The 144,179-nt window shown below is 41.7% G+C and overlaps 2 protein-coding genes across 9 annotated transcripts; one reads left to right on the top strand and one right to left on the bottom strand.

The window, feature by feature from the left end:
* The first annotated feature begins 6,058 nt into the window (after positions 1 to 6,058).
* MSH6 (mutS homolog 6) lies at positions 6,059 to 25,725 on the top strand. Of its 4 annotated transcripts, none has more exons than XM_064164373.1 (11): positions 6,059 to 6,345; positions 7,530 to 7,732; positions 9,558 to 9,721; positions 10,669 to 13,285; positions 17,201 to 17,466; positions 18,076 to 18,193; positions 20,196 to 20,285; positions 21,462 to 21,616; positions 21,777 to 21,976; positions 22,486 to 22,615; positions 23,267 to 25,725. In XM_064164373.1, exons 1-10 carry the CDS (start codon positions 6,083 to 6,085, stop codon positions 22,568 to 22,570), a joined length of 4,161 nt encoding a protein of 1,386 aa, XP_064020443.1. In that variant the 5' UTR covers positions 6,059 to 6,082; the 3' UTR covers positions 22,571 to 22,615; positions 23,267 to 25,725. The 4 variants fall into 4 exon arrangements, with proteins under 4 accessions (XP_064020443.1, XP_064020444.1, XP_064020442.1 ...); XM_064164374.1 differs by having other exon boundaries at positions 23,877 to 25,725; XM_064164372.1 differs by lacking the exon at positions 23,267 to 25,725 and having other exon boundaries at positions 6,060 to 6,345; positions 22,486 to 22,665.
* On the bottom strand, positions 22,631 to 103,004 carry FBXO11 (F-box protein 11). Of its 5 annotated transcripts, none has more exons than XM_064164377.1 (23): positions 102,551 to 102,988; positions 62,766 to 62,893; positions 62,566 to 62,647; positions 55,942 to 56,083; positions 54,541 to 54,670; positions 53,403 to 53,486; positions 53,189 to 53,321; positions 46,443 to 46,549; positions 46,237 to 46,348; positions 42,154 to 42,260; positions 41,884 to 42,021; positions 30,749 to 30,966; positions 30,370 to 30,455; positions 30,187 to 30,281; positions 28,676 to 28,798; positions 28,482 to 28,567; positions 28,065 to 28,141; positions 27,807 to 27,950; positions 26,843 to 26,953; positions 25,650 to 25,757; positions 25,187 to 25,295; positions 24,234 to 24,332; positions 22,631 to 24,152 (listed from the first exon to the last, which is right to left on the bottom strand). In XM_064164377.1, exons 1-23 carry the CDS (start codon positions 102,657 to 102,659, stop codon positions 24,023 to 24,025), a joined length of 2,658 nt encoding a protein of 885 aa, XP_064020447.1. In that variant the 5' UTR covers positions 102,660 to 102,988; the 3' UTR covers positions 22,631 to 24,022. The 5 variants fall into 5 exon arrangements, with proteins under 5 accessions (XP_064020447.1, XP_064020446.1, XP_064020448.1 ...); XM_064164376.1 differs by having other exon boundaries at positions 55,942 to 56,086; XM_064164378.1 differs by lacking the exon at positions 102,551 to 102,988 and adding an exon at positions 95,351 to 95,514 and having other exon boundaries at positions 55,942 to 56,086.
* Positions 103,005 to 144,179: the final 41,175 nt, after the last annotated feature.

Below are 144,179 nucleotides of genomic sequence, written 5' to 3' on the forward strand. Positions count from 1 at the left end.
CACATTCCTGCCTACTACCAGGTACTTTATTATTCTCAGTGGACACTTCATGAAAATGGACTACTCTTCGTATGCTACTGTTGAGAATCACGGAATCATAGAATCATGAAATTCCATGGGGTTGGAAGGGACATCTGCAGATCATAGGCTGGATGTTAGGAGGAAGTTCTTCACAGAGTGATTTGCCATTGGAATGGGCTGCCCAGGGAGGTGGTGGAGTCGCTGTCCCTGGAGGTGTTCAAGGAAAGACTGGGTGAGGCACTTAGTGCCATGGTCTAGTTGATTGGATAGGGCTGGGTGATAGGTTGGACTGGATGAGCTTGGAGGTTGTGGAGTTTCCTTCTTTGGAGACTTTTGAGCCCTGCCTGGATGTGTCCCTCTGTGATCTGTGTTAGATAGTATTGTCCTGCTCTGGCAGGGAGGTTGTACTCGATGATCTCCTTGGATCCCTTCCAACCCCTAACATCCTGTGATCCTGTGATATCTTTTGTGAAACCCCAGTTTCCAAATCCCCAGAATTACATGAGACTTTTTCATTTGAAAGGAAGTAATGTTCTTAGCTGTTATAATTTCAGAAAACTATTTGGAAATTAGACCACTTTCAGCTAGAAAAAACAGAAGCAAATTTAAAAGTTCATTATGTTTTAGAAACTCAGGGGTTTTTAATGCCTGAAGCTGGCAATACAGCATAAGTCGTATCCTGCTGTCAGCTCACAGATTTTACTTAAATTACATACTAAAGGAGTTCAGCAGTCCTCATAAAAAAAAACAAAAAAAACCCCACAAACAACTAGGGCCATCTGTTTCCAAGAGTTTCTTCTAAAATTATGAGTTCCTGTTCCGTTCCAAGTGCTGCCCAGCTGTAACTAGCAGAGAGGTAAGCCACTGCCTGAGGGGAGAGAAAAAGGCAGTGAACAGAAAGTTCACCTAGAAAAATAACAAACTAAACTTCATTTAGCTAGTATTTTTTTTTTCAGTAGGAAAGTGTTTTAAATCAATTACCTGCATTTTGCATTTGCAGAGAAATAAATCACAGAATCACAGAATGTTAGGGGTTGGAAGTGACCTTGAAAGATCATCCAGTCCTACCCCCCTGCTGCCAGAGCAGGATCTCCTAGAGTAGGTCTTGGAGTAATGAGTCCAGGTGGATTTCAAATGTCTCCAGAGAAGGAAGGAGACTCCACAACATCTCTGGACAGTCTGCTCCAGTGTAGTGTGACCTTCAGAGTGAAAAAGTGTTGTTAAAGTGCAACAATTGGACGAGCTTGTTTAAGAAAGATGTTGAGATGCTTGAAGGTGCCCAGAGAAGGACATTGAGGCTGGTGAGGGGGCTGGAGCACAGCCCTACAAGCAGAGCCTGAGGGAGCTGGGGATGTTCAGCCTGGAGAAGAGGAGGCTCAGGGGAGACCTTATTGCTCTCTACAACTACCTGAAAAGAGGTTGTAGCCAGGTGGGAGTTGGTTTCTTCTCCCAGGCAACCAGTGACAGAACAAGAGGACACAGTCTCAATTTGTGCCAGGGCAGGTTTAAGCTGGATATTAGGAAGAAGTTCTTCACAAAAAGAGTGACTGGCATTGGAATGGGCTGCCCGGGGAGGTAGTGGAGTCACCATCCCTGGAGGTGTTTAAAGGGAGACTTGATGAGGCACTTAGTGCCCTGGTTTTGTTAATTAGAAGTTGTTAGGTGCTAGGTTGGACTCGATGATCTCAAAGGTCTTTTCCAACCTGGTTAATTCTGTGATTCTGTGTGACTCTGAAGCAGAGTTTGCTTTAAGAGATCCTGTGTTAAGTATTATGGAAGAATGTGGGAGGAGAGAGCGGATGCTCCACGACAAGTGAAAAATATTTAGATGTGCTTCTGTTAGTACAAAAACTGCGCCGTATTATTACTATGGGCACAGGATATTCAAGATGCACAGTAACAGACAACGATGTGGGAGTCTTCCTGATGAAATTACCTTCCTGAAACTATGAAGAAAAGAGAATGTGTCAAACAGAAGCCCATGAAATGTGAAAGAAGAAAATAGTGATGAAAAGGTAGCATGTCAAATGAGACTGGCTCCTGGTAACCCCGTGGAAAAGTTTAGTGATGGAGATTATACCTTAAACTATGCGTGATTGAATGTCACAATCAGAAGCATTGACTTCTGAAGTTCAGGCAGCACTGAGGGCAGACTTGCTGTGCAAGTAGTCTAACCTCTCAACTGCTAGGTGTCAAATCTGTGAAACTGCCAGTGCCTGCAGAAGGAGCAGTAGAGATGTTTTCTGTCTGGCAAGGGCACAGCAACTCACATTTCTGATGAAAATTGCAATTCGCAGGTGATAGAGCCACATAAGCAAGATGCATATCATTCATGGCTACAGAGTTCTGTTCAGAGATAGATAATTATACTATGTAGCAGTTTAAGAGCTAACACTCTATTTTGTTTCTAAATTATAAAGAAGAGAGACGAACTTTCTGGACGTTCTTTTGAATATAGAGTGGATGAGCAGGGCAGTGGTTGTAAAAAGAATAATAATTATAAAGTCTGTACCATCCATTGGTTTGCTAAGAGGGATAAAATGGCAATGTATAAACAATGTCACAGAATCACAGAATTAACCAGGTTGGAAAAGACCTTTGAGATCCTAAGTTCAACCTATCACCTAATGCCTTCTAATTAACTAAACCATGGCACCAAGTGCCTCATCAAGTCTCCTTTTAAACACCTCCAGGGACAGCAACTCCACCACCTCCCCGGGCATCCCATTCCAATGCCAGTCCCTCTTTCTGTGAAGAATTTCTTCCTAACATCCAGCTTAAAGCTGCCCTGGCACAGCTTGAGACTGTGTCCTCTTGTTCTGTCACTGGTTGCTTGGGAGAAGAGACCAATCCCATCCTGGCAACTACCTCTTTTCAGGTAGTTGTAGAGAGCAATAAGGTCTCCCCTGAGCCTCCTCTTTTCCAGGGTAAACAACACCAATTCCCTCAGCCTCCTCTCATGGGGCTGTGCTCCAGACTCCTCACCAGCCTTGTTGCACTTTGTTCCCTTTGCCTTCTGCCTTTCACCTCCTCCACTGCTCCTCTGTACATGGCTGAGTCCTAACCTTGACTGAGCAGATAACACAAGAACTCTTGCTGGTTTTCTGTCTGAGGGGAGAAAAGAAGGTGGTGTTGTCCCCTTCTGGGCTTTCTTTGTCCAGGGGTGGAGAGGACTGGATTTCTGTTGTTATTTCTAAATTATAAGTAATTGTATATAATTATAAATACATGTAAATATACTTTGTATATAGGCTTTAAATTGAGCTTGCTGTAAAATATAGTTTTATCTTACTTCCAAGCTGTTTGAGCTGATCTGGTAACCCACTACACCCCACTAGAATGAGCATGTGAGGGCTGGCTGCACATCCTTTCCATGTCTCCATGAAGCAGGCTATTATTGTTCTGTGCATCCTTCTCGAGTTACATTGTTCTATTTTTCCAGAAAGACCTCAAAACTATCTAGTTAGCATTTTTCTTATCCCAGCATCTAGCAAGATAGAAACGATTTGTTCCAAACTCTAGAGGAAATGCCAGGTATAGCAGAGAGTTACTGAAGTGCAAGCTACCCCTTCAATCCTGCTCCAACATTAGGGTCACCCTCTTCTTATCAGCTGTAGAAAAGGTGCTGTAAGGCACAGTATAGCCAAAGTCTCAGTTTCAAAACCTTTGAGCTACCACCTTGAAAACAAAACAAAAAAAAAAAAAAAAAATCTTGCCATTTCCAATGTTCATAGAATGGAAATTGTCCAGAACCACTTAGGGAGCTAAAAAGCACAGTTGAAGGCTGTGTGGGAGTATTTGCATGTGCATTGGCAGGGACAGAGGGAGGAAGAAAATTAAGAAAAATACAGCACTTTTCAGTGTTCAGCTGGGCTCGTCTGCAATACAGCAACTTAACAGTTCCCTGAGGTTTTCTCTTCAAAAGAGGATATAAAAGAAAAGGGGGAAGAAGAGAGTTGTTTAGAATGTTTGCAGTAATGTCACCTTTTATGGCCTTCTATTAAACATCTCCACAGAATTTAGTGTTTTAATAATTCTACATCCTACCTTGCTGAGACTGGCAGAAAAACAAGTAGTATTCTATATTTCAATAGACAGAGATTGAAGATTGTGTCACAAAACCCTTTCTGTGTGAGTTTGTGTGAATGGCTCTATGGGAGTGTGTGTGGATGGAGAAATAGCCACCAGGAAACAGCAGGCTGAAGAGATGAAAAGTGCAGGCCAAACAGTAGCGTGCAGAAGTCTGCCAAGAACTGATAAGCTCCAGAGACTAGCAGTCATGCTGGATCCATGAAATCTGATAAAGTCTGAACACTGAGACCCTTCTGAATCTCTCCAGATCCACTAGCATCAGCCATGGGTTGGACAGCCCATATTATGTTCAATACATCCAAGAAGGCTGCTCTGTGTAAAGTCTCTCTCTCTCCATCTATCCATCCATCCATCCATCCATCCATCCATCCATCCATCCATCCATCCATCTATTTATCTTATCTGTCTTCTCTTTCTATCTACCTAAATACATAAAATGCACACACACACATATACATATACATACACATGTATCTGGATGGCTTTTCAATATACTCGGGGATGGTGATTCAACTGCTTCCCTGGGCAGCCTGTTCCAGTCTTTGAGAACCCTTTCAGAAGGGAAGTTTTTCTTAATGTCCAACCTAAACCTCCTCTGGTGTAACTTGTTGCCATTCTTTCTTGTCCTATCAGTTGTGACTTAGAACAGACCAGCACACACCTTTCCATACCCTTCTTTCAGGTAGTTGTAGAAGGCGAGGTCTCTCACCAGCCTCCTCCTCTCCAGACTAAACAGCCTCAGTTTCCTCAGCCACTCCTCACCAAACTTGCTCTTCAGACCCTTCAGCAGCTTTGTTGCTCTTCTCTGGACACTTTCCAGCACCTTAATGTCTGTGTTACACTGTGGCTCCCAAAACTGAACCCAGTACTCAACACATGGCCTCGTCAGTGCCAAGTACAGAACAATCACATCTCTAGTTCTAGCTGGACATGCTATTCCTGATGCAGGCCAGGATGATGGTGGCCTTCTTGGCCACTTGGGCTGATGGTGGCTCATGTTTAGCCAGCTGTCAATTAACACCTCCGGGTCCTTTTCTGCTGAGCAGCTGCTGATCTGCTCATCTATTCAGCCACTCAGCCCCTAGCCTGTAGCATTGCATAGATTTCTTGCTGTCCAGGCGCAGGACTCAGCACTTGGCCGTGTTAAAACCTGTAAGATTGGCCTCAGCCCATCTATACAGCCTGCCTAGGGCCCTCTGAATTGCTGATTTCCTGCAAAAAACTGAAAAAATCCTGTTACCCAAGCACTTGTGCAGCTCCCAGTTCTGCCGAGTGGTTTCCATAGGATCAGCAATACACACCAAGGGAGTTAGCCTGCAGTGTGTTCCGCTTCCAAGCGCTTCTCAGTCCTCGTGCTTTGGAATCCCCTGGACTATTGTCAGGAAACAAAATGCAGTTGCTTTTCTAATTCAGTTCGAGGTGTGTGTAGCTGGGGATTGCTTATGGAAGCAATGGATGATGAGTTAAGTGAAACAGTAACCTCTGAAATCAAACTGAAATAATTCTTTTGAAAAGAACAGGCTTTTAAAATCCTTCAGTATCGTTTGGCTTTGCAGACCTCTTGTGGGCAAATCCCTGCCTTGCAGTTTCCACTTAACAGTAGGAGCAAGCCTGGGACATTTTTGTCTACAATTGTACTGAAGGGTAGGAGAGTTTCTGGCTGGCAATGTGAAAGGGTAATTTAAGCAAAAGAAAAAGCTGCCCTAGCAGATATATAGGGGCAGTGTAGAATTCTTCTCCGAATTTACGCTGATAAAAATGAGCAGCCCGCTCCAGTAGCAGCGGTGGCTGCGGGGCGCAGGCTCCCTTCCCGCCCCAGCCGGCCCGGGACTCCACGGGATCCAATCCCGCCAGCTCTTCCCGCGGGGAGGCGGAGGCGGGGCCGGGGCCGGGCCCGCCCGCCGCGGCGCGCGCTGGCGGGCTTAGCGCGCGCTGTCAGGTGCCGCGGGCTGCGCTTCCCGCCGCGGCCATGTCTCGTCAGAGCACTCTGCTCCACTTCTTCCACAAGGCCTCCGCGGCCAAGCCCGCGGCGGATGCGTCCCCGCCGACTCCGCCACCGGACGGGGCGGTGAAGCGCCGCCGCACTTCGCCGGAGCAGAATGGCCGCGGTGCCGTCACCAGCCCTGCCGGCACGGCGGGCAACGGTGCAGAGCTACGGGGCACAACCGCCGCTCTGCGTAAGGAGGCGAAGGAGAAGACCGGAGGGGACGGCGTCGTCGATAAGGACCCCAGGTAAATGGGTGGGAAGGGGAAGAGGAAGGCTCAGAAATGCGGCCTGCCTCAGGAGAGGGCGGCAGCTGTGCGGGGCCGAGGCGGGTGCGGCATGTCGTCCCCGCTGCCGTGCGCCCAGCAAATACTTGCGTAGCTGCTTGGGCTCGCCGAGGCCCTTCTGCCGCGCAGGGAGGGTTAGCAGCCAGCTCCGCGGCTTTAGGCCGTCAGGCTGGCGGGAGCTGTGCCGCGGGGGGCGGTGCGTGGTTGTGTTTAACCCCGCGCTGGGGACGGGGGGGTGGAGGCGCTTCTAAAGGCAGCGTGAGGCAGTGCAGGCCAGCGGCCTGCTCGCCCAGCCGGGCTTTTGGGGAAGGCGGGAGAGGGCCGGCGGCGGAGTAACGCCGGCGTCTGCAGAGCGACGAGGTTATTTTCAGTTTGTCCTGCTTTCAGTATGTTTTTTTTCATTCCTGAGCTTCTTTTTCGTTCCCTATCGTGATGGTAAGTGTCTGAAGCACCAGCAGGCTCAGTGCTCAACTCTGTGCTGGAGCATTCTATCCAGTTCTGAGCAACTCAGTTCAAGAGAGGCCAGAAACTGCCGGAGAGATTCCAACAGAGGGCCACAAGGCTATGGGGGGATTGGAGCATCTCGCTTACAAAGAGAGGCTGAGAGACCTGGGGCTTTCTAGCCTGGGGAAGGAGAAATTTTATCAAAATATATAAGTATCAAAATGATGGAAGTTAAGAGGATGGGGTTGTGCACTTTTCAGTGGTGTCTAGTGATAGGGTAAGGGGCAGTGGGCACAAACTAGAACACAAGAGGTTTCACCTAAACATAAGGAAAAAACAACTTTCTCTGAGGGTGCAGAGCACTGGAGTAAGCTGCCAGAGTCTCTGGAGACTTTGGAGACCCGTCTGGACACATCCCTAGTAGAGGGGTTGAACAAGATGACTTTCAGAGGGCTTTTCTGACCTCAGCCATTCTTCTGTCGCTATGAAGCTTTGTATGTGTGGATCCAGTAGAGTTTGAGGAGCAAGTAAGAGACGTGTTGGTGATGGTATAGGACTGTATAATCCATGTTACGTTGTCTAGGAGCCTTCTAAGACCTTCAGAAGGCAAGTTGCTCAGAAACAGTGTGCAGTTAATGTCTATGAAGAGACCCATTTTAAACATTTATGTTCTTTAAATGACACATCTGTTGCCTTTGCAGTGAGTCCTGTCAATATTCCCCTGGTGACTTGGCCTGGGGCAAGATGGAAGGCTATCCTTGGTGGCCGTGTCTCATATACAACCATCCAACTGAAAGAACAGTAGTGAGAGGGAAAGGGAAATCTACTCGTATCCATGTACAGTTTTTCGATGACAGCCCTACAAGAGGCTGGGTCAGTATCAAGTACCTGAGACCATATAAAGGTAAGAGATATAAGTAAAACTTATTGAAATGGAAATATGCTACTTGTTTTGGAAAAATAGGCATAAAGTGTGGAGCATGGTGTTGCTCATAAAGAGCAACAAAACTGATGTTAGTGTTGAGTGGGAAGGCATGTTTTGGACTTTGTATGTTAGAGAAAGCAAGTTTTCAGGGTATTTGTGGTTACAGGCTTTGTGGTTTGTGTGTTTCAAGGTGTTACAGGTGTGTTTGTGGTTACACAGTTCCTTAAATATAAAACACTAAGGCCTTTTGTTTATGAGAACACATGCTTAAAGCTTATTCATGTTTTAAGGTATTTTTTCCTTTATTTCTCTCATCAGTATGAGAAAGATCTTTTAATATCTGCTATTTCAATTTTTAGTCTTGAAATCATTAAAATATCAGTAGCATCCAACACAGTTTTTAAGCAGCTATTTGGGAACTGCTGTTATTTCAGAATCAAGACTAGGCAGAGGATGGGAGAATTAGAATCATTTCCCCTGTGGTGTTATTTCGTCTAAGCAGTGCAGTACAGATTTGCTAATAGATCAGATAACTTGAGAATTCAGAGTGTGTGTTAAGGTAGTGCTTGAGGTTAACAGAGGAGAGTCAGTGTTTGTCATCTTAAAGAAATCACTTGACTGACCAATGAAAATCAAATGCAATCAAGAATTAACCCAAAAATTTGTTTGATAAATCTTACCTTGTTGATAATCGTCATCTGCTCTTCCTCTTGCTTTTATACTGTGACTGAAAAATGAATTACTGGCTGTAAACTGTTTTGTGTAAATTATGTATAAATTTGTTTTAGTTGGACAAAGGCTTTGGATTTAGTACAGTATTTTGGAAAAGATGCAGGATTTATTTATGTCAGTGAAACTACTGAATTTTACAGTTTCTTGCTTTGTACAAGTCAAGAGTTCCTTTTCATGCAATCATGTAGTCATTCCTTTTTGGCTTGTTTATGCTTTAATATACTTAAGCCATAGTTTCAAATTAAAATGCATTAGTAGAATTCCGTGCAGGTGAATTGGTCCATGGTTTATGGCAAATACAGGTAAGGAGAATCAAACTGCTTACCAAAAGAAAATTGCAGAAAAATACAAAGTGTTCAGAATGTTTAAGCAGAGGAGTGTTGCTCTATCTGCAAGAGATGTGGTTAATGCAGAGCAAAATACATCTTTTGCTTTTAAATTCGGACTAAAAGCATCATCATGTACAAAATAAGACTCTCAAAGTCTCTGGGTAAGAAAATGATGTTTCTTCCATTGTGGTATTTCTGACTGTGTAAATACAGCACAGGGACTTGTAAGAGTTGGGCATGCAAGTTGGTTAAATAAATGTGCAAGCATTGCACACTTGAATATGCAGCTAAGGTGATGAGATTTTTAGATTTCTGAGTGTACTTGCGAAACTGAAGTTGAGATCTGGTTTGTTAATGTGCTGCATTTGTGGTGTAGAAGCAGCTACATGTAACTCCATCATTAACTGCTGTCCAAACTAAGAGTTACTACTGAAAGCAACAATATTTAGTGTCAGGGTGGTTAGAGCTTGACTTAGGAGTGTTCATATCTAGTACTGAGTTACAGTACTAGAAGCAATTCTTAAGTGTCCAAGACTGGCATTTAATTTGTGAGTGTTTAGATTTTCTCTAGGGGTATTTTATCAGGCTGAGTGATGTCTAAGACGTGATGGGGATGACTGGTAACAGCACAAAATGTGAGGTAATTGTACTGTCTGTCTGCAGTGAAGTATCAATACTAACTAAAGGATTGGTGAAATGCTAGACTGACTTCAATTTCTAAACAAGTATTTGTGGTTTTGCAGGTTCATCAGATGAGAAGACACTGAAAGGAGGTATGTTTTATAGTACAAAGCCTGAAATTAAAAGAGCAATGGTGCTAGCAGATGATGCAGTGAGTAAAGATAAAACTAAGCGACTTGAACTGGCAGTATGCAATGAACCTTCAGACACAGAGGAGGAAACAGAGGTAAACTTTCTTGTGCGCTGCAGAAATATTGCTAGAACTTAGAATCTTTCTGTTGGAACTGAGCATCTGTTCTGTAGAATTTTCTGACTTTTGAAATATTAATCTTAAGGCATTGAATTGGATTTTTGGAGTCTGCCTTCATCTTGTACAGTAGCACTAAAAATAGAAATTCTTATACTGATAACACAAATCTGTTGGTGAGTTAACTAAAAAGAGATCTTTTGTTCTGTTGTATTCACATTTTGTTGTGAATGATTCAAACATTATCTCAGTGTGTGAGAAGACTGGCAGTGGGGTAGCAGGCTCCTTATCTTCTCTATCAGTGTAGCCCATCTGCTCTTTCTTCAGTGTGACAATGCCACAAAGGATGCATGTCACGTCTACGCACTGTGTTGTTCAGTCCCCCCACTGCTGTTCTTCACCAGCGCTGGCCCTGAAATGCTTGTGGTTCAGACTGAAAAAGCAAATAATGGAGTTTCGTTTCTTTCTACTAGATTTGTGTGATCTTACTATAGAGTAGTATGTTTGTAGATGGAAATGGGTCAAAAAACCCACCCCAAAGCATGGACAAAACTCATATATGCTGGTGCTGAAAGGCTGCAAAGTCCAATGACGTTTCTGACATAAGTCAGTAGGATAAAATTGCAGCAGATATAGCGTTACGGAGGCTTTTCTCCTTTGTGCTGAGTTTCACCTACCCTATGCCTTTGCCCATTTTATATGTTTTATTCATTGGCACCAGTGATGCAAGTGAGGCTGTAAAAAATACAAAAAGGTGTAATTATGCCAATATTGGCTGATAGCCCATTTGTTATCCATAAAAAGTTCTAAATTCTCTTGCTTGAGGTCCTGCATTGTTACATATTTTTGCACCTCTCTTTTTCCCAGCAGTAATATTTTACTTTGTAGCCAGAATTTTCTTTAGCTAAAATAATTTGTTTTTCCAGCAGATGAGTGAAAGTCCATCAGGCGACAGTGATGACGGCAGTAGTGAGGAGGATGTTAAGAGTAACAAGCGAGTGAGGAACAGGGAAAATGCCGTAAAAAACAAAAGAAGAAGAGTGTTGGATTCTGACAGCGATCATGATGGCTCTGATGCAGAATTCAAGCCTGATGTGAAGGAAGCAGCAAGCAGCGAGGAAGCCAGTAGTGGTGTAGAAGAAAATGAATCTACTGACACAGAGACAGACGCAGAGAGTGTAGCAGAAAGTCCCATAAAAGTTCCTTCTAAACGAAAGAGGAAAGAGAGAAGCAAGCCTGCTAAAAGGAGTAGCTTAGAAAACAAACAGTCTGAACCACCCAAAAGAGTGGCAGCAGAAAATGAGCAGTCTGAACCACCCAAAAGAGTGGCAGCAGAAAATGAACAGTCTGAACCACCCAAAAGAGTGGCAGCAGTTTCTTTTGAAGCTAAATCCAAGCTGACATCATTTGCAGCACCTGAAAGTTTTGAATCCCAAACAAATGCATGCAGTGGAGGCAGCAGTGGCTTTGGAGCATGGGAACATGAAAAGCTTGACTGGCTTCAGGAAAGGAAGAAGAAAGATGCACAAAGGAGACGGCAGAGTGACCCTGATTATGATCCCCGTACACTGTATGTACCTGAGGACTACCTCAACAAGTGCACGCCAGGAATGAGGAGGTGGTGGCAGCTGAAGAGTCAAAACTTTGATGCTGTGATTTTCTACAAAGTTGGGAAATTCTACGAGTTGTACCATATGGATGCAGTCACTGGCGTCAATGAATTGGGACTGATCTTTATGAAGGGTTCTTGGGCCCATTCAGGTTTTCCAGAAACTGCTTTTGGCAGATTCTCTGATGTCCTAGTGCAGAAGGGCTACAAGGTAGCTCGTGTTGAGCAAACAGAAACTCCTGAGATGATGGAAGCACGCTACAAGGCGATGGCCCACCCGACGAAGTTTGACAGAGTTGTACGCCGAGAAATCTGCAGGATCATCACCAAAGGAACTCAGACTTACAGCATTATGGACTGTGATCCCTCTGAGAACCATAATAAATACCTTCTGTGTGTTAAGGAAAAGGAAGACTCCTCTGGACAACGTGTGTATGGGGTGTGCTTTGTTGACACATCAGTAGGGAAGTTTCATGTGGGCCAGTTCTCAGATGACCGGCACTGCTCAAGGTTTAGGACTTTAGTAGCACATTACACTCCTGTGCAGGTGCTGTATGAGAAGGGGAACCTGTCTACGGACACACAGAAGATACTGAAGGGCTCACTTGTTTCATGCATTCAGGAAGGTTTGATCTCTGGTTCCCAGTTCTGGAGTGCATCTAAGACACTGAAAGTCCTTCTTGAAGAAGGATATTTCAAGGAGAAAGAGACCTCTGATAATGTATGTTCTCTGCCCACTGTACTCAAATCTCTGACTTCAGAGAGTGACTCACTGGGATTAACTCCTGGTGAGAACAGTGAATTAGCTTTGTCAGCACTTGGAGCATGTGTTTTCTATCTCCAGAAATGTCTGATTGACCAGGAGCTGTTATCACTGGCCAACTTCGAGGAGTACGTCCCTGTGGATATTAATACTGCAAAAGCTGCAAGTAGCTGCTTTGCCAAAACCAACCAGCGGATGGTGCTGGATGGAGTCACCCTGATGAACTTGGAAGTTCTGCAGAACGGAACCAATGGAACCACAGAAGGTACTTTGTTGGAAAGGATTGATACTTGTTGTACTCCATTTGGGAAGCGGCTCCTGAAGCAGTGGCTGTGTGCTCCGCTATGTAATCCAAAGTCCATCAATGATCGTTTAGATGCTGTTGAGGACCTTCTATCAGTGCCAGATAAAATTTCTGAAGTCAGTGAACACCTGAAGAAACTTCCTGATCTTGAAAGGCTGCTCAGCAAAATTCACAGTATTGGATCACCACTGAAAAGTCAGACCCATCCTGACAGCAGGGCCATCTTCTATGAAGAGATCAAATACAGCAAGAAAAAAATTGCTGATTTTTTGTCTGCACTGGAGGGGTTTAAAGTAATGAATGAAATTGTTGATGCCATGGAAGAAGTTGCCAGTGACTTCAAATCTAAAGTCCTGAAGCAGCTGGTCACCCGCAAAGCCAAAAATCCACATGGCTGCTTCCCGGATTTGAGTGCAGAGCTTAAAAGATGGGATACTGCTTTTGATCATAACCAGGCTCGAAAGACAGGAGTGATTACTCCAAAGGCAGGTTTTGACCCCGATTATGATAAAGCACTACAGGACATTGAATCTGTTGAGGAGGATCTTAAGAAGTACCAGGAGAAACAGCGCAAACTGCTTGGATGCAAATCTGTGATGTACTGGGGGGCAGGCAAGAATCGATACCAAATGGAAATACCGGAAAACGTGGCGGCGCGGCGCTTGCCTGAGGAATACGAGTTGAAGTCATCCAGGAAGGGATATAAACGTTACTGGACCAAGGAGATCGAGAAGATGCTGGCTGCAATGGTCAATGCTGAGGAGCGCAGAGATGCGGCTCTGAAGGACTGCATGAGACGTTTGTTCTACAACTTTGACCAAAACAGCAAAGCCTGGCAGACAGCTGTGGAGTGCATTGCTGCATTAGGTGAGAGGCTTTCTTTGTTTTCACACACACTCAAGATACTCTTGTAGAGTCACTCTCGTAGGGTGGCTTGAGTCGCAAGAGATTTTAAAGGTCATCTAGTTCCCACTCTCCTGTCATGGGTAGGGACACCTCCCACTAGGCCAGGTTGCTCGAAGCCTCATCCAGTCTGCTTATAAACACTTTCAGGGATGAGGTGTTCACAAGTTCTCCGGGCAACCCAGAGCATCTCACTGCCCTCACTGTAATGAACTTCTTCCTAGTGTCCTATCTAAATCTACCCTGTTCTAGTTTAAAACCATTGTCTCTTGTTCTGTCATCTTAGGCTCTTTTGAAAAGTCCCTCTTTGGCTTTCTTGTAGGCCCCTTTCAGGTAGTGAAAGGCCACTATAAGGTCTCCCTGGAGCTTCCTCTTCTCCAGGCTGAACATGAATAGAATCATAGAATGGTTTGGGTTGGAATGGACCTTCTAAGATCATCTCATCTAACCCCCTTGCAGTGAGTAAGGATATCCTCCACTAGATCAGGTTGCCCAGAGCCCTGTCAAGCCTGACTTTGAATATCTCCAAGGGTGGGGCCTCTGTGTCTCTGGGTAACTTGCTCCAGTCTTTACCCTCATGGTAAAGAACATCCTCCTGTTGTCCAACCTAAATCTACTCTTATTTCAAACCGTTGTCCCTCATTCTATCACTACATTCCTTTGTAAACAGTCCCTCACCAGCCTTCTTGCTGGCCCACTGCAGCTGCAGGAAGACTATGAGGTCTCCCTGGAGCCTTCTCTTTTCCAGGCTGAACATCCCAGCTCCCTCAGCCTGTCTGTAGCAGGGGTGCTCCAACTCCCTGATCATTTTCATGGCCGTCTTCTGGACCTGATCCATAAGATCCCTCTTGTGTTGAGGGCACCAGGCCTGGATGCAGTGCTTCAGGTGAGATTCTTGGCAGAATCACCTCTCTAGATCTGCTGGCCCAGCACAGGTCCCAGTACAGACCCCTGAGGGATGCCACTTGTTGCTGCTCTCCATCTGGACTTCAAGTCATTGAGCACTACCCTCTGGATGTGACCATTCAGCCAATTCGTGACATCATCTGCCTGGACCTGAGTAAGGTAGGTGGAGCACTGCTGGATAAGGAATTGGCTGGATGGTCGCATGCGGGGAGTGGTGATCAAGGGCACAATGTCCACCTGAAGACCAATGCCAAGTGGCGTCTCTCAGGGGTCAGTGCTACTTAACATCTTTATCATTGATATGGACAGAGGAATCAAGTGCACCCTCAGCAAGTTTGCAGATGATGCCAAGTTGTGTGGCACAGTTGACTTGCTAGAGGGCAGGGATGCCATCCAGAGAGACCTGTACAGGCTGCAGAGGTGTGCCCAGGCCAGCCTCATGAAATTCAACAAGGCCAAGTGTAAGGTCCTGCGCCTGGGTCAGTGCAATCCCAACCACAGATCCAGGCTGGGTGTGGAATGGCTGAGAGCAGCCCTGAGGAAAAGGACCTGGGGGTCTGGGTTGTTGAAAAGCTCAGCATGAGCCAGAAGTGTGCATGCAGCCCGGACAGCAACCATGTGCTGGGCTGCAGCAAGAGCAGCATGGCCAGCAGGGCAAGGGAGGGGATTCTGCCCCTTTGCTCTGCTTTCTTGAGACCCCACTTGGAGTAGTGTGTGTAGTTCTGGAGCCCCCAACACAAGAAGGACATGGAACTGTTGGAACCAGTCCAGAGGAGGGCCACAAAGAAGATCAGAGGGTTGAAGCAGCTCTGCTATGAGGACAGGCTATGAGAATTGGGGCTCTTCAGCCTGGAGAGGGCTTCGAGGAGACCTTATAGTTGCCTTCCAGTGTCTGAAGGGAGCCTGCAAGAAGGCTGAGGAGGGACTATGTACAAGGTCTGGTGTCAGTCGTCCTTGCCTTGTCCACTGTTGCTGTGACTTCATCATAAAAAGCCACTAAATTTGTCAGATGATTTGCCTTTGGTGAAGCCATTGCTGGTTTGCCCTTTTCCAGTCAGCAGGAACTTCAGCACTCTGCCATGACCTTTCAAATATGATGGGCAGTGGTTTAGCAACTTCATCTGCCAGTTCCCTCAGGACCTGTGAATGGGTCTTGTCAGGCCCCATAGACTTGTGCACATTCAGATTCCTTAGGTGCTCGCAAACGTGGCCTTCAATTATAGTGGGCAGCTCTTCCTTCTCCCAGAGCTTACTTTTGCCCTCTGGGACTTGGACATTGTGATTGGAGCCCTTCTTGTTTAAGACTGAGGCAAAGAAGTCATTGAACACCTCAGCCGTATCCATATCAGTTCTACATTTCTGTTGTGGAAGGGCCCCACATTCTCCCTAGTCCTCCTTTTCTCACTAATATACCTGAAGAAATTCTTCTTGTTCCCCTTAATGTCCCTAGCCAGATTCAATTCCAACTGTGCTTTAGCTTTCCTAACCTGAGCTCTGGTTGCACAATTTCTTTGCTAATTAGCCCTGCAGTCTCCTCCATAAAGACCCTCTTCCTCCTTTGAGAGAGGTGACTCCTTTTTGGTGTCAACAACCCTGGTGCTGTATAGTTCATGCCACCGTCAAAGAAAGCAAATTTATGGTGGTGACACTGTCCATGGAGCCATGTAGTATAAGACTGTGTTTGGCTTCTTAATCCCATGTCTCTGCCATCAGCTGGATTTGTGGTCCAGAATCTTGTACCACTCATTCCAAGGCCCTGAAGTCTTTTTAGAGTGTTCTAGGACTACCAGTCATTATTTCTTCTCCTCCTACATGGAGGATCAATAATGGATAGTAGTCTGTAGAGCACACCAGGCTAGAATCATGCAATCCAACCGTTACCTTACTCTACAAAGTTGAGTGCAACACCATGTCCCTCAGGACCACATTTCTGCTGCTTTCAAACACCTTCAGGAATGAAGGTTCAACCCTCTCTGTGTGCAGCCTGTTCCAGTGTTTGAGAAATCTTTCAGGGCAGGATTTTCTTCTAACATCCATCCTAAACCTCCCCTGGTGCATTGTCACTGCCTTGAATATAGTCTAGTAGGAAGACTTTCTCACATCCCCTCTTTAAGTTTCTAGGGTATAGGAGAGTTTCTTGAATTCCCTTCTGAGGACTGGCATACTCTTATACTGTGATTCTTCTGCTGGCATGAGCCTCTCTGGGGTGTTTTTGATCCAGGGAAATAAGAAAAGTGATCTCTGAATGCCACTGGGGCAGAAAAGGAAGGACAGGCAGGCAGCCTAGGAAGGGATTCTTCAGGTGTGCTGAGAATTGGGAAGCAGTCACATCAGCCGCTCCACAGTTCGGGCAAGTACTGAAGGGTTTTTCAGTAGGGAAGGAGATGGCTTTCAGGCTCAGTTTTACATGCACATGGAGTCTCTAAAATGTGGTCTCATTTTGTAGCTAATCAACTTTTAGTATCTTAGAGGTGGGTTCATTGAGAGGGGTTTGGCTGCTGCTTTCTCCTAGGCCAACAAAAAATTCTGATGTTGTTATAAATTCAATTCTGGCACCTTAGAAGCAGTATTATGAGTCTTAACAAAGGAGTCCATCGTCACAGAAACTGATTTCCTCTTGTCTTGTTCCACGCTAAAAAACAATGCAAGAAAATAGTATTTTATACGAGTACATAATAATTTAAGGAGAGCTTTTGAAGTGTAATGGCACTAATTGGAAAAGCTTCTAGAGGGCAGGATGTTTAATTTGTTGGTAGAAATCTGGAACGAATGGGGAAAAGATGTTTTCAGTATCTCACTTTACTTGTTTTTAGTTTTCTGCAGTACTTCTGGGGTGTTTTCCTTAGCAGAAAAATTGAAGGGAAAAGGAAAAATGTGGTTGCAAAAATGCTCTTCAGTGAGTAACTTGCATTCCAGTGGATGAATAAAGCAAGATGAAAGTGTCACTTACTGGAATTTCTCTTAATCTTACAGATGTCTTGATGTCTCTTGCTAACTACAGTCAAGATGGTGATGGGCCACTGTGCCGTCCTGTAATTGTGCTGCCTGTGGATAGTGCTCCTCCCTTCCTGGAACTGAAAAATTCCCGTCATCCCTGCATTACAAAAACTTTCTTTGGGGATGATTTTATTCCTAACGACATTGTGATAGGCTGCAGAGATGAAGATGGCAGCAATGAAGCTTCCTGTGTGTTAGTGACTGGCCCGAATATGGGTGGCAAGTCTACGCTCATGAGACAGGTGAGTGACTCTCTGCAAGGGTTCTGCAGGGCTTGCAGAGGACCTCTGCCTTATGCATAAAGGAATGATATGACTTGACTGTCACTGAATGTCAAAGGAAGTCCCAGCAGTGGTCCTCAGGGTGTGCAGCACAATACAGCTATTGCAGTGCAATGCCAAAACATAATCTGCTAGAAAATGTCTATGGTGAGACAGTAGCTTTTCTGCTTTCACTTACCTTAGCGAGGAGTAAGTTTTATTTCTCTTAGGAGAGATGGTTGGGAAAATGCAGTAGAGAATCTTTTCTTTCTCAAATGGCCTTACCCAGGTCTTTGCATTGTCTTGCAGTAGATGCTTCTGCTGAAAATGCAGCAGCAAGTGGGAAAGCAGCAGGGAGTTTGCTTTATAAGCAGAGCTTCTTGTGATAACTTGCTGTATTCTGAAGGCTTTTGGAGCAGTTCAGCCCTACTTGGGGTTATGGTGCTGCAGCCCGGAGCTGTTTAAACTGGGAAGCTTTATGTACTCTAGGCTTTTTGTTTTAGGGGAAATGCAGTTTCAGTCCCTTGTGCTTTGTGTGGAACTGAAGCTCCAAGCAGACAGTAAAGATTTCAATGTTTTAATGTTCTGCAGGCTGGTCTCCTGGTTATAATGGCTCAACTGGGATGCTACGTACCTGCTGAAGCCTGCAGGCTTACACCCATCGACAGAGTGTTTACAAGGCTCGGTGCCTCAGACAGGATAATGTCAGGTGAGTTTCTGGCATCCAGCTTCCCAAAGTTCTTTGGCCACCTGGTGAGTTTTCTTGCTCCAAGGGGCAAGTTGGAAAGTGATAGTCTCAATTTTGCAGGGGCAGGTGGTCAGCTGACTTCTTGTCTCGTGTTCACAGTTCAACAGGACAGTAGTTATGCCTGATTTGTTTGGCATGTTTGTCTTCCACTATTTCTGACAGACACACAGATCGCTTTTAAATTAATTTCGATGTTACAGACCTGCTTTCCAGCTGGGTGCAAGGCTGAGGAATGTCTTTTTGGACGTTCTACGGTTGGTTGTGTTCTACCTACGCAGATACCTTTTTCTAGGTGTTCTGTAATAAGACAGAAATGATTGTAGCTGGTGTAGGGGAGCTGGGTTTGTACCTTCATGTTCTACAGTTGGTTGTGTTCTACCTTTTTCTAAGTGTTCTGGAATAAGGCAGGAATGTTTGTAGCTGGTGTAGATGAGCTAGGTTTGTACCTTCTCACAGGGACTAGAGATCCTTTTTTCGGTTAGAATGCTCACCATGTCTGGAACCCACTTCCTTCAGATGAAGAAGAGACAGGCAGGCTTCCTTTTTGGAAGCTGTAGTTGAAAATTCTGGGAGTGTTTTGTTTCTTCTTGGAGAGGAAGACAGAAAGAGGATGACACAGCAACTGGGATGGGAAAAGTGTACCTGTGGGCATGGGGCAAGAAAAACAAAGTGGTTTGTGTGCTGAGAAATAGGACAACTCATTTAAGGAGGGCACATTTTTCTGTGATCTTTCAGTTGAAGAACATGGGTCAGTGAATATGAAGGGAGTTAAACCTCCTGAACTTGTTGCACATAAGGAATTTGAAAAAAGAATCATTCTGAGTTCTTAATTAAAAAACAAATCTATATATTTACACTTATCCAAAGCAAGGCTTTTCTTTACAGCTAGAGAATTCTAGTAAGTCTTTTTGGAGAATTTTATTAAGGCTTTTTTTAATCCAGCTCTTTTACAAGTACAAAAGACTTGGATTGAAGGTCCGGAAGAAGTTCCTTAGTATGAGGGTAGTGAGACCCTGAAATGGGTTGCCCAGAGAAGTTGTGGATGTCTCATCCCTGGAAGTGTTTAAGAGCAGGCTGAGTGAGACTTTGAGCAACCTGCCCTAGAGGGAGGTGTCCCTGCCAATGGCAAGGAGTGGGAACTAGATAATGTTTAAGGTCCCTTCCAAGCAAAGCCATTCTCTAGATGTGAAATATTTGCCTGCTTTTTAGCTTGGAGGAGACTGAGGAGTGACCTCATTCATGTTTATAAAGATGTGAAGGGACAGTGTCAGGAAGACAGGGCCAGGCTCTGATCAGCACTGTCTAGGGATAGGACAAGGGGCAGTGGGTGCAAGCTGGAGCAGAGGAGGTTCCACATAAACACAAAGAAGAATTTCTTCACTGTGAAGGTGGTAGAGCACTGGAACAGGCTGCCCAGATTGGTTGTGGAGTCTCCTTCTCTTGAGATATTAAAAACCCACCTGGATGCATTCCTGTGGTACCTGCCCTAGATGCTCCTGCTGTGGCAGGGGATTGGACTGGATGGCCTTTTCAGGTCTTTTCCAGCCCCTAAAATTCTGTGATTCTGTGTATTATCTAAGTTGCTGGAACTCCTACTATGACTTCCAGCCTCCATCAGCAGAGTATTTCTTTGGTCTGAATTCACTGTGGAGTACATGAGCTATTCAGAGCATTAAGGCTATTCTCTTCTTAGCTTTAGGCTGTGAACAACCAAACCAGGGAATCTGGTGTCTTACACAATTAAGCAGAAAATCTTAAGTAAGACTTTGTGCCTCTATCTGTACCAAAACCGCCTTTTTCTGACAAATAGAGACACATCACTTTGGTGCTGGGGGAAAAAAAAGGCTTTATGTTTTGGTTCATGTTATCTTGACTGAGGTTCTAGTGTTGATGAAGAACCTGGGGGTTTAGTTAGTTTTCAAACCTTGGACTACTTAATAGTGTGTTTTTAATTTTTTCAAAGGTGAAAGTACCTTCTTTGTTGAATTGAGTGAGACTTCCAGCATTCTCCAGCATGCAACAGAGCACTCCCTGGTTCTTGTGGATGAATTGGGTAAGTTGTTTGTAGCAAATAGGAAATTAGAGCTAAGAAAATACAGACTCACTTTATTACAAGGAACCATATGGAAAAGATGAGGGAGAGGGTAATGGGTACATGTCACTCCTGGGGCAGTTCCAGTTAGACACGAGAGGAAAACTTTGTGATAAGAATCAGCCACCGGAATGATCTCCCAGGGCAGTGGAGGAATTGCCTTCACTGGATGCTTTCAAGATTCAACTGGACAGGGTGCTTGGGCAGCTTGTCTGTATTATGACAGGTTAGACCTGATGGTCCTCAAGGGCCCTTCAGCCTGGCATTGTGTGAACCCAAGATTAAAGACTAGCTGTAAGGTGGTTGGGGTGTCTAAAAGAGAACCATGTGCCCAGGGGCAGTTGCATTATAACATTCCCAGTGTATAACTGGTCAGCACCTCTCTCAGGGTACCGTGGTAACTAAGAGAATGCCTCCCACCCCCACAGTGGAGAGTAGCCTATTCATAGTCAAGTTTTTCTGTGCTTCTTTCCCAAGTACCTGCAGAAAACTTGGAACAAGCTAGTAGCAAATCTTGAGGGCAGACATGGTGTCTTGTGCAGTGGAGTGTCTGACCATTATGGGGCAAATACTGAGTACTGGGGAAAAGACTGAGAGGGGATCTGATCAGTGTTTACAAATACCTGAAGGGTGACTGTCAAGAAGAGGCCAGTCTCTTCTCACTAATACCTTGTGATAGGATGAGGGGCAGTGGACACAAACTGGAACCCTGGAAGTTCCATCTCAACATGAGGGAAACCTTTTCTCTAAGGCTCCTGGAGTAGGCTGCCCAGAGAAGTTGTGGCATCTCCTTTCTTGGAGACTCTCAAAACCCACCTGTGTGACCTGCCCTAGGTGCTCCTGCTTTGGCAGGGGGGGTTGGACTCCATCATGTGGCTCTGGTGTGATCATGTGGCTCTGGTGCCTTTTACAACTCTGAGCTGTTAGCCACTCTTCCACAGAGTGATGAGGGAGAGAAACAAACAGGACCAAACTGATACACAGCCAGCATGGCATTGCCTTTGTCTTTATGCATCTTTGCTCCTATGTGTTAGTTTACATAGCTTAACAATTAAGAGGGAGAAAACTTCCCTTCGGTAGCAAGTGAAATACAAACTGTATTTACTTGACTACTTTTTGCTCCATTTTCTGTTCCAGGCAGAGGCACAGCTACTTTTGATGGAACAGCAATAGCCAGCGCCGTGGTGAAAGAACTGGCAGAGCAAATCAAGTGTCGGACTCTGTTCTCCACACACTACCACTCGCTGGTGGAGGACTATTCGCACAACAGGGCTGTGCGGCTTGGGCACATGGTGGGTGTGAGCGCACTAACAGACAGCATCTTCCCTTCTGGTTGTGCATGCACTCTTCCACCCAGAGTCACAGAGGGATCCTGAGAAGAGGTGATGTCTCATGCATTTATTAGTCTGCAGGTAAATGTTTACACTGACTTTTGTAACTTACTCTTTCTAGGCATGTATGGTTGAAAATGAGAGTGAAGATCCAAGCCAGGAAACAATTACATTCCTGTACAAGTTCATTGAAGGAGCGTGTCCAAAGAGCTATGGCTTCAATGCAGCAAGACTTGCTAATCTTCCAGAGGAAGTCATTCAGAAGGGGCACAGAAAAGCAAGAGAGTTTGAAAAAATGACAATTTCACTGAGAATATTCAGGTAAGGCCTCGGGTTTCCATTTTGGAGTTGCACAGTGCTTAGCAGGCATCCATCTTAGAAGGTGGGCAGCCACCAGAGGGGAGGGGCCGTTAAAACTCTTTATGACTATCGAATGTACTTCAGGAGCAGCGAGGGAGGGCACTGCTGAAGCCTGACTCCAGGAGAGCAGATTCAAGGAGCAGTGCAGTATTTTCAGCTCTGGGTGTCTGTGCCAGTCTCTAAGGCTGAGAGCTTAATTTGCACAGAGGTGCTGGGCTGGCTGTGAGCCCAGGCGAAGGGGAGGAATGCCTGAGCAAAGACTTGTGCTGAAGGCGGGCACAGGCAGGGGGATGACACATGTACAGTAGTCCTGGAGCCCCCCACGGTGGCTGCTTCTGCTGCTTGCAGCCCTTTACAGCAGACACAAAATGGCATCTGTATCTTCTGAGGCTCTGCCACAGTGACAGGAAGCTTATTAGACTCTGGCCCACGGCGTCCATGCTGAGTATAGCTGACTTCATTTCCCTTAGGTCTCTGTGCCTGCTGGCGGATGGTGCAACAACCACGGATGCAGAGGCTGTCCGGAAACTCACCGCTATGATCAATCAGCTTTAAGGACAGCACCAGGGGCTCCGCAGTGGCCGGTTCTCAATCAAAAAGGTGGGATCAGACAACTTTATGATCTAATAAACTTTATTTTTTAAAAATGACCATTTTTTTTCCATTGTCTTTCCTAGGAAATTAAACCCTTTAATTCTTAACCTACCCTCTACATAATGGTTATTGAGTACTCCACAATATATTAAGTCTAGATGTTATGGTACATGCATACACTTTCAGGCTGTTGATTACCCACTGTCACCAATACACATTAAATGGAAAAAAGCTATGAAACTGTATAGGGCTGTAGATATACTTGTCTCAGCTTCATTAGAGCAGGAAATTGCTGTCATTTCCAGCAGGTTACCTTAAGTAATGTCCAGACTGTTCAAAAAAAACTATGAACAGAGTAAAGTTACAAGACTGTTTTGAGGAGACTTTCTACTGCTTACTTTAAAACATAGTAAAATTTCTTTCACAAAACTTTAGTTACAGGGGGGCTTTGTTTTATAGTGCATTATAGGCTAGGAAGTCTCATTAAAACACTTCTGTTTTTGTTGGGAGTGGGGTTTGCTGTTGTTAGGGTGGTTTAAGTACAGACTATTGCTGGGGAGGAGGTGGAGGGGCAAGGGAAGGAGATTATTCTAACTTCAGAGGACACCAGAAAAATTGCTGGATATAATTTAAGATTAGTGTTTTTCTCTTTCATAGAAAGAACGTACATACTGGGACATGAGTACAGTTACAGCAAGTCTAGGTGTGCTAACAAAACAGGACACATTCAAGTACAATAAAGATTTTTTTTTTGTTTGTTTTTGTTGGTTTTTTTTTTTTGCTGGAAATTAGAAACAAACTACATGAGATTAAAGCATTAAAATCATATTTCTCAATCTGAATAAATGTTAAAAAAAATCAAAAGAAATGCAGAAGTGCTAGCTCACATTTTTGTTTTTTGTGGTTTTTTTTTCTTTTTCTTTCTTTCTTTCTGTCTTTTTTTTTAACCATGTTACAAAAGCAATTGGTACCCATGTCCATAAAGGCAGCAACAAAGAATGCTGCTTGTCTACAGAGTAAGTACTACTGCAACTCGGGACTGCTCTTCCATGCTACTTGTAAAAACACCAGCCTTCAGAAGTTGGTATCTGTACAAAATTGCAGCTTAGTTTTTATTCATTTTCTTTTATGTGTTTTGTTTGTTTGTTTTCTTCACTTCTGTCCCTTCCAAAGTCTTTTTATTTTTGTTTTTTGTTTACACAGTAATGCTAAAACGCCCAGTTCTGTTATCCTGAGTCAACATATTGCCACTTTCTTTTTTTGGTAGGTTGAGCTCCATAGTGTCAACACCTCACACATCGGCTTTAATACAGTCTCTTTTCTGCAGAATGGGCAAGTACAACTTCCTCCAAAAAAAAAACGTTGAACAGTTATGATATTAGAATGGCAGGAGACTTTCTTTCTGAAAGGAATTCAGTTGTGCTGCAATGTATTAGATTCTATAGGAGGAGCAGAGTCATATAGTGTATCTGTATCGTGTGTAGGCTCTCCAGCAAGTGTACACGGATTAGACAGTGTTCCAGCACCACAGTCACAGAAAAACCTACAAAGAAACACAGCTCCTTTAAGTTTCTGCTTTTACTGCTGCTGGCAAAACAACGCCTCCCGCGCTTTGGGCACCTACCTATCGTGTCTAATGAACTCTACGTCATGTCCTTGATGGCACTTCTTAATGCAGTTCACACAGATGGCGTTGCGGTCTGTGGTGTTACAGGTGTGACATCTGAAAGGAAAGGTGCTGCATTAGGCATGACTAGAGAACAAGGTGCTGGAGGGGGCTCCAGAGGTAGAACAGGGCTGGAAAGATGTGCAGGGGCTCCAGTGTTTGCCATGGATTTGAGGGCATGGTTGGGTGTCTTTTTTAAAGAGCAGACAGGAAGCAAAATCAAACCGCTCTGGCTGAACTGGAGAGGGACACAGGAAAAATACAATACAGATGACATGAATCCTTACCATTTCATACAGATGCAGGATTCATAAGGGTTCTCCCCAAACCTTTCCCCCAGCCAAGCAAAACCACACAACCTCAGTGCTCTGTTTTCTGTCCCCTCCTGCCCTTGTCTCCTGATAGGGCCAAGCAGGCCTGACTGTGCAGCAAGAAATTCACTGTGGCCTTGAAGACCACAGGCACGTTACTCCCGCCCTGGGTTTACCAGGTAAGGCCTGCCAGGGAGCCAAAAGGGAGATTAAAAAAAGGAGATGTGGCTTTGCTGCCCACTTATAAAGTGTTAGCACAACTATGGGATGGAGTAACAAAAATTACCATTTCTGGAGTCCACCTCCTGAACCTCTGTCGTCCTCCTGGAGAGCTCTATGGCTTTCCTAAGGGGACCTGGGCCAAACCACCCCATGGGTTGCTCCTCTGGGAAAAGCAGTCTGCTGCACGATCTCAGGTTCACACTGCCTATGCGTTGTTCTGAAGCCCACAGGAAATTCCAGACAATGAGGACTTGTTTAATCCTCTCCTGTTTGCAGCCTGTGTCTTAGCAGGCTTTAGGGCTCTTGGCTGGGAAAGAAACTGGGTTGACTTGAAAACCTTACTGTAGGTGACAGTTAAAAACCCCCAAAATGTGTTACCTGTAGAAATCATGCATCGGGTAGCTGGTGTAGCTTGATATCTTATATAAACACTGGCCTCTGCTGACAGCCTTTTCTATGGCATCTTGATTGTTCATGATTTTGTTGTCTGTTGGGGAAAAAAACAAACAACAAACAAAAGAGCCAAGATGTAATCACAACTGGATCAAGGACATAACAATCAAACCACTGCTCCATCCTGTCTTATGCTCGCTCCTCTATTCTACATGAGAAATTTATGTCTGTAAACTGTTGCTGTTTCCTGAAGGGAGTGATTTAAGGGTTGTGGATATTCTTGCTTTCCCACCCTGGAGGCCAGGCAAGGCACCTTTCTTTACTGGACACTTGTTCCCATGATACTAACTTGAAATTGGAAACTGTGACAGGTCAAACTCCAATGATTCTATGACAAACCCAAACTCCAGCAGCAAACAGAAAACACAAGAGAGGGCCTCAGGCTCACCTTTCATCGTGACGTTGACACCAGATGCTAGAAATAAACCTCCAAAGCGGTTGTTGAAAATCTGATTGCCTTCTAATGTTGCTGTCGCATGATTTGTTATTTCAATACCTTCATTGGGTCAGAAGAACAAAGAGAAAACCAAGTGGGAAAAAGTTAGAAATCCTTAGGGACCTCTCTCATGGTCTCCACCTCGTTGGTTTAGGTTTTCCTTTGTTTTTTAACCTAGCATAAGCTCAGGGGAAAAAGGAAAATGACACAGCCAGAAATCTGCTATAAAAATGAGCTGCATGTTTTTTTGCTGAATCCTTTCAAAGAGCTACAGCTGGCAGGTGTGGATTCTGCCAGCAAACACACACTACTGGTAATAAAATAGTACTATCATCATGTATTTTTAGGGGAGTTATGAGATTTGGCTGCTTAAAGCTGTGGTCATCAAGCACATTTCAATGCTCTTGTGCCACCTACCTTACCCCGTCATAAAATATCTCTTTAAATGAGGTTCTCAAGCTGGGCACCTAATTTCTTTAACTCTTAGCTTTGTACCTGCGTCTTCCAAGTCATTTGCTCTTAACAGCAACCTATCCTTTCCCCCCACCACCTTTAGAGGCTCTTCTCAGAAAGCTGCTTCTTCTGAAAGCAAGCTGGGAGAAAACTCCAGAATGCAATTTTAGTTGAGCTGGAATGGAATGCAAGACATGTGGAACCATGGTCATTAAACAGCAAATTGCACAAAACCCACCATTAAACATTCTTCAGCTCTTCTGGAGGGAGAAATGCTTGTTTTAATACATTTTCAAGTTTTGGAGTGAAAAGTTGAACTTGAGATGCAATTCAAACATCTTTAAGCTGCAGATTTGCTGGTTCCCAGGTATTAAAGCAGAGGTAAAACACTGCAAGCAGCATCCAGCAGATCAGCTCTAACTATATCCATTATGTATAAAATAGTGAGAAATATTTCCCAGCCAAAGGAGAAGGCAGCTTAGGTGCTGTTTCTCAACATGCCAGTGGTTCCAGAGACTGCTCTGAAGAGATGGTGGCTACAGTTCTGAACAGCCAGATGATTTCCAGACTATGCTGAAGGATAACTCAGTTAAACTGTCTATGGCCTGTGGGGTAAAGGAACTCAAGAGTTAACTTGGGAGGAGTTTACTCAAAGCCCTTACACTTCAACATGGGATTCAGACAACACAAACCTGCAGCGAATCCATCGAATATCCGATTTTTCCTTAGCACAGGGTGGCTGTTGGTGCTGATAAGAACACCAGCTTGAGCATTCCTGAAGATATCATTCTCTTCCAGAAGACCTATGACAGACCAACAGGTATCACATTCTTAGAGCTTCTTAAATTCACTTCCTTCATTACAACTGCTCTGTCAAGTCAGGATACAATTCTAAGTATTCTCTGTGCACAATTGTAGCAAAGGCATTTTTTCACTGTACACAACAGAATTTGAGGTTCTTTGCACCACTCCAGATAACTCCTGTGAATTTATCTTCAGCTGGAGGGAGCACTAAAGGATTTTTACTTTCCCAATAGTTCCTCCTTTTCTTTCTAACATCTTTCTGTTCTTGCCTGCCAAAGCAAAGCTTAACTTGCATTTTTGTAACTGCAGGGCCAGGATTATAGTAAACTGCTTAACCTAAAATTAAAGCTCATTTGCAGCAAGTGATTATCTACAAAACATCAGAAGCTGCTATCAGGACACACAACAGTCAGGGCACTTCAGAGGACAGCCACTTTTAAATTTACAAGTATACAAGAAAATTCCTTAAAGATCTGGTTTGGGTTTTTTGCCCCTAAATCTTTTGACGCTAGCAGAACCTGGACTGTTCAGGATGCAGGATTTTGGCTACATGACTCCAATCCCAAGATGTCTTTCAGTCAAACAGCAACGCTTACAAATGCGGATGGAATGAAAGGACTGTCCTAAGCAGCAATCTAACGGTCATCTTGGAGGAGATTAACAACCTCTCTGCCTCCCAGAGATTTTAGTATTGCTGATGTAATTAAGGCTAAAAAGCATCAGTGTATGTTTGTTACGACTTCATTACTTCAGAAGACAGGAGCTAGGTTTCTAAAAGAGCACTTTCAAAAGGACACTGCTGAATCTGAAATCAAACTTTTAGCCAGAATACTCAGTAAGGGAAAAAACTACCTCTTCCCCCATTAAATATACAGATGCCTCCATCTCTTCCATCATGGATTTTATTTCTTCTTAGTGTAGGATTACTGTCTGTTTTAATCCATACACCAGCCATTGCATTATCAAAAATTTCATTGTCTTCTATAAATCCAAGCCCTAAAATTGAAGGAAGGGTGGAAAAAAATAAAATCAAAAAGGATAATAAATGGGAAGGGATAATACTGCAGAACATAAAAACAACTCTGAATAAAGATGAGAGAAGAAACCTACCAGAATTATAGACAAGAATACCACCGTTCTGACCACCCCAGATCTTGTTGCGTCTAATTTTGGGGTTGCTTCCAGTTCTAGAGAGAAATGTGAGCAGAGAAGTCATTTAAAACAGCCAAACATTTCAAGCATCCCTACAGAAACGCCTCACAGACCTCACTGCCGCAAAAAGCTTGCTAAGAATACAGATATGTCCAAACACACTAACACATTTTTAGCTTTACACATTCTGAGTCACTATCCAGGCTGCCTTAGTAACAACGTTCTCGTTGGGTTGAAGCAGAAGATCATTCACACAGACTGCATTTCAGAAAGTTCTATTGTTAGAAACAGAATGGCAAGAACAGTCAAGACAGGACAACAAAACCCCAAACAAACCCGAAGAGCAAACAAGCTACAACTGTTGTGGCAGTTTACCTTATCTGAACCCCTGAGTACATGTGATTATAGATGTCATTGTCTTCTAACACACCATGTCCGTTGTCATAAAAATAAACTCCAACCTAACACAGGGAGAATTAAATGATTAGTCCCAACGTAACAAAGCTCAAACCCACACAAGAGCTTTCTCCTCTACAGCCTGCTCATAACCACAGAGCAAAACAACTCACTTGTTTCCCACTGTGTATTCTGTTTCTCCTCAAGACTGGAGTGCTCCCTGTTGTCACCCAGACGCCAGCCAAAGTATTGCTGTAAACTTCGTTTTCCTCAATCACGCCTTGGCCTTTTTCATGCTAAAGAAATGCAAAGACAATGGAAGAGCTGAGAAAACCTGCAAACATCAAAGAGTGGTTTTCTGGCTCTAGCCACCCACCCTAAAGAGGGTTACTTCACTGTGGGAAAGGAATTCCCTTTGAGTATCTATTGGCACTCTTTTTGAGTGCACACACTGTATGCAAATTGTTACAGTCATAGAATCAGAGAATGGTTTCAGTTGGAAGGGACCTTAGAGACCACCTAGTCCCAACTCCACCGCCATAGGCAGTGACACCTCCCACTACATCAGGTTGCTCAAAGCTTCATCCAGCCTGCTCTTGAAGACTTCCAATGATGAGATGTCCACAACTTCCCTGGGCAACAACTTCCAGTGTCTCACCACCCTCACAGTAAAGAACTTCTTTCTAGTATCCAACCTAAATCTACCTTGCTCTGGTTTAAAACATTCCCCCTCTTATCCTTTCACCACAGGCTCTTATATAAAAGTTCCTCTCCCCGTTCCTGTGGTCCCCCTTTTTCCAAATGCTCTGCAGTGTTACTTGCAAACCTCTGCTGGCTGTGGAAGAGATACCTCCATAGTACCATGCAACCAGATGAATGCTGTGGCACTACACCCAGAATACATCTGGCTGCAAGAGACCAGGTTGCAAAGATCATCCAGTTAAACCCTCAGCCCAGCACTGAAGGGTCAACACTAAACCATGGCCCTAAGCACCAGGTTCACACACTGCACAAACACCTCCAGGGATGGTGACTGCACCACTGCCCTGGGCAGATCATTCCAATGTTTGGGAACCCTTTCAGTAAAGAAATATTTCCTAGCATCCAGCCTGAACCTCCCCTGGCACAGCTTGAAACCATTTCCTCTGGTCCTGTCACTTGACACCAAGGACAGGAGGCTGCTCCCTCTCCTTGCTCCAACCTCCCTTCAGGGAGCTGTAGAGAGCAATGAGGTCTCTCCTCAACCTCCTCTTCTCCAGACTGAACAACCCCAGCCACATCAGCTGTTCCCTGTAGGCCATGTGCTCCAAGCCCTTTGCCAGCTTTGCTGTCCTTCTCTGGACATGCTCCAGCACCTTGATGTCCTTCCTGTAGTGAGTGGCCCAGAAGTGAACACAGTACTCAAGGTGTGGCCTCACCAGTGCTAAGGACAGGGAGATGATCACCTCCATGTGCCTGCTGCCCACCCTGTTCCTAATCCCAGCCAGGGTGCCACTGGCTTTTGTAAGAGCCTTCACCTTTCAAATGTAACAGCACCAACTTCAGTCTGTTACAACTAAGCTAATTTATAACACAAGATATTCACTCGTGAAGTACAATCCAACTTTTTGCATAGAGCACCCTTTTTCACCACTTTTAAGAAGAGAAAGCAGTTATGTTAGGCCTGTTTGTAGGCAATACTTACTACATAAATTCCACCATGTTGACCATCATGGATCTTGTTGTGTCTAACTATGGGACAGCTGTTTGTTCGAATCTGTATTCCTGCTAATGCGTTACCTGTTAACAAAAAACATTCATTAACCCAACTTAGTTACTCCTCTTTTTTTCTCCCAGAATTCAAGATGCAAGAGGCAAATCAGCTTACCATAAATGTCATTTCCTTCAATAAGGCCTCTTCCATCACCAAAGATATAAACACCACCTTGATTCCCATTAAAAATTGCATTGCCCCTAAAGAAAGGAAAGCAGGCACGTTATGGAATCATTGTAACACACTGTACAACTCTAGACTTGTCTGTGTGTGTCCAGCTCTGCACAATGCTCAGATTCAAAACAGAAAATTTAGTTCCTTATCAATACATACTTCCAAGTACATATGCAAATCAAAAAAGCAATTCACCCAAACACAGACAGCAACTTCATCTTTAATATATGTAGCAGTTTGTTACAAATAAATCAAATCGCCCTTTTCCCATCCCTGTCATACCTCAGCAGTAGGAAAATGTCAAGGAGGAAAACTATACCGTATTGTTGGGTCACTGTTTGAGGTAATCCAAACACCTGCAAAGTTGTTTGCATAGATTTTGTTCTCTATGAATTGTCCTCTTCCTTTTTCATGAACATAGATTCCTCCGGTCTGGCCATGATGGATTTCACACCGAACTACTGTAGGATTGGCATAAGCTTTCACTTCAAAACCTGCTATCCTGTTTCTGTGGATGTTGCAGCTTTCAAAATAACCCTTAAGACACAAAATATGCAGTCTTCTGTAAGAGTCCTTTTAAAAATTAAGCCTGGTTTCCCTCTCCTCCCTCCCCTCCTAAATGCATTCCTCATTTAAAAGGAAACAGGCCCCAAAATGGCAAGATCTAAGTACTTACAGTGCTAATTAAAACTGCTGCTGACACTTATTCCCCACACACCACACCCTCCCCCCAAAATAAAAACTTTTTCAAAGATACTGTGCATTTGCATTGCTATTTATTACTACCCATGGAATACCAAGAAAAAATCCAATTCTGGATATAACACCTCAAGCTGGATGAATTATCAAGGTTTTATAAGGAGGACAGTGTTAGGAAGAACACTGCCTATTTATTTTCAGACTCAAACCATTAATATATCTGGCAAGACCACGATTTATTTAGGAAGAAATGTCTTTGCAGTAACTGGTCAGAATAAACACATATGGGCACAGGAGAGGAGTCATTTTTCCAAAGCTAAATTGATTTGGCAGGCCTACTGGTAAACAGTTTTTCCCTCCTCTTCACTTTTTTCCTTTTGTCTTGTATAAGTGGTGGGCATTTCCATTTAGACACTATAAAAGTCATAGTGGGAATACAACAATGCTGTTATTTCCACAAATGCTTTATAAACAGTACAGCTAAAGGGAGGCTGGGGGAAAAAAGCCCCAACAGGCATTGTACCAAGCCATCCCAGGCATGCTCCTTTTGCTGTGCCAACAAGCACTCGTCTGGTAGCAGGATGAACCAGTCCATCTGAAAAAAAATCCCTCTGCCAAAAATGGTTATTTTCTGCCTGATCATTTCTTTGCCTCTAGTTCATTCCAGGGCCATGCCAAGTAACTATCAGCCCTTCCAGTGCATTTTCCTAACACGGTTTCAGAACTTTTTCATACACAACCTTGCACAAGACATTCAAAGCAGTACTCTGCTGCTGCTGAAACCACAACAGCACTGTCTCTTGCACCCTAGGTTGAAAGATGTGAAGGAGTTTTGTGACTCTCTGTCCTACCTGTTTGCCTCATTGTGCTCTGCAAAGCCACCTCTGGTATAAACACTCTATGATTCTAGCTAAAGTTATCGTCATGCAAAAGATGACCTGTTTCAAATGAACTGGTAACTTATATACAGCTAAAACATCTGACTCCAAAGGAAAAGGGCTCAACTTTCACCAATCCTGGTCACCCTAATAGCTGCTTCATCTCAATTCTAGTTCTCCTTTGGCCACTGAAGTCAGTTACTTAGTCTTGCTAATGATGAGACTTGCTTTACCTTTCAACTATGAAAAAAGCATAAATGGATCCCAGTGTTTCTACTCACAGAGTCTACCAGAATGAGCACCTCAGTCTTGGGGCTTCTACCACCTTTCACACAAAAATTACTCTGTTGAGAAGGGCAATAAACCTGGCAAAGGGTATAAAGAACAAGCCTTATAAGGAGTGGCTGAAGGAACTGGGATTGTTCAGTCTGGAGAAGTGGAGCCTGAGGGGAAATCTCATTTGCTCAACTCCCTCAGAGGAGGTTGGAGTGAGGTAAGGATCAGTCCCTTAGGTGACAGAACTAGAGGAAACAGCCTAAAATTGTGCCAGGGGAGGTTCAGGATGGAGATTAGAAAAAAACACCTTTCTTGCAAGAGTGGTCAGGCATTGGAACAGGCTGCCCAGGGAAGTGGTAGAGTCACCATCCCCAGAGGTGTTGAAGAAATGTTTGGACATGGCACTCTGGAACATGGTTTAATGGTCATGGTGGTCTTAGGCTGACAGCCGGACTCAACCTTAGAAGTCTTTTCCAAGCAAAATAACTCTGATTCTCTAAGTTCCTGCCAGCCTAGGTAGAAAGCAGTCTGCTGCACTGTTGCTAAGGGACTGATCAAACACACTGTGCCCAGCAAAAGAAGCAGAAATACATACAGCCCAAAGTGGAAATCAAGGCAGTGTGCATTTCTTCCTGCTTTAAAGGCTGCAGCCAGGAAAGGCACAGCACTGATTAAATGTTCTCCAGAAAATTACTATCAGTGTAAACACCCCAGGCCCCTCTGGGTGACAGATGAAAAAGCTAAATGGAAAAAGTCTACTTCCTGTAAATATTCAGAATGGGAGGGGGTGTGTGTGTGTGTGTGTCTTCAAGGATTTGGGATTAGAGTTCTTCATAGGAAGTCAAAATGTTTTCAGAGATGCCAGACAATAAATCTGAAGGGGAACCTGAAGGAGATTTCAGAGACACACAGTCAATAGGCAGTCTTTGGGATTTCTTATCCCAAAGAAACAGCTTTTTTTTCCCCTCCTCATTTTCACCCAAAATGAACCTCTCAGAGAAACTTAAGTGAGATGACAATTTGCTCTAATGCAAAGCTTAAACCTCTTAATGGAATACTTGATTTCAATTAAAATATTACTATAAGTGGCCTGGTTATCTTTTTAATTACCTTCTCTTTGGAGGCTATGCAGAAGTTGCAGACCAGCAGAGCCTTTGTCATATGGCTGGCAATACCTTTGCAACCTTCAACGAGTGCTGTTATTTAATAGGAAGGAAATTTTGGTACAAACACTTTTAACTTCTGAACGTGATACCCTAGACTGTGTAACTTTTAAATTTGCTTGGAAGTGAAGTGAAATAGAAGGCTCCAGCTCCTTCACTTCTGCGTGTGTCCCACTGTATCAACATAACGTGCAGCTTCAGAGAGGAACAGAAAAGGTTCCTGCAGATTAATTGTATTTTGCCTCCTATGCCCTAAAACACCAGAATATCATCTGACAGCAGACTGCAGGTGACATTTCCTCAGAAAGCAGAAAATGAAGTTATCAAAATGATTGCTTCTTCTACCTTCTCAAAGGAAATAGGACCACTGACTCAGAAGAAACTAACAATCTGCTATAAGCCTCTGTGAGGGAAGATTCCTTTGTATGACTGACTGCTGGATCAGAAGGTCAAGGCTTTCTGCTGGTAAGATCTCCTAACATTCAATATTCATAAGGAGAAGCTGCATTAAGAAGTCCAGTCAACCTCAGGCAGAGTCAGCTTAAGCTGAACTTTGGCTGACTTTGAGCTGATGCAATTAAATTCAGTGTATTTGTGCACTTAAAACCATGTCTGAACCCCACCTACATGCATAACTCTCACACTGAATTTAGTCAAACCAACAAAACTGCTGTTTTCCACATCCCTGAGCAACCAATTCCTTCCCAGACTGCCTATGCTGTTCTTGGTGGAAACCAACACTTTCTCTGGCCCAAATTCAGCCCTTAGGGAGAAAAGGTAAATTTATCTCAGTCTTTAAGATGCCCCCAGGCAATTCCTGGTATCTTTTCCAGCTATCACAACCATTCCTCCTTTCAAGAAGAGTTTTTTTTATGATTCAGATATCATTTTCTTCTTGGACAGTTAGCAAGTATTTTCTCAACAAGGAAATAACAAGGAACTTCTAAGCACAGAGTTAAATGATTCACTATCCATTTGGCCCACTAATGCTGTTTGCAAATCCAAAGCTTACTACCAGCTCCAGATATAACAAGTAAGGCCATTAGAAACAGCCTGCTCCTTTCTTGCCACTAACATCTAACAGCACACAAAGGCTGCCCAACCCACAGCTCTTAAGCTCTGCCCAGATGTCAGCCAGCTCAAGCCCAGATCCTTGATGGACACACTGCCAGGCAGCTGTTACAGTCAGGAAGGGTCAACACTCCTCTACAAAGAGAGACTGCAAGTCTCATGTTGCCTCCACCACCTTCTAAGAACGATTTCTAGGTGTGCTGAGCATTTTACTTGTGGTCTCTGTGGTAATTTCTAGTTGTAACTCATCAACTAGCAGTAGAAGAACCTGGAAGATGCAGCACCTGACAGTGCCAGGTTTGATCAGTGGTTGATAAAAGAATAAAGTGATACACTTGAAAAAAAGGATTAACAATGCTATATGGAAAATAAACAAGTGTAAGGAGACTCTGGATACCGCAGCGGCAGCTTCCTGCTTGAAAAAATCCTAAATATTAAAACGCAGCTCTGTGCACCAAATTACTTAAATACCAGTCAGGCAAAGCACAAGATGACAGCTACAGTGACAGAAAGTGGGGGCAAGCACACACTGGCACAGCCTGTTAAAGTATGAGCAGAGAAAGTAATCACAGACAGACAAACACCACAGGAATGGTAATGCTGACTGCTTCCACACAACAGTGAGCACACAGGAAAAACTGACATTGTGATCAAGAAGGGATCCCGCACAGCTGGACAAGCTCAGAAGACTTTTAACATCAAGACTACCTCGGTAATTGAACTTGGCTTTTTAATTTTTTTTTTTGCTTTCTGCATTTTATCTCACCTAACAAATCCTGCTTTGAAATGCAGTAGGGGTTAAAACTTCCAACTGATGGGATTTTGTTCCCTGCTTTTCTTCTCAGAGGAATTTTCCCCCATGCATTTCTAAATAGGCTGTTTTTCTCTGTCTCAAAGATCACATTACAGAAACACAGAGGTATTTCAGGTTATTATCTGAGAAACAAACAGGTATTTAAAGAAAAAAAGAGAGAGGAGGGGGAAGAAAAAAAAGAGAGAGGAGGGGAAAGAAAAAAAAGAGAGAGGAGGGGAAAGAAAAAAAAGAGAGAGGAGGGGAAAGAAAAAAAAGAGGAGGGGGAAGAAAAAAAAGAGAGAGGAGGGGGAAGAAAAAAAAGAGAGAGGAGGGGGAAGAAAAAAAAGAGAGAGGAGGGGGAAGAAAAAAAAGAGAGAGGAGGGGGAAGAAAAAAAAGAGAGAGGAGGGGGAAGAAAAAAAAGAGAGAGGAGGGGGGGAAAGGAGGGAAAAAAAAGAAAGGGGGGGGGAAAGGAGGGAAAGGGCAGGGGTGGAGAAAAGGGGGGGGGAAAGGAACGCAAGAGAAAAAAATAAAATAGAGAGGTAACTGTGAAAGTGTTAACACTTGCTAAGTATCTACTTGTCATCTCAACAGGGCAAGAAAAAACCCCGGAGACCAAGACAGACAGACAGGCACTGCTAAAGAGTATTTGACTCCATATCAACTTAATTAATGAGCAATAAAATTGTGACTGGTACCATAGAAGAAAAAAGAAAAGTTGTATAACATTCTGCCTCCCAACGCCTTTCTTTGAGAGCTGGTGGGTTTTCTAAAAACCCAAATGCAGCACAAAGCAAACCACACTCATGACACAAAAGAAACCCTTTATTTTTAGTGCACTGGAGAAATTTGCTACTGCAGCATAAGGCCAGCAGAGTCCTTACGTAGTCTGTACAGAAACTGGCAGAAGACTCATTGGTATTACTTGGACTTCCTATACACTTCTTTCAAACCGTTTGATTTGCAGTATTTAAAAGACTGAGCTGTGAACTAGTCAGAATCATTTAACTCAGACACATGCTACTACATTTTTCTTTCATCAAGAAAAAACCCAATCCTGCTACGTTTCCCCTTTGGGAGCAGCAAAAATGAGGAGTGCTGTGCCTACATTTCAGCTTTGAACTATAAAGTTATGCTTGTTCTTACAGTAAATCAGGACTTCTCTGTTGCTTGCATGCAACTACTAAATAAAATTTCTAACAAAGGTCTAGTAGCTCATCTCAGGCAACGGCAAGAGGTCAGAGTAAAGCACCAAAGGCTCTGCCAGCACCATGCTGCATTTTTAATGCCTGCTTGTTAAATATTTGGCACAAGCACTAAGGCAAATGTCAGAATATTGCCAGTTCAAAAAGAGGAGGTTAAGTTTCTACAAGTATCAAAACACAAAGAACAGTCTGACAGCATAAAACTGAAAAATAAAAGAAAAACCCAAACCAAAGCACTCCTGAACCTTTCCGAGCCAGCACTCTGGCACAGAAGCTCACGGCAAAGAATGTGCAGGGTAGGAATTCAGCACTGGAATGTACTTAACCCACTTCAGTCACAAGCAATAAAAATAACCAAACAAAAATCAACCCAAAACCAACCAAAAACCAAAACCACAACACAAAAAAACCCTAACCCCCAAAAAAACTAAATACCAAAAACAACCAACCAAATATACTAGGGAGGGGAAGGGGACAACCCTCCCCTCAAAACAAAACCAACCAAATGAAAAACACCACTGAAAAACACAATCACAAACAAACAAAAATATACAGAAGAGAATGAAGAGAAGTGAACATAGAAAGTCCTTTAATTTGTTTAGGGGTGTCAGGTTTGTGCCTGAAAGATCAAAAGTAGACTGTGGTGGAAGCAGAGGGGAAGAAAATTGTGTCAGTGTTGCCTTAAAACAAGAAATTGATTTCTATTTCATTTTGCTTGTGATGTAATGCTGATCACAGTGCTGGAACAGGCATTCCATGGGTAAGGAAACAGATCAAATACACTCCTATTGAATATCAACCAGAGCCACAAAAGTACTGAAAGGAGTGGAACATCTCCCCGACGAGAAAAGGCTGAGGGAGCTGGGTCTCTTTAGCTTGGAGAACAGGAGACTAAGACGTGACCTCACTCAGGTCACTAAAGATGTGAAAGGGTTAAGTGTCAGTAGGACAGAGCCAGGCTCTGCTCAGTGATGTCCAATGACAGCACAAGGGGCAATGGGTGCAAGCTGGAGCAGAGGAGGTTCCACGTGAGCAGAAGGAAAAACTTTTTCACTGTCAGGGTGACAGAGCCCTGGAGCAGGCTGCCCAGAGAGGTTGTGGAGATTCCTTCTCCAGATGCATTCCTGTGTGACCTATTCTAAGTGATCCTGCTCTGGCACTGGGGTCAGACTGGATGATCTTTCAAGATCCCTTCCAATCCCTATTTTCCTGTGATTCTGTGTGAATTCAGTCTGGCTTTTAGATTTTTTTTTTTTTAAGTATTTTGTATTTAATATTTAAACTAGAAGCAACTTCCAGCCAGACCTTCCAATTAACCCCCTGTTCTACATACAGACATCTCCCCTCGAGGAGTTACTGAAGCACTCTCGTCTACTACCTTTTACAGCCGAAATCATTACATATTTCTGAGCCTCTTTAAGTCTTGGAGTGATGTATGCACAGAGAGATGTATCCACTGAAGTGGATAAGAAGTGCTTATACAGTATGTTAATAAGCTTAAATGAGGCAGCAGCCAAACAATGAGATAATCTAAACCAAAGATGGAACATCTTCAATTTGCCACTACACTCTGCAAAACAGCCAAACCCTAGAGAATACAAAATTATGTAAAGGAACCTGTCAGAAGACTCCTAGAAGGCCATTCTTCTGCACTGGTACAGTCTTGCCCAACACAGAACAAAGACATTCCTCAGGATGTTACTAGGAGTGGGGAAGAGGCACCTAACAGAGCAGAATCCCATCACATCTGACCTCCCACTTGCAAGATTTTAGGTCAGCAGCAAAAAATAACACTCCACAACACTCCATGACCTGTTTACCTCCTCCGAGTCCAGGAAACTGCAAATCAAACAGCTCTAACTGCTACTGCATTGCTGCTTCACCTCCCCAGCAATTTTAATGCAAAGTTGAAAGACCTCAGTAGTTCCTATCCACAGTAGACTGCCTGTTAGTACTATTTCCAGGTTCCCACCACTTCTCAAGCACCTGACCAGGTTTGAAGTGAGAAGGAAGATAGCCAAACAAAGGAAAAAAAAGATGCATGATGTAGTGAGCCTTAAGTATACCCAAGTCAAGGATCAAAACATCAGTCTTCAAAAAAACAGTTGTTTCTCCTCATCTTACCTATGATAAAACTACATGGCTGTTTTTTGGTTAGTTGGTGTGGGGATTTTTTTGTTGTTTGGGTTTATTTTGGGGGGTTTTTAATGCTTGGGTTTTTTGTTGTTTTGGTTCTGTTTGTTTGATTGTTTTTGTGGTTTTGCTGTTGGTTGGTTTGTTGTTTGATGGTGGTGGTTGTTTTGCTGAAAGCTTTCAATGTATGTATTAGCTCTAATGGCATTAATAATTTATAAAAATTATGGAAATGTATTTCCCCCTATAAATGTCTCCTCAAGAGAGATTACTGTGTTATTCAGTAGCCATCTAAGACCTAGGCAACAGCAGCACACAGTGCACAAAACCCTCCTGCAGAAGAGCAAAGCTAAAGCAATTTAGTACCTGAATTAATAAACATTTTCTTTAGGAGGAAGACTACTTCAAGATCATAGAAGCAATCAGATTGGAAGAGACCTCCAAGATCATCCAGTCCAACCTAGCACCCAGCCCTAGCCAGTCAACTAGACCGTGGCACTAAGTGCCTCAGCCAGGTTTTGCTTGAACACAGTCAGGGACAGTGACTCCACCACCTCCCTGGGCAGTCCATTCCAATGCCAATCACTCTCTCTGCAAAGAATCTCCTCCTAACATCCAGCCCAGACCTCCCCCGGCACAACTTGAGACTGTGTCCCCTTGTTCTGTTGCTGGTTGCCTGGCAGAAGAGACCAACCCCCACCTGGCTACAGCCTCTCTTCAGGTAGTTGTAGTCAGCAACATCTTCACTGGAACAAGTGAACAAGCACAGATCTCTGAACATACTAAGTAAGGGGTAGAGGTGGTGGAGATAGCAAGATTAAATACATGGAGAATATGGAAGGAATACTGCATCCACAGCTTAGAAGATTAAGTGAGGAAACAAAGAAAACAGAGGTCCAGCCTATACCTAAGCTGTGCCTTGCCAAAGTGCCCTGGTCTCACCTCTCTGAGCTAGTCAAAGCCATTACTGTCTGCAGCAATTTTACAGGCATTTTTACAAGTATTTACTTTTCTCAGGAACCAAACAAGAGCTACCAGCAAAACTCTGATGACAAAAGACATTTACTTACAAATCACATCTGTGGATCTAATGTTATTGTCTTCTTGCCAAAGAACAGGCCTAGCATATCTAGCCATAGTTAGGCAAGGAGTGTGTCAGGTCCTATAGCTAGGAACAAAACGCTATGCGATAGGGAATACACATGAGAAGGGACATCTTCAACAAGACCAGGTTTCTCAGAGCCCCAGAAAAACTGGCCTTGAATGGGGCATCTACCACCTCTTTGGACAACTTGTCCCAGTGCCTTACCAGCTCCCGTGTAAAAATTTCTTCTTTATGTCCAGTCTAAATCTCCTCCTCTTTCAGTTTAAAACTGTTGGCCCTCATCCTGTCAAAACAGGCCTTGCTAGAAAGATTATCCCCATCTTACTTACAGGCCTCCTTTAAGAACAAAAGGCTACATTATGGTCTCACCAGAGCCTTCTCTTCTGAGGATGAACAGCCCCAATTGTCTCAGACTGTCCCCACAGCAGAGGTGCTCCAGACCTCTTTGTTGTGGCCATCTATGGACCCACTCCAACAGGTCTGTATCTTTCTTGTGCTGAGGATTCCGGGTGAGGTCTCATGACAGCAGAGTGGAAAAGTTCTTTTGATGGAGCTTAGGATACAGTAGGCCCTCTGGGCTGCAAATGCCTATTGATGGTTCAGATTCATCTTTTCATCCACCACTACCCCCAAAGTCCAGAGGTGTTCTTAATCACTTCGTCCTCCAACCTGCATTTTTGCTTGGCATTGCCCTGACTCAGGTGCAAAATCTTCTACATGGCCTTGGTGAGCCTCATAAGGTTCACGTGGGCCCCCTTCTCCAGCTTGTCCAGGACCCTCTGGATGACACCCCGTTCCTTTGGCATATTACACAGTAATGGTCCCAGTACAGACCTCTGAGGAACATCACTCATCACTGATCTCCACCCACTGCATCCTTCTTAAAATGGATGCAACGTTTCCCTTTTTCAATTCACCAGGGAGCACCTCATCTGACTGCCACAACTTTTCAGGTATCATAGAGAGCTGACTACACCAGCCAGTTCCCTCAGGACTCTGGGATGCATCTCATCAAGTCTCACAGACTTTGCTACCTTGGTCCCAGTCTTGCAGTTCATTGACTCAGGACATGTGGGAAGAGAAGCTGCCAGTGCAGACTGACGCAAAGTTAAGTACCTCAGCCTTCTCCTTGTCACTTTGTCAGTCTTGCTAATCAAGGGTGGGGTTTGCTTGCTTTGACCTTCCTTTTCTGGTTGACATATCTGTAGAAGTCCCTATTATTATGTGCAACCCTTACTAAGTCCAACTCCATCCATGTCCTGGCCTTCCTGACCCAATCCCAACACAACCAGACAGCCTCCCTGTGGTCCTCCCAAGACAGCTGCCCCTGCTTCCACTGGCTGCGAACTTCCTAAAAACCTGCCATTTTAAGAGTGACCAGAAGAAAACTGCTCATTTTGCCAGCTGGGTGGGAGGAATTAGGACTTGGTCATTTAAGCAGGGAAAAAAAAACAACTTGGCACTGTTTGGAAGACAGGCAGAATATTTTGCTAAAACAAATCAGAAGATAATATTTTATTTTAGTGGCAAAAAAATCACTGTTTGTTTCAACAAACAAGCTATGGAAATTTGTTACTTGCTACTTTACATGCAAATGGAAATGATCACCTTTATCCCACAGAAACAAGTATTTTTTATGAAGCAAGGCCTGAATTAACTAAATTCTGCTAAAATTTCACAACTAACTCTGTGCTTTGAATGTCCTTTTCTGAGAGAAGCTGGACAAATCCTTTCTTTCAGAGACTTCACATTAAAATAAGACTGATCAAGTCTTCACAAAGACTTCAAATACTCCAGCATATTCTTTTTTATTGTTTCAAAATAAAAAAGAATGAAGCAATAATGTAAATGTAAACCTACCATTTACATCCCATTTCATGAGCTGTTTTGTCACTGCAACATAATTCAATGTAACATGCTGCCAATCAACTGCAAAAAGCTTGCTTCAACCCCTTTCAGATGGAATTGTCTTTAAAATGGAGATGCCCACTGACGGACAGGGTAAGAACAGGAAGCATATTTTTAACTATCTGTTCACATATAAAAGCATTTCTTCAAAGACAGGCAAAATACAAAGATTTTAGCTGGGCAAGTTTGTTTTTTTCTTTCTTTAAAAGGAAACATGTACGTTACCATGCCATGGTCGAAAGTGAAGACGCCAACATCACGTCCATGATGAATGTGGTTCCGTCTGATAATAGGATTTCCATGGTTTTTAACCCAAATCCCTGCTAATGCATTATTGGAGATCTCATTGTCCTCATATATTCCCTGGGAAATAAAAAAGTAAATTAAAGGTGGAAATCAAGAACAGTAAACCATTTTATCGAACAAAACAATGCCCCCCCAAAAAAAACCCAAAGAAAGAAACCCAGGACAACAACCCAAAACCTTGAAAAATACCTGTGCATGGTCTGTAATATAAAGTCCAACATTTTCACAGTCGCTGATGTTACAGTGTTTAATAGTAGGACAAGCTCCCTGGCCACTAACACATACTGCAGAGCCAACTGGAAGAAAACAGCACAGTTACCATAGCTTCAAAGCATAGTGTACTTATAAATAGTCAGGAAGTGCTTTTGCAAGAAAAGTTAGCGTGAACTGATCTTTAAAAAAGATCTGGCGTGCTCAGTGCCAAAGCACTGCAAGCCACAGGCAGAAAAACATTAATGTCATCATTTTGCAGATGCAAGAAGTTGCTTTTTAATCACTCTGACAAGGTTAGGTAGCTGCATACAATTGCCAGACTAGACAATGGCTTACTAGTAACTCATGCTCAGGAAAGTTCTCACTCATTTCCCTGTCAGGCCCACTGTATACTGACTATTCACAACAGCCCAAGGACAACAGAAACAGAATCAAAATCTATGCTAATTACTACCTTATTTCACTTCCCTCTACATTTCATAAGCTGATACTTCAAAGAGCCCAAAAAATAATTCTGCAGCATACAAAGACACACTGCCTAACTAAAGATGAGCAGGAGCCAAACAGCACCATCTTGAGCACAGAGCTACACATCAGAGATCAACAGATCTCTTCCTAGCTGAATTACAAGGCTCCTTGGATGCCTTCAGCCACCATACCATTACCCAGAAAACAAAATCTTTTCAGGCAACTAAGACTCAAAACAGCTCAGGATCTCATTGGATCAGTTCAATTCCCAGAACTCCATGAAGTTTGAGAACACAAGATTTTGCAGCCACTAAAAGTAAATGGCAGCCTCACAGTGATTTCAGAAAGGTAAGACCTCATCTCTGCTTATCTGGCCTTCCCTGCAATTAAACATCACTAAATAAGCAAGCCAGTAATGCCCTATGACTAAGTTGTCACATTACCTTCTATCACAGTACCACAAAGATGATACTTTAATAATTCAGAGACTCATTTAAAGAGGGTTTTTTAATCCAAAAGAAATTATTTTGATTGTCTAGTATGACCTTATGAATAATACAGGCTATAATAATTTCCTGAATTAATTCCTGCTGCAGTTCTAGTAGCAGGAACTTCAGCCACATATCATTTAGTAACACATTTAATTTTGATTTGAATACACATTTGATTTGAATACTTCCAGCAACTGAGAAACCACTATAATGCTTGCTAGCTGGTTACAGTTGTTACTCCTGTTAATTTAGACTTAAATTGCTTCCTTGAATTCCCCCAGCTTTAGCACCTAGTTACTGGTTCTCTTCATACCATACCCAATGCGTGCATCCACTTAGTGCAAGCAACTTAATTCTCAGTCTTCTCATTGGTAAAGTAACCAATCACAGTACGTTTTTTTCTGCAACTACATTTTTTCTTTTGCTTTATCTTTTAGGATATTTTCATTGAACTGCTTCTAAATTTTCCACATGTTGCCATGGACACCAGGAAAGAGCACTTCATGCTGAAGCAGGACTAAGCTGATGCGTAATATGGTCTCTACTTCTGCTGAACATTCCCCCCAGGTCTAAGCAAGCACCACATCAGTTCTGTCCACTCAACTACACGAAGCTGGTATTTAGTAATTTAACCCACGATGGCTCTTTAAGCTTTTCTGAGGATTCCAGCTTCTCAAGAGGAAAGTTTATCACTTAAAACTAGGAATGCATGCAAGCTGTACTTGTAATTTCAGATCTGCCCACGCTAACATGGATATTGAGAGCCCACCTTCCAAAAAGAACATAGCTACCCATCCTCCTGGTTATTTATCACACCCTAAATCTTCATTATCTGTAAGTCTCATCAAAATAGATTTTCTTTCTTCTCTGCAAGTCACTGATAAAGTGGCTTAACATCAAGTCATCATCTTTGAAACAGACACCAAAAAAGCCATTTCTAATTACTCTTATTTTTCCTTCTACTTAAGGCATGCTCTGGTTAACACAGGAAAATTCTAAGGCACTTATACGTTAAAGTCAAATATTTTTTCAAGGATTTATGTAATTATACTGGGACTGTTACCTTCTTTTAGTTCAAGAAAGTAATTGAAGTGTGACGCAACCATTACAACTTTATGTAAATACAGATTCATTTGCTTCAATCATCAGTTTTAAATTCCTAATTGACCAAACCCCTACACTCACTGTCTCCTTATTCTACCCAGGATCAATAAGCAGTGCCTACTTGATATACTTATCCTGTTTAGTCTCCTCAATGCCACCTCCACCCAGGGACATATAGCATCTCAAATAGGTTTCAAGCTCACTGTGAGGGTGACAAAACACTAAAACAGGCTGCCCAGAGAGGTAATGGCTATTCTCCTTCTCTGGAGAATTTCAAAACCAACCTGGACACATTCCTGTGTGACCTACTCCAGGTGTTCCTGCCCTGGCAGGGGCATTAGACTGGATGATCTTTCGAGGTCCCTTCCAAGCCCCAATGTTCTGTGATACATCACAGAAGCCAAGAAGATTTCTTGGTCAGTTCTTTAGTTCTTTTGAAACGCCTGCATGATTTCAGAGTGTCCATTTTCACAGCTGTTTAACCTCATCCACGGTTACTGTCAAGAGCGGAACGTATTTCATTATCCCTCTAGGGGATGAGCACATTTATCATTCCTGCCTATTCTCATTAAATATGGAACAAAAATTACACAACACTTTACCATTCAAATTCTTCTATGCTATGATGGATCAGCATCACTGCTGAAACTCCCTCTGTTCCCTAAGTTAAGACATGATTGTTGTCTCTTCTAGATAGATGTTACATCTTGTCTTGTTTACCAAGTTCTTTTTGGGTGGTGCAGAGGCATTTTTTGGAGCGACTGTACTTTGGGGGGTGTGTGTCCAGAGTTTCCTGCTATTCCTAGTTTCCTCTTTACGTTAGCTGCTAACAAATCCTAAATTTCTTGTATTCAATAACTTCTTTCCCTCCCTTTATCTCTTTTGATAACACTGAGGAACTGGAGATTTTTAGAAACCCAGTGTGATGATGTTCTAGAAGTATACCTCTCCTGCATTTTGCTTAAAGGAAAGCAAATCTTTCTGGAGACTCACTTCACTGGACATCATTACTGACTGCATGAAGTTGAACATTTTAGAATAGCAAGCACATCACTGATTTAGGCTTTATTTGGTTTACAATGATTTCAAACACTTCAGCAACACTTAAAAAAGGCACACTGCCATCCACTGCCTCTTTCATGTCTCAAAATGAGGATTAATACTGATTTCCTCTATGATGGATGAAACGGAATCTCTAGACTCAAGGTCAGAACATTTAAACTTTATTTTTATATATCTCAAAGAAGCTTTGGATGGGCAGCAAGAGACCTCCAGCTTAAATCACTCACCTCTACTGATATGTCAATACCATTTCATCTGTTTGTCGAAATGTGTCAAACTGGACATTGTCTTCTGTCTAGAGATTGCAAACTGCTGTGTCTTCCTGCCAAGGACTGCGAGCTGCCATCCACCCTCTCCACAACACTGCCTCTGACCCGTTCTTTCCTGAATACAGACTACCAATGTTTCCCAAATCAGGCGGCATAAATTGCTCAGTATCTCATGGTGAAATGAGTCTAACTTTCCACACAGTGCATTTCTTCCTCCCTGCATAGCTAGGAATTCATATTTTGAGTACATCAAACCACTCTTGACACTAAATAAACTTAGTTTAGCAGTTACAGCTCACTACTGTTTTAACACCATCAATTCTGCATATCACAATGAACCTAATGCAAAACTCCCAGGAGCGCTCCCTTCAAATATTCTTTCCTGCCAACTCCAACTTATATAAACTGCCACTTCTGAGGCTTTCAACCACCTGCCTAAAAAGTCCAAACTGATTCAAAGAGAAGACCAAGTATATATTATCACAAAGGTCTTGAGACATAAAGAAGTCACTGTAATAATGCCATTTTGATGCAAATAAGACTTGCAGACCTGCAGGAAAAAGTGGAATGCACCATAACAAATATATGTGCTGCTCCCACATGCCCTGGTTAGTTTAGTAACGTTAAACAGAGTGTTGATTTCAAGCAATAAAAAGTCCACTGACCCGTACAAGTACTTCGAATAATACAGTGATCTATAATTGGACTGCAGTTCACCGTAATCTCTAAGCAGTGGTGTGCATTGTGGTGCTGAGCAGATTTGTCATCAGGGTTGAACTGAAAAGGGAAGACAACACAGAAATGTAGCATTTATGTAATGCTCAGGCATGAAAATGAAGCATGAAGCTCTGCTGAAGTTTGAGATTCTTACCCTGATTGTCATATATCCAACATAGGCATCTTCAGATCCCTCCATAAAAACAAAGGTGGAATCTCTAGTGTTTTCTATTATAACTTTATCTGCTACTTTTCCAGGTGCTGCAAGGGAAAAAATAATTCTTAATTCATGCTACTGGAAAAAAAAACACCACCACATTAAATCTTCAGTACCTATAAAACTGTTTAAAGCAACAAAGGAAAACGGAAGACTATTTATGTGCCAGGAATAGTATTATGTCAAAGGAGTCTCAGAATAGGAAGTTTCAAAAGACAGTGAAGAAATCAATATTAAGACATTTTTGCATCACTAACATCTAGCACCATAAGAGAAAAAAAAAAATGTGGTACAGAGCTAGTTTTTGACTACTGCTTATGATGATCTGAATGAACAGTTTAAACACTGATAGCAATCCAGAGGTATTGTAATTCTGTCACTAAGTATCATTTATTTTATTATTTTAAACCCTTCTATTAAAGCTAAATACATACATTCCATCACTGATGTGAACCAATTTAAACAAAGACTTTGTAATCTGCTCATGACCTACAAGTGACCTCCCCAGAGTTCTCAAATGTAAAATTCAGGAGCTTTGGACTGATATCTTAATTATTTTTAAGGAGAAAATCCTATGCAATTAGATTGAACTATACTTAAGTATCCACAGAAGGTTTCAAAATAGCTCGTTTGCAAATTCCTCTAATCTGCAACTGCAGATTTCCTGTGCTACCTGCAAGGCTCTGCTCTACTCCTTACTCTTAATCCAGAGGCAAGAAATGTTTACATCGGTGTGGCTACAGCCGGCAGAGGGAGCACAAGATAACAGCAGTGTGGCATTGGCACCAATTCAATGATGCTCATTCACAAGGCAGATTCAAAACTGCACGTGAAACACACCAGTCAGAAGAAGCCTTGTTCCATACACGACATGGAAATATGGTCATTTCAATATTACTGCAGATAACTTCTCTGACAACAATTTCAAGTGCCAAGCAGCTTCCCAACTAGAGACACACAGGTGTGACCAAGCACCTGCCCTAAATTCTGTGTTTTATTGAAGAGTCTACACGTGGGATTTCTCACAAGCAGATCTTTTACTGTTGTCTGTTGACACTAGCACAGAAAAGTGGATTGTCCTGTTCTTTATCAGTCGGGAAAAAGGTGCCAGCCAAAATGAAGCAACATTTACATCATCATCCAGCTTGTTCTCACAATCTAAAAGCCTTATCTTGCTTTCATTACTGCAGAGCTGCAAACGTTTTAAAGTAGTCTACCTCTTCTTCATCTAGTTCAAAGTGAATAGTAGTATAACAACTAAAAAGAAGCTTTAATAAGGACTTCTTTCATCTAAGTAATTCTCTGTGGCCTGGATGCATGGATGTACCATTCACCAGGGTACAGATGCAGTGGCATACACACATCAGCTATCTCTGTTTGAGCTGGGAACACAACCAACTTTTCAGTGATTTTACTTTTCAGCTCAGACTCTTCTCAGTGACTTCACTTTTCTGAAGTTAATAGCTTATTTTTGCAGAGTGACTGCTTCTAGTAGTAACAGCACTGATGTTTCTCATTAGTACCAAAAACAAGATCACTGCTTAATCTTGTGTATTATACTGGGTTGCAGGAAGTAAAAAGCTGCACCTGCAAGGAGAAGCAGACAGTCCAGCTGACTCTAAAATGGACAACTACGGTTTCTATATTTCAGTGGTTCATATCTACCTGTATCTATTCCACTTTATTGCTATAATTTCCATTGAAGCTGATTTAGTTTTCTTTCCCAACCCATCAGTGTCTTTCCCCTTTCCCCCTTCTCTTCTCTTTGGAAAGAGTGGGCTTCATAAAGAGTGTCAGTTGTTCGGTGACTGGCCCAGCCCTAACTTTTGACTATCAGCATACTTCAGCATCTGAGAAAAGACTGACACTAGACTAACCATAAAATAAATGGAACCTTTAACAGGAAATGAGAGACAATGCATTAATATAAAAAATGTTTCACTCTTAGGGCAAGGAAAGACTACACTTTTTGTGGTTTTTTTTTTTCAATAAACGGTGAAACCAGGAGGGGCATCAACAAATCCTCCACACTGGACTTCCACAGGGCAGACTTTGGCTTATTTAAGGAACTAACTTGGAACATTCCTTTGGAAACAGCCCTTAGAAACAAAAGGATTTGCCCTACTTCAAGAAAGAACTCTCAAAGGTGCAGGTGCAGGCTGTCCCATTGTCCCAGAAGATGAGCCGATGAGTGAGACAGACAGACTGGATGGGCAAGGAGCTTCTGATGGAATTAAAGAAAAAAAAAGAGGGTGTATCACCTTTGGACAAAAGGGGACGTTCACAGGAAGAGCTCAAGGATGCTGCTAGGTCTTACAGGAAAAATATTAGAGAGGCAAAAGCCCATTTAGAACTTAGGCTGCCACTGTTGTTAAGGAGAATAAAAAAAATGCTTCTATAAGAATATTAATGGCAAAAGAAAGGGGAAGGACAACCTCCAGTCCTTATTAGATGCAGAGGGAAATATAGTAACAAAAGATGAGGAAAAGGCAGAGGTACTTAACATCTTCTTTGCCTCAATCTTTAATAGTGGGACAGGTTGTCTCCAGGACAACTGGTCTCTTCAGCTGGCAGATGGAGCCAGGGACCAGTACAGTCCCCCTGTAATCCAAGAGGAAGAAGTAAGGGACCTGCTGAGCCACTTGGATCCTCAAAAGTCCATGGGACCAGATGGGATCCACCTTAGGGTGTGGAGAGAGCTGGCAAATGAGCTGGCCAAGCTGCTCCCCATCATTTATCAACCTCATCGCTGTCTACAGCTACCTGAAGGGAGGCTGTAGCCAGACGGGGGTTGGTCTCCTCTGCCAGGCAACTACCAAAAGAACATAAGGACACAGTCTCAAGTTGTGCCAGGGGAGGTACAGGCTGGATATTAGGAGGAAATTCTTCGCAGAGAGAGTGACTGGCATTGGAATGGGCTGCCTGGGAGGTGGTGGAGTTGCCATCACTGGAGATATTCAAGAAAAGACTGGATAGGGCACTTAATGCCATGGTCTGGTTGACTGGCTAGGGCTCGGTGATAGGTCAGACTGGATGAGCTTGGAGCTCTCTTCCAACCTAACTGATTCTATGACTCACTTCTCATTAGATGCTCTGAAACACTATTAAACAAAGGAAAGAGATTTGTGGAACTGTGCTTGGAGGTGACTTGGACAATGTTCTCTACATAAATCTTCTCCCTCTCAGCATGTGAGTTACTTTACATATCTCTGAGTTTTGGAGGCCCCAAAATGCCCATTATGGAACATGCCAATTAGCAAGACCACTGCATTTGGATCCTCCTCCCCAAGAAAAGGCTGAAGAGGGAAGGAGACTTGCTCAAGGATCAGTTTCATGCTAAATGCCTGAAAGAAAATCTCTTCAATATTCTATTGAAACCTTGCAAAATACTCAGAAAAGTATCTGTATTTCAGCTTTTGACTTAAGATCACCTAAGAGAGAGTCCACCATAAGAAAGGGAAAACAAAAAAATCCACTAAGCTCATAACTAAGCAAAACACAGCTTGCAAGGACTCTTATTTGCTGAAATCTAAGAGAATCATGTTCCACTGAATCAGAATTCAGAGTGAGTTTAACAGCTGAGATCATTATATCTAATGCAACAGAAAGTCTCCAATAAGGGATTGCCTGAAGGATTAAAAATTAACTGGATGTTGCCACAGAATTCTTCTATTCCTCCAAAGAAATAAAACCAATTTCACTTTGCAGTGCATTAATAGGAAAATACATAGACACTGAAGAAAGTAACTGCAGCCCTGTTCAATTGTATCAGGTATAAAGATGAGGAGGCCTCTTTAGATCTTGCAATCTGTAAAATCTACAGCAAAGAACATGGTTCTAAACTAGTCTAAAATATCACATTCAAAGATGCAGAATGGATATTTAAAATGTTCAGGCATATGAAAGTTCTCTTGCTCCTAAAAGTAAAAAAGTTATGTCAGTCTTTACCATTTTAGATTTTTCTACCTGCAAAATGACAATAATTCTTCTTTTTAGTACTTCTTTTTCTTGATTTGAAAATCATTTGATAATCCCCTTTTCACTGACTAGCACGTTAAGTTAAATGGAAAATAAATGGGGGAAAAAAAAAGAAAACTGTTATCTCCCAAAATAGGGAACAAACACTTATTCAGCAAGGAGACTCAGATCAGGACACATGCCTGCACAACTGCTGAAACTCGGCTACTAAGATGAGAGCCTAAGTGTCTGAGCATGGTGTCGATTCCTTAGCAGGCTTGTACTCCTGAAGCAATCTGACAACCTCTCCCTAGCCTTGCAGAACAAAAGTCTTTTAAGAAATTAATTTCTGCTCACTGAACCAAAGGCATCAATATCCTCACAGGGTCTCTACACTTGCTTCTTATTTGATAGTTCAGATAAGCCACAATACTACTATGTCCAAAGGCTTCCTTAAATCTAGGGAAAGGAGTCAGGTTTGGGTGGAAAGAAAAGAAATAACCCCCAAATTAAACAGAACAACAAACCTACACTACCAAGCAGGATTCTGTAAGAACATTATGTTGATGTGAGAAAACAGAAGCTTCCTGAAAGCTCAAGGTATGTAAAGCTGCCTTTCTAATAATGTTGTGCTTCTTCAGAATAAACTATTAAATAAATTTGAGCAGAACTTGAGAGATTTGGTGCTGTCTTCATCCTACCGTTCTGAAAAGCATGCCAGACTGCACTGAGAAGAGGTATTTCTCCAAGGCTTAGCGGTTGACTTCACTTTGTTTTCTTCTCCAGACAAATAAAAATTGACTCCCTCTACAATCTCACTGACCATTCAGTGGAAGAAGTCTGAGGAAGTGAAAAGTCAGCAATGCCAGAAATACATCTAGAATTTCTGGATTCCTCTTGGAGGTTTTGTTCCCCAAGACAGCTATTTTACAAAAACACAAAGAGCAGATCCATTGGCTTTTGAAGAACTGTAGTTAACTTTTTCCAGAGAATTTAGGTTAGCTCCAGTGGAAGGGAAAGCAGAAGGTCTTTGAAAACTTAAAAGGAGCCAGAGAACATGCAGAATTTTAACCAAATACCAAAGATATCATTTCAAGTTTCATTATGTAATTGAAAAAAAGTGTACCTTAGGATAGTAACAATCCAGTTTTGCATGGATTTTAAACACTTCATTAATAGGACGTGCCCTATTTGTACTGGCATCCATTACTATCATCTATCTGAAACAAAAGCTGGGGGTATTTTGCTGTTTGGCTAAGGCCATGTCTGCAGCATTAGCAAGCACTGCAGCATAGAGGAGAGGTACTACAGAGTGAAACAGTGCTGAGGATGCACATCACGAGCACTGCAGGATAGGGAAGGTAGAAGAATCTGACTAGTTCCAACCTGTTCCCTCTGACTGAATGTACAGTGAAAAATCCCTACAATGCAGTAGAGTATTCCAGGATTGTGTCTCAGATTACTCTCTTCCAACACAATCTAGTTTGTGTTTTAAAACCACTCCACGGAAGAAGCCAAAGACAAGTTAGGGACGTTCAGGACATTAGCTTAAGAAATGCAGGCACGAAACGACAAAATAACACATTAATGCACCTGCATCTTGCAGGTCTGCAGGGAGAAATTTTAAGGCTGACACTGGAACAATTTGACTGCATTGCTCAAAACCATTCTCGCTGCTAAGTCTGCAAAACCCATGAAAGAAGTGCCAGAATAGGCTCACTCAAGAACAAAACAGTTGGTATGCAGAACAGGTAGCTACCTGAAAAGAGGGACCTTTAAAACAACCAAACAAACAACAAACAACCCACAACAAACCACAAAATAAACAAAACAAATAAAACCACCCCAACCCAGACAAACTAACACACAAAAAAAGAGAAAAAAAAAAAACAAACAATCAAAAGACAACACACAGCTAAAACCAAAAACCACACAGAAAACCCCAACCATGCAGACAAAAACCCAACTCAGACAGACAGTGTCTCAGAAAAACCAGGCAGCTGGCAATTCACTTCTGGGTCACCACAGGAGTGAGAGGTCATAAACCTCTTAATCAAGCTATCTACCACACATTAAGACAGTTTAAATTCTCACCAACCTGTCATGTTACTGGGGATTAGCATGATTACACACAGAGTAGGGACAAGGATAGCAAAGAGCTCCACAAGCATCACGGTTTGTACCCAGGTGTGTTAGAAGAGGTTTACAAAGCTAATTTATTATGAAAGCCTTATTTCCTTCTTCATAAAGATTCCACTTTAGAGGAACAGTTGAGAGATAAACAAGGAAAGAACTTCCAGTCTCAGAATCTTTCTGCTGGATGCTCTCATTTCCTTCATGATGGAATTATGATACTGGAGAAAATGGGACAGATACTAATTTGGGCTTGCTCCCACAGCTGGATTCTACTCTTGAGATAGGTTATATATAAACAAATTTCATAAGAGCCACCTGAAAGTTTCAACTGCAGTCATGTAACATTGTATTTTCTGACAAATTCAATTTTTTTTTTCTCCTAATGAAAAAGATAAGTTATTCCAAGAACTAATAAGCAGACAATGTACTTCAGCCTGAAGTATCAGTTGCTTTTTCATTTAGTAACATTTGTACAGAAAAATCTTCATCAGTCTAGTAAGATGGGCATTTCTCAAACCAGAAAATCTTTGTAATTAAGGTGGTAATTAAAACAAGACATACTTTGAGACAAAGATGCTCAGTTTAAATACCTGCACCGATCATGGTGATTGGAGATTCTATATATATCCATTCGTCAGTATATATACCAGAGTGAACAAAGATAAGTCCATCAAAATGGGCTTCCTGAACTCCACCAAGAGCATCCTCAATGGTATCATAATACTAAAAGAAAAGGACAGGTTGTGAGAAAAATGTCTGTGCAAAGGTACACAGATGTTCCTGAGTGCTGCTTGAGAAACATACCAACATATTTTCTCTTCCTTTGTATCTTGCAGGATTACTGTAGAAGTGTTCAGCAAAACCTGGCTTTACATGTGCTCCTTTGTACTGAAACAAAAAGAAAAAAGATGATAAGCCTGCAGACAGGTGGATTTGAATGCACAGAGAAGCAATCTATTCATCTCCTAATTAACAAGCCATTTGCTGTCATCAGTTTGTTCCACAAACTATTCTGACCTCCCATGGCAGGCATGCAAGTTGAAATGGTGATTGGAAGAGCATGATCAACTAAACCAAGAAGCCAACCTACTTACACAGCCAGATGCCTGTAAAGTGACTGTAAAGCTTCATGAATTAAATCCATGCCTCAACAGATGTTCTTATTTCCATCTTTTGATTTTCTAGCAGCTTGACACAAAACAAACTGCATTTATATGGTGAAGAATAAAGAGTCCTGTATTTTCACTTTTGAGTACTGAACAAAGAAGCCAAGTCAAGTATTTGCCCTCGACAAGCCTCAGAATTTCATTAACCAGTTCTACAATGCAGTATATTGTATAATATACTCATCTTGATGTTTATTTCCCTTATGATTTTCAAACATCACTCCCAGCTGTTCTTACAGTACCTTTGATTCTTTGGATCAGAGGTTCATTCATGTGCCTTAAAGGTAGCTTGTTTAGCTCCAGTCATGGCAGCTGTAAATCACTACTTAAGCCCAAGTGATATTATCAATATGCTGTTTGGTTTGCTAGAGGAAGATGCACACAAATCTGGTAACCAGCATGCACACAGGTTTAAATAATTAAAGACAACAACAACATATTTGAAGTTTATCTGAGAGTCACAGACCATGACAATCTCTTCCACAGAATTTCAGTGATGCAAGACAGAAGAGACAGATGTTCAAGTACTCCACTTTACCACGATGTCTCCCTTAAGTGTGCCTCAAAATAGGAAAATAACCTCAGATTTCCCTCTAGTACACAGCACAACAAAGGGATCTCTCCCCATCTCAGTCCCATCATCTTCAAAGAATAAAGCCATAGTAACTACTGTTGCCAGCCACATTTCAGAAGTTTGGTCTCTAAACCATATTTAACCATTTGGTTTCTAAACCATATTTAAATGGAAATATATATATAAATAAATATACTGTTACCAGCTGCTGAAAGCTTTCTTTCCAGGGATTTGGATGTTCATATTCTTCTGGGTTAATCTGATAAAATTTACCAGGTTCAGGATGCATCATTGGACGAGTGTACTCAAATACTTCCATGTACAATCTTTTCCTAAACAGAAATGATAAGCAAAAAAGAAAATTAATGTATTTCTGATTACTCTTCCATTTTACTGTAACACACCAAATGTTAAAACCTGGATTTTTTTACAATAGCATGCACCAATCTGAGTGTGACCAAGATCAGTACCAACCACTTCAAAACATTTTCAAAACCACTTTTCTGTGGGACTTCTTTTTTTTTTCCTCAGAAAAAAAGACATATGTTTTATGATCCAAGCAGAAGAGTTCTCAATATCTAATTTCCATGAAGAGATTTAGTTGGTTAGTTCACCCTTAGACTGATTACACAAACCGTATTACCCAGAGCACTGTTTTAACACTCCCAAACGCCAGCATCATAAATAACAAAGCTAAAGACAAAGTGTGCTGCCACCTCTTTCTCACCTTGGGAAAAAAAAAGACTAAAAAAAAAGAAATCATTAGCACAGAACAAATGATGCACTGTATTTCAAAGAGTTCATCAGTGGGCAGATCAGAATGGCTGGAAAAAGAAGAAAATAGCACACAACAACTGGACTCTTTTGATTAGTGCCAGAATACAAGTAACTGCAGTGCCTGAACCTGGTGATAATAAGCCCAGATTTATGTGGTGCCACTGAAGCACAAAAGTCGTAGAATTGTCTTTAGGACAAGAAATTAAAAAAAAAAAAATCAGAAACCAAAAAGTTTTTGTGATGTTGTACTCAAATGTTGCAGTTTTTAAAGCACAGCCTAAGAAATGGATGCCATTTTTTCTCCCTTACAAAAAATTACAAATTTAGATTCCATTTATGCAAGCTCTCAATAACCCAAGGAAAAAGTGGATTCATATGGGAGGAAACAACTGAGTATATAATTATTAGATTTTAAAAAAAAATCAAGTCAAACAAAGAAAATTTGATTAATATTAGACAGAACTTGCACCTGACAATAAAAAGGGTGTTGTTTCTTTCGCATCCCAGAACACAATCCCCACAGAAGGGTGAAAAAGGTTAAAGAAGGGAAGGAAGAAAGGATTGGCTACTGAAGGGATACTTGTTTTAAGACAGACATTATTTAACTTGTATCTACGCTACTAGAGGAACAAAAGTTTTACTGTTAAACACATACAATCAGGTATTCCTACGTAAGAGAAAATGCTTAAGTAAACCAGACACAGTGAAACGCAATTGTTTTGAGTTCAACTAATTGTAACTAACATTTCAATTTGCCTTTTGCACTAGCACCTTGTGCAGCACATCTAGTATTTCTCAAGATAATGCAAAATAGCTTTCCACTTACCACAAAATTGGATCATTAGCCAGCTCACTGAAGCGTTTACACACACAAGCTGCTCTACAGAGATCCTGCTCCAGCAGGTAGGAGAAGATCTTTAGAACCACTTCATCTGGCAGCTTCTCCTGAAGGTATTGTTCTGCAGGTGCTGCTATTAAACAGTAATCTAGATAAGATTATTATCATATTTAACAAACCCAACTTCTGAACAAAACAGATAACCAAATTGCCATTTGAAAGATTCCCATTTAATACGCCACTGATTTCCAAGCAGCATCTTGGGTTTATATTTGAGGTTTTTTGGTTGTTTGCATTTGGGTTGTTTGTTTGGTTTGTGTGGGAGTGTTGTTGTTGTTGTTTCCTGGTGTTTTGTTTCGGTGGTTGCTGTCGTTTGTTGGGTTGGTTTGTTCTGGGTTTTTTTGATTGTTGGAGGTTTTTGTGAAGTACATTTCATCTAAATTAAAAGGAAAAAAAAGGCAAAACCAAAACCACAAAATCCAAGAGGTAAATGGTTGATGAGTCAGGTAGAAGTTCTAGATAAAGTCTTCCTTCCAAACTTTTTAGTTCAACTTTTCCATCAAAGGAATCGAATCTGCATACAACTGCAGATGTTAAGTAGGCTACTGTGGCATGTTCCAGGCCTACTCACTTATTAGCTTCACTGCAGTTCAACTAACACACATTATCCAGAAAATAAATAGGTGAATAAATACATCAATCAATCATCAATCAGTACTAAAATCAAAATACCTGCAAGAAATAGTAGCTGTCTGCAAAAGCTAGTAAAACTTAACTGTTCTCCCACGATAAGCATATGAGGAAAAAGCATGTCTGGGATGCACAGGACCAGTAGCAAGTAGTAACTTCAAAGTCTTCTCCATCCACTTCAAAATGAAAAATCTAAGCCAGAAGAAATGTTAGCCTTCCCAGTTGTATTTCTTGGGTGAACTTTGACAAAGTGGCATTCCCAGATAACTGTGGGAAGCTCTGAATAATGCACTTTGTTAAAGTCTACTTCGCACTCTATGCGTGACAGTTCAGATAGGAAACCTCCACTTGTACAAGACCCTCCTGTGGCAGGTATCCTCTTCTGTTTGCATAGGTCACTTGATTGCATATTGCCTTTAGGACGGAAGCATACATATTGTCTCAGACAGAAGCATACAAAACAGCTTTGAAAGCTTAAGAGGATTTGTATGCAAGGCATTAAAAGCTCCTATTACAGTCATAATGCCCCTTGCATGATCCCACTTTTCCTAGAACGTTTGAACACATAGAGCAATAATCAATAGAATTGCGAGTCTGGCTACTACAGGATGGCTACTAAAATGCCCCTCAGAGAGATGACCTCGTAAATTTGAAGGAATAATATTCTGAAAAATAATTTCCATCTGAGTTCACACATACAAAAAATAAAAAAGATGCAGATAAGCTCCAAGTCTTCCCTGGGCACTACAAAAATAACTAACTACCTTATTTTGAAGCACAACAGAGAAGATGCAAACTGCAAGGACCAGATCTGTGGCTTTTATGAAGATGCTTAAGCACAGTTTGTGGATGACACCGCCAGAACCTCTCAACCATGAGAGAAGTGATTAGACATGGTTTTCCTACTGTGTCATGCTTACATCTGTGATCAGCCCAGTTAGTAGAAATTCTGAAGTATTAGTGACTTTGCAGTGACTTTCTCTGAACCTGCTTCTTGTTGCGCCATTGTATGAATGTCACCTTGGTGACTCATGAAAACTAATTCCCTCCAAGACATTAGGAAGGCATTTATCCAACTGACTGACAGATACTCTCAACACTAACACAGTCAAGAGTCAAAAGTTATGCGTATACTTTAATCCAGCAGTTCCAAAGGGACTTAAGTCTCAATCTTTGCTCCCAAAGTATCCTTTAGGTTGGTAATATTGATCATGAAAACAATAAATAATTCCTACACACACACACCTTACCCATCCTCCATCAAACTAAACTTTTTTTAATGGATCAGCTCTTTGTAGTTCACAGCAAGCTATGGAAATGCTGGCATGGGTGCAAAGAAGAAGAATGGGATAAGTATCCAGAAGCTGGCCATGAGAGTTCCCTTCAGGGGCAGCATTGGTACTTCCAGATTTTAAAATCTGTTTTTATTAAACATACGCAACAACAGAGTGTTGTTGCAAGCCAGGCTGAACACAGTAGCTTTGCAGAAACCATAAAAAGCAAGTAGTCTGGAAAGGTTTTATGCTCAAGAGATGCCTGTTAGCCCAAAGTCTGGGGATTATCTCTCAGCAGTCCATAAGGTGGGTATGGTTAGGCTTCACCAAAAAAAAAAACCCACAACAGCTACATGTAGAATCAATGCTGTCTTTTGCCACTAAATATATAAAGATTATTCCTTCTGACAACCAGGCATGAGCAATTCATGCCACATCCCTTATTGTCCTTGGAATGTATCATGGGATAATGCGACATTGCTCCTGAATTAATATTTTTCCTGGGAGCTTTCCAGTCAAACTTGGAGATAGTCTTCTACTGTCCTACACACTGAAATGCGTTGTTGTGAATGCAAGACAATAATCTTCATGAGCCTTCTCCCACAACCTGTCTTCTCTTTTTAACACAAATCCCTGAGGCACACAATTTGATCTTTTCCCCAAAGCAGTTAGTTACTTCCCTAAATTTGCAGATTTTTTTTGTTCCTTAAAACTTATATATATTAGGACCTTGATTCATTTTTTATTGAAGAGGGATGCTCACTAGTGTAGTTCACTTCTCTTTGCCCAACAGTTCATACTCCCATTTTCCTCCCTAGGCGCTATTTCAAAATCAAAACTGAAATCTGTATATGCTACCTCGCTGCAAGGGGTAGGGACCAACTTTGGAAGTGTTAAAAACTTTTTAAAAAAATAATTAATAAATGCCCAGCAAGCCCCCTGCTACAATTCTTCCAGCTGCCTTAACTTTGACCCTTAGGCACTGCCTGCAAAATGAAGACGAAGGTTTTAGAGTTGTTTGCTATTGTCACTCACACTTTTTTTTTAATTCAAAAATCCTGCAGCAGTGAGAGATTTAAATTACCCTTCTGCTCAATTAAAAAGCTTCTGAATTAAGATTTCTCCACTCAAATCACTGGTACAGTGATTACTAGGTGGAATTCTCCAACAGAATTTGAAAAAGCTAATTTGCTTCTTAGTGTGAGACTTAAACATCCTATGGATACAAGTGGGAACTCCATAGCTTTGTTTCATAAATTCACACATCAGCTTCTGAGTATCTTTTCATAATCTGCCACAACGAGGATGTATTCAATATGTTCTTCCTCCTAGATTACAAAAATAACCTAAAACAGTTTTAAAGGTTTGTCTGGCCACCAAATTAGAAACATGTGTGCTGCTACTCCTGACAGTTTTATGCCTATTGACAAAGCGAAGCTTTAGTACAAACACATGCTCTATTTAAAAAAGAACACAACAATCTGACCACTATTCCAAGTGTTAAAAGATAGACAAAAATAATAGTGAAGTGCAAGAGGTCATCATCAATCTTTATCTCTGCCCTAACAGAAGTTATTGAATTGACTCTAAGTTAATAAAGTGCTAATGCAGTAGACAATGAAAAATCAGAAACACAGCTGGTTGTTCCATTCTGTTTCCACAGGACAGCATGAAGCTAATTCAGTTTCATTTTTGATCATTTAGCAGATAGAAACTAGGACAGTCTAATACCATGGCAAAGATGCCTGAAAGTGAATTACCTTCTTCATACAAAGACCAAGAATGCCATCCCAAATTGTATATTGTGTCTTGAATGGATACCTTTTGCCCATTATAATGGAGAAGATGGAGACAAACTGCTTTTCTTACATAAGGAGACATTCCATAAACATATTTTCTTGTTAAGAAATGGAAATATATTAGGAAAAAAACAGCATGCAGCATTCTTGGAAAAAGATCTTGTAAATAACAGAAAAAACCAACACCAAATCCAAAACGGCACTAATTTCTGGGAAGTATCAGCTGTGCATGCACCTAATATACAGAACTACCAACAAGTGATCTGGTAACCTAGAGTGTCAGCCTCTACTCCAATGTAAGTCTGTAGCTCAGTTGAAATTACTAGTTTCTCAACTGAAATCTTCCAAAGGTGATTAAAAATCAGCAAGATCTGCCCAGCAGAAAATGGATATGCAAACGAAGTGAATTAAAAGCAAAGAAAGAAAAAAAACCCCACGCAACTTCACAGGAAGAAACAAAGAGTATGTCAAATGATTAAAACAACATGATGAGACAAGTGGCACTGAGGAGTGTGAAATGTCCCAGTGCAAGCAGAAGTAGAGCATAAGGGAACAGCCAGAATATACTGAAATTAAAGGTCTCTGTAAAGCAAGAAACAGTGTATTAGCCTAAGATACAAATATTTGGATCAGTAAGATCTGAAAGCTGTGAAAGTCTTCTACAGGTGTAAATGCTGAATGTGTAGGTTCACCAGTCACTTGTGACAATGAAAAAAATTAACCAAGAACATGGTTCTTTGTCTTTTGTATTCTACCTAAATGAGCTTAAGTGAAAAATGACATCAATGCTTTCTCCAACGTGTTGATTTCTCATTAAGATTCTTGTGCATTGAGTAATCTTTCTGGCCTCAGGAGTGCCCACTGCAGAGACCACTGAAGAATATGGCTACAGTTAACAGAAGAAACCAGGCCAAAATTTCAAAATCATAATGTATTCTTCTTGACAATATCCAAGATTGACTTGAAATAGCAACTCACTCTTAACAGCACTGATTATGGAATCAGTAGCAAAACAAGGAGTAGTCTTCCATTTGACCAACTACTGGCTCCACTCCAGTTGGAAACTGGCATTTCTTCTTTGATCTCCATCAACCTTCCCTCAACTCAGAGTCCATACAAGAAGGAGCTGTACTTCATCAAGACATTTTCTTCTGTTTCTAGTCTCACACTTTTATGTCATCTACAGCTGTACGACTGTATATGACAGTATACAACCTCCACTAACAATAATCTAGAAAGTCTCATGTTTACAACTCAGCCACATCATCTATCATTGCCCAACAGAAAACAATTTTAAAAAATTATTATTTGTACAAATTTAGAGGAATGTCTCAGAAACACAGTGGAGAAAACAGAAAATAACCACCATCGATATTGGGGAAAAGACAAATAGAAAAATGGGTTGAGAAGCACAATACAATCTTAAAACAACAATTCCAAAATCATTGTTTACAATTCCATGATGGAGAAGAAGCACTCCATCATCACAGTGCTTTCCACAGATGAGCTCAGAAATGTAACAAACAGAATGCAAAGAAAATTCCTTTGGAAATTAGCCTTCCTCATGATGTCACTGGTACCACAGGACAGAGGAAAAGTTACGTATCTTCACTAGAGCAAGGAGGCAAGTAAAAGCATAATGAAGAACACATTGAAAATGCACAACCTTGAAGAAAAACTAAGAACTGCAGAACTGGCAAGAGAAACTGAGTCTCTGACAAGGTAGCTTTGCATAAGGATTCAGATATCAAATCAGGACATTAAACGGGAAGTAGAATGGTACAGTTTAACATTCAGCTGGTTTTGGCTATTTCAAGGCTATCAGAGGTTAAATGATTCTTTGACAGTTGCTGAAATTAAGAGTTAATGAAAGGGGAGGATGAGAATAAAACAGAGGGGTGAAAGAAACACAGGGCTTGAAAGATATGTAAGAATATGCAGAAGGTGAGAAGACAGAAAGAGCAGACTTCAACAAAAGAAAGGAATATGCACCAAAGCCTCGTGCAAGCTGCTCAGTTTTAATTCACAATGCCAAGGGAGACACAGACTAAAAAGAAATAAATTGAAAAAAAAAATAAAGGCAACAGAAACCATATTAATGGGAGTTGGCAAGCATCAGTGTTGATCTTCCAAATGAAACTGACAGCAGAACTCCTGGAACTAAAGAGCATTTCAGGAGATAAAAAGAAGAAGTGGAAGGACTGAACAGTTAAGAACAGAACAAGTAGGATGCGTGCCTATGTATAATAAAAAATGGTGTGTGCACAAATAAAAAATGACACATATATATACACACAACATAAATATAAACCCACATATTGCATGTGTTTATTATACACTGTAAAGATACTGCTTGTATGTGAAATTCATATAGGTGTATGTGTATTTTTAATTCACGAACATAGACAAACTCCCCCTCTGTCCAGAATGAGTTGCTATAATGACATACCAAAACTACCTCTAAACACATACTGGAACAACATATCAATATGAGAAATATTAAAGAAGCCTAGTCAGAGTGCTGCAGCATTGTAGCATTACTGCTTCTATCAGTAGCTTGGGTACACCTACACAGTAGTTTGAGAATAAAAACAAACAACAAACAGAAAAGACCCAAAATAGCGTGCCTAAAGTGAAGCAGGCAGACTAAAGTACCAGCTGCTTTAAAAAAAATCAGATTAAAATTATGCTTTCAAATCTGAAGTTCAGAACAAGCTTGTTGTTTTTTCACCACTGTTTCTTAGTCGGAGAATATACAGGAAAAAGTTAACTTAGGACTGTGTGTGTAGAAGTTAAGTGTTTCCATCTCCTCTCCCACATGCCCTTTTTTTTGTACAAAGAGTTGTTACCTGATAAATCTTGGGATTTTCCAGATACTCTAGCACGTTTAGCTCGGTGACCAAAGTTTTCAGTAGCTGAAGTGGAGGCACCCTTGGAAATAAATGAGAATTCTTTTAGTCATGAAATTACTTATGAGAAGTGCTCATTATCTTCCTGGTCTTCGAACAGGAAAATTTACTCTGCAATTAAAAAAACAAATAAAACTCACCTCCATACTGCTCTTTGTAGGGCAAGCTGTTCTTTTAGGAAGAAGAGTTTTTCTACGAAGTTGGTATGGACTATTTTGTGCACCAGGACCCGATTCTTCTGCAACCATATCTGCAGGTACATCATCATCTGTCCAAGAAAAAATTGCCAGTTAGGATTGTAGTTTGGGTTTATACCACAAAAAACTTGCAAATAAAAAGAGGTAGTCAGGAAAGTGGAGAGATAGAACTTGGAGGTGAAAAATCAGAAACATATATAGCATACATACAATTACAAGAGAAAGTACACATTAATTATGTTTTCTGTATATACACACCAAAAACTGCTTAACCCTCCCTTCAAAAGACCAACAACCCCTCCCCAAAACCTAGGCTTTTGGTTACTCTGCAAGCATATAATTCACTATGCTAATTCCATCATGTTTTTCACCTATCAGTATGAGGAACACTGGAGTTTCATTTATTAACCAGATGTTATCATGGTATTTAATACAAAGCTCAAGGCAGAATTTCCCCCAGATATTTCAGGAATAACTCAGGCCACCACAGAAACCCTTCTGCAGAGGTAACTTAAAATAAATGCATTCTGTTTGCCTAAATTATGCTTAGAAAATAAGACCATTCTCTCTGCCACCAAAAATGAAAGAAGTGCAGAAAGTATGAGGAAAGTATAATGTTGATCACTGTTTGATTCATTCATTTCCATTTACCACATTTGTATATTTAAGAAACAATCAAAACATGAAAGGAATAATTATATATTGCTGCATGCCCTACAACTATCATCACATAATAAAGTCCTAAGAATTTTTAAAAGGCTAGGGCAAAAACTGTCTAGAAAAGAAATTAAAGCTCAGCTCCTCTTAAGCAAAAGGTGTACTTTTTCAAGATGCTTAACTGTAAGTAAAGAATTCTGGGCTTCCTTTTTTCTGTTTTTTCATTTTTAAACTGGGTAAAATATGATGTAAAGGGGTCTGTAGAGTAAGAATTTTTCCAGAGTGAAGACTGACTGATGTAAAAAACAAAGCAAATAAAAAAACCCAGCCCCACTGCAAAACTCCCCTACTCTTCAAATATTAAGCCAGCCTTTTAAAAACACACAGAAAAGCAATTTTCAAAGTCCCCAAGATACCTTTAAATTCTAAAATCTTAATCTCACGATTTTCTAAGGCTTTTGGGTTTGTTCTGGTGTTTTTTGTTTTTTAAACATAAATTATAGAACATAACATTTATAAGGCTTATGTATCACATTGTAGCCCGAGCTGCTGTAACAGTGATGCCTAACCAACAATATTCAGAAGAAAAAGTTATTTCTGTTTCCTCTTTTCAACTTCTGCTGGTCCAGATTTGTCCTCTGCCTTAGCAGGTATTTATGCCATGTATCACATGCAGGTATTTATGCCATGTATCACAAACAGATCTCACTACTACCAGGACATCTAAATAGAAAACAGAAGTCAATAAGAGGAGGAAGCTAGCTTGTAGTATGTGTGTAATTTCACAGTCAGTTCAGGGAAAGTGTCATCAGCTCATTAATCCCCCTGAAAACCAACGATGTTAGCCTTCAGTCAGTGCAGCACCGCCACAAGGAGGGGACAAGATCGTGCTGACTGAGAAGAATCACCATCCCTTTTGCAACCACAGCACAGGTTTCTAAGGGCAGAATTGAACTGTAAAACATCTACTAAAAAAAACAACTGCTTTTTAAAAGAACAGAGAAACCTCCATAACTTCGGGTAGAAGCCAGCTCTCTCCCTCTCCCCATCACCGCATACACAACACACCTTACCACCATTTGAGCACTTTTCTATCTTGGACACTAAGTATTTAGCTTATTATGAAAAACTCCTGAAGGACATTGATAGATGAACTGCAAAGCACCTTCCTGTAAAGGAATGTCTGCCACTGCAGCCTTAGCATCACACACTTGCAGAAGGTTACTACTCTTACAGCTGACCCATTACATACTTGTGATTCAGTTGCCTAATTTTACCTGTTTACTTTCATCTCTGATGGAAAATGCCCTATCAATTTAACAAGGTATCAGCACGTAGAAACTGCTGCTGAAGAGTTCCCAGCCCTCCCTCAGACACCAGAGCAGAAAAAAAGAGTTCGAGGACTGCAGTGGGTCCTGCCAGGAAGAATTTGGGCAGCCACCACAACAGCAAGGCTCTCTGATAGCAGAACACCCAAATGTACTCAAACACTACTGTATGTATCTTCTTTAAGATCTGACACAGTAATTACAATTTCTGCTGTTAATATCCCCCAGCAGAACGCTCAGGGGATTTTGAGCATCTAGTCTTAAGCCTGTTCCATGCTTTTGCATGAAAGACACAGCATGAGTGTCTGAATGGCTGTTGTTTTCTGGATGGTCAGTACAACAGTTCAAATCTGCTACATGAAAGCTTAAGCAGTGAAGAAAATGGAGGGTGCAAAAAACAAAACCAGAGAATTTGGCTTTCTCAGTAGGTGATGAAAAGGGCAGACACAAACCTCAAATGTCATTAAAAGTAAACCTGGGGAGGCCACTAAGGAAAGAGAAGAGAGAAGTCTTTGCAGGGAAAATGGTAGTAAAGGTCAGTTTGGCTGAACACTGAAAATCTGGCTAAGCAGAAAAGAAGTTTATTCATTATCTTGCAGTAGATTTAGGAAGATGGCAGGAGTCCTGCTCAAAGATTACTTTTCTAGCACAGATGACATGAAGGGATATGCACACATTCACTCAGATTCATAGCAGGGATCAGAAGAATTAAAGTCTTCCTTTTTCCATCCCAGTGGCAAGGAAGATGAGAGAACTGCAGTGGGGGAAAGCACTAATCTGCACAGCGCATGGAAGCAGAAGGGTGCCGTGAGCACACATGTGCCAGGGTGCCCATCACTGCTGAGCAATGCCAGCCTGGAAGCACCAGTCTGTGTGAGGGCACATCCGGAACCTATCTTGAGAACAACTCATGAAGAGGAGGGTGATTAAGGAAGGAAGAGCTTCTGGCCTGGCCCTGCCTCAGACCTGCTAATTACATGCAGGTCATTTGCTGGCTGTAGAAAGAAAACCAGAGTCAGGTCAGTTACCTGACTTCTCACCCGCAGGTTTTGTCCCACTGCGGAGGGGCTTCTGCAGAGATTTTTGACATTTCACGATCACAACTGATAGTATTTTTTCCAAATGTGGCCTGTGTAGTTATGGTCAAGTGAAGCAATCAGAAGTCTGAAAGTCATAAGCAATCTGTTTGAGAAGCAGCCTCAGCTTTCAGCCTTCCAAATGCACCACTGTAAGTTCTAAACTGACTAAAGTAGCTACAGTGCCAGCTTTCAAGTAAATGCATCTCACAAAGTGCTATTTCCTGAAGACTGCACATTACCCTTTTACCCTTCCCTCAACAAGCAATATGACAGAAACACGTTAACACAGACTAAAAACTTCCAAGACCTGCTTTTTACACTTTTCCCCTAAAACCCCACTCACATAACAGATACATACCTCCTTTAAAACAGAAAAACCAATCTTACAACACAGAACCCCAGGGCCTCCAAAATATTTGAAAAAAAACTCTATTTTACAGCCTAACAGTATAGGCTACTGCATCTAATAAGGTAATTAAAAAGACATTATAAATCACATTTGTTGATGGTAGAAGTATAAAAGTCAATAAACGAATTTGGAGGAGTATGTGCAATATTAACCTCCTCGTACAAACACCTGCTGAAATGACTGCCAGATGCTTTCACCATTTTGACTAAGTCAATGCATTAGCAGTTTTCAATTTTTAAGACATTAAATTAAACCATCTGCTCTCAAACAAGCATTTACCTGAGTATTTTGCATCAATTATACTGTAAGATAAAGTCATTTCAAACAAAATCATGTTTATTAAGAATTAAAAACTCAGTGACACTGACTGGCTAAAATCTATATTTAAATTAAGCTGCAGCTTATCTGGTAGTTCAGAATGGCTCATGAAACTGAACCATAATGTAAGCTTTAACAGCCACAGGAGACCAGTAGGCACAAAATACTTCCAGGAGAGGAAACAAAAAAAAAAACAGACCAAAATTCATCTGCCACTCTGTCAACTGCTCTTCTATCAATCAAGATAGATCTTTCATTTCCATACGTGCTATGGAAGTGTGTACTTCTAAGTACGTATGGTAGAGTACACAATTACCTCTTTTTGTTTCATGATGACATTGTTAGTTACAGTAAAGTGACAAAGGACTGTCAAAGTCGTTTATTAAAGGAAGGGGTGGAGGGGGGGGGGGGCAATAACTTCCAGAAAAGTTTCTTGCCATCTTCTTTACAAAAATAAGTGAAAGTCAATGCCTCACTCTCCACAAGTCATTTTCAATCATAGAACTGTCAGGGCTAGAAGGGACCTCAAGGATCATCTAGCTCCAACCTCCTGCCATGGGCAAGGACACCTCACACTAGATCAAGTTGCTCAAAGTGCCATCCAGTCTGCCCTTAAAAACTTCCAGGGACGAGGCTTCCACCACCTCCCTGGACAACCTGTTACAGTGTCTCACTATCCTTATGGTGAAGAATTTCTTCCTAACATCTAATCTAAAACTATGCACTTATAATTTTGCTCCATTCTCCCTAGTCCTATCACTACCTGACATCCTGAAAAGTCCCACCCCAGCTTTCTTGTGGCCCCCCTTCCCCCCCCCCCCCTTTTCAGATACTGGAAGGCTACAATAAAGTCCTCTTGGAGCTTTCTCCAGACTGAACAGTCCCAAATCTCTCAGTCTGTCTCCATCCAGTGGCCCCTGTCTGGACATGCTCCAGCATGCCCATATCCTTCTTGTAACAGGGGCTCCAGAACTGGATGCAGTACTCAAAGTGGGGTCTCACCAGGGTGGAGCAGAGAGGAAGAATGATCTGCCTTGGCCTGCTGGCCACGCTTCTCTTGATGCAGCCCAGGACACAGTTGGCTCTGGGCTGCAAATGCACACTGCGTGCTCATTTTGAGCTTCTCATCCACCAGTGCCCCAGCAACTGCTGTGAAAACAGTAAGATTCACAAATGCTTCAAATAATAAAAGGAATATCTCAAACTCTCAAAATTCCTTCCTCTTTTTTCTGATAATAGCAAGTTTCAAGCGAAGAAGCTCATATAGAGTTTGATAACTTAGTCTGAACACTGAAATGTCTTTTTTCCCTGTGAAACCAATGACACTTGTAGTCAAGAGAGGCAAAATGCTGGGGAGTTGAAGTGGGGCAGGTATTCCCAAGCACAGAAATGGTTCCTGCAGACTAGGGGAAAAAAACATTGAGACAACAACCATACAGTTTTAAAACACAGCAAGCCGTATCAAATGTGGAGTATGTCCTTTTAGAACACCTCTGAAACATACAGTTCACAATACTGAACCTATTTGAATAAGGACTCACCTTGCCTATCAAACAAATTTCAACAGTGAAGAGTGTGATATAGACTTTCTCAAATGGTGCAATTTCAGAAATACCCTATTAAGACAAAAAATCCCAACACTGTCCATATCTTCTTCATTAGAAGAGAATCTGAGAACTGCAAGAAAAACATGTACTGATCCATCTGAGTTACTTTGGATACAACAAATCTTGCCATTTTCTTGGCAAGAGCTTTAAACTCCTCTACTGCTAACACAAAAGAGATGTCAATTAAAATATATTACACTACTTATTATCTTTAAGGAAAGAAACTCTGCAGTATTTTCCAAGCAATAGCCAAAGCAGGTTGACTAACATAAAGACAAAATCCAAAAAGGTTGGGTTTTTGTAAAGTTCTGATGGCACAGGTCAACAAGAGGGATTTTTGCCCAGGGAGGTGGTTGAGGCCCCAACCCTGAAGATATTCAAGGTGAGCCCCAACAGGGTTCTGGGCAATCTGAGCAGGGATACTCCAGCTCACTGCACAGGGGGTTAGACTAGATGACCTTTGGAGGTCAGTTTCAACCCAGACCATTCTATGATTCTGTAAGGATTATTCTGACAGAAGTCAAGGCTGTCTGGAATGTGAAAAGACCCATCAGGAAAAAGCATGAGAGACAGATAGACCTCCATGGTAAGTAGCAGGCTTTCAGTTTGGAAAGGGGACAGACTTAAAAATGTTTACTTTCTTAAAGATCAGACTTACTGAACACCATATGGAATGAAGAGATTCTGCCTTCTGGGAAGTAACAACTAGGCACAATAACCATTACTGACTGGCAGAGTATTTTTTAAATACACATACAATTCCTTACTGATAATGAGCCACAGATATATTATGTAACAGTATCCAAGCTTCTTGAAATTTGTAGGCATTTGATGAACAACATAAAGAAAACCACAAATTATGGAGAACACCTAGAATTTTTCCTGTGTGGAAACTTCTTAAACTGAGAGCGCATCTTTTTGCAATTTACATTTTAAGCTTTTAAACACTGATACATGGAGACAGATTGCTACTCTCTGGAAATAGGTCGTGCAGTTGTGATGGCCTAAAAAAGAGTAAGAATAGATCACAGTGAACTCTACCTGTATTTGCTCAAATGCTCATGGTTAGCTTCTCAACACATTTCAACGTATTTTCTACAAGGAGAAAAGTAACTCCTATCTAAATACAGTGTTTCTTAAGGCTCAGATTTTTCTAAGTGTGTGTTATTCTTAAGTTCTAATGGAAATTAACTTCTATGTAAGAATTTGACCTTTTCTTCTCCTCAGCACAAAAGAAGCCCACTATAGTAATCCTTACGCAGGCCACTCAAATCAAAAGTCTGTTAAGCCAGCAAGCACCCTCAAAATGCTGCATGCTAAAATAAAGCTTACAAACAAGAGGCAAAAATTTAAGTTCTTAAAGCTGGCACCAAACAGGCAGACTGTGAAAGGAGACAACTGGGAAAGATAAACTGGCTGCAAGCCCAAAACTTGTCCTCAGCTATATTTCTTTAAAAATTACCAAGCATCACAAACAGCTACTTACATCTCTGAACCTTGTTCACTAGAGAGTTCAGAGTCTTAAAACCATCTAGCACAAAACCCATGTGTGAACACGAGTTAAAAGCCCTTCCAGGTACTCTGAAGAACATTTTCTTTTTCAGAAGCCAGAAACTGATAACTAGGATTTGATGAAAAATTCCAGTTTCTTTCCACAGGCATCTCCCAGAAGAGGTATTTAACATCAGGTTAAAGACATTAACATGCAAATTTTTGTTAGATATACAGAATAATTATGCAGGTACCTGCATACTTGAGATATTTGTTAGTTACTTCATTTTAAAAGGAACTTAAAAATTTAATCTTTTTCTTATACCCAGCATCTCTAATAATCAGCACTAGCACATTTCAGCAATAGTACTGACAAACTAGGAGATAGATTTTATTCCTTTTTTTTTTCCCCCTCTTGTTTGCTTCTTCTTGGTTTTTTTTTTTTTTTCCCCCTTTGGTATTTGTTTTAGAACTGAAGGGGGTTTGTTTGTGTTATTTTATTTATTTTCCTTTAGTTGTTTTTGGTTGTTGTTTTTTTTTTTAATTACACTGTTTTCCCAAACTGATGATAACTGTATTACACTATCATCTGTAACACGTAGCAAGTTAATAAACAAATCTCCAGGTGGCTGCTTTGCAAGTATTTTATTAAGAGAACTTGCCTTCCTGCTTAATAGGCAGCTTGACTCCTGCTCTGACAAGCCTTCATTGAGAAGGGACAAGGATGTCTTTTTGGGTGCATTCCTCATTAATAAAGCAATACTTTCAGTGCAGTGGCCTTGCTGCATGATTCCTTGATGCCACAGTGAAAAAGCTGACTAAGTAGATTTTAAAGGTTCAGGAATACACAGTGTATAAGAGCCCTTCCTTATTCTATTTCTGACACTGAACAAAATAGATTTTACTGCTACAAGATTATTTATCCTTTTTCTGACTACTGACTCAAGTTTCCAACTAGTATCAATTTAATTAAAATTTCTACCTGGTTCTACTGCTTGCTCTGCTTGAGCTGACAAGTTACCAATCTCAAAGGTCACCTCCCCTCTCTGGCAAAAACGCAGCAACTTCATTGCCATTAGATAAGCAGAACCAGAGACAAAACCAAAAAACACACCAAAGAGGTTTAAATATTCCCATTTTATTCTGCATCACAATTGGCCAGAAAGAGGTTTCTCATCAACCACCACAATTTCAGTTCAGGCCTTAAGTGCTTGAACAGAGGCAAGAATGCATCCTTTTGACCACACCCTTTGAGCTACCGTGATGAAAAATAATGCACACATTAAAAAACAAACATATATGAAACACACAACCTCCTTTCTCTTCCTCCCTACGAAAAATCAAACCACTTTATCAGATGGCATCTGAGAGAGAAAGAAATTATAGATTCTCCAGTAGGAACACCAAAGTGACCAAAACATGTGTACTTTAGTGGCACAGAGGAATTGCTATACCAACCCCTAAAAAAACATAAACCAAACCCCACCACCAAAATACTCCACCCAACAGAGAACTCATTTTCCTACACTGTGCTGTTAGCAAAACAGTTCAGCATTGACAGGATGAAAACCAGCCTCAAACTTACATACTGGGAAGGGGGCAGATTGTCTATGGTCAGATGGGACAATCAAGTGAGTTAAATTTATAAAATGGACACATGAAGGCAAACCAATATTTGTATCTTGCCTGACACAGCCTGGCTCAGGCTAGGTAACATTTTTATAAAGGAAAATGTCCTAGCTAACACATGTAAAATAAATGTGAGATATTTGTGAGGACAGATTTCTTTCTAATAGTAAGTAGCTGAGCTATGAAGCAGAAAGCTTACATTCTTTAATTAGAGTAAGTCTGGATATTCTTGATACTGATAAACTCCAAACAGAATGAATTAGAAGGTTGTGAATTCCTAGTTTTATTAACTTCTGGTGGCAATTATTTCCAGTCCAGTTTCATCCTGCATTGGTAACTGCCTTTATCACTGCTGGAACTGTAGAATGAGTAGGACACTATTTGTTTGTTTCTATTTCAGCTTCTGGTATTTTGGGGGAAAAAAAAATGGGGGCAACCCCATGGCATAGGAATGAGTTAAAATATCTGCATTCTCACTGAATTTATGTCATGCACCTACTCAAATCTTCTATGGCCCAGAACTGATCCATCTGAGAGAGCGCTAATGGGCACAAAATTAAACATAGGAAGTTCTATCTAAATGTGAGGAGGAACTTCTTTATGTTGAGGGTGGTGGAGCACTGGACCAGCCTGCCCAGAGAGGTGGTGGAGACTTCATAGCTGGAGTTATTCAAAGCCCATCTGGACACCATCCTGTACAACCTGCTCTAAGTGAAACTGCTCTGGCAGGGGGATATTGACTAGATCATCTCCCTTCCAACTCCTGTCAGTCTGTGATTTCTGTGATTTTCTGAAGCTAAGAGAAACCTTGCTCCCCTTGAAAGGGCAGGAAAGTTTATGTGCAACAAAACAATCCACACAGGTATGCATCTCATTTATGACTAAACACTATTGCAACTATTCAATCTTAACTCCCTTAAAATCATCTCAGAGCACAATCATTTTGCCAAATTTTTGGAAGCAAAAGCCTCCCACAGATTCCTCTGCCATAAGTCACATCTGCAGAGCATTGCTGTGACAGAGGCAGAAAAAGAAATTTTTAAGTATCTCCTTGCCATTAAGAGAAGCAGTGGATTAGAAGATACTTGCCATGCAAAACGGTCTGCCTTAAATGGACTCTACATCGTAAGTGACTGACATCTATCAATACACTAGCCCAGCTGGAACTCAGTGCTGTCAAGGAGCAATTTTGATATAATGAACTAGTAATTTCCCAAGGTTCTTCAGATTTAAGACTTTCTGAAATGCCTATCATGACATGGAAAGGCAGTCACAGCTCTGTCTCGGTGACAAAACAACCAAGGAAAATGCAACCAAGATGAAAGGCCAGACAGTTCTGTCCCTGTGCCGAGGGATAGGAGGATAGAGTCAATATTATTTTCCCCAAGAAAGAAGCAAGAGGAGGACAAAGTACATTAACAGTACTTTAAAGCTTACTGGATTTGGTTGTCATTCTTCCCTTTCTGTATTCTACCACTAAGTTATATCGGAGAAAAGAAAAAAATAAAGAACCACAAACCATCAATTTAACCACTTTGTGTCATTTAACTAGGAAAAGAGAGTGTCACCAAGAAAAACTTAGGTTTGATTCCAGACTTCTTGTCGATCCTAGATAACACTCTGACAGCTTCCAGAAACAACACAAGCCAACATATTACAAAGGGTAGTTTTCTGAAGAAATCCCTAATGGTACAGATGGGCAAATGTATACTGCGGCAACTAAAGTTTCCAAGTCCTGTTCAACTGCAGTGCAAATTTACACCAACCATTAGACTAGGAAGATGCAGAGGAACGTCACATAGTCCAGAGGCAAAAAGCTCCTCTGATATGTAGCTGGGAGGGAAAAGAATACTTTGAGATAATAATACTCACAATTCTGGATATCTGGGAGCACATCACTAGAAAAAGGTAAACACATGAACTGCAAAACACAGAACACGAATACTGCTATCTCTTTTGGCTATTTCCTCTAACTTACTATCACAATGACATTAAGCATACATGTTATTTTCTTCTGCTGCCCCAGTACTATAATCAACACTTCTACAAGTATTTTAAATGTTACAGCTGAAGTGAAAAAAGGCAAACAAACAAACAAAAAAACCACCAACACCAAAAAAAAAACAAACAACCAAAACCCACAAACCAACACAAACCTAAAGCCTCATGAAATGTTACCAAAGAAACATAATTACTAAGAAGACTACAACAGTATACCAAAAGCTTAAACAAACTACAGAGAGGAGATGAATACATAAACAAATGGATGGATGTCTTGAATTACTTTCTATTTACCAAAAAGTCAAATCTCTATTCCAATACACAGTTATGTCTCATGCCAGCAACATGCATACACAGAAAGAAAAAGCAGTAATTTATTGTCCTTGTGTCAGTCCACAGTTATATCTAATATACATCGTAGTAAAGCTGAATTTTATACAAGGAGCTCTGGCAAGCTTTCATGCACCGAATCAGACTTATCTGATCATTACTTACTCTGAGAACTTTTCTAAATGACTGCTCCTATTATTCTACTACTTGAATTCAAGTCCAAAGAGCCTGACAAGCAGGAAAGCATGGATTTGTTTAGCTTCAGGGAAATGGCTGAGAAAACAGCATGTGGAACTTGCAAAATCAAGTATCGTCAGGGTGCAGGAAGAAACTGCTTTGTTACTCATTTCTTATTTGCCAGCATACATGTTATTAAGATGGGTTAAGAAAGCTGTCATCAAAATATGAAACACTAATATAGAAGGCAACTGCTGATTCAAATCTAAATTTATTAAGTAGTAAAAAAACATGCTTTCACCAAATCCCACAGTACTAAAGGCCAACAGCCTACCTAAAACCCAAACTGCTTTAAGAAATAAAGGTAAGCAAACCATCTTTGCAGAGATTCAAAACCTGCCTGGACATAATCCTGTGCAATCTGCTCTAAATCAACCTGCTTTAGCATATCCAGAGCCTGTGTTAGACCTCCAGAGGTCCCTTCCAACACCTACCATCCTGTGATTCTACGCAGCGAAAAACTGAAGGGCAAGTGTCAGGAGGACACTTGGAGCCATACTCTTCTCAGTGCTGTCCAGTGACAGGACAAGTGGCAGTGGACACAAACTCAAACACAGGAGGCTCCACATAAAGTGAAGATTTTTTTTCCTTGAGGGTAGCAGAACACTGGACCAGGTTGTGGAGTCTCCATCTCTGGAAGCACGCCAAACCCACCTAAATGTGTTCCTGTGTGATTTACTCTAGGTGATCCTACTCTGGCAGAGGGGCTGAACTAGGTATATTCAGAGGTCTCTTCCAACCCCTACAATTCTATGATACTTACAGGGGAAGATGACTCAATAGGTTTCCTATCAAGTTTTACAGTATATTAATATATGATATAAATACAAATTGGAAGAACAAAAGTCTCTGTTTTCCACTGGCAATGTGTGTTGCCAACATTTGTATTATATGCTGAAGCAAATTGCAGCACAGGGACGACACTGTTCTCCCTCACCCTGCAGAAAAGGATTTCCTAAGAACCCCAATCCAGAAGTTATAGCTCTGAGACATCTGAAGGGAAGGGGAAAAAACCCACCCAAAAGCAAAACAATAGCATCCTGTATTTTTACTAGAAAACAAAATGTCATTGTTTAGATACATTAAATCTCGTTTCTACCTTTGCTGTTTGTTTTCTAAACATAAATTCCTTTAAACCATGTTTATTTTAAAAGACACATACTTTCCCTCAAACCTAAATGCCCCGTGTAAATTCTATCCACATTAGCTACCCAGCACATTCCACACCACTTCATAACCACTCCACAAGGCTTACCCCTATACTTTTTACTTTCCCATTTTCAAATTCAATGGAAACATATTGTCACATGCAGACTAATTACCTATTTTTTAACCACTAAAAGCAGTATCATGCACAAAATGCTGGATCAATGAATCTCTAAAAGCTTCAAGTTGCTATTAAATTTCCATTAGCATTTTCCAGTAGCACTGGCATCTCACATTGTGAATAGCTCTTACACATGGGTTTATAAATATATGCTTGACTGTACTTGAACTTCCAAAAAATAGAGATTTTTAATACATAATTCAACTGATTTTTATCAAGGAACTTAGTTTTCAATAAAATTTCAGAGACTAACACAAAAGCAGATGCAACTGCTAAGGTGTGTGTGTGGAAGGCAAAAATCAGTCTATTTGGCTGTCAATTAAGTCTTTTGGCAACTAATTACACTAATTGAAGATACTTTTTATCCTCAAAAATTCGCAAGTAAAAAGTTTTCAAATTGATGTGTTTGCCGTGAATGTTCTCAAGTTTAAAACCCTGCAGATGATACCCTGTATCTTGAATTATTTTCAGCTACTAACAATTTCACTTAAAAAAAAACAAAAATCTAGCTTTCCTCGGCATTTTTCAACTATTTTTCCTCATGGTGCCTATTTGGCTAAAGCTCTGTTACAGTAAACAATATAAAAAAACAAGCTTTAAAAAACATAAATACAAAAACTTCTAGATTTTTTAAAATTCCTAAATAAAAGAGATACTGGCTATCTGCATTTCAAGTTTATTCTTAACAACACTGAGACACAAAAAAAAAATCAAGGAGATGATGTAAGCTTGGCTACCCAAGGGCAAGCATTAATCATGAAACAGAGAAGAACTACTAATTTTTCTTAATGTCTAGAATATCCAAAAGCTAAGTCCTGAAAGTTTTCAACGGGGTTGTTTGTTCTCCCTCCACTACCTTTTATGTCCAGACTTTCTGTATTCCTACAGGACAACCTCAACCTTTTTTCTTTTCTTAAACAGGTCTCCTCCTACTCATGCACCTAAATTCCCATTTTGTTTCCATTGTTCTGAATATTCACCTATTTAAAGACCAGATAAAACAGCTCTTTGTCATTTATTCCATACACATTTTGAAGTCCTGACCCAGCATGCTTCCTACAAACCCTCTGTAATTTCTCATGCCTCAGTTCAGTATTTTTTTTAAACGATTTTAAAATAATGTGCACTAACTATAAAAGCTGTTTGAAGATCTGCAACAAAAAGCAACAGGGAAATGGCTTGGAGACAGTGCAACAGCATAGCCTCTTCCAAACTCTCTCGCCAATCACTGCACAGAAATCCTATGTTATGACCCATTAAAATACAGACTGAAATAAGCCTTATGCTAAAAGGCCACAAGAATCAAAGTAGTTTTAAGAGGAACAAGGGTTCCTTATTATTATGCACAAAAAAAATTAAAGATCATTTAGAAAAACTGACCATCTTAATATGTAGCTCTTCCTTTCATGTCTGAATAGTTTCATCACTATCCAACTGCTTTATGTATTTTTCCTCAGGCATACACACAAAGCACGGTGCTGAGAGACCAAGACAATATGGGGATCTGTGGACAAAACCCAAGTCATTAAACTCCTCTTCTGTTTTACCTACATTTCTCTTTTTGCTTTTCTTTTTTGAAGAAAGAGTAGAAAAACACAGAACCAGACTGAGTGGCTAATATTAAAACATGCCAGGATTTCCCATGGGGAGGTTCCACATCATCCCATGGTTATCGGTAGTTCCCTCTCTACCTCCACACTCCCTAGAAGCCTAAGCAGTTTCATCCTATCCTATTTAGTACTTTGCAGTGTTGATGAAAAGTTAAACGAATATACACAGAACAGACATGCAGCTGTTTGCCTACACAGAGCTGTCAAAGCATTCCTCTTCAGAAAGTTTTGATGTATATACAAAAATACATCATAAAGCATCACAGGTATAGACCTGGAACACATTCAAAACTGCTGATCCACCAGTAAAAATTAACATCTCTCCTCTTGACAAACTAATTTGACTTAGTATGTCAACAGCTTAGGTCAGTCACAATACCTCAGTTAAGGAGGGCTGCCACCTTGTATTATTAATTTATCATGGCTTCTGACTATACCCTTAAAAGGTTGCAGGAATAAAGAGTATTAAGAAGGAACATCGTATTACAAACAAGACAGATGGCTAACATTCAGGTAAACGCTGTATAAAAAATAATCTTATAAGATTATTATCTACTCTAGAGGACAAACTGCTCAAGTATTATTTAAAATAAAAACACTACAGAAGTTCATGCAGCTTACAGTTTTACACAAATAAGCTGAGAAAATATTTAAGCACTGCAAAGACAAATTAAAAAACAATAAAATTCCATCAGAGCATAAGGAGACTTTTTTCATTCTTTGTGAGGGTGACTGAGCACTGGTACAGGTTGTCTGGAGAGTCTGTGGAGTCTCCAGAGCAAGCCCTTTCAAAGGCAGCCACGGCTGCTAACATGGCTTATCTGACCTACAAAGAGGTAATAAGCAGAATACCAGCTCAAAGGGCCCTTCTATGTATTTTTGAAGGTTAACCTAAGGAGCCCAGGCTTCCCACATAGTCAGCAAAAGAAGAAGATGCCACTGGAGAACAATTCATTAATTGTTCGACTACAGCATCCTCATCAGGCAGGTAACAGCTTTCTCATTCCTGCTGTACATACCAAGACTTCCAGTAGTTACTCTCTAGATTTCCTACTACATGGCCCCAGCAGTGCATTGAAGCCCTAAACCTTGCTTTTACCCAAGGAATGCCTTGTTATAAACCGCAAATTTGTAGCGCATTAGCATGTCAAAAACCTCAGACCATTTTCGCTCACCTGAGTACTCCTCAGATTCAAAAATCCCTCAGTCCCAAACATTCTGACATTAGGATATGAAGACAGACCATAGTATTTTCAAGTATATATGTGTAAAACTATCCAGTTTTACATAGTTTATACTGCTACATAAACATGGTGGGTTTTTTCCCTACACTGGCAAGTGTGACTACATTAAACACAGAATCTGTATAAAAATTAATTTTGTCAGCAAGAAACATTACAAAGGAATAAAAATATTCCAGGTTAAACCAAAACACACTCAGCACAGTAATTTCAAGATTTGACTAAAGTACTAAAAATATAGCTTGTTAAAGTGTCATGCAGTTACAGAAATCCTTCTTTTCTTAGATTTCCATAACACATATATTTCCTCATTTCTCCCCAACTGTTTGACTCAGTTCCATGTTATTATCTTTTTTTCCTTTTGACATTCTGGACAAGGAACACCATTACAAAGCATTCTGACCAGGGGTTCGGCTGTAAAACCTCATAAGGTACCTCTACAAACCTGACCAGGCAAGTGAATCATCACCAAGACTTTAGTTGTTTGTTAATAAACACGGTGTGTTTGTAAAGGACTATCAAACGATGAGGTAACAAAGTTTAGAGTACAAGCAATCTTTATACAAAATCGAATCCTGATGAGTAACTGACAAAGCATCACTTTGAATTGCTGTAATTATATCTACAGAAAAAAAAACCCATATACTTCAATGTCTGCAGAAGTGTTAAACAGGAAGACTCAAGCTGCTCCCCACATTATTCTTCCAAAGAGTATCTGTGTTCAGTATGAAAAGCACACACAAAGACAGCTGAGCACAAATCATTAAACTGCTGCCTCATTTACACTGCTCAAACTTGGTTATAAGACCAAGTTATAAAAGCTTTTATTACAGAGGCATAGAAGAAGATTTATCCTTCACCACTGGAGTTGAGAAAGAAAGCGAGATGAAGTCCAAGACATCCAACAAATCTTCCTTAAAAGAATTAAGATTTCAAAATTAAGTGCTAGGAGAAGAGCAATCATAATTTCCAATCTCCATGCAGAAGTAAAACCCTCTCAGGGGCACAGCAACCTGAGCAGAGGCTCCCAGTCCTACTAGGCACATAACTCTGGGCTGTACATGCTGAGCTTTCCATGGATGACGAAGGATAGGCATCCAGCCGAGGTAACTGCAGCAAGCTACACTTCCTTCACATCCCTATCTTGTGTTCTTCCAGTCACAGAATCATAGAATCAACCAGGTTGAAAAAGACTTCCAAGATCATCCAGTTTGTGCCAGGATGGATGATACACTTGACTTAAAAGTGCCACCTACATCAGGATGATCTTCAAAATAGTATCGCCTCCCTGTATCTTTCATCTGCAATGAAATACTTGTACTACTATTGTATCTCATCCTTGTATAAATCTCTAAATAACCTTCTGGTGCATAAGAGATAATTCATTCTTCTTCCATATTCTTCTCTTAGGCTCTCTGTGATTAATAAATAAAGATGTGCTATTGTGCCAAATCATCGTTTCAAGGGTCTCCGCAACTGTAAACTGAACACATGCTGGCTGAACACACTGAAAAACTCACCTGCTAGACAAGTTCACACCAGTTAGAAAACCAGAGTAATAACATATTCAACCTCCTACACCTTCACTCTAAATTACAGTCAATTTGCTAAAAGTGAAGCCACACGCAGTTGCTCTTCTTTACAAAGTACGCTCTCAAACTAATGAATCTACAGGCTGCACTAAGATGCTTATATAACTCCAGCAAATTGAATTTATTTTCCTGGCCCTGTTTTCTGCCAGTCTTTATAATTGTTGTCTCAGTTTCAGTTTCCTTCGAGTCATTCTGTGTCACAGTTTCACGTGTTCTGAACTTACCAATCTGACACACCTCTCCACTACTCAATTGTTCCACTCTTATTCATTTGCAGTAGCACCTGAGAGACAGCCAACTTAGTCACGTCAAGTATTAGAAGCAGTGGAGGGGGGGGAAACCCCAAACTTACTCCGCAGAGGTCAAGTCTGCAAGATAGACTAGAATGGGACACAAAAAAGGAACCATCCCGAGTTTCTTTCACACAGGCTTATATCTGTTTATTGACTGTGAGGCATTTTGGGGCTATGTGAACACCCCCATCTCTCTGTCCTTGCTGTCTTGTTCAGCCATCTCTTCTCCTAGGTGATCATCTTGGGAAGATGGTCACAATTTCAGAACTCTGCCCTCAAAGACTTGCTTGAAAGTGATGGAGTGAATTCATACCTAGCTGTTGCCACCTCAAGATACTTTACCCAATTCACAAGCACATAAATGATTAATGTTCCAAAAGTAGGTGGAGAGGTTTTAAAGATGCTGCTGCTTATAGTCTTTCAACTGCTGCATCTTTTAGACATCACTACTGCACAGCTGGGGTAGAGTATGTTCTACAAACTCCTTTGAATTTCAATGCCAGTGAAAACTGTTGGTGACAGTAAAGAGTTTCTCAGTGAACTACAGTTTCCAGTGTTTGATCTGAATTATTTTTTCATGTGCTAATGCTTAGCAGATCAATCCACTACCAAAGGTCCTTAATTTCATTAACCACACTCCACATTTTTCCTTAGCAAACTAGTGAACTATTGAGTCATGCTCATAACTGTGCAGGTGAAATTCTCTCACCATCCCAAAGATAATAAAAGTATCTTGATGCCATGAAAGCACACGTTTCAGAAACACCACCCCAAACGTCTTTGGGCACCAGTTAAACTTGTGAAGAAAACTCACAGCCTGTAGCTTCTCTATGCTCTCAAGTAAGAGCTGGACAAGTGGGCATTATTTAAGTACTGTGAAACCTAATGCTTCCAGCCAGCAAGGCTAGAAGGCAAGCTACTTTGAAATACAGATTACACCTTAAGGAACCCTGTCATTGTACAGTAGCTAGCTGACAATATCTTTTTCCCTAGATATCACAGCATATGCCACCAATGATGACTAACAAGTAAGGAGCACGAATAAATTTTGGTGCATCAGTCAAACGATGATTGAAAAACTATAAAGCCTGACATCAAATCAGGCTGCTATCTTTGAAGTGCAATACTTAAGTCAGTGAAATATTTCATGTCAGTGCTGTGTGAATTTCTGATACTGGCAGAACATGAGAAACAGGCCACAGACTGAACTATGAGGAAATGAATCTTTATTTTCAGTTGATAGGCACAATGGACAGTAGTAGAAAGATGGACTGCACTACCTACAATGATACTCTGGGAAAATAATACTGTAGTTGGTAGGGTCCAGTTATAACCAGTAATTAACATGTAAACAAACCCAAAACTTCACCATAGATGTCTCTTTCCATTAGCAGACATATTTCAGATATGATTTCAAAATATATAATATTTACAGAAACATTTCCAGGGGAAAAAAAATCGATTTTGTATCTCAGACTGTCAAAGGACACCTTCTTTGGTAGAAGAAAGTTCAAGACCTCTGTCACAAAACAACAGCTATGCATGTGTGTATGAAGATACCAGATCATAAAAACACATCTTAAACTCTGAGAAGGGTCCAAGCCTGCTTCATTCTGCTCCTGAACTGCAATGGTATAGGGATAGTGAATGCCAACAATTCAGATGCAATCGAGCGCTAACCACCACTTTTAAGAATCAAGAGGTTTGTACTGACCATCTAGCATCTTCTAGTCAAAGAAAGCCTCTCTAAAAGGAAAACCTGCATGCAAAATATTTACAAACTGATGATACCATCTTTTACACAGCTGCCCACATGGTGCATCCACTTTTTCAGCAGACCAATGCCCATCATGGGGTAGTTAGATTACAGAGAGCCATCTCAGGACAGCGGATCACACTAAGTTCCAATTCCTATGCATACAGAATGTACAGGACACTGTCCACTTGGAAGCATAAACTACACTACACCATTAGATCCATCCATCTGTTGTAGTCAAATTACAGGCACAGCCACAAGTAGACTGAAGACCTTTATGCACACAAAAGAATCCTTCATGAGTCGTTCTTAAATCACAAGCATTCAAACATTTTTAGCAAATAAAACACATTTTGTGTATTCAACTTGAAGAATGCCACATGGGTCACGAACAGAGTTAAATCCTGCTTACTAAATCAGTGTATGTTTTCCTCTGCTGAAATAAAACATACAATACTTGTCAACTATTAATTATACTCCATCCAGAAGGGCATCCTCAGATCTTTGATCATTGTTTGTTTTTCCAACAGCAAAACTGGAATATTCTAAGTGTTTTAATATGTATCAAGGGTATTTTATAAGTGCACTGAGCTTTGCCATGTTTCCCTCTGTTCTTTGGCTAAGAACATGAAATATGAGTCATCTTTGTTACATTCAGGCCCAACATAACCACAAAAATTGTCTTTAAGATGTATTCTAAACAACTCCGATTGAATTCTTGAAATGTTTATACTTGAACTTTAACTGATTTTAAACCCAAACTGTTCATATTCTATAGATTATACAATAGCACGGAGTAGAAGATACAAAACAGGAGGAGCACCAAGTAAACAACCAAACACAGTCAAGGGATTCTATCACTCATATAAATGCTGTGACATTTCCTCTGAGGACCAACAAGCAAGACCCAAATTCTTGCATGAGACTACTAATAAGATCATGGAAAAGAAAATTGATAACAAACAAACAAAAAGGCCCAAACACTCCACCAACCAGTGGCCAAAGTTTAGGTTATATTTTTTCTTTAAATAAATATTGTATTGGGCTGTTAGTCTCATCATCATTAAAAATAAAAGTTCTGTAAGGAAGAAAAAAAAATTTCAAGTAATAAAACAAAAAAAAAATTTCTTTGTTCAGTACATCCTCCAATTCTTCTGAATGGGGGCTGGAGAGAAATTACTCAAGACAAATTTAAATATTCCCATTTCCTATTAAGTTCTCCTGTAGTTTGAGCTGAACAAACTGCTATTCATATTTTTTCCCCAGCCACACGGAACGAGTTCTCTGTCATGCTAGTACCTTCATTGAGATGTGGGCAATACAGGAGTCTGTACTGCTCGACACAAAAACGTCACCATGTATGAGAAACAGGCCTTACATACAGGCAAGAGGCTGACAGCTCCTTTAAGCAATACACATATATCTATTACTTTTAATTAAACATATAGAGAAGCAATTCAGACAGATCAGGGTGTCCATCCGGTACCAAGTAAAGCGTACAGCAATTACATGCTACATACTTTCTGGATCAAATGCACTCTTCATATGCAGTTACCAGAATGAGAAAAATTAAACATTAAACATTTATAACAACCTAGACTGGGAGAGTAAAAGTCATGTTTAGAGCTCAGACTAGATTTACTGCCAGGCAGTAAACTGCTGGATACATATAATTAAGCATACACAAAACTGTATTATGCTAACAAGACTTTAAGAGCTGCAGTTACATAAAAGAGTAAAAACCATCTTTCACTGCAGCAAACTCTTCTATATTCCAAAGGTAAGAACTATTTGTGCTTATATATGGTGCCATCTATGAGAAAATGTCAGCACTCCCTCTAAGTCAAGAGATAAAGTAATAGGTTCAGAAGAGTTTGTTAATCATGTCTCACCCTTGAGAGCTAGCCCTCTCAAAAAATAAGTTGTGCAGTTTGGCTACCTCAGCTTAGATTTTTTTTTGGCTAAAGAGAAAAAAAACTTTTAAAAATATCTTTTGACATGTTTATAAAACAAATGGGGAAGGAGAAAAGCCTGTAATGAAGGACATAATCCTCCATGGATTGTGGCTGAAGATTTGCAAACCTTAAGCTACAACAGCATTGGGAACGGAAGAAAATCACACAAAGAGAAAAATTCTAGAACCAATACAGCAACAAAACTGCCAGCAACCAAGTGCCAAACAAGATCTGGTTTGGTGTCCTTCATGGACAGAGTGGCAGACATCTTGAGTAAAGAGCAGTTCAACATTAGTTTTCACCTGCTATAAAGCCAAACCTTACTGTGAAGTGGTTGCTTACTGTAAACACATAAGAGTTCTGGTTTCTCAACAAAAAACAGACTTGAGATAAAAAGGGGGAGGAAAAAGCCATACCACCATCACATTCTCCCCACTCATCACCACAAATGGCATTTGAGATAGTAGACCAATGTGTAATAAAACATAGTCAAAAACCATTTCTAAAAAAACCCAGTAACTGTAGGACTCCACAGCCTCTCCCTTCCATAACGGGACAGCCTCAGACAATCGCACACGGTTGCCAACACAAAGCTGTCTCTTGTGTATCTCTCAGGAAACACCGTACCGGAGTAAAGATCAAAATCAAGGCAAGTAATGGACTTAAACATCTCAAAACACAGATGATACAAAACAAATCTTTTATCAGAAATAGCTACACTGGAAGTAATTTTTAAAGTGCCACTGAACTTTGCCAGTATAAATGAGTACAACAGTTCGTTAGTGACATTTTGGGTACTAAAAAATGTCCCTTTTTTCATTCCAAATCATTATAATTTTTCAACTTGATTTTTCAGATTGAAAAAGTACAGAGAACTAAATACATCATCTTGGAAATTTAAAGACACTACTAAAGACAAGTGAAAGCAAATAAAAATAAAACAACAAGAAACAACTTCCCATCAAATATCTGCTTTCACTGAGCAAACAACATAATTTAACAGGACAATTCTACAGAAAATTTTAATTCCAGACTGTTCTCTGAGCTACACATAGCAAGGTAGAGATGCTTCAGATACGTTCTACTGCATGCCATAAGACCCCAACCTTAACAGCTTGGGGGACCTTATGAATTATTTCTGATACTGGAAAGGTACAATCAACACTGAGGCAGATTCTGTGACCAAACCAATGTCTCCCACCAGCACAAAGTCAATAAATACCTGCTGCACATGTTCCCTTTAATGGTCTCTGGTCTACTGGATGTGCTAGAAAACTGGGGAGATGTGGACACCACACACAAACACCAGCTATCATGATCTTTATAAAGGTCCTTTTAGAGCATCCAACAGCTGGTTTAAGTCAGAGCAGAGAATCTATTGTGCCAGTCCAGATCATGAACACTAAGAACCATAATAAAGTTAAGCTGTTTCCTGCCCTCAACTCTTAGTGTACCAGCTGGTTTTATGGGATGAACAAATAATAGAAGTTACTTATGCAAAAAGATATCCTGGGCTCGCTGAGGCTTCCTGAATCCAGTAAACTATAAACTCAATCCTGATCATCAGAGAATCCAACCAACTAAACAAGAAGGAACTGATAAAACTATTCATAGCATTTCAAACTAAAAATTACATCTTGCTGGAGTGCCAACTGCAGTGTTTTCTTCAGCTACTTATCTTCCCAACAATTAAATAAACCCAGGTAGTCCTCCTCAGACAAAATTAAGTTGTTTGTGGGGTTTTTCCCCGCTCTCTGCTCACAGCAATGTGTCCATATAACCAATAACCATTAGGACTTCAAATGTCCTTACTCAAAAACCTGTAAGTTAAAGCTGCTATAGAACTAGCAGAAAACCTAAACATTTCAATCTTCCACGTGACCTTTTCTGTGGTCTGTTTCTCAACATAAAGAACTCTTTAGTATTTATGCTTTCCCAATCTAACACCACATTTTGGTATAAACATAGAACTTTCTTGAGCTATACATACAGTTCAGTGCACCCACAGACAACCCGTATGGCTTCACAATTGTCACATTACTGGTTTATCCCCAAACCACAAGAAACATCCTGTGAAGAGGCTGAATGCAAGATATAGAAATGTAATTTATTCTCACAGAAACACACACTGATCCTCTTGAGATTTTTAAAGCTAATTGCACAAACAATTAAAGCAATTCCTACCCTTTTCTTCACCCACTAATAAGCTCTGACTGACATACAGTGGCAAATTAAAGAAAACTCTGCCAGATGAAGCAAGGCTCAACTCTGCCAGCTGCCCCTCAGAACACAAGTTGTTGCTCCAATGACAGATGGCCATACAGCTCACGTGGCAACTCAAGACTGGCTCGAGTTTTCAGCCTTGCATAATTACCTTAACATGCTAGCCTGAAAGATTAAAGCACCACCACAAGCATATTTTGAGCTGTTCAGTGATCCTTGCCTTCAACAGGGATCAGCTGTGAGCACAGCACAAATAACTGGGAGCAACAACTCTCAGCTCAACCAATATAAGCTGAGCATCAAAATAAGTCCGGAAAGCAGAATGGTATTGTACCAAGAGAAACCATACAGTTCAAAGTAGACTACTAACTACAAGAACACATGATAAAGTTAAACCAATTTAAGGGCATAACACTGCCAGAAAGAAGAGCACAGATCTTCTTCTACTGGCTCACTCACACAATGGTAAGTGATTGTACAGGTGCACTGTCACTGAAAGCAAACAACAAAGAAAGAAAACCCCTTCTGGTGACCAGCTCAAACCAAGAGTGAAGCTATGCCTAGACTTATCCAGCGACTTTGGGCAAGTTTCATAATTTCTTTACACTTTTGTTTCCCACTGCTGAAGTTGGAACAATGGTACGTCACTACATCCCAAGTGTGCAATGAGGACAGCCACAGACAACCAAAATGAACATACGAGTCTATTCTTAAAAGTTATTAAAAGAGTAATGTCTTATTTAATTTAAGCCCTTAAGACCATTAAGTCTTTTACAAAGACTAACAAAAATTTCCTCTAGGTGTGAGGACTTTGCTAGCTAGGTTTGAAAATACTGTCTCCACATACATGAAAAATATCTGATGGGAGGTGGAGGAAGAGGCATGCCTTGAGAGGAAATATAATTTATCTGTATTAATAGAAAACAAGCAGGCTCATCTTTTTTTTTTTTAACTGATCTACAAAACTAGCACAAGCAGGATTTGTGGGTATCAACTTTTCAAATCTTGCTACTCTGATCTGTCCTTCTTTATCCCTTTCTCAAAATATACTTTGATTTTACAAGCTAACAGAATCTAAATTAATTTTCTGTCATATATTCAGCTACTTCTGCAGTACTGAAGAAAGACTATATATCAGAAATCTTTCGAAAGAAAACTTAAGCAAGCTCAAGCAGCTCTCCCAGCTGCCATAATGCACATGTAGAATTTTGTTACTGCAAAACACAACCTGTGTGTCAGCAGGATCCTACATACAAATATTAAGAAAAATCAATACTGAATGTTTAACACACAGTATATACAAATAATTTTACTGACAACATCTGCATAGAAGCATCAGAAAGATACTAGAACAGACTGCTTTTTCAGTTTTTCTTACTATTTAAAGCTTGCTCATTATGAAAGTGGCAATTATTTCCACTCCTCAAATGACAGAAACAGCTGAAAATTTCTGCCTTCCCCAGCCATTACAGTACTACTTCAACAGACTCTATCTGTTTGTTAATAGTGGTAGTCCAGAGGAATGCCGGAGGTCAACCTTGTTGCTAAGGAAGAAACACTGGGGTGGCACCCAAAGTATATTTAGTCTAAAAATCACTGTTCCCAGCAACCTGGGATTTCAGCATACTCAGTGTTTCAGCTACTGTTCTTGATTTCACATGATTGTATAACATTTCTAAGTCTTAACCAAAAAAAAACCAAAACCCCAAATATTGGCAGCTCACAGCGCTCTTTGTGATCTTGGTCATTAAGATAACAGGAATAAATGAAACAAACTATGCAGTCAGTCTGCTGGGAATTATCCAAGAACATGCTATTGAATCCACTCTTAGAATATCAGTGGACAGCAGGTATTGCTCGGTAGGTCTTTCAGCTTGAAAAGTTAAACCTCATGATTTTTCCATACACTATCTATTTTTAGCTTCTACTGTACTAATCAGCTTAAGAGCAAACCACAGCAGAGTGCAGGCTCAAATCTTCAGTTTCTTGCAAAGTTATAAAAAAACCCTCCAGAGACTGAAAAAATAATGAAATGAATCACAGAATTGTCAGGGTTGGACAGGACCTCAAGGATCATCTAGTTCCAAACCCCCTGCCATGGGCAGGGACTCCTTCCACTAGATCAGGCTGCCCAGAGTTCCATCTAGCCTGGCCTTAAAAACTCCCAGGAATGGGGCTTCCACCACAATAGAATCATAGAATCATAGAATCATAGAATCAACCAGGTTGGAAGAGACCTCAAAGATCATCCAGTCCAACCTATCACCCAGCCCTAGCCAGTCAACTAGACCATGGCACTGAGTGCCTCATCCAGTCTTTTCTTGAAGACCCCCAGGGACGGTGCCTCCACCACCTCCCTGGGCAGCCCATTCCAATGGGAAATCACTCTCTCTGTGAAAAACTTCTTCCTAACATCCAGCCTATACCTACCCTGGCACAACTTGAGACTGTGTCCCCTTGTTCTATTGCTGGTTAACTGGGAGAAGAGGCCAACCCCCACCTGGCTACAATGTCCCTTCAGGTAGTTGTAGACAGTAATAAGATCACCCCTGAGCCTCCTCTTCTCCAGGCTAAACAGGCCCAGTTCTCTCAACCTCTCCTCATAGGATTTGTGTTCCAGGCCCCTCACCAGCTTTGTTGCCCTTCTCTGGACATGTTCCAGTACCTCAACATCTTTCTTGAATTGAGGGGCCCAGAACTGGACACAGTACTCAAGGTGTGGCCTGACCAGTGCTGAGTACAGGGGAAGAATAACCTCCCTTGTCCTGCTGGCCACACTGTTCCTGATGCAGGCCAGGATGCCATTGGCTCTCTTGGCCACCTGGGCACACTGCTGGCTCATCTTCAGCTTACTATCTATCAGTACCCCCAGGTCCCTTTCCTCCTGGCTGCTCTCCAGCCACTCAGTCCCCAGCCTATAGCGCTGCTTGGGGTTATTGTGGCCAAAGTGCAGAACCCTGCACTTGGCCTTGTTAAATCTCATCTCATTGGCCTCTGCCCACCCATCCAGCCTGTCCAGGTCCCTCTGCAGGGCTCTCCTACCTTCCAACAGATCAACACCTGCTCCTAGCTTGGTGTCATCTGCAAACTTACTGATGCTGGACTCAATGCCCTCGTCCAGATCATCAATAAAGATATTGAACAGGACTGGGCCCAGCACTGATCCTTGGGGAACACCACTTGTGACTGGCTGCCAACTGGACGTGGCACCATTCACCACCACTCTCTGAGCTCTGCCATCCAGCCAGTTCTTGATCCAGCACAGAGTGAATCTGTCCAAACCATGAGCTGCCAGCTTGGCTAGGAGCTTCTTGTGGCAGACAGTGTCAAAGGCTTTGCTGAAGTCCAAGTAGACTACATCCACAGCCTTCCCCACATTCACCAGGCGGGTAACCTGATCATAAAAGGAGATCAGGTTGGTGAGGCAGGACCTGCCCTTCCTAAACCCATGCTGGCTGGGCCTGATCCCTTGGCTATCCTGTAGGTGCTTTGTGATGGCACCCAAGATGACCTGTTCCATGACCTTGCCTGGCACTGAGGTCAGGCTCACAGGTCTGTAGTTTTCTGGCTCCTCCTTATGACCCTTCTTGTGTATGGGAATCACATTGGCCAGCTTCCAGTCTTCAGGGACCTCTCCAGTGAGCCAGGACTGCTGATAAATGATGGAGAGTGGCTTGGCCAGCTCAGCTGCCAGCTCTCTCAGCACCCTAGGGTGGATCCCATCCGGTCCCATGGACTTGTGAGGATCCAAGTGACTTAGCAGATCCCTTACTGCTTCCTCATGGATTAGAGGGGGACTGTACTGGTCCCTGACTCCATCCACCACTTCAGGAGTCCAGCTGTCCTGGAGACAACCTGTCCCACTAGTGAAGATTGAGGCAAAGAAGGTGTTAAGCACCTCTGCCTTTTCCTCATCCTTTGTCACTCTATTCCCCTCTCTATCTAACAAGGACTGGAGGTTGTCCTTGGCCCTTCTCTTGCTATTCATATATTTAAAGAAACACTTTTTATTTTCCTTGGCAGCTGTGGCCAGCCTGAGCTCCAAGTGGGCTTTTGCCTCTCTAATTTTTCCTCTACAAGACCTAGCAACCTCCTTGAACTTCTCCTGGGACACCTCCCCTCTTTTCCAAAGGTGATACACTCTCTTTTTAATCTTTAATTCCTTCAGCAGCTCCCTGCCCATCCAGCCTGGCTGCCTCCCTCCTTGGGCAGCCCATTTCAGTGTGGCAATTGGCCTTAAATTAGATTACCACATAACACCAATATTAAAAATGTCATTAATTTTCCATTCTTCCTTTTTTCCCCACTTTTTTCCCCCCAAGTAAGTTAACATTTCCTTTATACTCACTTTTTCTTTTCAGCCTAGTTGTGGGAATCATAGCTAGCAGCTATAATAAAGTAAGAAGACCATAAAAGATAAAGTGCTTATTTCAATGATGGCATGGCCAATATATTTTCCTTTAGAATTACATATTACAGTTATTTTGTCTATAACTGAAAATCATCATTATTTCACTTCTTATTCTTCTATGGCATTCAAAAAATAAATCTAGATGAGACAGAGCTGTCACAAGACATTATTTCTTGTTAAAGCTTTGAACATTAAACAAGGTGAGATGTTCAAGTGTTCCTTTGACAAAATGGGAAATCCAGTGTCACATCGATATGCACTATGAGAACTTCATCTCCAGAAAAGACCTTCACTAAGACACCCACTGGATTCACCCAGGTAAATCCAGGCCTTTTTCAGTTACTGCAACCCTTTAAATTAACATAAAACTTGATGATGTCAAGCATCCATAGTGATGCTGTCAAGTGTATCAGCAGATTATTACCACAAGCTGCTGATCAATGAGCAGCTACTGCTGAGAAATTTGGCAAGACATGAAAGCATCTAAACTCATTTTCAAAAGCCACCTGGAGTCATGCAGGTATTACCCTGTAACACAATCACACTCATTCTTCTTCTAATCATCCAGACAGTAACAGTAGCCCAAAGCATTTCTCTCTTGCCATCCCAGTGATGCTTAGCTAGCTAAATGACTGCACAACTTGTGCTGAAGAAGGTTTTCACAAGGACAACCTAAAGCATATGCCTCAGAGGCTCAATTGCTATGTAGCTTTGCAGAGAGCCAGAGTGGAAGCTTCAAATGGATCTGAGTAAAACAGGTGGCAGAAACTGCTAGTCCTCATTCTCACATACTGCAACCACCACAGAACTTCAGTCTTGCCACTTCACAAAGCCATAGAGTTCAGCTATCTCCTATCTATCCATGATCTTGACTTGGACAGCTGCAGTCAACACAGGTCAAAATGGAATTCTGAATAACTGATCTTCAAAGACTGTTGAAAAAGGCAAATGAGCACAACCTTTGTGTCAACAAAGATGGCCACGGATCTCACCTTATTCAGATGAAAGTGAAGTGTAACATCTTGCCAAAGACCAATATAACAACCATTTAAACAAAGTCAATGTCCTTCTTCCTTCAGGGCAGCAACCATCAACTGAAACAGCTACTACACACAATTTAAACAACAACTTTTAGGTCATATCTACCTGTTTGGTCTCTTGCTTTCCCAGTAGTCAGAAAAGGCTTATTTAGCTAAAAATATTCTATTTTGTCCACAGCTCTTAGAAAAAAATATTTAAATCAGAAGTTTTCCTTTGCTTCTGCAGCATAAAGTTTTCTCTTTTCACAACTATTTATTTCTATGAGGACTACAGACCCCATCTTGAGTACTGTGTTCAGTTTTGGGCTCCCCAGTTTAAGAGGGACAGGGATGTGCTGGAGAAGGTCCAGTGGAGGGCTACAAGGATGATTAGGGGACTGGAGCACTGCCTGATGAGGAGAGGCTGAGGGAGCTAGGACTGCTTAGTCTGGAGAAGTCTGAGAGGGCACTGAATAACTATCTGAGGGCTGGTTGTCAGGAAGAGGGGGACAGGCTCTGCTCTCTTGATCCCTGTGATAGGACATGGAGCAATGGATGTAAGCTGCAGCACAGAAGGTTCCACCTCAACACGAGGAGGAACTTCTTTACTGTAAGGGTCACAGAACACTGGAACAGGCTCCCCAGACAGGCTGTGGAGTCTCCTTTAGAGACCTTCAAGGCCCATCTGGATACATTCCTCTGTGACCTGAGCTAGATTATGGTCCTGCTCTGGCAGGGGAGTTGGACTCGATGATCTTCTTGTGTCCCTTTCAAACCCTGGCATCCTGTGATACAGAAAGTCTGCACTAGTCTTATGAAGACTGAATTCTCAGGAAATGAAAAGTCACACCTTTCCATTCACTTTCTGAAGCACAAGAAGCTTGGGAACTGTCAGCTTCACCCAATACCTCCTAAAAAACACCCCACTGGCCAAATAAGAATGAAAAATGGGAAGGAAGCTTTATTTGTCATATACACGTAGGATCAATCACACAGTAACTGACCAAACAAATTCACCTGTGGGAGAAGGGGAAATGAGGTAGATTTGAGAAGCAGATCTGAGTTTCTCTTTGGGAGGCTGAGAAATTCAGTAAGGCATCAAGACAGAGTGGCAACATTTGCCTCCTGAAGAGTATTTTTCATATGCATTTAAGCAGAATTTTAGATTTTTAGTAACCACTGATGAACCAGACTGGATAGCCATGTATTTACTGTTGCAAAAATCAAACTTCAAATAAGAACTAAGCAACTAAAAAGAAAATCAAGTTCTACCTTTCACACCATCTTAGATCAAATTCCAGTGTAATTTGTGGTCAATAGGAATCATTCAGTGAACTTTGAATCAGAACATCCAAAAGCATTAGTAGAATATTAGAATTATTTCAATCACTATGCATCTTATGAAAAAAAATCAAGCCTACTTCTTTAAAACTATAGCAAAATAACTGTGAAATAAGTAACTTACTTGGGGTGATTTAAGATGCACTGAAAGCTTTGATAACTTTTTCTAAAGAAAAACACATCTGACAATTACAGCACTTGACTGACTTTCAGAGTGGTATCTTCATAGTATTCACTCCTTCAATAACATATGGTCTCAAAAACAGTAACAACACAGGAAATGGTGACAAAATCCTCATCTTACTGTTATATAGATACACTCAAACTAGCTTGGGGACAGAAACTACGTTATTATTTTAGCCAAAGCACTCCAGCAGGTCTAACAATCCATGTGGAGAAGGGAGTGTCTTCAAACGGTGTAATGAAAGAGGGTCAAGCTAACTCAAATTACCTTCCATTTGCCACAGGCTAAGAGCATACACATGAACAATTACTGTGAATCAGATACCACAGATCAGCTGACATATGGTAACCTGTCATCCTGCAATAACCTGTCCAAATACAAAGGCAGCTTGAAATTTAGATTGGCTGTAGAGCTACAACTCACCTCTATTCAGAAAGTGAGAGGCCAAACTGAAAATAAGCAACAGAAGAGAACCTACAAAATCAGAGCCCTTAAGGCAAACAGGCTGTTTTCAAACACTACAAACTGGGATTACCAAAAGGAAATAGTTACTGTAACATGACCTGTTCACATTAACTAGTCCTTTGGTATAAAATCACACACACAACATGATAACCATGAGATAGCACGTTCAGTTTTTGGGCTGGTCTGAACAGCTGTTATTTAAAACAAGTGTAATAATTCCAAGTATGGTTGTTAATTTTGCCTTATAATGGCAATTCACAGTAAAAAAATAAAACAAACACATTTTTTGTTTCCCAGCCTCGTTTCCAGGAGCGCTTGTTTCCTTCTGCTGTTACAAGGATAGGATCTAGAGAGTTCTCCAGCATATAAGGAAGACTATTCTTTCAGGGCCCTACAGCAACAGTAACCCACATATGCTCTTCCTATTCACCCCCAGCACTTTCCCAGGCCAAAAGCAATGTTGGATAAGCTGAGTTAATTTTTAAAAAACAGTTTTCACTAATAATTGAAAAAAAAAAAAAAAATCAAACAACCAACCCTAATCCAAGCTCAATGAAGTCAAGTAAGATGAAAAAAAATGTAAGGAAAGCCTTACATACTCATCAACACTAGATCTGCATTCACATGGTAGAGCCAGACAGCTGAATCAGATTTTTGGAACACAGAATCAGTTGTGCAAGAAGATAAACAATACTGGAATGCCAGTAATATTCAGGGTGTACTGGGACAGTATTTCTATATAATTTTGTTGAATAAGTAGAATCAAGAAAATACTGCCAATTATGAGAAGAAAATCTGGAACCCTGAGCAACAATTTTTTTCAGGACAGAAAACAACTATGCAGCAGTTTGAGCTCCTCGGACAAAGCAGTGCCTGAACTCTTACACTGAAGACATCAGGAGGGAACTGACAAACCTGGCAGTGGAGTGGAAACTGCAGGTTTCTGTTACAACGAACAGAAGGTTTCATTGTATGTATCATAGCACGTATCCTAGAATAGCCACAGCAGCATTTCGACAGCTCCTCTCAAATGGACAGGACCATTGCCAGTCACTCTGCAAGGCTCCAGTCTCACATGACAGTTGAGCTGATCTGACTATTAGCCGCAAGGAGAGGGCCAGTTGCATTTCTCCCACTCTCAACTGTGTACCTGGTGACTACTCTTACACACCAAACTCTGCAGTTAGCTAGTTCAAAGAGCTAAACAAGCACAACATCCTAGTCAGATTGTTCTGGAGGCTTAGCTTCCATGGTGACCCAGTTCAGGGAGCTACAAATGCTGGCACAAGACAGGGGCTAAAAGAAGGAACCATGGGATGACCCTCATTAGAGCTACCAGGTTTTACATTTACTTAGTTATCGTGCCAAAACGCAACTAAAGTAAGTATCTCAGAGGAGAGAATACTAAATACTCCCTAAAAGCCTACTGAAAGCAGCGTATGTTATGAGTGTTCATTTGTTCCTTGTCTGTGAACTTCCAGCTATGAACAGATGAATAACATTTTAAGAACAGGTGACAGCATAAACAGCAAAACTTAAACCAATAATCACAATAACCACTATTCAAGTTATCTTTTAAGAAAGTAGTCCATTTTCAGAGGCTCTAATCACCTCAAAAAAGTTCACAAAACTTTTCTAATAGGAAATGCTGTTTAAATGATAAGTTACTCTGGAGTGTCTACATCTAGATCTTGCTCTCCTCCTTTACATGATTTTAGAAGTCTTTTTAAAAGCATACAAATATATTACAAAAGTGATATTTTATAGATGTTCCGTAGTTTCAGTGTATTATTTAGTTTGCTTTTCTTTCCTCACCCATTTCATCAAGAGCTGAAGGACTAAAATCTTCAGTTATAGTCAGATTCTAGTTTAGCACCGTGAACAATAACAAAAATCACAATGTTTGCTTCCCCTACTATTCAACTGCTGAACAGACAAACATAACATAAATAAGAAACAAACAAGAGCACTTAATAACCAGAAAACTTGAGAGGATTAGGCAATAACAAAATCAACTTAACAAACCTTTCATTTCTCCATTTCTGTTAGTTCAGTCATGCTTTCCTCTCATCTTTCCTTTTATTGTCCACATATTGCACAGATCTATTTTATTTTTCCCACATCCCATTAACACATAAGGCCAAAACCAATTTATCAGTGCAACTTAAAAATCTTAGAGCACAACTACCTCCTCTTCCTAACAGGGCAAACAGCTCACAGCCACAAGCTGTAAGAGGAAGTTTAAGGAACTACCACAGATGATCCACATTAAATCACACCTGGGGCACACTTAACTCCCTCTACAGTAACCAGCCCTGCAGAAAAGGACTTGGGGGTACTGGTTGATAAGGAGCTGGACAAGAGCCAACAATGGGCACTTGCTGCCCAGGATGCAATTTGCCTTTTGAGCTGCATCAAAAGAAACATGACCAGGAGGTCATGGGAGGCGATTGTGCCACTCTGTTCTGCTGAGACCTCACCTGGAGTACTGTGTTCAACTGAGGGGCCCCCAGCACAAGAGGGCTGTGGACCCTGTTGGAGCTGGTCCAGAGGAAGGAGATCGAAATGATTACAGAGCTGGAGCACCTCTCCTGTGAAGACAGGCTGAAAGAACTGGGACTGTTCAGCCTGGGGAAGAAAAGGCTCCAGAGAGACCTTATAGCTGCATTTCAGTATCTGAAATGGGCTTACAGGAAGGCTGGAGAAACAGCTTGTAGCAATAGGATGAGGGGCAACAGTTTGAAATTGGAGCAAAGTAGATTTAGGTTTGACACAAGGAGGAAGTTCTTTACAATGAGAGTGCTGAAATACTGGAATGGGCTGCTCAGATATCTCTGAGGTCCCATTCCTGGAGACACTCAAGATCAGACTTGTGGCCCTGGCCAGCATGACCTAGTTGAAGGTGTTCCTGCCGACTGCAGAGGAGTTGGACAACACGACCTTTGATGGGCCCTTCCAATCCAGTGCAATCTGTGAGTTGCTTTTTCTGCCCTTGCTGATCCCTTTGCCTGTGACCTAGTCTCCCCAATGACACCACCCTGCACAGAAGTGTTGGATTATTTAACATGATGAACAAACATGCTCACACAGCAGCCATTCTACATGGGCACTGCAGATTCAGCACTTGCTGGGCACACCAGATTTACCATGCTGGTGAGGAAACTGCCCATGTAAAGCAAGCTGCAAGCCTAACGTTCTCAGGCAGCTGCTGGGCTGACAAAGCATTCACAGCACTCCAGTTCTATGCATACACATTCATTGTTCCATATCCAGCACACATAGTGTTTATAAACCTTGATGCCCTGCACACCAACAGTTAAAGCCTGACACATGTTGGACAGCTTTGGTCTACTCTGTAACTGTGATTCTCCCAGGCAGTACCAGAGCAAGAGTAGGGGAAAGAGCTCAACTTTGCCTCAAAGCAGAAAGATACCAAATACCTCGCTACAAAAAAAGATACTGAGGCCCTGGAGTGGGTTCAGAAAAGGGCAACATAGCTGGTGAAAGGTCTGGAGAACAAGTCTGGTGAGGAGTGGCTGAGGGAATCAGGGCTGTTTAGCCTGGAGAGGAGGCTGAGAGGAGCGAGACCTTCTGACTCTCTACAACTCCCTGAAAGGTGGTTGGAATGAGGTTGGTGTTGGTCTCTTCTCCCTAGTAACAAGTAATAGGAAAGAGCAAATGGCCTCAAGCTGCATCAGAAGAAGTTTAGGTTGCATATTAGAAGAAGCTTCTTCCCTGAATGGGTTCTCCAACCTTGGAACAGGCTGCCCAGAGAGATGGCTGAATCTCAATCCCTGGAGGCGATTCAAGACAGGGTTATGGTGCTGAGGGACATGGTTTAACACCAAGGCTTGATGGAATTAAATAATAGTTGGACCGAATTATCTTAAAGGTCTTTTCCAACGGAAACGATTCTACAATTCTATGAAATAGACCAGGAGGAGACCTCACTACTTCTTTACTTAAACCACTAAAGTTTTGTCACAGAGAAGCTAAATAAAAAGATCCAGTATACTTCAAGCAAAGAATAACAAATGTTAATATTCTTATGAATGACCAAAATACAACAAAACTATGGACAGTAAACATTACTATGTATACCAAGAACAAATATCCTTGATTTTGATCTACCCAAATCAAATAAAGCCTTAATATAAATTTAGGCACTTGTCCTACATGAAGGACAACAGTTACCCAGACACTCCTTTGCACTTGTGATCCAGAATCAGACTTTGGGAAACAGAAGTTGTGCTTGCACTAACAAATTTGTGGATCCTAAAATTTATCTGTAAGGTAGACTCTGAAAACTTTTCATTGCAGAGAAAAGGATTACATATGTAAATACATATGTATATGTATGTGCATATTGTATATATACATTTATATTATATATATATACATACACAAACTATGACATATTATACATATATATATATATGTAGAATATATTTTTTATATATGTATGTGTGTGTGTCTAAGTGTCTCTTTTCCTAGCCTAGGACTCTCTTTTAAGGAATATGGAGAGATCTGAATGAGATGTCTTTCTACTGATGCCTCACTTCTTGCCCTAAAGGATGATCCTACAAAAGCCGAAACAATTTATTTTGATGCAAGTCTAGTCACTTGTTTCCATGAAGAGTTAATTCAGTTGTTATAGCCCAGCACACATCAATATAATCCTTCTGGTGTATACATATTAAAAAAAAATAAACAACAAACATGCACATGCTTACAGACATGCACTTGAAATAGGGCCAAATAAAGACTGTTTAACTTTCCTGAGATATTTATCTCAACATTACAAAATTCAAGCTTTGTGAGCAAGAAATCTACTGGAGCTTAGTTTCTACATGTTCATGTCTTCCACAGCCTAACCTACTCTTCCTCCTAATACTTTTAAGCCCTTGTGTCCCCCACACAGAAAAATGACTGACTCAATTCTGCTGACAGACCAGCTGGTTTCTGCTTCTTTGCATGGGTAGAAAGGGTAAATTTTAAGTATTTTTCCCTCATTGTCTTCTTCCTTTGCCCAGCCAATATTTCCAAAAAAAAAAGAACTTCACAGTTCTTTGTCAAATCTGGTTGAAATGAGCTAACAAGTTCAGAAGTTGCAGACTGACAGGCAACCAGACTGTATGGGTGTCTAAATCTTGTTCTCTTTGGAAAATAGATTGTGGGGAGGCTGGGAAAGCAAACTTGCAAGGTAGGTTTCGGACTGTATTAAATATGCCACAACTCCAGAAGTATTAATCCAACTTAGCCAAATCTAAACAGGAGCTACCACAGTCCCACAACACCCACAGGCATTCAGTGTTATCCCTTCCCTTATCCTGGCACCCGTTCCAAAACTCAACCTGTGGCAGAAAAAAAAAAAATTTAAATAGATAAAGCAGTCAGCGTATGGCCCAGGCAGCTCGAGAGCCAGCTCACTGCCTTGTCACATGGACACCTCTACCACGTAAGAGGAACACACAAGACTGTGGCAGACCCAGCTGCCATGGTGCTACACACCTGGTACTTAACAACACACAGGATCTGATCCTAAAAGCGCTTAATACTGGATGTGAAAATCCGAACCTCATTAGGACTATATCCAGTAATGTGTGGATGACAGAAAAAAGTACAGACACTAGTGTAGCTATCACTTGGAGAAGAACAGAAACAAAAAGGAAAAAAAATCCCAATCACCATATGTGATAGCTCTGAGGTCTTAGATGCACCCTGGACAAGATTTAAAAAAAAAAAAAAAAAATAAAAACATTGTCTGCCTTTGTCTTCTTCCTAAGTCTGTAGGCAAACCCATACCCTCATGGAAAACAAAATACAGTAGTATAAGCCAACACAGGAAAATTTAAACACAGACATCACCCAATCCAGATTCCCCTCTGGGTAGACCATTGCCCTAAAGGAAACTGAAGGACACATCTATTCTGCATCTTTCATGCAGAATTTCAAAACCACAGAATAAACCACTGGCAACCCCACTGGAGACTGGGGATAAGTGAAGAGGGGGAAGGTAAAACAGCATTAGCACAGTTTAGCCAGAGTGGCTCATTTAGATGGAGGAAAGTGTGAAGAGCAGAACATAAGGCAAAACATCTTGGGAAGTATATTCTGATGATATCTTGGCTTGGTACAACACAGTGAGTTTGGGGGAGAATTATTTTTTAACTGAAAAAAATTCTGATCTCCCTTCCCCGCTAATACAGGTACAACATCATTGTTTGTCACTGCATAATATCGATGGTATGATTATGCATTCATTAGTTATATTCATACTGCATATATAAAATGCATTAAAATAAGACTCACTTTGCAGTATAAAATACAGCTCTGTATTATTTTTAAACCCTTACAAGGCATCTTTAATGAAAGACTTTTGTAAAATCCATTTATTAATGGATTTATTTTTATTACTATTTATTAATAACAAAAGTCATAACTTGCTTTCTACCCAGTGGAGAAAATTTAACAGCTGTTACACACTTGCAAAACGCTGTCTACTTACGCAGCATTAAATAATAAATAAAGCTCAAGATGTAGCACACATTTCACTAAGCAATCTACTTTAATGGTGTGAAATAAGAAGTTCCAAAGATTAACTGTGTGCCGCACTATCAACCCTGTTCCATGATATCTGTACTTTTAAGTACTGTGCTGTAATATGAAGAAGGAAATTAATAATAACCAAGAATAATTTTCATTTAATCACATCTGCACACACATTATCTAGCAACATTTTTTTAAACAGCTGAACAGAACAGTGAGTTGGACAGAAATCCTTTCCAAATAACTTGCACTGTTTCTTTTGTACAGCCTTTTAAAAGATGACCTATACTGCTTGGGAATAAAGGTGAAAAAAGTCACTACTGTCTTGTGTGGCATTAGTCTAACCCCAGTACACTGTCTTATAATTTAGTAGAACTATTCACTCTTTACAGCAACAGCCCTGCACAAAGTCATCGAAGTCACAGGTAAAACTGGCCTTAGCTTCCTGAGATAGTGGATCAGACCTCAACAATGCGAACTGCACTAGAGACACCCCAAAAATGTACATATTTAACTAATAACAAAAGACCTTAATGATGTTAGTACATTTTTGGGCGAGTCAGCCCTGGAGCAACTGACCTTCAAAAACACAAGGAAAAAGCTAGCTGTGATCCATATGGAACAGTAATTTCAGCAAACTGTGGAATATGATTCTGTTACAATTTTATCACCACTGAGTGATAAGCAGCAATGAACAATATACCAAAAAAAAAAAAAAAGGCATATGGAGGTCCACAAAACGTCAGAGTAATACAAATAAATTGCGGCATATTTTAGAAGAAAAAGTTTCTGCCTCTACCTTAAAAAAAATTAATAACACATGCACAGTTTGAGACAGAGAGCCCAACGTAAAACTGAATAATCACAGCGTTTAATCTGCAAGCACACCTTTCCAGATGTGTTTCAGAAGTCATATTTTCTTCTGATTAAAAGAAAAAAATAAACAGTGGGGTTGAAAAAAGTCCAGTATTCTGCATACAGAACATCGATGACCAAAATCCTCAGTGCACATCACTGAGGAAGTTCTTTTCATTGTTTTTAAGTTGGTTTTTTTTTTAACGTCAGTATAGCAGAGAATACATTTTAATTATGTAATTACTGAAAATTTTGGAAGGTTTACACAAGACCCATAATTGGGCATAAGACATCACATCCTCTGGTTATATACACAGCAATCTGGTCTGGGTAACATTCCTTGCTCTGACCAATGTGTGCGAGGAGAGGCGGGGGAAGGAAGGAGGGGGGGTGTAAATGAAAATTAAAAATACTTCCTCAAATTAGATTTTCTTTCCTTCATTTTCTTAAAATGTTTTGATTGACTAGAATGGATTAAAGTATTTATCACAACGTATCTGGCAGTTAGAATACCTTGTTCTCGATGTGATATCCTAGATACTCAAACAAAAGACATTCGGATGACAATGAAGGCTTTTTTTCTTTAATTTTAGAAAGACACTTTTACATCTAGAACTGCACCACGGATCTGTCTTTAACATGCCTGAGTTGTGACAGCCAATGCATAAAAAATTAAAATCCAATCCACTAGATAAGACATGCAAAATGTCTCCTCCAATCCCACCCCCATCTCGCCTTCAAAAAAAAAAACCACACACACCAGCCCTGCACATACGGAGCACACGCACACTCGCACCCCCAGAAGCCATCATTTGGGGCGACAATAACAGGGCTGAGGAACTGCCACCCCCTCGCCCCCATGCCCCTCCCCGTACCCCAGCACTAGCGAGCACGCTCCGGGTTCCATTAGGGCAGAAATCCCACCTCGCCGCTTCCTCATCCCCTCAGACAATGGTGCTTTCCCCCATTAGCTCCAAATTGTCAACATTTTTACTCTAGGCCTCGGCGCGGGCAGATCCGCCGGGCAGGGCTGGAAGTGCTGGGGGGCCGAAGCCCCCGTTCTGCTCTGGACGGCTCAGGGTTGCCGGGTGCCGCGGCGAGGGCGGGCGGGGGGCGGTGTGGCTGAGGTAAATAAATGGCCGATGGGCCGCGGCCCGCGCCCCCCCACCGGGCGCTGTAACCGAAGCCAGGGCGCCGAACTGCGCAGCAAACATTGCGCGGCGCGGAGGGCCGTGGAGGTTCGGGGAGACGCGGGCCACCGCCCCCGGACACCATTTCGCGAACAGCGGCGGGGAAGGTGTCGGCGCAAGTTGCCCAGCACCGGCGCCCCCCCTTCCCCCGGGCGCCGTTCGCCCCCCCCCCCCCCCCCCCAAGCTCTCCTCCGCGTCACCTCTCCCCTCTGTCGGCCTGAGGACCCAGCCTGCCGCACCCCTTGGGTAGGCACTGGCTCCCCTGGGCGAAGGTGACTCGTCTTCCCGCAGCCCCCAGGGACGGGGCGAGGGGTTCGGAGCGAGGCGGGGGAGGGTGTTCGATGCGTTCCGTCCCGGAGGGCTGGCGGCAATCGGCTTGCCCCCCTCCCCAACAGGCGTAGGAACTCGGCTGGGGAAGGGGCTGAGCCCCCGCCTCCCTCCCGCTCGGCGGCAGGGCCCAGCGGCCCCGAGTCGGGGTAGAGCCCAAGCCAAACAAAGCGCGGCCTGAGCGGGAGCCAAGGGTGAAGCAGCCTGGGCTTTTCCTGCCGGTGCCCGGCCGGGCGCGGCTAGGCCCTGCGTCGTCGCCGAACCCCGCGCAGGCCCCAGCTCGGAGCCACAGTGGCTGACTTACCCCGATCCCCGGCGGCGGCGGCGGCGTTGTTCCTCTCCTGCTGCTGCTGCACCGGGCGCGGCCTGGACACTCGCCTGGGTCTCCTGTTCGCGGCTCGGACCGAGTTCATTTGCCGACTCGTGTGGGTGGCGGGAGGGGAGGGGGGGAATCCTCCGGCAACCGGTGCCTCGTCAGGGAGGGGAGGGAAAGGAGGGAGCCCCGGGGCGGCCGCCTCGCAGCAGCGGGCAGCAGGGAAGGAGGGGGGGGCTTTCCAGGCGGGGGTCCCGCCGCTGCTGCTGCCGTCTCCTCGCCGGTTACGCTCGAGAGGCAGAGGAGCCACCGGCCGCTGGCTCTCCCGAGCGCTGGCTATGGGGGACGTTCGCTCCGCGGCCCCCCTCCCCAACCCCCCCGAAAATCCCTCTTAAAGGAGCCCCGCGGTCCTGCCCGTCTCAAGCCCGTCGCTGCTCCGTGGCAGGAGGAGCCATTGACACTGCCAGAGACACACACTCGCAAGGAGGCAGCCCGGTGGCGGTCGCCTTTCGCCAATCACCGCCTCCCACACAGCCGACCAGGGGCCGCGCGGCCAATCCTCGCGCCCGTTCTATGGGCGGGAGGGGCGAGAGCTCGGCGCGGGGTGTGGTGGGGTGGCGGAGCAAGACTATAAGGATTGGGGCGGCGGGCGGAGAAGGGAGGGTGGTGGTGCTGCGAGGGTCGGGCTGCTCCGGGGCGGTGCGAACGGCAGTGGCGGGCGCCACCGAGGAGAGGGTGCGGGAACCGGACATAGGCCTGGTAGGGCCGCGCTGAGCCGCGTCCGTGCCACCGAACCATCCTGAAGCCGGTGGGCCAGGAAAGGAGCGAACTGGCCGGTGGTGGGAGGCGGACGCTGGGAGGGCAGCCCAGGTGCCTGTCACCGGCTGGCCTAAACTACTGGGAGAGGGAACGTGTGGCGAGGCTCGAACGGGCGCGGCTCGCCGCTGAGTTCGTGCGTGACACGGGAGGCCGAGAGGGAGGCTGGCGACGGCTCCTGCCGCCGCCGAAAACGCCGTGTTGTGTGTACTGTGTGCCTTGGTAACCCTGTTTTGGGGGTGGGCTTAGCCGCTTGGGCCGGGGCTGCCGACTTCATTTCGGTTTTTACCTACCGGCTGCTTATATCCTGGCTGGTGGGTAGCTACTTTTTCACATAGGGAAATGCGGCTGTTCTTCAGCGGGCACACTTATTTTTGCGTTGCCTTTTGCCGATGAAACGTTATTTATCTTGGGATGGTAGTTCAGACACTGTTTGAGGCTTCTCTCGCTTTGTTATGTTTGTCTGGTCTTACTGTATTTGTCAGCTGGTGGTCTCAAAGCAGGGAAGGGTTGAAGTTAGTTGTGCTTTTATTTTCTCCTCTTCAGAAATCATTTCAAACGGGTGGCAAAATCCAGGCACTAAGGAAGATACCTTTTATTGGCAGGGTTGCTCAGGAATCTGCTTCTAATGCTGCAAAGGTGGGGCTTTGTGTAGCCCTGCTTAAACTGTGCATTTGGGAGTCAGCAGAACCCTGGTTCTGAAAAGCACAAAAGTGTGTTATGTGGTAAAAAATGCTTGCCATTAAAACAGGCAGGAGTTTGTTCAAAGCTGACAAAGGAAGGTAAAATATAACTTTTTTTTTTCCAAAGAAAAAAGCTTTAAAACCATCTATACTACAGTTAATTACAGTGAAATTGTACCTTTAATATCAGATGTGAAACAAATGTGTGGGAAATCTTAGAGTATCTATTAAGACATGTGTCTTAGACTTCCCATTTTGTTGTGTTGAGAAATATCTAGAGATATTAGAAGTTTTCTATGCCTGAGAAAGGTAATTCTTGCCACTTTTTTTAATAGCTGGGAAGAAATAGTGAATTTAAGACCATGGGAAAAGAAAATAAGTGTCATTCTTGGGCCAGTTTCTGTAATGACAGTTACCAGGCTAATGTGTTAAACATTTAGGAAAGCTTCCCAATTACATGTGCCTGTTATGAAAACAGTTTTCTTTTTCTAACAGCACTGTGAAACTGCTTTAACTTTTGAATGGGATGAATAACCACACACACAAGAACTGTGCTGACCTTACAGGGACATGGTTAAAGATTTTTCATAGCATTGTAAAAGCCTATGATCTTCAGAACACAATATTTAAATACTTTAATTGCACTTCTCTTTAAGTGTTAAAGTTGTGCTTGCTCCACCAAGATGTCAAAGGGTTACCTGAAATTGCCAGTATTGGTATACTCCAGACTTTCAGTACTCTAAACCTTTGAAAACCTGTTCAAGATGGATGACAAATGAGATTTCACCTAATGCATATAAAAATAAAAATCTTTTGATACTAGAATAAAACTTTATGGAAAACTTGAATTAGAGCAAGCTTTAAACTTTCTTAGAGTCTTGAAGTACTTTGAAACTAAATGATCTCTTGGCTTCAGAGAAAACCAACATTTTTTGTAATGTTTTCTTAAGGTGGTAACTGCTGTTGGGACATGATGGTGGGAGTCTGGGGAAACTTTCTGTAAATGAGGAAAAATGTGAGTCTCTGTGAGCAGTTCCGTTATGTAGTCTTGCCAACTTAGCTGAAATGCATCGAGGGCAAACTGTAGAAAGTTATGTAGCAATATTTGTAAAGTACTCAGAGTTGTGCGATGTGACCGTGCTGAGTGAGACAAATTCGATGAAGTTACTAAATTGCTGATTCAAGTATTCATACCTGTAAGCATTCATTGCTAGTTCATGAGATGTGGAGCAGAGAAATATTTTTACCCCTCTCATCTAATATTTTGGATGTATTTTAGAAGACCAGACATGAGAAGGCCAAGAACTCATCAAACCAGTTTTGACTAGAACTGGCTCTTCTCATAACAAAATTAAATCTATCCAGTCTGATTTGTGATGAGTGGGATTTGATCATCATCATTTGAGTTTTGTAGATCGACATTTAAAATGTTATACTTGGCCATCCTGTTGCCTTTGCTGTGTAGCCTCTGAGAGGGAAAACACTTCCCTGTAATGAAAATGACACTGAGAATCCAAACTATTACTATGGCTTCATTGTACTGACTGCTGTGGAGGTGCTTTAAACTGTCCTGTATGATATGCTAGTAAGCCATTGCTGAATGTGGCTGTAGTTCATAATGGCAAAATAATTTTGCCATTGTCAAGACAGCTTTTTCTTTATTTAAATTGGGAAGAGAGAATGAGGAGTGGAATTAAACTGTATCTTTTTTTTTGCATAATTGTCTACAACCTCACTGCTTGCTAGACTGGTTATGTTGGCCACAAATCACCTTTTGGTGACCCTTGAACAGCTTCATCTTGTGAATAGAGAGACATAAAACGAGGGTGAAGCAGTTTACTTGGACTGTTTACAGCATAAACAATTTGGGCAGAGCTGTCAAATGATAGGATGAGAGAGCTGCTCTGAATTTCCAATGTATATGTATTTAAATGATAATGACATGTGGATGTCTCTGTGTACATGAATAGATGGCTGCTGCTTTGAAGAGATCTCCTGCATGGAGGAAGTGATGCCACAGAATGCTTAGTGATAATAACAGAAACTTGTTAATTATGTGTTAACATAGAATAGTTAGAGCTTGGTAGCTGGTGACACACCTTCGTAGAGAGAAGTAGTGCAAGTTGTAGTGAAGGAAATACTGATAACAGGGCTGCTTATTTGTTTGATGGTGATGTGTAGGGACAGAAGAGTGATTAACAACTGATTTGCTTGAAAGTCAAGACAGTTAAAACAACCGGAAGATCCGATCAAGATAGTGGAACAGTGAAGTATTCATTTTCTAGAATAGCAATATGGAATAGACAAGAGACTACAGAAAAAGTACGATTGGGAAGTGGATGTGGGGCAATGCCAATTCTTAGAAAGGCTGCTTCAAGCCAGAGCGATCTGTAGGAATCTTCACAGTTTCTTCATTCCCTTTAAACATACACATCCATTAGAACCTGAAAAGCCTAGCTTCAGAGCTTTGGAAATGTCAGTTGCTATGATCCTCGCTTGCCCGGAGGATGTGAGTATTGCTTTAACAGCTGATCAAAACAAGTCTGGGATAATAGATTTCGATGAATTGTAATCTGCAGATTGCTTCTAAGGGGTTCACAAAAGGTAAGAACAGACTTTAACTTGTGTGACAGCCTAAAGCTCAATTTAAATTGTTTGGGAACTGCAAATTGTGGGGGGGGGAGGAAATTCACTGAACTGCTCATTTGCAATTAAGTGGAAGCTGCACAGTGTATTCACAGGGTTTTGGTTCCTGATTTGAGAGAAGTATTTTGAGGGCGCTGTTGTGGTTTGTCACAAAAAGCTCACTGTAGGGTCTTTAGGTGCAGCTCCTGGGTTTGAACAAGCAACACAAGATGTCAGTTTTCATCGTGCTTTTTAATCTGTTCAAATGGCTTTGCAAAGGAACCACATGTCTGTCACTCTCCCTACAGGTGAAAGTGAAGGAAAAAAGGGATGGATTGACTTGCCCAAGAGCAGCATATTAACAAGGCCAGGAATAGAAGCCAGGGTACAGGTGTCCTTATCCAGGGCTTTCTCCACAGTGTTGCATTACTGCTTTGAGGAGCATAAGACTTTTGTCTGTTATTTCTACTCATTTCATAAGCTGTTAATGTATCCCTGGACTAAAAATACTGCATTAAAGGTTTGGGACTGACCCTGTGTGGACTGCTGGCTTTAAGCTCTTTAAACTTGGAGGGTTGTTCCTCATCTGCCTGAGAGAAGTTAGCGTTGGCAATACCTACAACTGATGGAACTTGCTTGCTCTGCAGCTGAAATCTTAATGCCATTTTGCTGTGATTTTGCTGACTCTCAGTTCTTGGTTGTGTTTTACATACCATTCAGTGCTGTCTTAAAGAAAGAGATTCTTAAATCTCCCTTCCATTTACCTGGAACCCATGTTTCCTGAAATTTAGGTTAAAGTTAGCTGACCTTAGTGGGCTGCCTTCTGGGTGCATGTCTGTAGCTGGAATGTTTTACTGTTGCTGTGGAAACCAGGTTGTTTTCTGCAGGAAGAATAAAAACCTGAGGGTGGGGAAATGTGTGTTTTCTGTAACCTTATGACTCTTGCAACATGTTTTTCTAATGTTCATTTTTATTCTGCCCCAACAAACTCTGGAAGCTTGAATGGTATTTGAATTCCCATGAATTATTTTTTTTTAAATAAAGGTACTGAAAAAATGTTGGAGGGATGGTGTCTGAGTTATTGGCTGTCCTGGGTGGAATTTGATAACCAAACAGGTATGTACAAGGCCTGCTTTTTGTTTTTTTGGGGGGAGTATGTTCAGGGAAGGGGAAAAGGAATATGAAGCTCTTTCCATCTGAGGGATGTTGGCTGATGAGAAAAGCGCCCAGTTTTGTATTGTTGCGTTACTAGCAAGGAGTGAGACTTTTGGCAGGTATCCTGTGAGCTGTTTCCACAAGAGCTCTGCATGCCGGCCTCTAACAGGACTAGCCTGATAGTGGTTGAGGTGAGAAGCAGGCTTGCAGCAGGGTTCAGTACCATGTTTGCTTGTGCAGCTTAACATGCTGTGTACGGGAGCATGTGGGAAATGGGGTCAGCAGCTACTTTTGTGTGGATGAAATTTTGAGATGAGAATGTCAAATCCCAGCTATTGAGCATGTATGATTGGGAGGAGCAACAGCTTCTAGCCTAAATGACAATTCTAAGGTAGCATTGGAGCAGCAATGGGCTCTACAGACCAGCCTACAGTTACCTGAATTTGTTGAGAAGTGGGTGACATGTATGTGAAAGTGGAACTCTCAAGCTTCCAGTCTGCATTGTTATCAGCCTTGTTTTACCAGAGACATCTATAGCCTTCCACTAAAATCCCAAAGCTTAGTCCTATGCACTGTGCTGAATGCAGATGTTTCAGATGGTCTGAACAAAGCTTCATTGCCAAAGTTAAGTAACATACATTGGGTATGAAATTGCATCATTTTACAGGTGACCTGTCAAATCAGCATAATTCTCCCAAACACAGGTAAGAATAAAAAAAACACCTTACACTTGAATCTCCTCTCAAGTCTTTGCCTCATAGAAGAGCTTTCATAAAGCTTCTAGTTTCAAGTTTGGCTTGGACTCTTTCTCAGGTGCCTGCTGTTTTGTACATTGCAGCAGCAGTGTGTCTGTGTGATGTTCTGTCTTTGAAGCTGGGGTGTCCTGTCCCCTAAATGCGTGTGGTGTAACTGTTGTTTAAATTGCCTTGGAGAGGATACAGCTTGGAAAGTCTTTCAACATCATGAATTGAGTCAGTCCCCAGATGAGAGAGGCTTACAGGAACTACATTCAATACCACCAACTGGAAAAATCAATCATTTGATATCAAGAAGCTGGAGTTGTATGAGGTCATGAGGTCTGCTTCCAGGTTTAGGCCTACTAAAGGGGGAGAAAAATATAAGAAAATCAAATTTTAGGTAAGTTTTTGCTGGTTTGGGGGATAGTTCTTCCACAAAAACCTTTCAGTGGAAATTTCATGAAGCGTTTCTGCTCCCTGATGCTTGTCCAAGACAGGTCTGGAATGGCAGAAGCAACTGAGGACACTTTTTGCTTCACTATAAGCAGCCAAATCTGAAATGATCACCAGAAATCCCAGTCCTTGTTTTCAGTGTGTCAAATGGGTGGTGACATTGTAGAACATCCAAGTGGTGGTTCTTAAGTGGGGAGGGTCAGCAGTGAGAAGTGATACTTCATGCCTGGAGATTGAAAAGTGCCTAATAGTGGAACCAGAAGCACCTGTAGTCTCACCATGAGCAGCTGAATCCATGTGGTGCCTTCAGATTTTGAGAGCAGGTGGGTGTGGTTGCTGCTAGTGTTACCTGATAATCTTACCCTGTAAACAACTGTTTTTTGTCTACTGGTGGGAGTGAGTTGTTCATGCCAGAAAGGGGGAATATGAGGAATATCACAGTTTTTCATTTTGTTGGTTTTTTTGTGTGTGTCCATTTTTAATGTCCTGCACCATAACTCTATCCTTTTCTGCAAAATTCTTAAAACGTAGGAAGATTGAAAATTGATTCCCATGAACCCACCCAGGGAAAAAAAGAAATGCAGGATGTTATATAGAATCACAGGGTTTGTAAGGGACTTATGGAGGTCATCTAGTCCAACTCTCCTGCCAAAGCAGGATAACTTAGGGTAAGCCATGGAGGAACACATCCAGGCAGGTTTTGAAAGTTTCCAGAAAAGGAAACCACAACCTTTCTGGGCAGCTTGGTCCAGTGCTTCAGCACCCTTGCAGGAAACAAGATTTTTCCTCATGTTGAGGTGGAACTTTCTGTGTTCTGGTTTGTATCCATTGCCTTTCATCCTACCACTGGGACATCAGTGAAAAGAGACTGACTGGCCCCTTCTTGACACACACCCTTCGGGTCTTTGTAAACCTTGATCAGAACCCCTCTCAGCCTTTTCCAGACTAAACAGCCCCAGACCTCTCAGCCTTTACTCCTAAGACACATGTTCTATTCCCTTAATCATTGCAGCCCTGTGTTGGATTCTCTCCAGTAATTCCCTCCCTCTCTTGAACTGGGGATCCTAGATCTGCACACAGTCCTCCAGATGTAGTTGCAGTAGGGTGGAGTAGAGAGCGAGCCCCCCTCAATCTGCTGGGCACACTTAATGCACTCCATGATACCATTGGCTTTTTTAGCCACAGGAACACATTGCTGTCCAGCAGGTAACTGCTTGAACACTTTTCATTGCTGTTAAGAAACAATTCTGCTTTTCACAGGCATCTTTTTGCTGCCTCTACTGTCCCCTGTTCTGTCAGCTGGCATTTATGCAGCAGCACAGTAAGGCAGATCAAGGAGGTAATCTGACTGAAAACTAATCCAGCTGAAAGCACAGCTAGTTTTCAGGCACATGTGCAAGTGTTAGCATAGAGAGGAGGTGAGAAGTGATGGTCTCTGTGATGGAGAAGATTTGCATTGAGGTTGGCTTTCTGTGACCCAGGAAACACCTTTAGCATTTCCCTTGGCAAAAGTAATCTTTACATGTTTTACTGGAATGCTCTCTAGACAGCTGCTCTGCTGAAGGATCTGCTTGTGCTGCTGCTGAAGCACCACATTATGTTTCTTGATTGAGCTATCCATTTGAGCAGGTGGCAGCATGTACTTAAAAGGTGACCAGCTTGGGATCAGAGTATAGACCTTAAGCTATGCAGTGACTTTGAGCAGTTCATTTCTCTTGTTGCCGTGTGGTGGTGACGTTGGTTGTTGCCTTTAAGGAGCTTCTGGACTGTTGCAAGCGACTGGCAGATCAGTTGGTAAGGAATGCATTACAGGTTAACTTTCTGCATGATTTTTCCAGTTATCCATGCAGTGGGGGCAGTTTTGCTCCTTTTTGCACTCCATTTTACATGTACATGTTCCTACACCTCAGCAGAGTCGGTTAATGAGCAATAAAGCATTTTGCTAAGGATACCTGACAAAATAGAATAGATTTTCAGGGTAGTGTCCTGCAGGTATTCCCCTCTGAATCTTTCCTTGGCTGTCATCCTAGGTTATTCTAGATCTAGAAGGTTTTGCTGTCCCATTTTTGCCACATCAGTCAAAGGCTTGGTTGTGATCTTTTACATCTCCCATGACCCTGTTTCTCTGTTAACAGAGATCTGATTTCTGTCCTCTTCTCAGCTCTTACCTTCTCTGGATCTCGATGCTTTTTGCTATGCATTGCTGGTTAAATTCCTAGTTTATAATCTGCCAGTCTTGAGACTCCAGGACTTCTAGTAAAGACTGGTTTGTGTGGCACATGGAATTGTCTCATGTTCAGGCTAACAATCTTTGTAACAAGTGTTGAATGTTTAGTTGTCCCTGGAAATGAGTGTTTATACTTGCCAAGGTGAGTGCTGGAGATTTCATCCCTGGAATAATCAAGGATTTTGCAGCTGAAGGAAACTGAGTGCTTGTGTTGCTTCCTTAGCAGAATGTGTGGTGTATGCCCCATGGGTGTGTGTTCTTTAGTTTTGCCTATGTGTCACCCAGCATGTGAACATAAATATCAAAAGGTGTATGACCTTTTCATTACTCAAAGGACATAAACTCAGCATTTCACCCAAATTAACTGAAAAAGAATAACCATGCTGTGTATGGAAAATGCTGTCCACTCAGTTGCCTGTAACTAATGTCTCAGAACCTCATCAGTTTTATGCTGACAAGCAGATATGGAGAGAAAAAGAAATCACCTGTTCAGAAGAATGTGTTTGTAAATTAGATCAATAGCACTGTAAAATCTTCTCCTGACTACTGGTGATGAGAGTCAGTGTGATCCAGGCCTTGGAGAAATTTGTGTAGTGTAAGTGCATATTAACTGTGTGGGCACCTTACAAGACTGGTTTAAACTTGTTTAAATAAAATCTGAGTTTCCTCCACTTGCCTTGTGTCCAGTACTACAAACTCAGATTTACTGAGCCACTGGAAGTCACCTTACATCTTATTCCCCATCTTAAGATTTTGTGTTTTTCTTTGCAGCAAAGCAGAGGAGGAAAATGGAACATGAAAATGATAATGTATTTTCAAGTCTCAGCTACAATGAGAAGCAGAACTTGAGTAAATTAGAGGCTGGTCTAAAATTTCAGAAAATTTTCTTATTAGGAATGGGGTAAAGGGAAGTGATTTGCTGTTTTGTCTATAGAGGTTACTGACAGTCACTGCAAATGAATGTTCAAGATGTGCAGGCTAGCTGCAACTCGAGAAATTCGTAACACTTTAACCTTTATTGCTTCTAATCTTAATTTCTCAACAATTGGTCTTCATCTTTCTTTTTTATCAAACTGGTGATCTTATTCCTGTGTGTGATTAAATGGATGACTTCTGTCAGGTTGCTTTGTGAAACCAGGTGCATTGTGGTGCAATTCGGTTGTGCTTTTGGTTGCTTGGTTGTGGTTTTTTTTTAAAGATCTGTGTAGATAGCATCACTTCTATGAACCACTTTCAGTGTGGACTAGCATAATGCTTGTTCAGAACAAAAGCTGGAGTTGGGCATTTTACCTTTTCTTTAGTGATATGTGATGCAGAAGTCAGAAAAAGGAAAAGCATCCAATCAAATACTCTTTATATGAACTCTGTTTCAACATGACATAAGTTGCAGCACTTAATGTTGGGCAGTGCTGGGCTATGACAGCCCAGTGCTGGGATTTTCACAGTTCTGAACATGTTTGGGTGGATAGGGGAGATCCATTCGTCACAATCATAGAGTTGCCACAGCCAGCACGAGTGTCTCAACAGTGAAGTATATTCTGTTGCAAGACACTGTGTTGGACTGTGTATACATAATATTTCCATACTCAAACCTGAGAGGTGTGGGAGAAAGAAGGTAGCAGTCTGCTTTATGAATCAGATTTTTTAGAGGTGTGGAAGAGTAGTCAGTGAAGGAAGATAAAAAGATGAAGATCAGGGAATGGAATGTTTGGTATTGGTTTTAATTGGAATCATCCTGTTCATCACTCATATTGTGAGGTAAAAGGGTAAAAATATCCATCACTACAGCACACTCAAAGAGGAAATACTTGTGCTATTGTTAGTGAGCAATTCTAATTGACCTGCCAAATAAAATTGAATTGCAATACAGACCTTATTCCAACAATATTTTCCCTTACTGTAATGTATGGGAGAGACAACTGACATCATATGATCCCTAAGCTGTCTGCAATCTAATGTCTTTGGTCTAAAATGTTTACTATCACTAATTCAGCATTAAACTGGTTAAATTATCTCTGTTAGTCAAAAAAGCAATCAAACCAAATCAATAAACCTTTTTTTTATGAACGCAAGCTGCCTTAAAAGAGACAGAAGACAGAACTGATATTGTGGCCTGGAAGAGTGACAGCTGCAAACCGAAAGGATTTGATCAATGACTTTGAGAGATCTTGGATGTGAAGGTTCTTCAGAGTTTTGAGGGACTTCATTCTTGCCAAGAAAGAAATATCCATTGAACTTCTCTGCTCATCTTCTCCTAGGTGTGGTGCAGTGACACGACAAGAGAGGTATGTGCTAACCATGACTACAGTTAGTCATTTAGAGTGACCTATGCACTAATGTCTCTTCCAGCACTGCAAACCAACTGAAGTGATCAATGCTGTTGCTTCACATGTTACTGTAAATCAGATTAGAATCTGCTGCTCCTGGATTTGCTTCATTAACTGGCAGTATCTTTAAAATGCTTTCTGGATCATTTGGACTGTGATGTGAAACATGCATCATTTTTAATACTCAAACCTTACTAAAGATGTGTTGAGGCCACATCTCAAGTACTGTGCTCAGTTCTGGGCCTCTCACTAGAAGAGGGACATTGAGGTGCTGGAGCATGTCCAGAGAAGGGCATTGCAGCTGGGGTTGTTCAGTATGGAGAGGAGGAGGCTGAGGGGAGACCTCATCACTCTCTATAACTCCCTGAAAGGAGGTTGGAAGTGTGAGTGGGCAGCCTCTCCTCTTTGGTGTCAAAGACAGGACCAGAGGAAATGGTTTCAAACTGTGCCAGGGAAGGTTCAAGCTAGATGTTAGGAAATACTTCTTTACTGAAAGGGTTCCCAAACATTGGAATGGTCTGCGCAGGGCAGTGGTGGAGTCGCCATGCCTGGAGATGTTCAAGCAGCCTGTGGACCTGGTGCTGAGGGCCATGGTTTAGTGCTGACCCCTCAGTGTTGGGTTGAGGGTTGGACTGGGTCATCTTTGAGATCTCTTCCAATCAGATGTATTCTGTAAATGGAGTCAAGCAATCTGAGATCCTTCTATATGTCAAGGGGACAAGCTCAGGAGGTTTAAATTCAGGTTTCTTTAAATTTTAAAACTTAATATCAGGAAAAGTGAGTATAAGTAGCATTTTCACCCCCTTTATATGAATGTCTTTATGTATATTTTTACTTCCTCCAAACCATTTTTTGAGGGCTTCTGACAAAAAAAACAACCAAAAACAAACACCAACAAAAACACATGCAGAGATGTTCCAGGATAAATACTTACAATTACTATCAAAGTGCCAGATGTCTTACCTAAAGATAGTAGAAAAGAAAATAAAATTCTTAATTGCTTCTGCTTTCTAAAATACAAAGTAATACATATTTGACATTATTCCGTTCAGGTCATCAAAATTCATATAAGCTACAGTACCACAATGTGAAATACACATTTCAGAAGAATGAAAAATACAGGAAGTTTGAATGCTGCATCGACACGTATTTACTCATCTTACCTATAATGGCTTCTTGAGGTCCTGACTTTTTCAGTGTGTTAATTGTTCATAATGAATGCTCTTTCATAAAACATTTCAAAGGTAATTTTCTGAGGCCAAAGAATGACTAAAAAAAATTATTCACTAAAGAGCAGCCAATAATGTGTATCCTAAAGTAGACTTATGGAATGTGAAATAGACTGATGCAACAGGTGAAAAATTTGCTTATATTGAGAAAATCTGTCCTTTTCACAGGTCTGATGCCCTGAAACAGAAACCACAGAAGTAGTGCTGGCTGGTACAAAGGCAAAAGCCATTATCTTCTTGTGTGCCCTTGAAGAAAAGGGGGGAAAATAAACAGCTTTCTGCAAAATATCCATACCTTTTGCAGCAGAATCCCAAGAGATAGTCACCTCTGCTGCAGATAATGTGACTATTTTTGTGCTGTAGCCTTCAGGATAGATAACACTAATCAATGAAGGTAAGATATGTTTAAAGAATATACTTAAAAACAAGGAAAATAAATTAGTCTATCAGACTGCTTCCAGGCAGTAGGTTTTAAAGAAACTGTCTAATATTTCTTAGCTGTTACAGCCTCGCATAAGAGCTTTTCTTGGTTCATAAAGAAAATGAATGTGAAATCAATAATGGTATTGAAAATATTCAGCAAATACTTCCCATCCTGAGAAAGTCACTGCCACAGGCACAGTGGGAAAAATACACAGACCTCAATGGTAAACAAATGTGAATGCAGATGGAAAACGCCGTGAACAAAAATGCTTTCAAAAGCAACCAGGAGGAAGACCTTCCTGTTCTGCTGCAAAATCAAGCCTCTAAATAGGGCCATCATGGGCATCACCTTGCAGAAGTCCTTTGGTTGAAAATGAAGCCTAGATGCTGCACTGACTGAAGGATACAAGCAGGTAAACAGCAACAGTAACAGATTAAATAATGGTGAAAGCGTCAATAGAAAGACAGCAAAGGAAGATTTCTATAGCATGTCACAACCACATGGTCTTCATTCCGTGAAGAAAACATTTAACTACTTCAGGTTGCCTCATTTTACTAGCCCAGAAAACCTGGAATCACTGTGGAAATGGGGAGAAACAAGCCATAGAACTAGATTTGTTCATTGGTTTCTACTTTCAATAAAAGCATGAAGAGGAGTAATACAGCACATGGGGATCCTGCAGCTGCATATGCGTTCTCATCTGCTGAAAGATGCATTGTAGTTGTACAAGTTAATACAACTTTGATTGCCCACAGTTGCCACATTCGATCTGTGGAAATAATGAAGATTTGTCAGTATCCCCTCGACCCCCACCTTTCCCCTCGAAGCAATGCAGAATGTTTTCCAACCTCTTGCAGAGGGAAGTTCAGAAACAGAAGAAGAATGACCCTGGAGAGTTTGAGTGTAGAAGTCTCTCCTGAAGGGCTTTCAGCTGCTGCACCCAAAGAAGAGGTTCAGAGAGTTTGCCTGGTGTTGTCATCTGCAGACACCCCTGCCCACATTCTCTCAGTGACGTTCAAACAGGTTTTAAAACATTGTTACTCGCAGTGATTTCTAATTCATGGGAGGTTCATGTGTCTTACACTTTCCCAAGCTTTTTCTTTGAACTTCATATTTGGGTTTAGGTTAGAATTCAGTGTGGAAGCACTTGACTCCAGAAGCTGTGTCTTCAGTCAGCAGACAGGAGGAGATTCATGATAAAATTGGCAGAATTGCATCTTCTGAGCTCTTTCAGAGACATCTGTCTCTTCTCCTACTCTTGGAAGTAATCCCACAGATGCCTCATGATCATTTACTTGAGTAATGGATGCAAAATTGAGGTTTTGGTGTTTTGAATGCCCAGATTCCTATGTTGCAAATGTATGGTGTTTAAAGTGCAAATTCTAATAGAAGACCTGCCTATTTCATAACACAGAGGATATGTTTTACCAAAGCCCAATGTTTTGAAAATGTTTTGAACTTAAACTAAGCTGATACCATTGGCCAAGAAGATCAGTGGTATCCTGGGGTGTATTAGAAGGGCTGTGATTAGCAGGTTGAGAGAGGTTCTCCTCCCCCTCTACTCATCCTGCTGAGACCAAGACCGCATCTGGAATATTGTGTCCAGTTCTGCATTCCTCAGGTCAAGAAGGACCTCAGGGAACTGCTTGAAAGAGTTCAGCACAGATCACAAAGATGCTGAAGGCAGTGGAACATCTGCCTGCTGAGGGAGCTGGGGTTCTCTAGCTTGGAGACAGGAGACTGAGGAGTGACCTCGTTCATGTTTATAAATACGTGAAGGATGAGTGTCAGGACAGAGCCAGGCTCTGGGCAGTGATGTCTAATGATGTCTTAACAAGAGGCAGTGGGTGCAAGTCGAAGCAGAGGGGATCTCACATAAACAGAACAAAAAGCTTTTTCACTGTGTGAGCGACAGAGCACTGGAACAGGCTGCCCAGAGAGGTTGTGGAGTCTCTTCTATGGAGACATTCAAAACCCACCTGGACGCGTTCCTGCGTGACCTGCTCTAGGAGATCCTGCTCCGGCAAGGAGAGTCGGACTGGATGAGCTTCCGAGGTCCCTTCCAACCCCTAACGTTCTCCGATTCTGTAAACTTCTTTTTGACTTTCAACGCTATTTGGCCAAAGCCCAAGACATCTCCCAGGACAAAGAAACTAATTAACTAAACTGGACGTGGCAGACTGCTCTTAAAATTTCGTTCGTTTTTCCTCCTGGTGTAGCTTTCGCCATCGGTGTTGCTGTGGTGCTCGCCACTAGGTGGTGCTCTCCTACGCGACTGTTCCCGGGGTGTGAGTGAGTGGCTTGGGCTGGGCTGGAAGTGTTTCGGGCTGCTTATTTTGGAAAGAAAAGATGGGAGTTATAAATCTAGACCGCATCATCTCTCACCCTTTTGGGCCGGAGCGAATTTTTAGAGTAAAATTACTCTAGGGAGACTGGGTGTTCATTTTTGGGCCGACGTTGCTGAGCTGAGAATTCCGAGTGCATCTGTTCCTTCTGCTCCCAGCTTACTATACCCTGTAAGAAACGTGGTAGCTCTAAGCCTATACTTACAAGCAGTTTAACTCTGTCCTGCAAGGTTTTACTACCTAATGTATCAACAGAGGAATAGCATTTCCCTCTCTCCCCCCAGTACGACCTTTACTGTTAAACGATTGAATTATTATATTAATTTGGATATGCTGTATTATGAACGTAATTTAGGCAACTTAAGAGCTTTCCTGCATTTGCTTTGTCTTGCTATTTAAATTGCATTTCAGGTTCATTCTACTGTTTGGGTTCTTTTTTTTTTTTTTTTTTTTCTAGAAAAGGTAAACAAATTCTGGTCACAAAAATCCTTTACAGAGTTCAGAATCCTCCATATGTCTTGGTAAGAGATTTCATTTAAAGAATACTGGAGGTGGTCTGAAAATGCTAAACACTTCTCAGTGCTTCCTCTAAATTTTTCACAAAGCTGCTGGAATATTTCAGTTAATTGACTCTTGAGTTCAGTGTTCAGGCCAGGAAAAAAATGTTTTCTTTTTCTTCACTTGTAGTATTTTTATAAGACTCGAGGACGAGATCAAGCAGATGGAAGGGGGGGGGGGGGGAAGTGAAAGAGTTGCAATATTTGAATCTTTAAAATTGGTTTGCTAAATGAAAACATTAATTGTGTCGCTTCTGCAGCTAACTTTCACCAAGTTTTAAAAGGGCTGTAGTAAATTCTAAAAACATTTATTTGAAGAGGGGCTGAAAATTAAAATTATTGATGAGTTCTACTAAGCATTTTCACATGGAATCTATTTTCAGCCACATACCAGAAAATGTCTTTGTTGTTTTTCTGAAAGAGACACTAATCTTGGAATGACTTTTCATTTATCAGAGCCTTTTAAGTCTGCTATTGTCAGATTCTTTCCCCTCACTTCTTTATTCCTGTGTCAGCCCCTTGCAAATTCACCACAGGGCAAAGTTCACCATTATTTTCCACAAGCACGAGGATTTCCCTTCTTGGGGTGCACTTGGGCTTTACGTAGTAGAAGCCAAGCACAAATTAATGCCAGCTCTAATCATTTGTGATAAAGTTTCTTGTGGTGTATTATACTTGAGAGCAAACCTGCAATTTGTGATTTAACTTGTTTGCAATTCAAATGCCTTTGTTTCTTATGCAGTTTAGTCAAATGAAATGGCTTAGTGGTTTTTTTTTGCATCACCACCATTGGCATTTGTCTCAGTGCTGGTGTTTTTATTAAATGTGTTGGTGTTTTTAATAAGATACTCACTTCAGCAGTAATTTAATTATGTTCAAATGCCACTTTCTGGGGGAAAAATAAAAGGGGAAAAAAAGAAAGAAAAATAAGATCTGGTGTCTGCAACTGAGAAGCTAGAACACATGACTGCAATGTGCCAAAAAAACCTCAAAGAAAAATAACTGATTCCTCTTAAAATGTCCTTTTTTTTGGGGGGGGGAGGGGGGGGAAGGGAGATTCGGGGGTTTTTTTGTGGTTTTGTTGTTTGGCAGGGGGGAAGGTATTAGCAATATTGTAACATTTAGATTCTCTGAAAAATATCCGGTTTAAATTGTTCCAGGGCATGTGAGTTTATTTCCATAGGTAAGAAATGGCTGAAGTTCTCTCAAGAGATTTCTTAAAAAGGCACAAACCCAGTTTGTTTCCCCCCTGTTTTAGTACAAATTCTGTGACGCTCAATGGCAGAAAGAATTTGTATTCATATCTTTGATCAGAATTTCCACCTCCCTATCCTTCTGCAGTGAGAACGTGCTAGTTGTCAGTCTGGCTGCAGTGCCCCAGCCTCCTGCAGCTGAGTGGAGCTTATAATTGGTCTTGGAAAGTGCTTTGTGATCCCTTCAGAGAACTGAGGATGCCCAGATTAAAAAAGGAGACAAAGATATTTTGGTTTACTGTACCATGGGCTCAAATTGTTCAGTAATGTTTTACCAGGTATCAGTGTGAAAATGTAATCAAACGGGTTATTTAGATAATGTGGGCTACCTATTAGAGGCCAGTAAACATCATCATGAAAGGAAAGCATGGGCAAGAAATCTGAGGATTTTGTGCAAGCTTTGTTTTGAAGAAGCCAGCCTGGTCAGAGTCAGATCTTTGGAAAAGTATCACCGAGGTACCAGCGCACATCAAGAGGCTGAAGAGGCTGCTTCTAGCACAGGCTGGCACTGGCAACCATCCAGCCTAGCGCCTTGTTTTGCTTTTCCTTCTGACATTGAGATGTGACCTTTGGCTGATTCCCTTCTCATCTCTCCACACTCTGGTCTCCTCCTATCATTTGATTGCTTTGTCTTTTTAGAGTTGATGTCCCCGGGCAGGGCGAGGCTGCAGGCTCCGTCTTGTTAGGTGCCTGCAAACTACATAGCTCAATGGGGCTGATCATGGCTAAGATCTCTAGGCACTGCTGGCCTACCAGTAATTGTTACTATTTATAACCAAAACAACCAGTCATCGCAGAGTGTGGTAAAGGGAATAATTTGGCATTATTAATGTCAACTTTAAAGAGCAAAAGCTGCATCTGTGTTATTAGCTGTCATCCTCTAGAGAGCTGTACACATCTCCCTGAGTAGAGATCCAATTGCTGCCTTCACCCTGTACAACCCCATTGGTTTCAAAACAAAATTCAGTGTCGTTGGAGCAAACTGGCACAAAGACAAGGGATTTTGTTCAAGAAATTCAGGACATCTTTACTTATTTTTGTAAGGTGATGGCATCAAAAGGAAACTTACTTGTACCAGTCTTTCTTCCCAGCTATCTCAGGTCCAGCTTTATCACCACCTCTTTTATCTATGCTGCTTTTCATTCTACTAAGTGGCAAACACTCTTGAAACATCATGATACTTTATATTCTTGCTCAAGGCACAAGGGATAATCATATGGTCTGGTTGTTATCTGGGAACTTGGTCAGCTCTCCTCATATTCTTAAGAGAGGTTATAGATCAATAATAATCTCTGGTGTTGCTGTGGGTTAATTATTGTAACTCAGTAACTAGTGTATAAGACCAGCATTTCGTTTTATGCATCCCTCTTCCTTTTCTGCAACCTGTTTCTTTCCTGATACTGCCATGAGAAATTGTGTCTGGAAATCCTCAAGTAGTGATTTAGGCAATCCTTTATTGTTGTCTTCTCTTGTACTTTAGAAATCCCTTTGCACTTAGAAATTTCTGCCTTTCAAGAAAAGGAAGACAATTCCCTTCAGTATGGAACTGCTTAGATTTCCTTAGTGTCTTTCAGTGTACCAATCGGTGCTTTGTTTTCCAAGAGGTATAACTCCTTTAAGTGTCTCTCTAAAATCCTTCAACATGTCTTCTAAAAGAATATGGAGTCAATATGTCTTGCAAATTGTTTAAAGTGATTTGTTTATTGGATAGCCTGTGTGCATCCTATTCTCCTGGACAAAATGCTGTAAGTTTATCTGCATCACTCCTCATAAGCCAGAGTTAGAATCTGCTTTTATTTTTCCAGAGAAGGATCTGAACCTTGACCCTATCACTGCTTTGAAGTCTTCCCTAATAGATGAAGATGAAGCTTGAGGTATCAGAGTATCCTGGGAGGGATGTGGCCCTGAAGTGGTTGAGGACCCTGTGGAGTGGGATTGTTCCTCTGGATAGGAGATGGGAAGGAGTGTGACTATGTGTGGAAGTGTGCTGCTCTGGAGCCCCTATAATTGTAAAATGTAGCTGAGAGCTGGGCAGAAGCCAGGAGGCTGTGCTGGGCAGCTTGTAGCTTCCTAGTGCCATTGCAGGTGGTAAGAAACATGCTGTGTCATGGGGAAAGGGCATTTAATCTTTGGAAAATGATGCCCACTTAGATCTTGGACCTGAAAGAATTGGAGATTTCCACTGTGGTGTTTTGATTCCAAGAGAGACAGTGGCCTTGATAAGTAGTAAAGAAACAAGATTCATTGTGATTCTCAAGGAAACTCAGCAGAAAAAAAAATAGAAAGTATGGAAAGATAAATTAGAGGATGTGGTATAAGAGTGGATTCATTCAGGTTACACAGCAGCTGAGGTGTTCCCAAAGTACTTGATCCTCCTTTAGGAACATCCCCACATAAAAAGGAAGTGTCAGATGCCTTAACTAAACTAAATAAATCTTCATGGCATGACATGTCCATGGGCATTTAACCTCCTTGCTGGAGCAACTCTATAACTGCACTCTCCTGTTGTAAAGATGTGTTCAGGCATAAAAGTTGAAGGCATAACATTTTGTCTTTATTGCAGCACAGGATGCTATAAAGGAAATGTTAAAAACATCCCTGGGAGGTTTTTTTTTTTTAGAGGCCCAGAATGTGTGAGATAATGTCATGTGTAAAGAAAAATTCTGAAGTGTACAATGAGAATATTTCCATGTTTCCCTCTAAACCCAAGAGGGTTCATAGATCAGCTGTCAGAGTGAGCAGATAATGGCATCCAGAGTAGAGATCCCTGTAAAAATAATCATAAAAAAAGAAGGGGGTAAGTCAGTATTTCAGAGGTACACAGTGACAAAATGAGAGATAAAAGAAAACTCTCAGAGATTAACTAGCAGAGAACAGTTATTTTGTCTTTAATAATTTTCCTTCCACTCTCCTGCTTCTTCCTTTCATTTATAGCACGTTTTTCCAAGAACTATGTTCCCAGTGAGCCAATTCAGGCAGGCTGAGCAGATATCTAAAGAAGCAAGAAAGGATCATGTAGGTAGAACTAGAAATTAGTGGCACAGACTGAACATCCCTTTGTATCTGGAAGACTTATTCAGTCTCACAGATGCAGCATGGATGTAATGTATTGCTTACTTAAGAGGATGCACTAGAAATTGTGAAGCACAGATCAAATCTGGTGAAAGAAAATCAGAGGAGTTGGAATCTTGTCTAACATTTTTAATGAACTTGAAACTCAATCTCTTATTTAGAGAAAAAGATGATTGAGGGAGCAAAATACTTGAATACAAAACAGTCTTCCAAACCATTTGGAATTAACACTGATAAACATGACCTATGAGGAGCGGCTGAGGGAACTGCAGTTGTTTAGTCTGGAGAAGAGGAGGCTGAAAGGGGACCATATTGCCCTCTACAAGTACCTAAAAGGAGGCTGGAGCTGGTCTCTTCTCCTGAATTACTAATGATAGGATAAGAGGAAATGGCCTCAAGTTGCATCAGGGAAGGTTTGGGTTGGATGTTTGGAGGAAGTTCTTTACTGAGCGAGTGGTCAGGCACTGGAACAGCCTGCCCAGGGAGGTGGTGGAGTCGCCATCCTTGCAACCCCTAACATCCTGTGATCCTGTGACCCTTTTACTTGAAACTTTCACTTTAGTATGGCAAGGACTGAGATTTTTTGCTCTCTTGGTACGTTACAAATCCTGTGTTTTTCCCTAGGCAAAGTCCAACCCCCCTTCCAGAGCAGGACAATACTATCTAACACAGATCACAGAGGAACACATCCAGACAGGCCTTGAAAGGCTCCAGAGAAGGAGACCCCACAACCTATTCCAATGATCTGTGAATCTCTCAACACTTCCTTGAGCTCTGTGGTAAAGGGTTGGACTTGATGATCTCTGAGGTCTCTTCCAACCTTGGTGATACTGTGATACCTTTTCACCCCCTGAGGGTTTCTTGGGGTACCAACATCAGCCTGCTTCTGATGTGGTGTCTCCTAGCTGTGTGCCTGGCCTTACCCAGAGTGACACAGACCTTTCCCAGGAGCGCCGCTCGGAGGCCTGCCCCGGGGCCTAGGTGATTCTGAATGGCAGAGTGTGCAAGAGGACCATGGGATAGTGCCTTGGACAGTGGTCACCTCCAGCGTTTGGGAACTTCACCCCTGAGCAAGTAGAGAATCCTCCCAAGCAGGTGAAATGTCTGGGGAAAGTATGCTGTCGGCCCAGAAGTTCCTGAGAGACAACAGCAGATGTCAGGGGGTACCTAATAGCAGCCTTCTGGTGCCTGAAGGGGGCCTGCAGGTAGGGCGGAGAGAGACTGTGTACAAAGGCTGGCAGTGACAGGACAAGGGGCAATGGCTCCAAACTGGAGAAGAGCAGGTTTAGATTGGATGTTAGCGACCAGTTCTTGACGACAGAGGTAGTGGAGCACCGGAAGAGGCTGCCCAGGGAGGTGGTTGAAGCCCCTTCCCTGGACGTATCCCAGGCTCGGCAGGCTCTGGAGCGGCCTGCTCTGCTTGAGGGTGTGCTGCTTACTGCAGTGGGGGTTGGACTCGATGACCTTCAGGGGTCCCTTCCAACCCAGACCACTCTGTGATCCTGTGTGAAAAAAGTCACTGTGATGTGCTGGGGCCTGGCCCAGGCCTTTCGAGCTCTCCTCGGTGCTGTTCTTCACGCTCCAGGAGAAGAGGCCTGTGGGCCTGCGGGCAGGTGCGGCAGCTGCAGCAGAGGGACTACCTCTGCCAGTATCGGCTGCCCCTGCACAGAGGAAGAAGTGCACAAGGAAAACAGCTTGTCCCTCAAAGGGTGAGGGTGAGTCAGGGTCGTCAGGGGAACAAGAGGAAGAGCCACAGGTAATCGCTTGAGCTTTGTGTCTGAGTGAGCTGGGTGACATACAACAGGGCTTCAGCTGACATCCAGGTGAGCCCATTACCAGCTGGTGCCTGCCATGCTGAGTAGTGCAGCCAGTGGTTTGGAATGAGCAGGTAGGGAAGCCAAGCAGTTAGGGTCTCTGTCTAGGAAATGGGGCATGGACAGACAGGGTTATCAGAAAAACAGACTCTAGAGACAACTTCTATTAGATGTGAAGCATAGGTACTCCTTCAAGGAAGATATGATAAAGGATCATCTGGAAAGGTAGCTCACCGTGGAGAAAGGCATACAGTTCTTGAGAGAATTAGCTGTGCTGGAAATGCTCTATAATAACATGAATTACAGTCCTCAGCCTATCAACTCAGATGAGGTCATATGTACACCAAACACGTGGAGAAAGTTCCTGCAAGGTGCACCATCATATGCCAGCTCATTGGCAATAACATTCTGGGCCTAGGACAAAGAGTGGATGAAATGGTTAGCCAGCTCCAGGAACATGAGGGAAGTCTTTCTTCTCACATACAAGCCTATGTTTCAGCCATAGAGGAACTGTCTCAGAAGGTCAAGAGAATCTTAAGAGAACATATCTTGCTCCCCACCTGTACAATCTAATCAATTTCAGCTATTATGAGCAAGTGTCTCCTTGTCCAAGAAGACTTCTGCGACCACAGGGAGGACATGAGAAAGTGGAATGGAAAGTTCACTGCAGTGCTAGCTGGCACAAGTCTGAATTGCAAGGAAACCCTTCCCAGAGGAACACTGCCCCAGTTCCCAGTGGAAAATCTGAAAAGAGCAGGTGAGTTGATACTGATCTGACCCTCTTCAAATGACCTCCAAAGCACTCTTACAATATGCAGGTGATTCTGATCAGGATTAGAGGGGCCCTGCCTCTAACCAGGTGGAGGACAGGGGCAATCTGGCCTGTTGTATTGTGTGGATCAGATGACCTGGTATTTCAAACCCACAAGAGTATAAAGCTTCACTAAAGCACCCCAACTGGCAGTGCTGGGCTGGATGTTCAGAGGAGAGCAGGGGTACTGCCCTTTTCTCTGGTTCAATATGTGGGTGAGGACAGTTTGCATTTTGCCTGTTCCTCTGCTGCTGAATGCATCAATATTTTTGTTTTCTGTTATGTAGTCTGTTATCACTGCACTAGAGTAGTAATTCATCCTTATCTCAACTTCTAAATCTCTACCTCCTGGGTCCCTTTTCCTCCTTGCCTATCTGGGGCTGTGGGTAGAAGAAACCTATCTGCATGAGGGGACTGCCAAGGCTCAGCTGATGGCTAAGTTAAAACCAGGACACTGCATGACAGTTCTGAATCTCTCATCTTCATTTCCAAATTCTGTAATTTTTTTAATGTACACAAATTTTTTCTTTCATGCCACCAGAAACAAGAACTTAACCTTAATGTCAACAAGGGCCTTAATGAATCCCACAAGATAATCATCATAGCAACGGTCCAAGTTAGTTTCTCTAAATAATTCTGTGTGATCTTTACTTAAGTTTTGAAGTACTAACTCAGGAGTCTGCCTCATCCTTCCTGTCATGCACTCATTTGAGAAGGAGGATGTTTATTTGCTAGTTAAGGCCTTTTAAATGCAGACTGTGGCAGTGAACACTGAGCTCCCCAAATGTGCCAACAGAAACGATGCAAGTAATCTCAGAGTGAGGCTCTCCTGAGTAGCCAATATTGCAATCATTATATTGATGATAGAAATATTTAGGAATGTCTTGAAATAACATTAGTTACCATTCAGCAATGGCTGGCAACTCTAGAATGATGATTAGTAAACTACCTTATCCTTTACTAACTTAGAACCATAGAATTGTAGAACTTGGTACAACAGACTGTGTCTTAAGGTTTATTACATTCCTCCAAAGTAATTATGTGCACAGAATAGGTTTTACTTGTACCGTACCCTTTAAAGTCTCTCATACAAAGAAAGGTGAATGACAGTAAATTGAAGATGTGTTGACTTGTCTTCTGACATCTCTGTGCATTACTAACAGCTGCTTATGTCTTCCTCTCGGGCATAAAGGAAGTCTGAGGGTATTCTAAACTTGAATTGCTTTATTTGTGCATATATACTAGTCCCAAAACAAAGATGTGCAGCCTAAATGCAAGGCAAGCTCCTTGCTAGGAATTCTAGCCCAACATCTCTGTCTGGTTCCCAAGAGACAGCTCTGCTTTAACAAGAGGCAAGGCAGACAGCCAATTTTCAGGCTGTTTGCAATGCCTCCTCTTCTTCTGAGTTTGCCAAGGTACAAAGTCCTTACATAACCTAGATACTGAACAGCAAGACAGCAGTCTCTCTGTGAGATGAAAACCTGCTTGTGCACTCTAAAGGTACTGTCAGAAGGTTTTGTACTGATACTGGGTGGTGATGCTTCCCATAGTGATACACCTGTTTATCTGGTTACAGAAAAGGCAACTGCAAACCTTTGGAGCTTCACTTCTGGCCAGTATTTTTTCACAGATTCTCATCCAAATTATTTGTGTCTGCAAAACAAGGGAAGAAATCTGTTTTCTCATAGTAAACTGATATTCTTTCCATTAAAAAAAATATTTTCAGTGTATTTAGTTAACAGGCTTATTCTCAACAAATTTCATTCTCAGCCTGATCAGTTACACAAATGGGGACATTTTTTACTTTTTAACCACCTTTTTTCTTCCATCAATTACTGTAGCTGATGCCTTGTAGGAGATCACAGATTCAGATTACCTTAGGTTGGAGGGGACCCTTAAAGGTTCTCTTATCCACCTCAAGAGTATTTTGTTTCACTGATGCTTTTCTTGGAAGAAAAAAGATTTTTTTTTTTTTTTTTTCTATGAGCTCAGACCTGGCTGTCTCTAGTTCTGCTTTTCCCTTCAACTGTTTCAGATTTGCAAGTAAGATGCCACTACTAACATAGGAAGGCTGCAGTCACTTCCAGCCTGTTCTCAGCACTGCCTACAGACTGATATAAATTGGCACATTTAAAGCCCAGGCAGACAGCAGCTGTATTATCCAGTGGTATTTCCTTCTAAAATTTTCTGCACTGAAAAGGAGCTTGAAAGGAACAGAACATGAAGTAACAGTTTGGGGAGAAACCCAATTCCAACCCCAGAGGCAATACTACGCTAAGCAATAAATCTTCTTGTCTTTATCTACAGAAAAAGGCAGTGCTCCTGACTTGCTAGCTCTGCCTCTACAGCTGAGCAGGTGCCTGCAGACCTGCTGCCCCCTCATCTCTATCAGGGGACCTACTTTTCAGTGTATGCTCCAGGTTTCCTTTTCCATGGAAACCAGGACATTGTCAAAGGAGGATGGGGGAGACACTGTGTACCGTACTTCAACCTGACATGGCTTTAGGGTATGAGCAGAGAACACCACCAGAGCCAGACACAGATGTTTTTTTCTGATTGGTTTGGTTGGGGGGTTTCTGTGGTGAGTTTTGTTGTGGTGGTGGTTATATTGTTTTCTTTCTTCTAAAAATACTTGTGTTTGGGGGGGGGGGGGTTGTTTTGAGGTTTTTTTGAGGGGAGTTGGGGGAGCTGGTTTTTATTTGAGGTGTGTTTTTTCTTTTCTTTTAAAAAATGTATTAGCTTGCTAGGTATCAAATAGTTTTGAGTAGCCAGACAGTGTCTGATATGAAATGTTAGGGGGAAAAAACACTGGGGACATCTAATTCATACAGAAAAGTACCTACTAAACTGGAGGGAAATAGTTAAAATTGATCACCATTGCAAAGTTACAGACAGTTACAGAGCTTCAAGGTTTCAGTGCTTCCCATCTAATTCCAACACAATTAGTCACTCTGGTTTGAAGAAGGCAGGGTGAACAATAGTCATTCTGGTGTCTCTTGTGTCACTTCAGTGGAAGTTTTACATGATTTTGTGTCAGATCCCAGTGGGATTTGGGGGAGGGGCGGGGGGTGGGCTATTCCTTTTCAATAGACTTGTGTCAGAATTTCCCATTTAAAAAGCAATTTGATCAAAAATGTAGTTTTTGACACATGGATGACTGTAACAGAGTAACAACTCTTCCAGCAGGAGATGGACAGCTGGACATGAGCAAACTGTGCACTTGCATCCCAGAAGGGAAATCACATGTTAGACTGCATCAAAAGAAGCAGATCAAGAGAGGTGATTCTGGCACTTTGCTCTGATGAGACCTCACCTGGAGTACTGCATCCAGCTCTGTAGCCCTCAGTATAGGAAGGACATGGATCTGATGGAGTGGGTCCAGAGGAAGGTTATGAAAATGATCAGGGAATTGGAGCATCTCTGCTACAAAGACAGGCTGAGGGAACTGGGGTTGTTCAGCCTGGAGAAGAGTGGGCTCTGGGGACACCTAATAACAATCTTCCAGCACCTGAAGGGGGGCCTACAAGAGAGAAACTGTTTACAAAGGCCTGTAGTGATACGACAAGGGCCAATGGCGTCAAACTAGAGAAGAGCAGATTTAGATTGGATGTTAGGAACAAGTTCTTTACCATGACAATAGTAGAACACTGGAACGGGTTGCCATGGGAGGTGTTTGAGGCCCAGTCCCTGGGGATATTCAAGGTGAGGCTCAACAGGGCTCTGGGCAACCTGTTCTAGTTGAGGATGTCCCTGCTTACTGCAGAGGGGCCCGGACTAGACCTTTGGAGGTCTCTTCCAACCCAGACCATTCTGTGACCCTGTGTAAAAAAATGACTTACTTTTAGACTTGCCTAACCAAAGTCTACTGTCCTTCAGTGTATTGAGCTAACTAGGAAGTTTGAAGACTGAGTTGCTTCCCTGCAAGGTTAGCAGGGAGCTGCTTCCACTGTCCTCCAGCTTCTCCATCCCAGCTAGAGCTCCAACAGAAAAAATATGCTTTCCTACATGGGCTGAGAAAGGAGATTGCTGTGGGCAACACGTGGCAGTGGCATTTTAGGGGAAGGAGTCCAACACAGGAGATTAAACCAGAGAAGAGACAAAAACTCAGCAGCTCTGAGGACACAGTTGCCCTGCACAGTGAGATGTAACTTACCTCTGAGCTGTCTCAAAATGGAAGGATGAAGCATGTCCCTTTTACATCACACTGATGTTCTTCTCGTTACCAGTATCTTGATACTCTCAGTTTCTCTACCCAACCACAGCCTGTTCTGCTTCTGGGAAAATTTAGGCAAAGGAATTGCAAATGGAAAATGTGTTTTGTTGTTTCTATCCACTACTTCCCCCAAAAGTGCAGATCTTTTATCTCCTTTTCTTAGACCTAAATTGCTTCCTTTAATACTTTCTCTAGCGACTTCAGCTGCACTTTATTTGCTCAGGAAGAAATTAATCGCTTCACGTTTAAAAGCCACAAATTGTTGCTTCCATTTAATCACAAAGGATGGGTTCCAGGTATAGAAATGCACTCACAATCTGCCAAGTTTTGTCAAATATTACTTTCCTTTAATGAGAAATATTCATATTTCTTGGATTAAAGAAAAAGATGAAAAGCAGCCGCTCAAATGCCTTCTATAATAGAGAAGGTTCTGTATTTTTTTTTTGGCTGCAGACACTGGGGAGGAGGAATGGGGAAAACCAAACTAAAACCCAAAAAAGGCAGACAGAAATATCCAGATGAGCACCGATCTGAATTTATAATTGGTATCAGTTTCTGTCAGTCTCACATAGTGCAATCTCTATTGATTTCCAGAGGTTTACAGAGTAAGCTAATGATTAACATAAATAATAACAGAATCATAGAATGATTTCAAGGATCTTAAAAATCATTTAGTTCCAACCCCCTGTAATGGGCAGGGTCATCTTCCACTAGAACAGATTGTTCAAAGCCCAATCTGACTTGGCCTTGAGAGGTGCCATTGACAGGGCATCCACAACTTCTTTGGGCAACCTGTTCCAGTGCCTCACCACTCTCAAAGAATGTCTTCCTTCTGTCTAGTCTGAGCTGCTCTCTGCTTAACTCCCAGCTTATATTTGTGTTTGGGATTGCCCCTACACAACTGCAGGACCTTGCAAATAACCTTGCTGAACTTTGTGAGGTTCGCATAGACCTACCTCTGAAGCTTGTCAAAGTCCCTCTGGATGTTACGAGTACAGGTTACTGAATCTTGATCTGGAGAAGTAGGGGTCAGAAAGCTGTTATCAATTGAACTGCTGTGTTCCTGATCAGCAAGCCTGCTTTATGCAGAGTTAATTAACTGATACCTTAGGGTGGAAGTGTTATGGAGAAGCATGATCATTACCATTTATATTCATTCTAATATGATGCATTCCAACTGCTTCTCCAGCATTTTCTTAGAGCAATTTGGTGAAGGAGGATGACAAGCCTTTGTGAAATGGTCTCCAATGCTGCCAGATGCTGATAGTTTAAGTTCTACAGCAATGTGAGACCAGTTGCAGAGTGAAAGGCAGTAATGCACATTTTATTTCAGGCTATCTTCTAAGCTCACATGGTACAAAACCCCATTGTTACTGGGCAGCTTGCTCACTTTTCATGTCAGCCTTTGCTACCTACTCCACTCCAATGTGTGAGAAAGAAAATTGGTTAGAATCCATTAGGCTGGAAGAAACTAATAAGATCATCAGGTCCAATGATTAACCTAACAAATGGCCACAGTACCACACAATAACACCCTGAAGTGATTGGCCTGGAATCCATGTTCTGGGGCTGGATCCAGTCTTGTTGGCAATCCATAGAGGGTGTCTACAGCCATGGCCTCTGAAAGGACCTGGCTAATCTACAGTCTCACAGTGCTTGAAGGTACTTATATTTCTCTGTTCATTCTGTCCTTAAAAAATCAGATTTTTTAAATAGTTCTGTTTATTATATATCCAAAAGATTAATCATAAGAAAGTGCTTGAGGTGGATTTTTTTTGAGAGGTTCCACATGTTGTCAGCCAGTCAGTCTGGCCCTTTGGGTACTTCTTTCTTCTCAGATATCTCATTTGAGTGGATTTTGGAAAAAACAGCTCAGATGATTCATCTGGCAGCTGGTTACAAGCATTATTCCCCAGGGCTCAATATTTGAGCCACTTCTGTTTAGCATCTTTATCAATGATTTGGTGAGGGTCTTGAGTGTACCCTTAGTAAGTTTGCAGATGACAGAAAGCTCTGTGTGTGTGTTGATCTGCTGGAGGGCAGGGAGTCTCTGCAGGGAGGTCTGGACAGGCTGGATTGATGGGCTGAGGTCAGTTACATGAGATGCAACAAGGTCAAGTATCGAGCACTGCACCTGGGTTGCAGCAAACCCATATACACTCAAGGCTTGAGGAAGATTGGCTGGAAAGCTGCCTGGCAGGGAAGGGCATGGGAGTGCTGGTCGACTAAATATGAGACAGCAGTGTTCCCAGGTAGCCAAAAAGGCAAACAGCATCCTGGCCTGGATCAGGAATAGTGTTGATGAATGGAAAACTATAGCAGTGCTCTTTGATTTCACCAATCTCTCAAGAGTGGAAATTACGGTGAATGTGAGAACAAGTGAGATTAGGTTGATAGCTACTCCTCCTTCTTTAAATAGCCAACCACAGGATCTGTGGCTGCAGGGAAGGGGAATAAATTTTACCATGGCAAGAGTGATGGAGATTCCTTTTTGTCTGTTCTTTCTTGTTTGCCTATTCTCACTGAGAGTGAACCCTTTTGTGATGGGTGTTTTATTTACAACTGCCCTGGCTCTGCTGACCTTGGCTCAATGATTATGCAACAGAGCATTGTAAATTATCTTGTCACCAGCATCCCCAGTTAGGCCAGCATAATCACCTCCTTGTAAGATTACAGGCCTGGTGTACAGAAACAGAATTCCCTGCTTACTACAGAGGGGGTGGGACTGGATGACCTTTGGAGGTCCCTTCTAGCCCAAATTGTTCTGCGATTTTGTGAAGCAAAAAAAATCTGCTCTACAGCAATCAGCACAGTGCACTATTAGGGATGAACAAGCTCCTCTGCCATATGGACAACTGCCACATACAGGTGCTTGGAACCTGGACGTCATTCATTTGTGCAAAGCAGGTCTTTGGCAAAGAGATGCTGAAGTGTAAAATCTTCTTTTTAGCTGCACTGTGAAATGCAGCACTCCCTGACCTTTATTTAATGCCCTCTTGAGTCCCTCTGGGCCTCTCTGCAGTGACACTTGGCAATGCTGTGATCACTGCTTGGCAGTGCTTCTGCAGGTTCCATAATGCATGCAGCATTCTTGGCCTTACTGACCCTCTGATCAATGTGACTTGTAGTCTAGTTTTTCTGCACCCATGGTAATAAAACATGTAAGCTACTATGTCCAGTGCTTTGGAAGGATGAAGTGGAACGACTGCATCCACTTGCTACAAGCAAATCAGGTTATGGAGATGAGGGGTGTGTGTGTTGTGTTGTGCGTGTGCACATCTGCATACTGATTCCTTCAAGGATATGTGTCCTCTCTTGGCTTTGCTAGCTAGGCTGCAGGAGATGTGAAAGGGATCACTTATGAATGAAAGGGATGACTTTGCCACTCTGCTCTGCTTTGGTATGACCTCACCTAGAGTATTGTGTCCAGCTCTGAAGCCCGCAACACAAAAAGGATATGCATCTGTTGCAGAGGGTCCAGAGGAGGGCCACAAAGATGACCAGAGGACAGCAGCACCTCTCCTATGAGACCAGGCTGTGAGAGTTGGGTCTGTTCAGTCTGGAGAGGAGAAGGCTCTGGGAAGACCTTTAGTAGGCTCCCAGTAGCTGAAGGGCCCTACAGGAAAGCTGGGGAGGGACTTTTTATAAGGGCATGTTGCAAAAGGATGAGGGGTAATGGTTTTAAACTAGAGCAGGGCATATTTAGACTGGACATTAGGAAGAAGTTCTTTACTGTGAGGATGGTGCGACTCTGGAATGGGCTGCCCAGGAAAGTGGTGGAGGTCCCATTCAAGGTCAGGCTTGATGGGGCTCTGAGCAGCCTGATTTATATGAGAATTCCTCCACTTACTGTAGTAGGGTTGGGCTATACAACCTTTAAGGTCTTTTCCAACCCAGTGCACTCTGATTTGATGGTAGCAATGGTTGTGCCCAGCAAGCTAGAATCAATTTAAGATGCAGCATATTTACTAATGCCAGATCTCTTCTCATATTTGTTTCACTTCAGCTAAGAATTACACTTTCCTATCTTGGGAAGTAGGAATAAAGCCCTTTCTCAGTAAAGCCCTGTCACAGTAAATTCCACTAGAAAGCCATCCGAAGAATGGGAGTTTTGCCAAAGAAATGAGTGCTGAGACTAATTTGGTATCCTGACTGTCTGACTATGAATTTATAATTGTGTCGCTGTAAAAACTCTTTGGTTCTGTACCTGCAGATCTCTGTAGCTGAACATCAAAGACCTGTTTGTAGGGATGAAAATCTTCTGAAAAATTGTGATGGATGCAACCTGTGTCCTTCACTGGCCAGCCACACGTGCTGCCTTTGTGTTTCTAGCCTCCCTTACTGCACCGAGTAGTCTGTGCAGCCCTATGAACATATGAAGTCATGCGACTGCTTTTCAAGGCAACTGTTAAGAACCAAACATAACAACCTTAGTGCCTGCCATATCACTTGCATATGGAGAAGTGTGCAGAGAGCTTCCAAGTTGACCTGAGTTTGAGTCAATGGGAATTGTGTCACAGAGAGAGTGATTTGCCATTGGAATGGGCTGCCCAGGGAGGTGGTGGAGTCACCGTCCCCAGAGGTGTTCAAGGAAAGACTGGATGGGGCACTTAATGCCATGGTCTGGTTGACTGGACAGAGCTGGGTGATAGGTTGGACTGGATGAGCTTGGAGGTCTCTTTCAACCCAGTTGCTTCTGTGATTCTGTGTTATCAATGAGAGCAAGGATTCACAGTTACCCTCGCTTAAAAACGTGCATACAAATCCCAAAGGTCATTCACCAATTTAAAGGTAATATTTAATGCAAGAATAAGCTAAGTAAGCAGATTTACACACAAAAAAAAATTCCCAATTGTTCACAAGCTTCTCCTTTTTCTTTTCTTTTTTTTTTTTTCAGTGTGAATGGGAGATTGCTTGCAAACTGAATTTAATAGTTCCTTTCTGATGATGAACCAGAGACAAACATTTTGATGCAAGTTTGTACATGGAAGAGTATGCTTTGCACATCTTTTGAGCCACAGTGGCGTTCTAGTTCTCTGGCTGATGTGCTCAGTGAAGCATGAGTAAAATACTCCTCCAAACTGCTTAAGAACCTTTCTTAAGCTTTCCAAGGGTTTTCTAATTTCTGTGTGTATGGGGGGAGGGAAGCATTAGAAGAATTAAACTTTTTAGTAGCTATATGGTAAGAGATTTGTCAGCATTGCTCTACTAATCTGACTGATTGAGTACAAGATGTGTTACTTGCCATTTCCCAGAATGAAAAAAATGAGCTGTTGAGTCTGAGTGTGCTATTCCAATTATGGTTATAAAATACTGAATCAAGCCTTTCTTCAAAGAAAAAAAACACAGAAACAAAAAAACCCCAAACCCCCACCACTTAGAATTAAACAATTCAACAGAATTAATAATGATTCCAGATGGGCCTGTGTTTGGCAGTAAGAAGCGTGTGAAAGGAAACATTTTCAACCAGAAGTTTGAATGATTTATAAAAGTCCTTGAAAGATTTTTCACTTGTAAAAATGCCCTTTCAACCTCTGCACATTTGGAGCTAACAAAGGAAGTGACACTCACTGAGTGAAAATCTTGGCGCTGGTGAAAAATGCACATATGTTCACAAGCAGAAGTGCCTGAAATAGGACAATAAAAAGCCCTTGCAAAGCCACTTTCTCAACACCCTCTTGTGTTTTATTTCCCTATTTGTAAAAGAGGAAGAGCAGCAGCTCCTCACCTTGAAAATATACGGCAAGTAGGAAATCTTTGGTGATTCTGGAGTAGATATCATGGTACTAGTAATACTAATAGTATTGTGGTACTAGCATAATATGTGGAGAATAAAAGCAGCTTGTATTTTTAAGTTAAACATTGTCTTAGGTCTGGGAGAGAAAATACACCGAGCCAAAAAGGGAGAGGTCTGTGTTTGGCAACCATCATTTTAGTATGTGATGCTGGGCAGGCTTGAGACTACTGGAAATAGCAGAAGGCAGAGTTAAAAGCTCTTAGGCAAAAGCAAATATTATCTCACTCTGCTCATTAATGCTTTTCCACAGCATCCCTTTAATAACCACAAAGTATTTAGTAGACTTTTAGCTTTCTTAAGTGCAAGTCAGCAGCTGGAGTTAGCATAATGTAGTCAATCAGCCTCTTAACTGGTCACCGATGAGTCATGGGTGGTATTAAACACAGGAGCAAGGAAACAGATCACACACATTTAATGTTATATTAAATCAATTGTTAATAGACAGCTGGGTATCCTACAGCCTCCTACTCTGTTAGTAACTTGTGAGAATGATGAACAACCAAGAAGAAACTAACAGATCACCTCAAACCACTTTTATTACCAGTTATGGATTTAGCCTAGTATAAGCTAATGAAAATTACCAAATTTCACATCCTGCCTCTTCTGTGATTTACAACCCATTCCTTGATCAAGACTTTAGGGAGGATGTCTTTTGCAAGGGGAGTAGAAGTGACAACATATGGCTTCATAGTACCATTTGTAACCTGCAGATTTAGCTTTTTTTCCCTAGAAAGCCCAAGAGACCCCTTGGTGTAGCTGCCAAGCGTGACAGAATCTTTCTCCTTGCCAAATCCCTCTCTTTTATTCCAATGTCTTTTTCTTTTATTTCACTGCCTTAACACTTTCTGTCTGCTAATATCACAGCCTTACTTTGCACATAAGATTTCCCAGTCACTCACAAGTTCTGGGCCCAGGTTCAATAAGTCTGCTTGGAGTCGATAGTTGCTCTGCACACACAAGTTCCTTTTGTACTGGGTTTCTGAGAGCTCATTCTTATTAATGATTAAATTACATTCTTATTTACCTGCTTAAAAATGTTAATAAATTATTCCACAGGAAGTAATTAGATTCCAGTAATTCCTAGAGCTGTCATGTACTGGACAATCACATGGCTTTATCCTGTGTCATGATCCTCATGGCAACCTAAAGGCAGATGCAGCATAATTAAGAATTTCATAATTCTATTTATTGAAAATAACCAAGAGTCAACATTTAATCATAGACCATTAGTTTGGAAAAGACCTCTAATATCCAACTGTTGACCCAACACCACCATGTTCTGAAATACCATGCCGCCTACACGTTTTATGAACACCTCCAGGGACAGTGACTACACTACCTCCCTGGGCAGCCAGTTCCAATGCCTGTCCACTCTTGCAGGAAAGAAATGTTTCCTAATATCCAATTTAAACCTCCCCTGGCATAATTTGAGGAGATTTCATCTAGTTCTAGAATTTCATTTTTAGTTCTTAGAGTATAAGCATTGTATCTCTACCTTCTATTAATTGCAGATTCAAGAACTGCTGTTGTTCATTTTCAGTTCTTTCTTTCACACCCCACCACACTATGCTGGTCTGATTGTGCTCTTTGCTCTCATCTGCCTTGGGAGCTGTGCCCACAGACACTGCTTCTCCTTCACCCTCACCATGAATTTATCCCCTTCAAAAAGGGTTTAAAAAGTTGCTTGGTTCCTTCTTGGCCTTACTTGGTTTGAATTGTTCTGCAAAACAGATTGGTAGTAAATTTGATCATAGAATCATATAGAACCATGGAATGCCTTGAGTTGTATGTTCATCTACTTCCAGTCCTCAACAAGATTAGGGTACTCAGAGCCCCATCGAGCCTGATATGAGGTGTCCACAACATCTCTGGACAACCTGTTCCACTGTCTTACCACCCTCATAGTAAAGAACTTCTTTCTAATGTCCAGTCTAAATCTGCCCTGCTCATTACTCCTTGTCCTATTGCTACATGCCCTTACAAAAAGTCCCTCCCCAGCTTTCCTGTAGAGCCCTTCAGATACTGGGAGCCTACTAAAGATCTTCCCAGAGCCTTCTCTTCTCCAGACTGAACAGACCCAACTCTCTCAGCCTGGTCTCATAGGAGAGGTGCTGCTGTCCTCTGGTCACCTTTGTGGCCCTCCTCTGGACCCTCTGCAAGAGATGCATGTCCTTCTTGTGTTGGGGGCTCCAGAGCTAGACACACTAATCTAGGTGAGGTCACAGAAGAGCAGAGCAGAAGGGGCTGCTGGCCATGCATCTCTTGATGCAGCCCAGGATACAGTTTGCTTTATGGGCTGCCAGCACACATTGCTGGTGCTCGCATCAAGCACCTCTTCAACCCCAAAGGCTTTTCTCCATGGCTACTCTCAATCCACTTGTCATCCAGCCTGTATTTATTCTTGGGATTGTCCCTACCAAGGTGTCTGACCTTCCACTTTGCCCTGTTGAACTTCATGAGGGTCTCATGCATCCACCTCTCCAGCCTGTCTAGGTCCCTCCAGATGAGATTCCTTCCCTCCATCATGTCAACTGCACCATATAGCTTGGTGTTGTCGGCAGACTTAATGAGAATGTCTCAATCCCACTCTCCATCTTGGCAACAAAGATGTTAAGCAGCACTGATCCCAGTACTTTTTCTTCTCTCTTCCTTCCTCAGTAGCCTTTGTGAAGTGTATCGCATTGTTCATAGCTCTGTAACTTTTCTATTCGTTCAGAACATTCAGATGAATCTGAACTTTCAAATGTTTAAACCAAAACTCCTCCAAGCAAGTGGAAAAATTCCTAATTCCCTCTGTTTCTGGGCCTTATAAACTTGGCTTCTTTCTCCAAAGCTTTGTGCATTTTGTCTAATCATCTATAACATCACAAAGTTGGGTAGGAGTTTCTGTACCTATTGCCCAAATGGAATATAAAGGTCCCACACCCTCTCTGCAGAGCTGTAAATGAGCTGGAAACCCCAGAAAATCTGCTGAGCTAAATAAAATAATACTGATGATTTGAAGTTCACATTGGGCTTAGGCAGGCAAAGCAAAGCTCCAGCAACTCTGCCTAGGAAATGCAGGGAGAAAAGCCAAACCTCATAAACATTTCCTTTCAAGGAAAATAGGTTTTGAAACAATGTAAATAAAGACATTACCAAAACCATGTTTTTCTTCTAGGAAAGGACTGTCTAGGAAATAAAGAAGCCTATTTAGGAAATAAAGAAGCTTGTGGAAAAGCTATCAAAATCTATTAGCAATCTGGGCAAGAGTAGAAACAATAAAATGACAAATAGCTTACTTTGTTTGTTTTGGGTGGGATTTTTTTAGGATTTTAGGAGCTGTCTGTGATTTTTTTTGTCTTTTAAAAGTCTATTTTTTTCTGACTAAAGATCAATTTTAACAGAATTGTAATGCTATGCTTTTTACATGCTTCCACAAAACAGCAGATGTTAACACTAACATTTATTTACAAAACCAACCCTAGATTCAAGTGAACCAACTTGGAATAATACAACCTAGCTAGTCTTCCTAGCTCCTTCCTGACTCATGGCCATGATAAAAGTATGAGATGGAACTGGAATCCTGTGAGACCTTATAGCAGACTGGGTTGTTTTTTGCTTGGTGACAGCTATGTTGTAGGGATATAACACAAACTTCAGGTCTGTAGATTCACGGTGTTACTTCATTTTCAGGATACATCCTGAAATAAAGCTAAGGGGAGTGGCTGGCACCCCATCAGGCTGTGTTGCCATCCAGTGAGATCTGGACAAGCTGTAGAGCTGGGTGAAGGCAAAGCTCACGAAATTCAATCAGGACAAGTTCAGGGTTCTGCACTTGGGAAGGAAGAACAACAGGCACCAGTACAGGTTGAGGGCTCCCCTGCTGGAAAGCAGCTCTGTTGAAAAAGACCTTGGCGTCCTTGTGGACAGCAAGTTCTGCATGGGCCATCAATGTGCCCTTGTGGCCAAGAGGGTCAATGGTATCCTGGGATGCATCAGGAAAAGTGCGTGCAGCAGGTCTGGGGATGTTTATGTCATCTACTCTGCCCTAGTGAGACCACACCTGGAATACTGTGTCCAGGATTGGGGTCACCAATTCAAGAGAGACAGGGGACTGCTGGAGAGAATTCAATTGCCAACCATGAGTACAATAAGGGGACTCAAGCATCTCCCCTATGAAGAGAGACAGAGAGACCTGGGGCTATTTAATCTTGAGAAGACTGAGTAGGGATCTGATCAATGTCTACAAATATCTGAGAGGTGGCTGTCAACTGGATGGTGCCAATCTCTTTTTGGTGGTGCACAGTAATAAGACAAGGAACAATGGATGCCAATTTGAACATAGAAGATTTCACCTCAACATGAGGCGAAACCTCTTTACAGTGAGGGTGACAGAGCCCTGGAGCAGGCTGCCCAGAGAGATTGTGGAGTCTCCTTTGCAGACTTTCAAAACCCGCCTGGATGCATTCCTGTGCACCCTACCCCAGGGGATCCTGCTTTGGCAGGTGGATTGGACTTGATGATCTCTGGAGGTCCCTTCTAATCTCTAATGTTCTATGATTCTATCCTTTGCAACACCTTTCAGTCTTAAACAGGAGGCTTTGAGTTGTTGCCTGGGAAGGGAAAACACCATTCCCAGCCTGTTCCTTGGCTATGGTCTCTGTCAAATCCTTGCTTCCATAATGGCAGGATCCCAAGGAGAAGAAATTAAACAGGAGGCTTTTAGTTGTTGCCTGGGAAGGGAAAACACCATTCCCAGCCTGTTCCTTGGCTGTGGTCTCTGCCAAATCCTTGCTTCCATAATGGCAGGATCCCAAGGAGAAGAAATTAAAATTAGTAGAGAGATGCTACTTTTCCTGCAGACCCTGCCCAACTACCTGGGCATATGGGCACACAATGTCTGAGTTAAAGGAAAGTCTGCAAGATCAGATTGATCATTTAAGGATACTTTTTTTTTCCTATGACATGCACATTTGCAGCAAGACCACAGGTATTTTTGATGTGCTAGAAAAAGATGTTTGAATGAACTAACGGATTATGAAAGCCACTAGAAAATGAAGCATGCTTCTGCTTTCTGATTTGTCTAGGTGATTAACATTGAGATAAATGCACTTCTTTCTATGTCTTAGTCATAAATCTTTAAAACAGTTTCTTTGGGTTTTTTTTTTTACTTTATGTTGCAAGATGTGAAGGTGTTTCAACAGCCAGATTGCACAAAACCTGGACCCTCTTCCTTTCCCTTTGCGTGCATTGCACTTCTGCTGTGAAGGTCACCTCATAATCACTAGCTGAGCACCCTCCAAACTGTCTTAAGGCTAGGAGGAGGGGGTTTTGTCCCTTGGGGGTGACCCAGTTCAGCAAGGTGTGTGCCTTTATGAAAAGCTCCCATCAGTTAAAAATATCAAGTTGTATATAATTATATATATACATAATTATTAATTGATTTTACATATATTTATGCATATAAAGAGAGTTTATGTGTCATATATATTATAATATATGTAATATATATATATATACACCCCAGTAGATATACCCCATAAATAAATATATATATATAAAATATATAAAAATAAATACATATTTAATTATACCACATAAGCTCTAGAACAGCAAAAGGTGGTTGTCTGTGAGCAAAATCAGATCGACAGGCTGGAAATCAGAATACCAAGTGTCTGCTTTCTTCTGTTGTCACCAAACTGTGCAACCCTGAGCAAGTCAAATAATTTCTAACCCCTCCCCATTTTTTCTCCTTGAGAGTAAGCCCTTTGTGATTGTCTCTCACTGTGTGTTTGTACAGCACACAACACAATAGGACACGATCTCCATTGATGGCTCCCAAATACAAAGCCTTCAAATCAGACTTGTGATACAGAAATCATCCTGTGCAATGACTTCAGAAAATTCCTTTTCGCTCTATGTTTTCCCTTCTTCTTTCTGAGGATCTCAGGCCGTTCAGAACAAAGCATCATCAAGGGATAGGAAAATGCTTGAACAGCTCAGGAAAGAGGAATACAAAAACGTGGGATGTATTGCTTCGACATACGTGGCAAACAGACTTCTTTCTTTCGCTTTTTTCTCTCCTCCAAGTCGGTAATACAAAGTGACAAAACATTTTTAAAAACAAAAAAATTTCCCAGCACATCTTCAGATTTTTAACCTTTTGTTTCCTCTCCCTCTTTCCTGAGCTGGCGGGAGCTGCCATCTGCAAGTGTACACTTCCTTTGATGTCTTCACTTTCTCTGCTGGCCTCTGAAAACTCTCCAGGGAATACTGTAGCAAATCTCAGTAGCGTAAAAAGGTCTCTTTTTTACAGAGTCAGCCACTGAACATGTGTGTTATGCCTAATCAATGTTGAAGTTACAAACAACCCGGATCCACTTCAACTTGTTTACCCACAATCCAGGCATTTTTGTTCAGTCTTGAATATCCACACATTGTTGGTAATCTGATCTTTTGTTTATTTGTTTTGTCTGTTTTTAGCTGGGGAAGCCAAAGGAACACAGTCACTCTTTATTTATTCTCATGGCTCCAAGGTGGAGGACACAAATTAGAATAGCATCCTTCTTTTAAAGATGATCAAATCGAGGTACAGGATTACAAGACAATTTGTCTGGTTCCTACGGAATTCAGATGCGGCTGGAGGGATGGAGCTAGTGGTGCATGAGCCAGAGCAGCCCACTGTCAGGAGGGGAATGATTCACCTTTGGTTCAAAAACCTTCCCATTGCATGTCACAACAGAAAGCCACCTTCTCCATTTTGCACGTTGTGTGCAAATGTGGAGCTACTTCAAAAAAAAAAAAGGAATTTTTTAAAACAAAAGAAAGCAACAACCAAAAAAAAGTTGTTATTTCAGACAGGTTTCTTAGGTTGTTGCTTGCGTTTTATGTTTACAGCTTAGGAAGCAAATGCAGCTCTGGCTGCGACTTGCTGTTTCCCTGGCTGGCAGGGACACCTAGTGGGTAGGGCAATGCGTGCTGGTAAAGGCAGGGAAAAAACCTGGAAAAAAACATGCTCTCTTCCCACCAAGGGCAACATTTCATCTTCTGAGTCCTGCTTGTGCCTAATCGATACTCATGTTATCCCTGGGAATTAACACGGAGTTGGGAGGAGCTTAAAGCCAAATCTCCTTCAAGGAACAGTGATTGTAATGTGAGGAGGTGATCTGAGCAGAATTACTTAAACTAGTGCTAAGAGGAGAAGCTGCTAGCCCAGCTTTTGTGAGATTTTTTCTTTTGAAGCCTGCTATAGTCATAGTAACACCTACACTGGCTATATGTGAGAGATGACTCGGTGGTGTCATGATTCATCTCTGTCTGCAGTTACGCATTTCGCTGGGTATTGCGTTGAGGCCACTTTTATTGTCTTATAGACACCTACAAAATGACATTTACTCCTGCTCTTAGTGGGATGTCTTTGTCAGCAAAAGCAGCATGAAGCTTAAAAAGTGGAGGAAGAGCTGTGTGACCATCCGTCCCTCATCCTCCCAACACTCCCCTGCCCTAACCCTAACCCGACCCAACTCTGTCCTGCTCACAGCACATGCTGCTGGCCCTGGCCCTCAAGCTGTTTCCCTTTCCCAGACTGGCACCTTGATTGCATTCCTCCAACGCAGGTTTTTGTGGAAAGAGTTTGTTAACTAATTTCTTTGTTTCTGTTGTGGAGCTATGGACAACTCTTTTCCTAGCCCTTTCCCAAGCACATGTCTCAGAGGGCTGGCTTGTAGATGCTACATTCCAGATCAGTAGCATCCCTAAAATCCTCCAACCTCTGCCATAAACAGCCTGGATGAGACTATGTGTAAGAGTTACATGAAGCAGCATGTGAAGTTACATGCAGGATAAAAATAAACCTTTTTTAACCACATGAGTTAGTTTTGAATGCTTTTCTGCTACAAACTACAATATCCAGAAGCTGGGAAGGAATATCCTCCCACTACAGCTCTGGAGAACACAGCCCTCAGAAAAGGTTCTAAGATGAACTGTAGCTTCTGAATCAGAAACAGATCATCCAAACAGCAGGAAGCATTCAGACATTTTGAAGTCATCTTCTTATAATCTAATTATGTGCTAGCAGTAAAACTGGCAGTTATGGTTATTCTTTCCCTTTTTTCACTTTTTACCAGGAAATCTATTTGAGGCTCAATAAATGCTTAGATAATTTCTGTCCTATGTGCTATATTAAAGAGCATCTCCATCATCAGCAAATATTTCTGTTGTGCTGATACTGCACACAAAGTCAAATGTAAAGGTACAGAGTTGTTTTGTTGTTTTGGGTTTTTTTTTGCCCACTGGAGTCTCAACATAAATTGAGTGGCTTATTCCTCATCAGTTCCTTCATGAAAGAAGAAGACGTAATTCTTATTTAAAGAAATTGATACATTTACTGACACAGCTCCAGTGACACGATTTTGTAGCAGGACAAAAATATCTGTATTCTAAATCCTGATGGCAGGAAGCAACAGCAGACAATATATTTACAAAGACTTTTGGCACTGGCAACCAGAATTTGTACATACAAGCTAGCAAAATGCAGCTGATGCAAAATGATGATTATCAGTGTGTATACAAATAGATGAAAAACCCCTCAAAGTATCACTGCCAATGACTCAATGTCAAACTGGAAGGAAATTTCAAGAGGGTATTCTGAGCAAATGTGCAGAGTTCTTCAGGAGTGATTGCTGTCAATATTTTTATTAGTGATTTAGAGGATAAATATAGAGCACACTTAGAAAATGTGCTCAGCCTGGCAGGCAGGATCAGAATGCAAAATGATAAATTGAAAACACAGTCGCAGATCAGCAAGATGAAGTTCACTAATGACAACTATGAAGAGCTGCACTGCAGAGGGAGATATCAAATGCATAAATACAAAGTGAGAAATAATCACCTCAGCCTCAATGCAAGAAAATGATCTCTGTGTATAGTGATTCCTAAATTAAATATGACTCAACAATGTGATTATGCTGCAAAAATTGCTAATCCCACCTGGAGTTCTGTTAATAGAAGTGTTATATGTGAAAGAGCTGAATGCCTGCAGCTTCTTAGTTACAATCTGGGCATCCAAGTAGATGATTTTGCACATTGCCTTACCAGTCTT

Source organism: Pogoniulus pusillus, chromosome 25 (genome assembly GCF_015220805.1).
Source record: "Pogoniulus pusillus isolate bPogPus1 chromosome 25, bPogPus1.pri, whole genome shotgun sequence".
Classification (NCBI taxonomy): Eukaryota; Metazoa; Chordata; class Aves; order Piciformes; family Lybiidae; genus Pogoniulus; species Pogoniulus pusillus.

Coding starts and splice junctions, on each gene's coding strand:
- MSH6 (XM_064164373.1), top strand. CDS start 6,083: ATGTCTCGTCAGAGCACTCTGCTCCACTTCTTCCACAAGGCCTCCGCG. Junction 17,467..18,075: donor AGTCTACGCTCATGAGACAG/GTGAGTGACTCT, acceptor AATGTTCTGCAG/GCTGGTCTCCTGGTTATAAT. Junction 21,617..21,776: donor CTGTGCGGCTTGGGCACATG/GTGGGTGTGAGC, acceptor TACTCTTTCTAG/GCATGTATGGTTGAAAATGA.
- FBXO11 (XM_064164376.1), bottom strand. CDS start 102,659: ATGAACTCGGTCCGAGCCGCGAACAGGAGACCCAGGCGAGTGTCCAGG. Junction 62,648..62,765: donor CTACAAAGAGCAGTATGGAG/GTGAGTTTTATT, acceptor TTTATTTCCAAG/GGTGCCTCCACTTCAGCTAC. Junction 54,671..55,941: donor GCTAATGATCCAATTTTGTG/GTAAGTGGAAAG, acceptor ATTTCTGTTTAG/GAAAAGATTGTACATGGAAG.